At 48.7% G+C, this 144,179-nt stretch overlaps 1 protein-coding gene across 1 annotated transcript; it reads right to left on the bottom strand.

Annotated features, from left to right (window-relative positions):
• Positions 1 to 48,839: 48,839 nt before the first annotated feature.
• On the bottom strand, positions 48,840 to 83,970 carry LOC119977674 (E3 ubiquitin-protein ligase TRIM62-like). The gene is made up of 6 exons (XM_038818855.1): positions 83,407 to 83,970; positions 79,285 to 79,380; positions 67,734 to 67,967; positions 66,051 to 66,073; positions 49,934 to 50,082; positions 48,840 to 49,673 (listed from the first exon to the last, which is right to left on the bottom strand). The coding sequence occupies exons 1-6, from the start codon at positions 83,968 to 83,970 to the stop codon at positions 49,129 to 49,131; spliced, it is 1,611 nt and encodes a 536-aa protein (XP_038674783.1). The 3' UTR covers positions 48,840 to 49,128.
• Positions 83,971 to 144,179: the final 60,209 nt, after the last annotated feature.

The following is a 144,179-nucleotide window of genomic DNA, read 5'->3' as shown; positions in this document are numbered from 1 at the left end:
ATATCGACAAAATCTATCTAGGGTTACAGATGGAGTCTGCAGAATGACCAGAGGGAGATCTACCTGCAGAGCGTGGAGTTCCAACCTGACCGGGTGGATATGAACGGTAACATGGGGAAGGTCGCACTGATCTCAAAATAGAAATACAGCACCTCCAACTTGAGACTCCAAAGTAATGATGTCGTTTAAAATTGAAAATGGAAAAAAGTTCTCCAGGGGCTGGGTGACTGAGGCAGTCTGGAAGGAGCCTACAGTTGGACTAAGGGAGCCTTGTAGCCGGCACCCTCAGACTTAAATTCCCAACGTGGAGATGAAGTCTCACCTGATAAAACTCATGAACATTCTATCGAGAATGTAGATTTGGGATCACTGACATTTGGTGCGTTTTAACGCGAGATCGCAAGAGTGATTGGGGTCACATTTTAGGTGAGCATTTAAAGAGAGGAATGTGAGAAGGGACGATGCAACCAACCATTAATATAACACTACTGGATATTTGCAAGAAAATCATTGAAAGCCTGTGAGGTGCATTGTCCAATTGACATCTTTCTCAGGCCAAAGGGCATTCACTCATTCCAAAGTACAAGTCTGGCATCGTCAGCATACAAAATCAGGTGTTGTGTGAGCACCTTTAGTGAGGGTGAACATAGCCTGTCCATGCTCAAGCCTTTTCAGCTTCATTGTGATTGTGATGTGCAGTTGCTGAGTTGCATCTTAGACATCTAGACCTGCGAGGCAGCGCCCCAGCTACAAGGCTGGAGCAGGAAAGGCGAGTAGCACAGCCGGATCATTAGGGTATGACCATCGCGTTCTGGCTCAGAGGGGGGGTCTACGATAGTTAGACATTTCTCATTTATTAGTTGGATCTTTCTGTACACAGGAAGAAGCAGGATTGCAGAATGGACCTGCGCCAATGCTGCGCTCCTGATGGTAGTGCATTGATTAAGGGGGAGGGGAAGGGCAAAGAACTGCAAGATGGGCCCCAACCTGAGGCCCTTGGCCCAGGAGTGATCCAAAAGATCTGGAGGCTGAGGAGGTTTGATTCTTCACAAGGAGGAGACTGACACGACCAAAGACTTTTTAAAAAATAAATAAATTTAGAGTACCTAATTCATATCTTTGTCCAATTAAGGGGCAATTTAGCGTGGCCAATCCACCTATTCTGTACATCTTTGGGTTGTGGGGGTGAGACCCACACAGACACGGGGAGAATGTGAAAACTCCACATGAACAGTGACCCAGGGCTGGGATTGAACCCGGGTACTCGGCGCCGTGAGGCAGCAGCGCTAACCACTGCACCACCATGCTGCCCAAAGGGTCGACTGAAGATGCCTTTCGTATTTGGAGATGACAAATGGAGATGGCAACACGGTAGCATAGTGGTTAGCACAGTTGCTTCACAGCTCCAGGTTCCCAGCTTCAATTCCTGGCTTGGGTCACTGTCTATGTGGAGTCTGCACGTTCTCCCCGTTTCCTCCGGGTGCTCCGGTTTCCTCCCACAGTCCAAAGATGTGCAGGTTAGGTGGATTGGTCACGCTAAATTGCCCACGGGTGAAGGAGTTCGCCTTCTACTCACAGGTGCATAAAGTGTTCTCCCGGATCGATTTCAATATCTTGAGCAAGGTCTTACTGACAGGGGTGGTGGACACGGGGCACTCGGCGATCACAATCTCAGACCGTGCTCCACACTGGGTTGACCTGCAGGTTAGTAAAGACAGTAACCAGCGCCTGCACTGGAGGTTAGATGTGGAACTTTTGGCTGATGAAGGGGTGTGCGAGCGGCTGAGGAAATGTATTCAGAACTACCTGCAGGTCAACGACACGGGGGAAATTTCAGCAGCGATGGTCTGGGGAAGCACAGAGTGGAGCTGATCCCAAAGTGAGAAGGTTGACAGGGCAGAGACGGACCGACTGGTTAAGGAGATACTACAGAATGATAGGAGATATGCGGAGACCCCAGAGGCAGGGCTCTTAACGGAATGGCAGAGGCTACAGGCAAAGTTTGGCTTGATAACCACAGGAAGGGTGGTGGAGCAGCTGTGAAAGGCGAGGGGGGTGATCTATGAGTATGGAGAGAAGGCCAGCAGAATGCTTGCACAGCAGCTTAGAAAGAGGGAGGCAGCCAGGGAGATAGGGAAAATAAATGACGGAGATGGGAACCTGGTTGGAGATTCAGCAGGGATGAATAAGGCGTTTAGGGATTTCTACAGTAGGCTGTATAGGTCGGAACCCCCTACAGGGCTGAAGGGGATGAGGCACTTCTTGGGAGGGACTAAATTTCCCAAAGGTGGACGGGGAGCTGGTAGAAGGGCTGGCGGCCCCAATAGGGGTTGGAAGAGTTAGTGGAGAGTCTGAAGGCCATGCAGGCGGGTAAAGCCCCGGGGCCGGATGGGTACCCAGTGGAGTTTTATAAAAAGTTCTCTGGGATATTGGGGCCGGTGTTGATGAGGTTGTTCAATGAAGCAAGGGAAAGAGGGGTGCTGCCCCCGACGATGTCACAGGCCACAATTTCACTGATTCTGAAGCGGGACAAGAAACCGGAGCTGTGTGGGTCCTAAAGGCCGATTTCCCTGTTGAATGTGGACGCCAAACTACTGGCCAAAATTTTGTCCTCCAGGATTGAGGATTGTGTTCCGGACATTATTGGGGAGGACCAGACGGGGTTTGTTAAGGGTAGGCGGTTGGTGGCCAATGTAAAAAGATTGTTAAATGTGCTCATGATGCCTCCGGAAGGTAGGAAGATGGAAGTAGTGAGCGCAATGGATGCAGAAAAGACTTTTGATCAGGTGGAATGGGATTATCTGTGGGAGGTACTGGGACAATTCGGATTTGGGCGGAGCTTTATTGACTGGGTCATGTGGTGATGTGCATCACTGTAAATACACAAGGGGTTAATGTAAATACATGTAGACTAGCTAGACACTAGAGGGAGCACCAGAGACATGACACACAGACACTCAACCAATAGGTCAGTTAGATAGGACACGACCAATGGCCATTCACGATACACACAGAGGTGACACTACCACAGGGGGGCATTGCACCAACCCATATATAAAGGACACAGCACACATGATCTTCCTCTTTCCAGGGGAGATACTCAGTGAGTAGAGACACAGGGTTGATTCAACATCACACCCACCACCTGGATTGTAGCAGACTGGTTTGTCAGTCTGAGTAGCTATAGAAGGATTAACAGTAGAGGCGAACCCGAGTAGGAGAATTGTAAATAGTTCAATAAACGTGTTGAATCTATCTCCTCGTTTGAACCTTCCTTTGTCAGAGTGCACATCAAGGAAGCAGCTTATGCTACGCCAAGAGCATAACAAGACATGGTACAAATGGAGTGACCTGTTAAATCCTTATAGTTACAACTCAGCAAATAGTGACAACCAGCAACAACAGCCAGGCAAGATGATGTTCGGGATTCCGGTTCCGCAGCAGCTCAGGTACCAAGGCAATCTCAGTGAAAACTGGCATTGGTTCAGGCAGAGATTTGATACCTACCTGATAGCAGCCGACCTACAAGACGTGGCTGATGCAGAGAAAATAAAGCTTCTACTCACCATCGCGGGTCCAGAAGCAGCTGAAATCTTCCAGACCTTCAAATACTCAAAGGGGCAAAACAAGAGTGATTTCCAGGCAGTCCTGGACAAATTCCAAGAATTCTGCAAGGAGAATACAAAAATAAACGGTAAAAGAAGCACCAAAACTCACCACGAGGTAGGCTTGCAGCAGCAATCTGCAGTTTTGAATTGCAGCCATCTTGGTAAAGGTGCTGCACATGCGCAGTTGAGAAAAAGGCCCCAAGTAAAGGAACAGCGATCTGAGCATGCCCAATCGCTTCCTACAACCTACGTCACACGCTTCATGATGTCAGAGGCCCCAGACCACGCCCACTTAAAGGGGAAATGTCCTAAAACTTGAACAAAAAATTCTTAAAGCCGTAAAACAAGATTCTTTCACCTGGAATGACAGCACAATGCCTGAAATTCAACCAGTAGCTGGAAGTAACCTCCGCAGAACCCTGCAACAAGCAGTTAGCACTGCCCAAAGAGATGATACAGTCCTTGAATACTATGACACCGACCTTTATTTCTTCTCTGGATATCGCGAGCCCAGTGCCAGCTCCGACACAAACAGTGATGACATGGTCCTAGAAGTCTACGACTCAGACGAACCTTTCACCTTGGGAGGCTATGCCAGTACCAAATCCGAACCACAATTCTTCGTGTTGTACATTCAAGACTCCGGTGACGAGTTCTTCGAATTTGAGGATCTTCAGCCCAGCATATATGACATCCCGGCACGTGAGTGCAGGATTATGCTGAGGCCTGACACCGAGAGACAGAGAGCAGTAAAAGCCCACAGAGAGCGGCCTGCTGCCACACAGAGAGTGGTCCACACACCACAAAGGGTCCCAGCCTCCACACAGAAAGCGATGAAAGACTCCACGATAGAAGACACACAAGACTCCACACCGCAGTCCTTGCATGAACAAGAAGTGACTCGAGTGACACAAGCCTCAACAGCAAGCTCGTAGAAAGTCTCCATGATAGAAGCAACGCAAGACTCCAAAGCGCAGTCCTTGCCTGAACATGACCATGAAGGTCTAGCGATCTCCTCTGAGCAACCAGCAGCAGACAATGCAAGTCTTCCATGCTCAAGAGTGAACAGCAGAAAACTATGACAGTCTGCCATGCTCAAGTGCACAGCAAGAAGACTATGACAGTCTACCACGCTCCAGTGAACAACAAAGCGACTATGACAGTCCACCCACATTGTTTGAGCCACCAGAAGAAGACTCTGACAGTCTACCCAGCCCAAGTGAACAACAAAGCGACTATGACAGTGTGGTAGTATGACTGGAACTCAGTGACGGCACGCTCAAGGTGGCAGCAGATGCCACAACGCACACTGACACGAGTAACTGTGTGAAGGACTTGTATTATCCACTGAGTGTGGTCCTTGAGTGCAGCGAACACAACAACAGAACCATCCAACACAACATCACGACATCTGAATACCATATCAAAGACAATGACACAACGCGTACCAACGACAAAGACTACACCAACGGAACTACGACTGATACTACATGGTACGACTCTGCCCATGAGGGACACTGTTACTGCTCAGCTCAGTACAATGACATACCATGGCTGGAAGATGCATCTTCCCAATTCACATGTGCTGCACTACCAACAGGCATTTCAGGACAGATGCCATCCAACATCGCTATCACAAGCATCGGAAGAAAAAAAGACTCCAAATCAGACAACAAAGTGATTTGACCACTTCTTGGTTCCTTATGCACAGGGACACTGATGCTGTTCACAAGGACATGCAACCATCAAAATCACCAACTCACCAACCCAACAAGAAAGACATTAAACTATGAAAATGGGTTTTGGACTCTCACATGTGATTTGGACTTATTGTTTAATCACTGTTAACATAACTTGAACAGAGCATCACTTTTATCTACCTGTTTTTGTTCAATTGAACAGAGCATCACTTATTTACCTGTTTTTGTTCAATTTTCTTTAACACTGTACAGAAAATATGTAACATGAAAAAGGGGGGATGTGGTGATGTGCATCACTGTAAATACACAAGGGCTTAATGCAAATACATGTAGACTAGCTAGACACTAGAGGGAGCACCAGAGACATGACACACAGACACTCAACCAATAGGTCAGTTAGATAGGACACGACCAATGGGCATTCACGATACACACAGAGGTAACACGACCACAGGGGGGCATTACACCAACCCATATATATATAAAGGGCGCAGCACACATGATCTTCCTCTTTCCAGGGGAGATACTCAGTGAGTAGAGACACAGGGTTGATTCAACATCACACCCACCACCTGGATTGTAGCAGACTGGTTTGTCAGTCTGAGTAGCTATAGAAGGATTAACGGTAGAGGCGAACCCGAGTAGGAGAATTGTAAATAGTTCAATAAACGTGTTGAATCTATCTCCTTGGTTGAACCTTCCTTTGTCAGGGTGCACATCAAGGAAGCAGCTTATGCTACGCCAAGAGCATAACAAGACAGGTCAGGTTGCTGGATCAGGCTCCTGTGGCAAGTGTACGGATGAATAGGACAACATCGGACTGCACTGGGGGATGAGAAAGGGATGCCCCCTCTCCCCGTTGTTGTTTGCGCAAACTATAGAACCATTGGCAATTGCTCTGAGAGCCTCAAGGGGCTGGAAGGGGCTGGTCCGGGGTGGGGTGGAGCACAGAGTCTCGCTCTGTGCCGATGACCTGCTTCTGTGTGTATTGGATCCATTAGACAGGATGGAAGAAATCATGAGGATTAATGGGGAATTTGGCTGGTTTTCAGGGTATAAGCTAAATATGGGTAAAAGTGAGATGTTTGCGTTCCAGGCGAGGGGACAGGAGAGGCGACTGGGGGAGTTGCCTTTTAGATTAGTAGGGGGAAGCTTTAGGTACCTAGGCATTCGAGTGGTATGGGAAAGGGGCCGGCTGCATAAATTAAATCTGGCCCGGCTAGTAGACCAAAGGACCATTTTCTGAGATGGGACGCGCTCCCGTTATCATTAGCTGGGAGGGTGCAGACGGTGAAGATGACGGTCCTCCCAAGATTTCTGTTCGTGTTTCAATGTCTCCCAATCTTTATTCTGCGTTCTTTTTTAAAACGGGTCAACAAAGTGATCACTGGCTTTGTTTGGGCGGGCAAGACCCCGCGGGTAAGGATGCTTGAGCAGAGTCGGGGAGAGGGCGGGCTGGCACTGCCAAATTTTAGTAGCTATTACTGGGCGGCGAATATAGCCATGGAAGTGGGTGGTGGGGGGAGGGTCTGCATGGGAACGTATGGAGGCGGCTTCATGCAAGGGCACCAGTTTGGGGGCATTGGTAACTGCGCCTCTGCCATTCCCGCCGGCACAGTACTCCACCAGTCCCGTGGTGGTGACGGCCCAGAGAGTCTGGGGGCAATGGAGGAGACATGTGGGAGCAGAGGGAGCATTGGCCTGGTCCCCAATCTGTAATAATCACCGGTTTGCCCTGGGAAGTATGGATGGGGGGTTCCAGATATGGTGGAGAGCAGGGATTGAGAGGATGGGGGACATGTTTATAGAGGGCAGCTTTCCAAGTATGCGGGCGCTGGAGGAGAAGTTTGGGTTGGCGAGGGGAAACAAATTCAGGTATCTGCAGGTGCGGGACTTCCAACGGAATCAGGTGTCAACCTTCCCGCTCCTACCGCTAAGGGGGTTCAGGAGAGGGTAGTTTCCAGAGGATGGGTAGGAGAAGGGTGTGTCTCGGACATTTACAAGGAACTTATGGAGTCAGAGGAGACGCAGACCGAGGAGCTGAAGCGCAGGTGGGAGGAGAAGCTGGGAGGAGAGATAGAGGATGGTCTATGGGTGGACACGTTGAGTAGATTCAACGTGCCCGTAACATGTGCCAGACTCAGCCTGATACAGTTTATGGTCGTTCACCGGGCTCACATGACAGTGGCCCGGATGAGCAGGTTCTTTGGGGTGGAAGACACATGTGCAAAATGTGCGGGAGGACCAGCGAACCATGTCCACATGTTCTGGGCATGTCCGAAGCTTAGGGGACTTTGGCAGGGGCTTGCAGGTGTCATGTCCACGGTGTTAAAAACAAGGGTGGCGCTGAGTCCAGAGGTGCTGATTTTTGGGGTGTCGGAAGACCCGGGAATCCAGGAGGAGAAAGAGGCCGACATTCTGGCCTTTGCATCCCTGGTAGCCCGGAGACGGATACTATGAGCTTGGAGGGACTCAAAGTCCCCGAAGTCGGAGACCTGGCCACTGGACATGGCTAGCTTTCTCAGTTTGGAGAAAATCAAGTTTGCCTTGAGAGGGTCACTGTTAGGGTTCGCCCGGAGGTGGCAACTGTTCGTTGACATCTTCGCGGAAAATTAATCGTCAGCAGAAGGAGGGGGGGGGGGAGTTAGTTTAGCTTCGAGTAGGGGGATAATAAAGGTGGGACCTGTAAGGGAGGGAGACAGCTTTTGCACTATGTTTATAGTTTCATGTACATTGTTTATTGTGTTGTTGTTATAATACCAAAAAAAATTGCCCTTAGTGTCCAAAAGGGTTGGGTGGTGTTATACTGGGTTACGGGGATCAAGTGATGGTGTGGGCTTGGGTAGGGTGCTCTTTCCAAGGGCCGGTGCATACTCGATAGCCGAATGGTCTCCTTCTGTATTGTAAATTCTATGATTCTATATGAACGAGAGATAATGCTGTGCACATCTATGATTGTCAGGAGATATGGCGGCTCATATCTACCACAGACTGCAGAGGATCTGGGGCTGGTTTAGCACAGTGGGTTAAACAGCTGGCTTGTTGTGCAGAACAAGGCAGAGTTTGGGTTCAATTCCTACACCGGCCTCCCCGAACAGGTGCCGGAATGTGGCGACTAGGGGCTTTTCACAGTAACTTCATTCAAGCCTACTTGTAACAATAAGCGACTATCATTGTTATTATTATTATCTCACGCTGAACGGCCTGTGAGGACATCCTCTACCAGTGCCTCTGAAGTACACTGCCGCACTCAATTCTTTTGTGAGTGGTTCATTCCAGGAATCCACAGGGGACCTATGCAGCTTCTCTCAGTTCTTCGCACATAAAGGTGACAGATGCTCTTTACAGTAAGGCTCATCATTATTTAAAGTTCACACTGGATAACGCACGTCAGGCTGCTAGACTTCTGGGATTTATGGCGACCTCCAGATTCCCTGGAGTGCAGGATGCGATTGGTTGCACATGTTGCTTTGAGAGCTCCATAGCAACAGCCCCTGATCTTCAATAACAGAAGCGCGTCGGCACACTTGTTCACGGTACCCTGGGAGTTCCCATGAATCATCATCATGTGTTACTCCCAGGTGGCTCACATATTCAAAGGGCTTCAGCGCTTACTGGTTTGGCTGCTGGGTGATAAGAAGTAACCCTGAAAAAATGGCTCACGATACCCATGCGCCATCCTTAAAGTGTCTTGGGGGGAAGACACAATACAGCACACTGTGTATGAAGATCCATCGTCGGGCAGACCACTGACTTCCAATACTTGGACAACTCAGGTGGGGCTCTGCACTGTACTCCAGAGAGGTTTGTCCTGCATTATCGTGGCCTGTTGCCCCCTCACAACCTACCGCTTTAAAGGGGAGATCACTTGCAGAGGGAGACATCGAGGAAGCTGAGAAAACCTTGGATTATGAGGACCTGGAAGGACTTGAACCTGAAGAGGCTGATAAGGGTCTCCTTCCACGTGATGATGCCCTCAAAGTGACACAAAGTGGAAGGTGTGCCCATGACACACAGAGGGATGGGTTCCAGGAGGCGTAAGGCCCAAGCAAGGGAAACCGAGTGCATTTTTTCCTGCCTCAGTGCGATTGCTCAGAAAGGACTTTACAAGCACTGACATTGAGAACAACGTAGAACATAGAACATAGAACATAGAACAGTACAGCACAGAACAGGCCCTTCGGCCCTCGATGTTGTGCCGAGCAATGATCACCCTACTTAAACCCACGTATCCACCCTACACCCGTTACCCAACAATCCCCCCATTAACCTTACACTACGGGCAATTTAGCATGGCCAATCCACCTAACCCTAACCCATCTGCATGTGGCCTTCGACCTGTACCCTCATGTTTAACCAGGCCCTAATCTTTGCAAAGGTCAGCAGCCAAAGCTGCATGTAGCCGCTTTGGGAAGTTGCAGGCAGCTCTCCAGCACAAATCCTCTGTCTATTGAACTTGATGCAGTCATGGCCACCAGAATGAGACGCATCTTGCAGCGGTAAAAGATGCGCACGTGGCTGGAGATACCATCAGGGCTGCAGGTTTTGTACTTTGGTACAAACAATAATGGCGTCTTGTGAGGAACAAAAGTTGCTACAGTCACATTGCAGATAGTTTCAGACAGCTGGACACATCTCCTTGACATTACACAAAGGATGAGTAAGTAACAGAAGCCCACTAAACATCACATGAATCTGAGGCTCACAAAGGCAGCCACTCATGGAGTGGGAGCTTGGACCACCCGCACAATAAGATGAACACACAGATATATGAATAATGCATTCAAATGATGAGGCAATTGTCATGAACAGCAAATGTATTTACAAAGGTGTATTATATACACAGTGCGCGAACACCCATGCCCTTATAGCGAGGTCAACGTTTTCTAAACCTACCACTACGTCTAGGTCCATCCCTGACATCCACAGCAGAGGTGGAGGCAGCCTGTTGACAGCTACTCCCTGCCTTCTGTGATGACCTTGACGGGTGTCGTCTGGAGGGCTGACGCCTCGAGGGTCCCAGACTGCGTTGGAAGGTCTGCTTGAGGCAGGTGAAACCTCCTTGGCCTGTGGAGATGGGGCTGATGGGCTCATAGGCAAAGTGGTTGGGATCGGCTGAACACTCCCCAGGGTGTCCAGCTGATGGTTCTCCTCCCTTGGGTGCCTTGGGCCCCTATCTGATCCATTGAGGAAAACAGAAACTGGGAGTGAAGTTGAATTGCCCTGCAGCTACCTGCCTAGCCACTGGTGCATTCCAGCTCTGCCTGGAGCGATGGAATGCAGAATCGAGTTCAAATCTTGCAGAACAGGCCGGACCAAGGCATGCAAGGCAACTGTTACCCTTCCCATGGAGACTTTGAGGTGATCGCATTTCGAAGCCACGATGCCAGGCAGAAAGTGATCAGCCTCCTCCCTCCTTCACCATAGTCTGTTGACTGCCTCTCATAAGTCTGCTGATATTCTGCTACCGATCTTTGCATCTCCAGCAAGTTTGTGACAGCCATCAACAGAAACTCATCATCTGACTCAGACTCAGTGGGTGCCTCATCTTCATTAGTCCTCTGAGTGCTAGAGTCCTCGGTTGTCACTGCCACTGACTACTGTGGAGATATGTCAATGAGATGTTCTCCAGAATGTGACCCCAAGCCTAATTTAGATCTATGACCAACCGGATATGTGTCTCTGTATTGGTGGAGGACGCAGATGAATGCTCTGCACTGGTGGAGGGCACAGATATATTCTCTGCACTGGTGGAGGGCGCAGGAGAATGCACTGCACTGGTGGAGGATGCAGGTGAATGTTCTGCACTGGTGGAGGGCACAGGAGAATGCTCTGCGCTGGAGGAAAGCACCGAAATATTCTCTGCACTGGTGGAGGACGTAAGTGAATGCACTGCACTGGTGGAGGGTGCAGGTGAATACATTGCACTGGTGGAGGGTGCAGGTAAATGCATTGCACTGGTGGAGGGGGCAGGTGAATGTTCTGCGCTGGTGGAGGGGGCAGGAGAATGCTCTGCGCTGGAGGAAATCACAAGTCTGCACTACTGGAGGGTGCAGGTGAATGCAATGCGCTGGTGGAGGGTGCAGATGAATGTTCTGCACTGGTGGAGGGGGCAGGTGAATGCACTGCACTGGTGGAGGGTGCAGATGAATGCACTGCACTGGTGGAGGGTGCAGATGATAATTCTGCACTGGTGGAGGGTGCAGGTGAATGCACTGCACTGGTAGAGGGTACAGGTGAATGTTCTGCGCTGTTGGAGGGCGCAGGGAATGTTCTGCGCTGGTGAAGGGTGCATGCGAATGCTCTGCGCTGGTGGAGGGTGCATGCGAATGCTCTGCGCTGGTGGAGGGTGCAGGTGAATATTCTGCGCGGGTGGAAAGCACAGGTGTATTCTCTGCACTGGTGGAGGGCACAGGTGAATGCACTGCACTGGTGGAGGATGCAGGTGAATGTTCTGCACTGGTGGAGGGCACAGGTGAATGCTCTGCGCTGGGTGCCAGGGTGTCATCAGCTCACGGAGGGCTCATTCATGCGAACAGACCAGAGAAATTAGCAGAGGCTAATCTCACCGTCACCCACAGGAGCAATCTCTGCCAATTTACGTCATCCTCCGCAAATTTGGAGAGCTTCTGGATGTTGTTCAACCCTCCTGCAGTCTGAGATCTCTCCCTCTTGTTGTGGGCAAGAAGACAAATGGATAGGATGTGATGGGGAGTGTGAACACTCCCCAGTAAGGGTTGAATATGCTGTTTGTGCAGGATGATAGCTGAGATGCTGTTGAATAGGTTTTCATTTCCATGCTAATAATCTCCTCACCCCAACTAATACTGTGTGAGATCCCCGAGGTGTGTGCCACTTTGAATGAGTTTAGAGTGAGCTGAAGGTTGACTCACCCTGGCAATATGGGTGAAATCATTCATCCTCATCCTACACTGGATGTGGTTTCTCTGGAAGCTGCCTGCAGACCTATCCTCCTTCGTGTCCGCTTCCCAGGTCGGCGAGGTGATGTGAGGTTGCCGAACCTCTGGGAAAATGGGCCTTCTGCTGCTGGCGGACACCTCGAAGTGAAGCCTCCAGGGAGCTGTGGCTGAACATTGTCACACTCTTCGGGTTTCTCGGGGCAACCTCTGGAACTTCCAACAACACAGCTGGGAGGCAGAGAGTAATGTGTGTATTTGGGTGATGTTTAAATATGGCGTCAGGAACTTCAACCTCATGAGGGGACAGCGAGTGGTCTCATTGCTCACGAGATTCAGTGAGCCGTTTGTCTATGCACAGTTAATGAAGTTTCAAGTGGAATATCTGGTGTGAGAACCAGACCTGCTGACCAATGGTAAACTCAATGGGAAGCGCACTCTCAGTGAGCTTTGGGCGCATGAAATGGGAGGCAGCCTGTGTGAAGTAGTCAGAGTGGGATTGAAACTTGGTCAATTGGAGCAGTGTGGTAATTAAAGAGGTAAGTGGTAAATCTAATTTTCGTGGGGTTTTTTTTCAGTTATAAGTTTAGTGGTCTCGTTTTAAAAATAAAGAATCTTTATTGTCACAAGCTGGCTTACATTAACACTGCAAAGAAGTTACTGTGAAAAGCCCCTAATTGCCACACTCCGGCGCCTGTTCGGTGTCCTCGGTGGGTGTGTCCTGTGTGTCGGTGCGCTCGGTGGGTGTGTCCCGTGTGTCGTTGTCCTGGGTGGGTGTGTCCCGTGTGTCGGTGTCATGGGTGGGTGTGTCCTGTGTGTCGGTGCGCTCGGTGGGTATGTCCTCTGTGTCGGTGTCATGGGTGGGTATGTCCTCTGTGTCGGTGTCATGGGTGGGTGTGTCCCGTGTGTCGGTGTCCTGGGTGGGTGTGTCCCGTGTGTCGGTGTCATGGGTGGGTGTGTCCTGTGTGTCGGTGCGCTCGGTGGGTGTGTCCCGTGTGTCGGTGTCCTGGGTGCGTATGTCCTTTGTGTCGGTGTCATGGGTGGGTGTGTCCTGTGTGTCAGTGTGGTAGTATGACTAGGGGTATTACGGTACCTTAGAAGTGAGCTGCTATTGGTGCAGAGGACACGCTGCCCATTGGTCCGGGTAAGTCATGTGCCTCTCAGCCGATTGGCTGAGAGGTAGGTAGCTCCGCCTACAAGGCAGGATATAAGAACCCGTACTTCCCGGCAGTCGGCCATTCTTCTGTACGTCTGCTGCCGGGCACACATCTTGTGCATTAAAGCCTATCGTTTGGATCTCATCTTCGTCTCGTGTCCAATTGATGGTGCATCAGTCAGTGACTGGGACGGGGGCCTGTTGGTGTGGCTGCCCTCCCAGTTGCTGGATGTGGCCCTACGGCGTTGCCGCACTGGCACTAGATGATGGTCCGGGTCGGTCCCTGTCTTGTGGGTGCCCCGGCACTGGATGTGGGCGTCATACGTCTGTTGGTCCGGGTCAGTCCCTGGCGTATGGTTGCCCTGGCACGTCCTGGGGGCGGTCGGCATCCACAGAGGTGGGTGGGTCGACGTTTGGTCCAGTAATACACAATACAACATGCATGGTTAGACACGCAGACGGTGGGGGGGATGGGGGGAAGGGGAGGGGTGGGGAAGGGGGCAGGCAGTTGGGGGTCTCACTTGGTGCTGCGCCCCCGATTTCTGCATCCGCAATCTCCCGGTCCTCATGAACGGTGAGGGGGCGCAATTCAGGTGGACCCCCTCCGGTCCTGTCACACTCCCGGTTGTTATGGGCACGCTTCTCCTGGAGGGCGGGGGGAGAGTGGTGACAAGGATAAAGGTCAACAGTGTTAGGCGGACATTGCAGACCAGCGGTTGTGTGTATGTTGGCACAGGTTCACAGCCCATCCTGCCAATGTAGTCTGCATGGGTGGGTTCAGCCATGTCGGTTTCAGCTAGGGCTGTTCCGCCCATCCTGGGGGGGTGGGGGGGGCACATGTGTGGGGGGTTGGTGGGGTTGGTGCAATGGGCACAATGGGGGGTACTCACCTTGGCTGCCCTTACTAGGTCATTGACTTTCTTGTGGCACTGGCTGCCTGTCCTGGCTGTTACGGCCACGGCATTGGCGGCCTCTGCCACCTCCCTCCACAGCTGGCGGCTGATGTTTTGTGCAACCCTGCGGCAGTGTCTGGGGTACAGGGCCTCCCTCCTCTGCTCCACTGCGTCCAGGAGTGCCTCGATGTCCTGCTCCTGGAACCTCAGCGCTGCGCGGCAGGCGGCTATGTTCCAGCTTTGCCGTCTCTCTGCCGGTGGCATCTTTTGAGGAGCGATGCAGCACGGGTCTGTGACCCCGTTCCGGGTCACACCATCGCGTTTAGCGTCATGCCGGTTCTAGCCCCTTCCGGGGAGGAGGATTTCACTACTTCCGGTCTTCCCGACGCCGGAATGCTTCGCACCGTTTTTGACGCTGGCGGCGGGTCATTGCGCCGATTTCGGAGAATCCCGCTGCCTCAGATGTTTCAAGTGGGATAGATGGAGGTGTAACTACTGGTTAAGGAGAATATCACAGCTGTACTACGGGAGGACACCTCGGAGGGCACATACAGTGGGTAATATGGGTAGAGCTCAGGAATATGAAGGGTGTAGTCACAATGTTAGGTGTTTACTATAGGCCTCCCAACAGCCAGTGGGAGATAGAAGAATAGATATGTAGGCTGATTTTGGCAAGGTGTAAAAGATACAGTGTTGTTGTGGTGGGTGATTTTAACTTCCTCTATATTGACTGGGACTCACTTGGTGCTGGGGCATGGATGGGGCAGAGTTTTGTAAGGAGCATCCAGAAAGGCTTCTTGAAACAATATGTAGATAGTCCAACTAAGGAAGGTGCCGTGCTGGACCTGGTATTGGGGAATGAGCCCGGCCACGTGGTCGATGTTCCAGTAGGGGAGCAGTTCGGGAACAGTGAGCTTTAAGGTACTGATGGATAAAGATAAGGGTAGTCTTCAGGTGAAGGTGCTAAATTGAGGAAAGGCTAATTACAACAATATTAGGCAGGAACTGAAGAATATAGATTGGGGACAGATGTCTGAGGAAAAATCAACATCTGGCATGTGGGAGGCTTTCAAGTGTAAGTTGAATAGAATTCAGGAGCGGCATGATCCTGTGCCGATGAAGAATAAGTATAGCAAGTTTCAGGAACCTTGGATAACGAGAGATATTGTGAGCCGAGTCGAAAAGAAAAAGGATGGCAGCACGGTGGCACGAGTCGTTAGCACTCACGGCGCCGAGGTCCCAGGTTCGATCCCGGCTCTGGGTCACTGTCCGTGTGGAGTTTACACATTCATCCGTGTTTACGTGGGTTTCGCCCCCACAACCCAAAAGATGCACAGGGTAGGTGGATTGGCCATGCTAAATTGCCCCTTAATTGGAAAAAATTAACTGGATACACTAAATTTAAAAAAAAAGAAAAAGGAAGCATTTGCCAAGGCTAGGAGGCTGGGAGCACATTAAGCAAGTATGGAATACAAGGAAAGTAGAAAGAAACTTAAGCAAGGAGTCAGGAGGGCTAAAATGGGTTAAGGAAAAGTAATTAGCCAGCAAGATTAATCCCAAGGCCTTTTATACATATATAAAGAGCAAGATGGTAACCAGGGAGAGAGTTGGCCCACTCAAGGACAGGGGTGGGAATCTATGCATGGAGCCAGAGGAAATGAGTGAGGTATTAAATGAGTGTTTTGTGTCAATATTCGCCAAAGAGAAGGACTTGGTGGATGATGCATCTGGGGAAGGATGTGTAGATAGTTTGGGTCATGTTGAGATCAAAAAGGAGGATATATTGGGGGTCTTGAAAAACATTAAAGTAGACAAGTCCCCACGGCCTGATGGGATATGCCCCAGAATACTGAGAGAGGCAAGGGAGGAAATTGTTGGGGCCTTGAGAGAAATCTTCATATCCTCACTGGCTACAGTGGGGGTCCAGGAGGATTGGAGAATAGCCAATGTTATTCCTTTGTTTAAGAAGGGTGGCAAGGATAATCCAGGTAATTACAGGCTGGTGAGCCTTACATCAATGGTACGGAAATTATTGGAAAGGATTCTTTGAGATAGGATTTATTTCCACTTGGAAATAAATGGACGTATTAGCGAGAGGCAATATGGCTTTGTGAAGGGGAGGTCGTGTCTCACTAACTTTATCCAGCTTTTCGAGGAAGTGACGAAGGTGATTGATGCAGGTAGGACAGTGGATGTTGTCTATATGGACTTCAGTAAGGCCTTTGACAAAGTCCCTCATGGCAGACTGATACAGAAGGTGAAGTCGCATGGGATCAGACATGAGCTGGCAAGTTGGATACAGAGCTGGCCCAGTCATAGAAGAAAGAGGGTAGCAGTGGAAGGGTGTGTTTCTGAATGGAGGGCTGTGATTAGTGGCGTTCCTCAGGAATCAGTGCTGGGACCTTTGCTGTTTGTAATACATATAAATAATTTGGAAGAAAATGTAACTGGTTTGATGAGTAAGTTTGTGGACGACACAAAGGTTGGTGGAATTGTGGATAGTGATGAGGACCATCAGAGGATACAACAGGATATAAATTGGTTGGAGACTTGGGCGGAGAGATGGCAGATGGAGTTTAATCTAGACAAATGTGAGATAATGCATTTTGGAATACAGTTGGGATATATACACTAAATGGCAGAATCCTTAAGAGTATAGATAGGCAGAGGGATCTGGGTGTACAGGAACACAGGTCACTGAAAATGGCAATACAGGTGAGAAGGTGGTCAAGAAGGTATACGGTCATGCTTGCCTTCATCAGTTGCGGCATTGAGTTTAAGATTTGACAAGTCATGTTTCAACTTTATAGAAACTTAGTTAGGCCGCAATTGGGATATAGTGTTCATTTTTGGTTGCCACACTACCAGAAGGATGTGGAGTTTTTGGAGAGGGTACAGAAAAGATTTAACAGGATGTTGCCTGGTATGTAGGGCATTAGCTATGAGAGAGATTGGAGAAACTTTGTTTGTTCTCACTGGAACAACGGAGGTTGATGAGCAACCTGATAGAATTCTACAAGATTATGAGGGGCATTGACAGAGTGGATAGTCAGAAGCTTTTTCCCAGGGTGAAAGAGTCAATTACTAGGGGGCATAGATTTAAGGTGTGAGGGGTAAGGTTTAAAGCAGATGTACAAGGCAAGTTTTTACACAGAGGATGGTGGGAGCCTGGAACTCGCTGCCGAGGGAGGTAGTGGAAGCAGATACGATAGTGACTTTTAAGGGGCATCTTGACAAATACATGAATAGGATGAAAATTGAGGGATATGGTCCCCAGAAGGGTAGGGGGATTTAGTTCAGAAGGGCAGCATGGTCAGTGCAGGCGTTGTGGGCTGAATGGCCTGTTCTCTTTGTAATCCCCACCATCACCGAACTTCGTCTTCGAAGGGGAAAATTCACCCTTTGTAATATAATGCCTTTTCCAATCTCTACAGTGCAGAAGGAGGCCATTCGGTTCATCGAGTCTTCAACAACATTTTGAAATGGCACCTAACTAGGTCCACTCCCCCGCCATATCCCCATTGTAGAACCCGGACAGGAGAGATAACAGGAACAGAGGATATGGTAGAAATGAACAACAGGTTTATTACGATATAGACAAAATAACAAAACTATAACTCCTCTCCCCTAATTGCCACTCTCGCTGACCTGCACCCAGGACACGGGTTTCATACTGAGTAGTTTCCCCTTGTTAAGGGGAAACCACGCCCCCAATTTCTGGGGGAGTTCACACTCAGCTGTGTAAGGGAGAAGTGTATGGAGCACAGTCCTTGGCCCCCAAAGGGGTCGTAACAACCATAACCCCACCTAACCTGCACATCTTTGGACACTAATGGGCAATTTAGCATGGCCGATCTACCTAACCTGCACATCTTTGGACACTAATAGCCAATTTAGCATGGCCGATTTACCTAACCTGTACACCTTTGGACACTAAGGGCAATTTAGCATGGCCGATCTACCTAACCTGCACATCTTTAGACTGTGGGAAAAAAGCCGGAGCACCCAGAGGAAACCCCGTAGACACAGAAAGAACATACTAACTCCACATAGTCACCCAAGGCCAGAATTGAACCCGGTTCCCTGCCGCCGTGAGGCAGCAGTGCTAACCACTGTGCCGCCTCTATCTTCCTGTGCAATTTCTGGATTATGAAGGATGTCTGTCAGTGCAGTTTTCCTTGTTAAATAGAGAAGGTTTCTTTTGCAGAAGATTGAAAACCATTGTGCTCATGAGGTGTCAGGAAACTGTAACTGCAGGAAGAAGCATTTGAGAGATAACAGTGCACCTGAGGCTAGATATGTGAGATCTTTGCTTTCAGCGGCTTATCTACTTTGATGTTACATTTTGTAGGAATTCCTATTTATAACTGAGAAGAATGTTTTAATAGACAGCTATAATCTCAATGGGAATGAAGAAATGCTTCACTGTCAGTGTAGCAGTGAATGTAGGTGAATGTTTGAATACTGGGAGCCCTGTATCTCCCGGTTGCCACATCACAAGTTCTAAGCTTCTCTCAACATCAAAATAAAAATTGCAAGTTGTGGAAATGTGTCATAAAAGCAGAAGAAATACAAAATGAGGTCTGGCAGCATTTGTAAGATAAAAAGAAAGGGCTGGATTCTCCGCCGTCAGGATGCTCCGTTTTGCCGGCAGCCCGGGGGATTCCCGATGGCGTGGGGCTGCCGCACAATGGGAAACCCCATTGACCAGCCAGCGAAACGGAGCATCCCCCCGGCCTGCTAAACCAGAAATCTGGCGCGGCGGGACGGAGAATCTAGCCTTAAATGCTTTGCAAAATACTGCAGACCCTGGCTATCTGAAATAAAAACAGAAAACGCTGGAAAAACTCATCAGGTCTTGCAACGAGAGAGAGAAAGTGAAATGGAGTTGACGTTTTGACTGCAATATGACTCTTCTTTGAAACTCATGGTGGGGCCTTTCAGCAAAGCGGCTCTGATGAATGTTCCAACCCACGTTAACTTGCTAAGTATGTCAGATTTGAGGAGAGGTGTAGGGATGTCTTGCAATTATACAGGGCCTTGGTGAGGCCACACCTTGAGTATTGTGTGCAGTTTTGGTCTCCTAGTTTGAGGAAGGACATTCTTGCGATTGAGGGCGCCCAGTGAAGGTTCGCCAGACTAGTTCCTGGGATGGCAGTACTGACATATCAAGAAATACTGGATCGATTGGGTTTGTACTCACTGGAGTTTAGAAGAATGAGAGGGGATCTCATAGAAACATATAAAATCCTGATGGGACTGGGCAGGCTAGATGCGGGAAGAATGTTTCTGACGTTGAGGATGTCCAGAACCAGACTGTGATGAGGAAGAACTTCTCTCAGAGAGTTGTGAACTTGTGGAATTCTCTCCCACAGAAAGCTGTTGGGGCCAATTTGTTGGATATATTCAAGAGCTGGACATGGCCCTTGCGGCTAAAGGGATCAAGGGGTATGGAGAGATAGCGGGAGTGGGATACTGAATTTGCATGATCATCCATGATCACATTGAATGGTGGTACAGGCTCGAAGGGCCGAATGGCCTACCCCAGCACCTATTTGCTATGTTTCTATGTTTCTATAATGGCGTAAGGCAGTTGAAATGCAGTGGCTTAATTTCCATTGTCCATCCTGCTGATCTGCTACTTTTAACACCATTGGTTTTAATGGTGGGTGAGATACCAATCAGACCCAGGCAGAAACCTCCTGGGAAAGTGCTGATCAAAGTGTCCAGTTACATCACTAGTACCCAATTCGTTTTTCCAATTAAGGGGCAATTTAGCGTGGCCAATCCACCTACCCTGCACATCTTTGGGTTGTGGGGGTGAAACCCACGCGAACACAGGGAGAATGTGCAAACTCCACACGGTCAGTGACCCAGGGCCGGATCGAACCTGGGATCTCAACGTCGTGAGGCAGCAGTGCTAACCACAGCTCCACCATGCTGCCCGCCAAGGACATTTTAACTGAGAGTTGAATAAAGAAAGAAGCACCATTTCCCACCAGGCTGTAACATGTCAGCTGCTGGTGGGAAGCAGAAATAATCCCTTCATTTCAACTCATAGAGATCCAGGGAAAATTGCTTGGGAAGGGGAATTAGAAAATAAAACACAAAAAATGAAATTTAATTTCATAAAACTGTCCTTAAAGGAGTGCAGAATGGAAATGAAACCCCCTGAGAAAAATGAGCAAATTATCAAGGCAGCATGGACTGAGTCAAAATAGCCTAAAGACCAAAAAGGATCCTTTTAAAGACAAAGAAATTTTATTATTAGGAGGTACGTATTTCAAATATCTACAATGGAGCTGTAATAAAGCGTAATGCCTTCAGTTTTAATAGAATTATTGGTTCTATAATTTTACCGTTCTCCCCATTCCTGTGAGAAATTGCCTGCCCGCCCCCAGCAATTGATCAAGATAGTATTTTGAAATCCCAAGCTCACTGCATGGAGAAAGAGGGGAACGCAAAGCTCAGCAATAAGGCCATTTGGCCCAACTGATCTATGCAGGTATTCATGCTCCACATGAGACTCCTCCCACTCTGCTTCACCTAATTCTCGCAGCTGTGCCCTGGCCAATATTTACCCTCAGCCAGCGCCACCAAAACAGATCACCTGGGCGTTTACTCAGATCTGTAGCCCATGACCGTGCAGTTAGTACAACACATTGGAAGGTTTGTGAAAGTGGCCGTCGAGTAAATCACTGCTTGGCTTTATTGCCCTTACCAAAACATAGGGCCATAATTCCTTCGGATTGACAGTCAGTGTTGGATTGCCACTCTGAACTCATATACCTGCGCCAAATTCCATCCGTGTCTGTCACACCCGATCTTCCTGATTCAGGCCAGACGGGATCCAGGCGGGCAGCGAGCCCCAGGACCAGTGTCACTGTCTAAACGAATCTGAGAAAAGGAGAGCACATCCCCTTATTTATAGCACTAGCTGCCATGAAGCAGGTGAGTTTAAAGGTCCCCATCGAAGAAACAAGCCAGGGAGAAGGTAAGTGGCGATGAGTGGATTGAACTTGGGGGATGTGGGTGTGGGGGGGGGGGGGGGGGGGGGTGTCAGACATGGGGTTTGGAGGGATTGGACATTGGAGGGGGAGGGATGTCGACATGGAGGGGGTGGTAGGGCCAGGTAAGGGAGGGTCAAATATTCAGGGTTGGGGGGGTGTAGACTTTGGGTGTTGAAGGGGATTTGGACATTGAAGGGGCTGGAGAGGCCAGACATGGGCAAGTGGGCAGGGTCGGACGTGGGGGAGTTGGGTGGGCCGGACATCAGGGAGGGTGGGGGTGAAAGATATCGGGCGGGCTGCGAGTGTCACATATCAGGGCGGTGGGGGGTCAGATCTGGGGATGGCAGTAAGGTCAGGTCGGGCGGGGTTCAGGTGAAGTTGGGGGGGGGGGGGGGGGGGGGGTGGGAGGATCCAGCTAGGTCATACCGAAGAGCCAGGTCTGATCAGGGGGATCTAACTGGGTCGGATCAGGGGTGCCCAGCCGGTTCAGGTCGGAGTTGGGGGTCAGGCCAGTGAGAGCGGGCTCGTCGGGTCATGTTGGATTGGTTCGTGTGGAGGGGGAGAGATCTAGCTGGGTCGGTCAGGCATCAGGTCGGGCGTGGGGGCTGGAATCCCACATGGGTGTCAGGAGTGGGGAATATCTTGGGGGTTGCCTTGTGGGGGGGAGTCCTGTGCAGAGATCAATCTGGATGTCTAAACTAGTTAAGCTGAAGTTAGAAGTGGTTTTATTCCTTCTAAGTCTTTTAGAACAACATTGGCAGAACCGTGCAAAGTTAGCAATATAAATTGGTTCCCAGCACAGTGTAATTGTCCAGGGGAAGTTAATGCTTCTGAACAATTGTGATGCAAATACTTACCTGGGATCTACCCAGATGGATTCCCCTTCGCATCTTTGGGGGTATAGCCTCCCATTTCGGATGCTGGAGAGACAGTAAGTTCCGGGCCTCGTGATTAAAATTAGCTTAGATGAAAGCAATTTTTCGAGTGTTTCCCCAATCATAAGCGGATAGAGGACTGACAGCTTGAGCATATGTCACTGAGGAAGAGGCAAATCGATTGAGAGGCTTGGAAAAATATTAATTAGCAGCTTCATTGCCTCATATAGCTGTGGACCATGCTGAGTCTAGCAGCAAGAGAAGGTTTGAGGCTTAGTGCCAAACTGGGCTGCAATATTGGCTAAGAACTATTTGAGCAATTAGATTAATGGATGCACTTTTTGAATTTGGTTTGCATCTAATTCAGTCCTATTGGGAAAAAGAATTTTCCGACTCCAAAGCTTTTGGAACATGGAAAGTGCATTGATGTACATAACCAGCGTTCTCTGTCACTCAGGCGATTTTTAATATTCCTTTAATGAATAAAATATATAACATTTTCCCTGAATTGTATCAGACTGGAAATAACTACTTTCTGTTAGTGCCCTGTTTCACATTAACAAGCATTTTAGATTTATTTAACACGTTATCGAATGCTACAGAAATTATATATTAAAGCACTTGTTCATACTTCACCACTTCACAGGTTGTTTTGAGGGCTATGTAGCTTTGTCATGTGTGAATAAATCAATGTGAGACATGCAAGCCTGAATTCGTAATGGATTTCTGTAATTATCACATCACTGCTGGGAGCATTCATTCATTCGTGAAGTTCAGGGTGCACTATTGTGTAATCTTAGCTGGTGCAGCAGCAGGAGTGGAGGAGGCAGCTGTACATTAAGTAAAATAGAGACAGTCTCTTAACGTTTTCTGTTTGTACAGTGCATGCAGTGACAGTTGATAATTTAGGTACAAAAAAAATGCTAGCAGCGAGTGCTCACAATTGGTTTCAAAGTGAAACCTCGGAGGATGGTGGGACGGATGAAGTAAAGGCTCTTTTGAAATATCTACTGTTTCAAATTAAACATGCCTCTTCGTAGCAATGCCACCATCATGTGAGAAATGCAACTGCTAAATAGAAAAATCAATGCACAAAGAAATGACAAATAACAAAATCAGAATAATCACGGTCTTATTTGAGGTTTTTGAATCGGAGAAAGACAAATCTTGCCAACAATTTGAACAGCAGAGTTAATTAGACCTTACAACTTAAGACTCATAATTGCAAGACGATAAACAAAGTGATGCCTCATTAACCATCCTAACAACAATAGATGCACGATTACTGCAGATGCTGGAAATCTGAAAGTGTTCTCATCATCCACCTGAAACGCAAGGTGGAATTTAATGGTCACAGCAGTGGGCTCGTACACCGCTTGCAGGATGAAATGAAATGAAATGAAAATCGCTTATTGTCACGAGTAGGCTTCAATGAAGTTACTGTGAAAAGCCCCTAGTCACCACATTCCGGCGCCTGTCCGGGGAGGCTGGTACGGGAATCGAACCATGCTGCTGACCCGCTTGGTCTGCTTTAAAAGCCAGCGATTTAGCCTTGTGAGCTAAACCAGCCTGGTTTAGTGGCAGATCTGTGACAACCAGATCTGTGGCAGTCTGACAGAGGCCATCTCTGGGAGCTCCGTTGGCATTAAATCCCGAGCAGCTCTGTGACACAGGACCCTGTGCTCTACGGACTGTTTCCGGACACACACACCGAAACAAACATCAACTGCTGCTGGAAGGCCATCAACTCGGTGAAAGACTCTCTTTGGTCTGCCCGTAACTTGCTGCTCTTCCAGTGCAAAGAATTGTCCTCGACCGCGTGTTGCAGACTGGCACATTCCAAGGTCCAGGACTACTTGCTGAGGGACACACTCAAGCTTGGGGCAGCTGCCGCCAAGGCGCAATGGGGAAAGACCACAGTGTAAGGTCTTCCAACAAATGTACACCGAGGGGTGGGTAACAGTGTAAAACCCCTCGGTCTGGGTCATTAACACTCCAATGTATAAAAGAAACATGACAATGTAAATATTTAAGAAAGAATTGTAACGTAAAGAGGGATATGCGTGTAATGTCATCCCAATTGAATGGAAGAAAGTCAAGGGAATGTGTAACTTTGATGGAAATGTACAGTCAAGACAATCCGAAATGTTCTGTCATGTTTATTATAGAGTTTATGAATAAAGAATATTTTTTGAAAAAAAAATTAAATCCCAGTTAGGCTGCCTGCTGGCTGCCGATGGGATTGCTGGCACCTGGCCCCTGTAGCCACTGCCAGTCCTGCAGGAGGAGGAAGGTGAAGATTATAGCAGGAGCTCCACAGTGCAGCTGAGTGAGGTGAGATCACCAGAGCCAGTCAGAGAGGGCCCTAAGCAAGGAGACGGAAGCAGAGGTCCCCGAAAGGGCAGAGAGGCATTGTCTCTTTGGTGCCTACCCTTTCTGCTCAAAGGTTCCTCTGTTGGTCACAGGATGCTCAAAAAGGTGGGAACTCAACCCAGCACCCCCTAACCACTCCCCAGCAGTCTTCAAGCATGCCCTCCAGGGTTTAGACGGTCTGTCCAAATGCTGTCAGCTCCAGTCATAGCTAGCTAAATACTAGTGGTGGCGGGATGAGACCCTTAAGTGGCCCTTAAGAGCCTCAGTTAACCTTCGGGTGGGAAGGCCTTTCTCGATCTTACCTGACCTAGATTTGATTGATGGGAGTCGGAAAGGTGACAAACCCTCCACCCTGCATTGGCCTGACACATTATGCGGCCACCCCACCTCCCAACACATCCTGGGGGAGCATTAGATTCCGCCCGTTCACTCCAAAAATTAGTCTTTCTAATGATAATGGAACTGGACAAGGATCTGAAACACAAAACATGCACACAAGGTTAAATCTGCCCCAGGAAGTCTTCACATGTTTATTTTTCAATGATAAAGCTGAGTGGGGGCCAGAATTTCCCAAATATATTCCTTTGCCGAGACATGGAGCTGTTAATCAGTCCCCTTTTCCAGAAATTCCAGTAAACATCCCTGCAACCAAGTTTCAGTTGAATTCAAGATTGCTAGTCATCAAATGAAAGAATGGAATGGTAACTATCTTTTTTTTGCAGAGCGAAGAACGTCTGACAACCCAACCATTGGAGATGATGATGTGTGCCCATGGCATCCAGTCACATATTATATTCAACAACTATAGGCCTGAGGTAACTAAGGAAACAATCAAAACAATTGAGATGATTGCACGCAAAGACCGGCCTTATTAAAAGACATACCAATCCCTATGGCCTCTCCAGCCACAAGTGTGGATACAAATAATTTTCATCATGATAAATGTTAGTCTAATTCTATGGACTGCAGCAGTTCAAGAAGGCAGCTCACCACCTTGGGCAATAAATGATGACCTAGCCAGTGACGGCCACATCCCATAAAAAGATTATCGACAGCCAAACATGCGTGGGCCTCAATCTTAATAATACTCCGAAGATTGTGCCTGGCGTACTGTGCTGCCAGAATCTGTGGGGCCAGTGGAAGGACATCTCAATACCAGAGGGCAAGTCGGCACAAACACAACTTTGTGTACATTTTTGGTCCTCGCCCATGACATCGAGGAAGACTGGTGCCCACCCATCTGTTATTTTGATTCATTTCTTTATTTTTGCTTCTCAGATGGCAGGCTGACAACTTTTGTTCTGCTCTCTAACAAAACAGGAGCACAAGCGAAGCACAGGCTGTTGTTGACTCACATCTCCTACCGACAAACATACAAATTAGGAGTAGAAGCAGGCCACTCAGCCCCTCAAGCCTGCTCCTCCATTCAATAAAATCATGGCTGATTTGATTGTAACTTCAACCCCCATATTCTTGCCTACCCCTGATAACCTTTCACCCCAAGACTGAGATCAAGTACTCAACGTTGAGCACTGCAGAGATAACCATAATATGATAGTATACTCATATCTCGATGAGCTTGGCGTATTAGAGGTTATAGATTTTCCTAACCTATTATTCACATCCTTTATTTGACTCTCAATCCCACATCTTACAGCTTGCATAGACTATCAGCTATTCAACCAAGACAGCCACTTCATCCTAACAGGTTGCATAAGCCTCACCAACCCATTTCCCTCTCTCTTGCTGGGCATGGTAACACTTAAGCAATGGAGCTAACAGGAGGGTGATAGATCTCCGAACCCCCGTGGAGGAGAGATGTTGGCCATGAGCTGGGAACATAGCCTGAAGTAAGACTGTAACCACTGAAGGTGATCAAATCCTCCTTCTGGCGTCCCAGTATTGCCTCAACCCACAAACTCCTGATTTACAAGTTGCAGATGGTATAACTGCAGATCTTATGCTCCCTCCACCAACACTGCACCACGACCTTAACCACATGCTATTTTTCTTTGAGATACACAAGGGGTCAACTGACTAAACTGCAGAGGAACGTCAAGGAGAGAGCAATGATGAAGACGCAGCACTATCAATTGATTTCACACATATAGCCAGCAGCTCAGATACTGACACTGCGCATATCACAAAGTTAGTTTAGAGATGAGATCTACACATAATGAGAAACCAGGCAGCAGCAGGCTGTAGCAGTGCAGGAGACAAGGGTAGCACATCTGGCGGCTCTGTAGGCGAAAGATCATACAAGGGTTCTGTTGCAGAGGTCTCAGATGAGAACTTTAATTGGGCAGCCTGTACAAGAACGCTGATGGGTATGCACAACAAAATACTTGGTGCATTGGGAAGCCTGTCAGAAATCCTACAGTCATTGTCAAGGAGCAAGGAGGAGTCCAAAACCAACTTGGCAAAGGACAAAACACCCAGACTGGGTTTCTGAGGCTGGAAGGGGGCGGTAAAGAGAAGGTAAAGAGAGGTAAAGAGAAAATGTGACTTTAGGGGTGGGGGCAGAGAGGACCCACAGCACCCAACACAAGCTGAGACAGCAAAAGCTGGCAAGATAATTGTTTGATGTGGGCCTCCTCCCACCAAAGGTAAAATGAGGCTCTTATGTGGCCAGCATATGCCATTCAAAAGCCTTGGTTAACCTAGGGGTTATCAAGCCGCGCCACACCTCCACTGTGGCCCATACCATCTGAGACAGGTTGGGGCAGGTGGGTACATGGTAGGCAGACTATGTGCTGGAATTTACTTTCCCCCTCCATCTAATCTACCTGGAGAGGACCCTTTGACTCCAGCAAGACAGAATGAAATGTAATTATCCCTCAATGAGTTGAGAGCATCAGTGACTTTCCTTATGGAACAGTGGACTCCAGACCACAAGATATTTCAAATATCTCCAGTTCCAGTGGGGAAGGATCTAGATGTATAAAAGTTTACTGCCACTGTCACATTCACAGCCATCAACAATGACATCCCTGACCTGCTCTGAGGTGCCAATTGTATTTTCTGCAGGTTCAGGTTTCAGTGAGGTTGTCCTTATTAAAAGTGCAGATGTCTCATACTTTGCTCCTCGTTGAGGTTTCAGTAGGTGAATTGCTCCCTGAACACTTGGATTGTGTGGCCTCCAGCTGTGAACCTGCCCAGTCCTTCCTCTTCTAGCAACCTGTCCTTCTCTGTGTAACCTCTATTCATCCTCCAAATCATGCTGTATTCCAAGGTGAATGCCTGCTCGAACATCCAGATCTGGGAGCAACTGATTTGGGCAGAAGCTTGAAAACCAGCAAAAATCTCTTCAGCACCTGCCACGCCACACCCTGCAGGCTTCAGCAACTTGAAACAACAATAGAAGCAACCCTTGTAGAATTATAACAAAAGCAAGGAGTTAAGTAACCTGCATGTCGCTGGTAATCAGTTCAAATGGGACTGGTGTGGGCCCCTCCTGTTTTTGAACATGTTAAATTGTATGAAGTTTAGAGAGAGCATTAGCTGGCCCATTGGGTTCCAAAATGGTAGCATCAGCACCAAGTTAGAGTGGTATGCTGTTTGGTCTGCTTGCTTTGCGTCCGTCCATCTGGCAATCTCAATGCCTACACCAAGGTGGTGTCGAGCATGATTCGCCCACAAGTGCTGTGGGTGCCATTTTAAGTTGTTAAAGGTCCTCATAGCATACAAACAACTGGGATGAATAAGCCCAGTTTCTGGTGCTTTATCATTTATTGTAAAGGTGTTTCATTGACCGTATTAGGTGAGTAAATCCATGTTTTGACCCAGAAACAGTGAAGGAACATTGATGCGGTCCAAGTCAGGATTGGTTCTGATTCTGGGTGGATCTGAGGTGATGGTGTTTGCCTGGTAAAGCTACACCTTGCCTCCTTAAAGGCTGGGGTCTCAGGCCGAGGAGGTGTTCTCAAAGTAGGTTTGGTGAATCGCGATAGTGGAAATTGACAGCAGGCTGCAGGTCAGAGTAATTTTGTGGACAATCCCCTGCTATGATGCACTTTCACAGACTTCATTAAAGGACACAAAAAGGATTATTAATAAGAATTGTTCAGCAGCCACGTGACTGCAGCTAGCTCCTACATGTCTCTTGCCTAAGAGGACTCAACCTCTGATTATCCACTCTGAGTCCCAATTGGTCACACAGGCCATGTGACCCTTACTCTGCTGTGTTGTCCTTAAAGGGACAATCACCACAACTCCATATAAACAAAAGTTAAATAACTTGTTGGGCAGTTTCTTGATTCCTTGAGACCATTGGTTGAGTCACTCAATCCTGCACAGCATCGGCAGGGCACACTTTGTGAATTTGAGTGTCTTAAATTGCGATCAGGAGCCTACGCATGTCATAGGATCCCAATTTGTATATCATACGTGGTCCCTTGTCTGAAGCAGGCTGCACTTCTCTAGATTTACCGATGACGGCAGGAGCTGAATTGGCAGCATATCTGAGGGATAGGTGTGCCAATGTAACTTCCATTCCATTACCGCCCATATACTAGATAGAGGTACTTAAAATGAGCCTCATTAATTGGTCATTTATGTCATTGCTGTCTGTGGGAACTTGTGTTGGTGTGCAAAAGAGGCTGTATTCCAAAAGTACCTCTGCCTGTGAAATGCTTTGGGAGATTGAGCAAATATGGGATCTCTAAATGCAAGTTCCTACTTCACAGCTTTTGCTCTTAATACCAGATTAATTAGTGACTCAGTGCTTGCACAATAAAGTACTACATCTGTTGAGCAACTCCTCGAAAAAACACATCTGCAGTAATTACAAAAAAATAGAATGAACAGTTAACTAACCATTCCACAGTGAGCACAAGACACATGTTAACACGACAGACTGATTCTACCAAACAGCTGTTCTAATATGCAGTCATTATCTTGTGCATGGTTTAGTTGTTGTACGTAGTATTTTTTTTCTTTCACCATTATTTTGCTCCCCCATTCCCACCGTTCCCATTTCTTCCTCGCAGGGTAGCATTCCAGATAACTCTCAATTCTGGTCACTGCCCTTTATTCATGTGCGAGCTTTCAAATTGAATGGCGGAATTGTGCATTCTCCATTGGTATCACAGCCGAGCACAATCCTATCTTCGCCCAGTGTTAATGTTCATTCAATTAGACATCAGGCAGGGGTTGCTAGGTTGCTATCAGGAGTAGGAATCAGAGTAAAAAGAAATCCCGTACTACGAGTCAGGAGCATTCACGTCAGTTGGAGCATCCTCATGCCAAACTGGTGCAGATAAGCCACTTGACATCAGGTTGGAGGCCAAACCCGACACTTTCTTGGTCTATTCACAAGATGAATTCACTGAGCCAGTGGGGGAGTCAGTGACACTGTACATTTATCAGGAGATAATACAGACAGACCCTTTTTGAAAAAAATCCAGCCTAAGAATTGTACATGATTGAATGGTTGTACTCATGGTAAAATGAAAGTAAGAAGAAGTTTCCTCAGGATCATAGAATTAAATAGGCTACAAGGTAAAACCTAACAGTACATGGTGCAACATGATGCAACAGTAACAATCCCTCAATATAATATAATTTTCGAAAATACAGCCTTCAGGGACGATTTAATGGAACTTAAACAGAGTCCCATGTCAGGCGTTTAAATGATCCCACTAGTAAACGGGATTCTGCCATATTTACAATCAGTGAGAAACGCCCTGTCAACGCTACACTTTGTCCCATTTCCTGCACTACGAGCTCCTCTCATTTTCACGGTGGAGGACACTAGTACCATTCCTATAGGAATGGACAATTCAGAGGTAATAGAAAGGGACTGCCTTTGTGGCACTGCAATGGTGCCAGGCTGGCAGTGCCATGGTGCCCAGGTGGAATCTGGAGTGTCAGGTTACCAACCTGCCCAGAGCCCAACCACCCAGGCCCCCAGTTGCCTGGGGGACCCCCCAAGTGCCGGTGCACCTGGTTCATTACCTGCTCACCTGAAAATGCCAATCTGGATCTCCCCCTCAATGGGCGGGATCCAGATAGCAAAGCTTCGCCCGATCTCGTTAGATCTTGCGATGCTTGACGAGGCCAGTAAATCTTGCGAGAGGCGAGCCTTACCGGCCTCGTCACGTCAAGCACGAAGAGGCCGATCGATTGCGTCCTTGATTGTGATTGTTCTTTTCATATGACCCCAGAGCTACTTTGAATAAAGTGTCCTTGTAAGTGGCAAAGTTTATGATAAATTTACTATATCATTCCTGTTTCACCCAGATATAAACTTGCTTTTCTGGACAAACAGCCATTTCAAAGGAAAGCTAGTTTCAAATTCACTGCATAGTATGAATGTGCAGAATTAGGACAACATAAGTATTGGTGCACCAGTGAGATCTGATGCTCTAAACCACTGTTTCCCAAACTGGGTTCTGTGAAACTCTTGGGCTCTGTCAGAGGTTTCAGGGGTTCAATGGGAACAATTGTAGAAACTTTGAAAAAAGCTGTCCTTCCAGCTTGTCCAATTGGAGGTGGTTTTCAACCTGCATTGGCTGCGTAGGTGCTCAAGTCAGCCTATCAGCAGCCAATGTACTGAGAAGCTGAGTTCTGATTCAAGCTGAAAAAGGTGGCATCGTGAGCATTAAAAGTCTGAGGTGGGGCCTGCATGGCCAGCAGCAGCATGAATGCCCAGTGGTGCAGTGAAGGCAGCACCAGGGTGAAGGCCCAGCAGTGGAGCGAAGGCAGCAGCAGGGTGAAGGTTCAGCAGCAGAACGCAGGCAGCCACAGAGCAAAGCCTGCAGCAGAGCGAAGGCCATGGTACAGAGCGAAGGCCATGGTGCAGAGCAAAGGCCATGGTGCAGAGCGAAGGCCATGGTGCAGAGTGAAGTACCTGGTCCAGAGTGAAGGCCATGGTGCAGAGCAAAGGCCATGGTGCAGAACAAAGGCCATGGTGCAGAGCGAAGGCCATGGTGCAGAGAGAAGGCCATGGTGCAGAGTGAAGGCCATGGTGCAGAGCGAAGGCCATGGTGCAGAGCAAAGGCCATGGTGCAGAGCAAAGGCCATGGTGCAGAGCGAAGGCCATGGTGCAGAGCAAAGGCCATGGTGCAGAGCAAAGGCCATGGTGCAGAGCGAAGGCCATGGTGCAGAGCGAAGGCCATGGTGCAGAGCAAAGGCCATCGTGCAGAGTAAAGTACATGGTACAGAGCGAAGGCCATGGTGCAGAGCGAAGGCCCTGGTGCAGAGCGAAGGCCATCGTGCAGAGTAAAGTACACGGTACAGAGCGAAGGCCATGGTGCAGAGAGAAGGCCATGGTGCAGAGTAAAGACCATGGTGCAGAGTGAAGGCCATGGTACAGCGAAGGCCATGGTGCAGAACAACGGCCATGGTGCAGAACAAAGGCCATGGTGCACAGCGAAGGCCATGGTGCAGAGTGAAGTACCTGGTCCAGAGCGAAGGCCATGGTGCAGAGCAACGGCCATGGTGCAGAACAAAGGCCATGGTGCAGAGCGAAGGCCATGGTGCAGAGCGAAGGCCATGGTGCAGAGTGAAGGCCATGGTTCAGAGCGAAGGCCATGTTGCAGAGCAAAGGCTGTGGTGCAGAGCGAAGGCCATGGTGCAGAGCGAAGGCCATGGTGCAGAGCAACGGCCATGGTACAGCGAAGGCCATGGTGCAGAGTGAAGTACATGATACAGAGCGAAGGCCATGATACAGAGCGAAGGTCATGGTGCACAGTGAAGTACATGATACAGAGCGAAGGCCATGGTGCAGAGCAAAGGCCATGGTGCAGAGCGAAGGCCATGGTGCAGAGTGAAGTACCTGGTCCAGAGTGAAGGCCATGGTGCAGAGCAAAGGCCATGGTGCAGAACATAGGCCATGGTGCAGAGCGAAGGCCATGGTGCAGAGCAACGGCCATGGTGCAGAACAAAGGCCATGGTGCAGAGCGAAGGCCATGGTGCAGAGCGAAGGCCATGGTGCAGAGTGAAGGCCATGGTTCAGAGCGAAGGCCATGTTGCAGAGCAAAGGCTGTGGTGCAGAGCGAAGGCCATGGTGCAGAGCGAAGGCCATGGTGCAGAGCAACGGCCATGGTACAGCGAAGGCCATGGTGCAGAGTGAAGTACATGATACAGAGCGAAGGCCATGATACAGAGCGAAGGTCATGGTGCACAGTGAAGTACATGATACAGAGCGAAGGCCATGGTGCAGAGCAAAGGCCATGGTGCAGAGCGAAGGCCATGGTGCAGAGTAAAGACCATGGTGCAGAGTGAAGGCCATGGTACAGCGAAGGCCATGGTGCAGAACAACGGCCATGGTGCAGAACAAAGGCCATGGTGCACAGCGAAGGCCATGGTGCAGAGTGAAGTACCTGGTCCAGAGCGAAGGCCATGGTGCAGAGCAACGGCCATGGTGCAGAACAAAGGCCATGGTGCAGAGCGAAGGCCATGGTGCAGAGCGAAGGCCATGGTGCAGAGTGAAGGCCATGGTTCAGAGCGAAGGCCATGTTGCAGAGCAAAGGCTGTGGTGCAGAGCGAAGGCCATGGTGCAGAGCGAAGGCCATGGTGCAGAGCAACGGCCATGGTACAGCGAAGGTCATGGTGCAGAGTGAAGTACATGATACAGAGCGAAGGCCATGATACAGAGCGAAGGTCATGGTGCACAGTGAAGTACATGATACAGAGCGAAGGCCATGGTGCAGAGCAAAGGCCATGGTGCAGAGCGAAGGCCATGGTGCAGAGTGAAGTACCTGGTCCAGAGTGAAGGCCATGGTGCAGAGCAAAGGCCATGGTGCAGAACATAGGCCATGGTGCAGAGCGAAGGCTATGGTGCAGAGAGAAGGCCACGGTGCAGAGTGAAGGCCATGGTGCAGAGGGAAGGCCATGGTGCAGAGCAAAGGCCATGGTGCAGAGCAAAGGCCATGGTGCAGAGCGAAGGCCATGGTGCAGAGCAAAGGCCATGGTGCAGAGCGAAGGCCATGGTGCAGAGCGAAGGCCATGGTGCAGAGCAAAGGCCATCGTGCAGAGTAAAGTACATGGTACAGAGCGAAGGCCATGGTGCAGAGCGAAGGCCCTGGTGCAGAGCGAAGGCCATCGTGCAGAGCGAAGGCCATGGTGCAGAGCAAAGGCCATCGTGCAGAGTAAAGTACATGGTACAGAGCGAAGGCCATGGTGCAGAGCGAAGGCCCTGGTGCAGAGCGAAGGCCATCGTGCAGAGTAAAGTACACGGTACAGAGCGAAGGCCATGGTGCAGAGAGAAGGCCATGGTGCAGAGTAAAGACCATGGTGCAGAGTGAAGGCCATGGTACAGCGAAGGCCATGGTGCAGAACAACGGCCATGGTGCAGAACAAAGGCCATGGTGCACAGCGAAGGCCATGGTGCAGAGTGAAGTACCTGGTCCAGAGCGAAGGCCATGGTGCAGAGCAACGGCCATGGTGCAGAACAAAGGCCATGGTGCAGAGCGAAGGCCATGGTGCAGAGCGAAGGCCATTGTGCAGAGCGAAGGCCATGGTGCAGAGTGAAGTACATGGTACAGCGAAGGCCATGGTACAGAGCGAAGGCCATGGTACAGCGAAGGCCATGGTGCAGAGCGAAGGCCATGGTGCAGAGCGAAGGCCATGGTGCAGAGCAAAGGCCATGGTGCAGAGCGAATGCCATGGTGCAGAGTGAAGGCCATGGTGCAGAGTGAAGGCCATGGTGCAGAGCAAAGGCCATGGTGCAGAGTGAAGGCCATGGTGCAGAGCCAAGGCCATGGTGCAGAGTGAAGGCCATGGTGCAGAGCCAAGGCCATGGTGCAGAGTGAAGGCCATGGTGCAGAGCCAAGGCCATGGTGCAGAGTGAAGGCCATGGTGCAGAGCGAAGGCCATGGTGCAGAGTGAAGGCCATGGCGCAGAGTGAAGGCCATGGTGCAGAGCGAAGGCCATGATGCAGAGCGAAGGCCATGGCGCAGAGTGAAGGCCGTGGTGCAGAGCCAAGGCCATGGTGCAGAGTGAAGGCCATGGCGCAGAGTGAAGGCCATGGTGCAGAGCGAAGGCCATGGTGCAGAGCGAAGGCCATGTTGCAGAGCAAAGGCTGTGGTGCAGAGCGAAGGCCATGGTGCAGAGCGAAGGCCATGGTACAGAGCGAAGGCCATGGTGCAGAGCGAAGGCCATGGTGCAGAGCGAAGGCCATGGTACAGAGCGAATGCCATGGTGCAGAGTGAAGGCCATGGTGCAGAGCAAAGGCCATGGTACAGAGCAAAGGCCATGGTGCAGAGTGAAGGCCATGGTGCAGAGTGAAGGCCATCGTGCAGAGTAAAGGACATGGTGCAGAGCAAAGGCCATGGTGCAGAGCGAAGGCCATGGTGCAGAGTGAAGGCCATGGTTCAGAGCGAAGGCCATGTTGCAGAGCAAAGGCTGTGGTGCAGAGCGAAGGCCATGGTGCAGAGCGAAGGCCATGGTGCAGAGCAACGGCCATGGTACAGCGAAGGCCATGGTGCAGAGTGAAGTACATGATACAGAGCGAAGGCCATGATACAGAGCGAAGGCCATGGTGCACAGTGAAGTACATGATACAGAGCGAAGGCCATGGTGCAGAGCGAAGTACATGGTACAGCGATGGCCATGGTGCAGAGTGAAGGCCATGGTGCAGAGCGAAGGCCATGGTGCAGAGCGAAGGCCATGGTGCAGAGCGAAGGCCATGGTGCAGAGCGAAGTACATGGTACAGCGATGGCCATGGTGCAGAGTGAAGGCCATGGTGCAGAGCGAAGGCCATGGTGCAGAGCGAAGTACATGGTACAGCGATGGCCATGGTGCAGAGTGAAGGCCATGGTGCAGAGCGAAGGCCATGGTGCAGAGCGAAGTACGTGGTACAGCGATGGCCATGGTGCAGAGTGAAGGCCATGGTGTAGAGCGAAGGCCATGGTGCAGAGTGAAGTACATGGTACAGCGATGGCCATGGTGCAGAGTGAAGGCCATGGTGCAGAGTGAAGGCCATGGTGCAGAGCGAAGGCCATGGTGCAGAGTGAAGTACATGGTACAGCGATGGCCATGGTGCAGAGTGAAGGCCATGGTGCAGAGTGAAGGCCATGGTGCAGAGCGAAGGCCATGGTGCAGAGTGAAGTACATGGTACAGCGATGGCCATGGTGCAGAGTGAAGGCCATGGTGCAGAGTGAAGGCCATGGTGCAGAGCGAAGGCCATGGTGCAGAGTGAAGTACATGGTACAGCGAAGGCCGTGGCGGTTTCATGGCCCAGCAGCTGAGAGAAATCTCTGTTGTGGAGTGTAGGCAGCAGTATGATGAAGGCAGCAGCAGGATAGAGAAGGCAGTAGTTGGGCTAAGCCAGCAGCAGAGTGCGCAGCAGATGGTGGAGGGACCGGGAGAGCAAAGGTGACAGAGCAGCGGAGGCAAACACAGGGAGTGGACCATGGAAAAAAGGCCATGGAGAGAGGACCGAGGGCTGAATCTGTGAGAAAAAGAAACAGCATCACTCCTCCCATTAAAAATGGCAAGAAAGATCATACCTAAGTATTTTGCTGAACAAAATGAAATGAAATGAATGAAAATTGCTTATTGTCACAAGTAGGCTTCAAATGAAGTTACTGTGAAAAGCCCCTAGTCGCCACATTCCGGTGCCTGTTCGGGGAGGCTGGTATGGGAATGGAACCGTGCTGCTGGCTTTCCTTGGTCTGCTTTAAAAACCTGCCATTTAGCCCAGTGTGCTAAACCAGCCCCAGGTTTCAATGGTAATGAATGCACATGGGCGAAATTCTCCGACCCCCAGCAGGGTCGGAGAATCGCCTGGGGCCGCCGAAAATCCCGCCCCCGCCGTGGCTGAGATTCCTCGCCACCCGGGAAGTGGCGGCGGCAGGAATCTCGCCACTCCGATCGGAGAGGCCCCTGCGGTCATTCTCTGGCCCGGATGGGCCGAAGTCCCGCCGCTGGGAGGCCTCTCCCGCCGCCGAGGTTTGAACCACCTCTGGAACAGCGGGATCAGCGGCGCAAGCAGGCCCCGGAGTCCTGGGGGGGCGGGGGGCGATCGAACCCCGGGGCGTACCCCCACGGTGGCCTGACCAGCGATCGGGGGCCCCCGCTCAGACTCCGGGCCAGTGCCCTGGGTGCACTATTTTCCTCCGCGGCCGCCACGGCCTCCGCCATGGCGGAAGCGGAAGAGAACCCCACATCGCGCATGCGCCGGCAGTGACGTCAGCGCCAGTCTTCTGGTGCCAACCGCTCCGGCACGGGGCTAGCCCCCAAAAGTGGGGAGAATTCCCCACCTTTGGGGAGGCCCGACCCCTGAGTGGTTGGCGCCACTCCCCTACGCCGGGACCCTCCGTCACGCCGGGTCGGGGAGAATGCCGCCCTATAGAAAAGCCTCCTATACTCTTGTTTTCTGCATTTGTACCTATTTTTCAAAAAAATGCAAATCTTCAACATAATATTTAGGGTTTCCTTAATGCTTTCAGTAGGTCAAAAGGTTTTCTGCACAATATAACATTTTGCATATTTAATAGGCAGTCTCAGAATCCTGAGCTATCTCACTTAAAACAAGTCAAAGTTGCAGTAAATCTTATTGAGCTTTTTTTAAAGTTCTTCTTCAGCTGTGACATATCTCATTCGGCCTGCTGCTGAGCAGCAGAATTGGCCTTTGCATCCTTGATTATAGAGCAGAAACCTGCCCAGTGTGTTGCTTCTGATCACACTCCAAGGATTTCTGCTGAAATGTATGCCTGCCAATGTCAGAGAATCTGACTTCGCCGTGATGCGCCCAGCAGTGTAATAGCTTGTCATCCTTAATGCCAAGGCTTACATAATGACTACTGGGATGAAGGACCAGAGGGCAACAGGCAGGAGTGAAACTGTATCTGAGCCTGGGGCCAATACTTCAAGGAGAAATAAGGAGGAGAGAAAGAAGATTTCCAGGAACAGTAAATTATCACATTGGGTATCAAGCCATGGAAAAAGGTCATAAAATATGGATATTACTATTCATAATGTTATCACATCAACACTTAGTGGGCTCCTGTAACATTCCTCTGACCGTTATTTTTGGACAGCTATAGAATCACATTTATATAGTCCATCATTTTTATGCCACCTCTTTGCTCTAGAAACCAAAATTAATTTCACAGTCCTATTCTTTATGTTCACTGCCCTGTGCAAATGTTAGCCCATTTAAAAAGAGGACAAGCACTTGCAAATAAATAACTGACAGGGAAATGTCAGCAAAGGCTAGTATGCAGGTACAGCAAGTAATTGGGAAAGTTAATAGAATTTGATCATTTATTGCAAGGGCAATTGTACACAAAAAGGAGGTTATACTTCAGTTATATAGAATATTAGTGAGACAAGGGGGGGCATTCTCCTCTACCCGGCAGGCTGGGCCGTACCGGCGCCGAGGAGTGGCGTGAACCACTCCGGCGTCGGGCCGCCCAGAAGGTGCGGAATCCTCCACGCCTTTAGGGGCTAGGCCAGCGGCGGCGGGGTTGGCGCCGTGCCAGTCGGCGCGGAAGGGCTTGGCGCAGCGCCAACCGGCGCCGAAGGGCCTCCACCGGCCGGCGTGAGTTGGCACATGCGCAGGAGCGCCAGCATTTGCTGGCGTCATCCCAGTGCATGCGCAGGGGGGTTCTTCTCCACGCCAGCCATGGTGGAGGTTGACAGCAGCCAGCGGGGAGGGAAAGAGTGCCCCCACGGCATAGGCCCGCCCGGGGATCGGTGGGTCCCGATCGCGGGCGAGGCCACCGTGGGGGCACCCCCGGGGCCAGATCCGCCCCCCCACCCCCCGAGGACTCTGCAGGCCGCCCGAGAGCCAGGTCTCACCGGCACGGACCTGGTTTGATTTACGCCGGCGGGACTGGCTGAACAAGGGTGGATACGTGGGCTTGAGTAGGGTGATCATTGCTCGGCACAACATCGAGGGCCGAAGGGCCTGTTCTGTGCTGTACTGTTCTATGTTCTATGGCTGCTCGGCCCATCGCGGGGCGGAGAATCGCCGGGAGGCTGCTACCAGTGGCCGCCGACTGGCACGGTGCGATTCCCACCCCTGCCAAAACCCCAGTGCCAGAGAATTCGGCAGCCAGCGTCAGGGCGGGGCGGCAGGAATCACGCCCCCCCGGGCAACCCCCCCCCCCCCCCCCCCGGTGATTCTCCGACCCAGCGGGGGGGATCGGAGAATCCCACCCCACATCTGTAGAACTGTGTACAGTATTGGTCTCCTTCTTTAAGGAAGCATGAAGATGCATTGGAAGCAGTTCAGAGAAGGTTCACCAGACTTGGGCGTGTTGTCTTCTGAGGAAATGCTGGACAGGTTAGACTTGTACCTGCTGGTGGTTAGAAGACTAAGAGGTGACCTGAGGTGCCCTTGAGGTGTCTTGGCAGGGCAGATATGGAGAGGATGGGCGCAATTCTCCGGAAATATTTCTGAGTGTGGTCGCGAGTGGGAATTGCCACGAGCTTCCCGGCACTCGGCCCAGCAAAGCCGGCAACGCAATTCAACATTGATTGGTCCACTTCACAAGGCCCCATGGGCTTCTCGCCACAAATGCAGGCTCGCCAACTAATTTGCTGGGACCACAATCGGCAGCTGCCCACTAACAAAGTCAAGCAGCACTTAAGCTGCACTTGCTCAGCCAACCCCAGCCAGCTCGCGACAATGGCGCTGAGGAGACAATGGCGTTCACGCAGATCTGGAGAGGCTCCTGGACACAGAAGAGGCTAGGAGAAATGTCCTGTTCCCCCGAGAGTCCAGGGGAGTGAGCCATAGAGCAGCCAGTGCTGCCTGAGATGAGTAGGCGGCAGCTGTGAGCTCGGGGAATGTGACCAGGAGGACTGACCTTCAGTGCTGGAAAAAGGTGAACCACCTACACCGATCAGCAAGGGTGAGTAGACACCAACGCCCCCTCAAGAAAGCATCCAACCTCAACTCCCCATGCGACCCCCATCTCTCCCTCAACAACCCTCCCCTTCAACCCCATCCCACCCCAACCGTCCCTTCACACCCCTCTTCCCACCACTGTGAACCATGCCTGTGGCTATTGATGCCTTCTCTGTGTTTCCTCAGGAAAAGTGCTCCCTTAATTACCGGGAGAGGGCTCAAACTGGCGGTGAGATGGCAGACTTAAGAATCCTCACTTCCTTTGAGGAGCGTGCCCTGGAGGTGACTGGGGTGGCTGAGGACAGGGCAGTCACCCGCGCGGAGGTTGGTGGATGCCGCAGTGGTGAGGAACCACTAGGTTCCACCCGGGGGACCTGTCAAACATGAGTTGTGATAGCTTTACTGACTGACCCATCCCTCCCACTGACCACATGTTCATTCTCCCACAGCTCCTCCAGCCGATGGCGCTGGCCCATCACGGGTGGCCCCCTCTCCTGACACCCGCGAGACCACCCACTCCGAGGACGCAACTGTTTCAGTCGCGGCACAGATGTCATCCCTACCCTCCACCAGCGCAGAGGCACAATCTGATGAGCACCACACTGCTGATGATGTACATCAGATGAAGGCATGAACCTTCAGGCAAAACAGCAGTCAGAAGGCTGCTGGATCCTAGGACCCAGCTGGGTCCCAGCCTGATGCTCAGCCTCTGGTACGCAGGTACCTGGAGTTGATCAAAATGATCGGGTGTGGCTGGGACATTCAGAGGGCGAAGTCAGCGTCACTCAAGCAGATCCAAAGCCGCTTGGAGGCATCCCAGTGGCTGTGGGCGCAGGAGATGTAGCCAGCAATGCGTGCACTGAATCCAACACTGCTCGGGTGGTGACCGTAGTGGAAAGCCTGATGCACAGCGCCGGCACCATTAGTGAAGGTGTCCAAGGCGTTGTGCGTTGCCGACGACCATGGCTGAGGGTCTCAACAGAATGTCCGACTCACTGGGGGATGTCACCCAGTACCAGGCTGACCTTGATGAGGTTCTGCGGGACATGTCCCATTCTCAGATGGGAATGGCTGAGGCGCTGTGAATCCTGTCCCAGTCACAGTGCGCACTGCCGAGGCGCTGCAGAACACGGCCCAGTCACGGAGGAGCATCGCCGAGGGCATCGACACAATGGTGCAGACCAGACCATGGGGAACCGCCGGAGCTGGCAAAGCCAGATGATGCAGGGGCAGCCGGGGCTCGAACCGGCTGCCCCTCTGTCCCACGGTGAACCCCAGCGCCCTGCCCAGGAGGAGGAGACACTGAGTGCCAACCCAGACCTGTCCAATGGAGTGATGATGGTGGCCTCCAGCTCCCCTGAGTTCCACCTCTCTGATGAGGCCGCGTCTCACAGCTAGCACACGGGGCAGGGCTGCACGGCTGTGCATGTGCCACCAACAAGTGAGCCATTGCTCTCTGGCCCCAGAGACCCCAGAGGATGCCTGCCAGGGGCATTGAAGGCCACGGGATATAGTAAGAAGCTGGCTGCCTCCACCTCAAATGTGCATCCAGGGGACACACCTCAATGCAATGGTAGAACGCAGAGGGCTAAGCACGTTGAGGATCACTCAGGGTAACAGGGGAGGGGGTAGGGGTAGGGTGGTAGGTAGGGATAGGAAACGGGCGGCACCAACGGGAGAGTGGGGAATTGTAAAACACATTAAACACCCTTGTGCACAACCATTATGACGCCTCTGTCACTTTCTTCCGCAATGTGAGAATCTCGATTTAGCCGACAGGAGCGGGCCGGTTCCATCGCAAACTGTTTGGCACCTGGCGAGGTTCTCATTTTTGGCCTCCCGCTATTCTTTGTCCTCGTTTCACTTGAGCGAGAGCGTAACAAGGCTGGAGAATCATGCCCAATGATTCCTCTTGTGGGAAAATCTAGAACGAGGGGTCACGGTTTAAAAATAAAGGCTTGCCCATTTAAAATGCAGATGAGGCAAAATCTTTTTCACTCAGAATATCTCTTGAACTCTCTTCCTGAAAAGGTTATGGAAGCAGAGTCTTTGAATATTTTTAAGGCAGAGGTGGCGAGACTCTTGGTTCACAGATTTGTGGTAACTATCAGATCAACCATGATCTTATTAAATGGTGGAGCCGCTCATGGGGCTGAATGGTCTACCCTATTCTTTGTTTGTATGTTTGTCCATCACACAAATATGCAAAGCTTTCTTCTGATCATATAACCAACAGTGCTTTCTAAGTTATTACAAACCATGTGGAGACCTTTAACTTTTAAAATGAAATTTGAATATCCAGTCATTAGCGGAAGGATGACACAAGGTTTCACATTTTAAAACTTTTACTTCAACAAGCAAATTACAGCAACATTGATTAAACAGTAGCAAAATAGGCAACCTGTACCTGAAATTACTAAACAGAGCTATTGCTTTTTATTTTTAATACAACTAAAAAACCCACTTCACAATTATACTTTACACTTTTCCTTCAGTTATAATTGAATTCTCCTGAAATCAATTCAAGGTAATTCTTAGCTCCCAAAAATTTACTTCCCTTCTTTTCCTTTCCTAGCTTGGTAACCCTACAACTGTATTTCACAGTAAAGTTGTTTCCTGGTGGTTTTCCCCCTAGCGCAAGCTAAGTGAATCTTCCAGCCTCGTTTCAACTTCTCATGAATTTGATTGGACTCCAGCTGCTCCCTCTCACTTGGATCCTGGAAGACCATCTGTGTCTATGCATTTTCAGTGAAATCTAAGAAACCTTCCACTCTCAAAGCCTACCTCCATGGCCACTCGAATCACATGGGCCTTATATCCAGGTAGAAATGCTGATTAGCTATTCTTGAGACCCCAACAGTTTTTATTCTGGAAGAAAATAGACAGTTTAAGCATAACTGGTTACACTCCAACATTTTCAACACCTTCCTGGGACATTGGAGACTAGCAGTCTGACCACTGTGAACACAGATGCTGCTATTTTGTCTCTAAATGTGAACACCTTTCACTTTCTGTCCAGCAAACAACCCAAGCCTCTCTTTAACCCTTAACAGCCATGTCAGCAAGGCCTATTGTCAGGATCACTTCAGAAGGGGGTCATATGACCTCCATTTTATCCCAAATTAAGTATAAAGTCCTCAAAACAACAATCTTATAAACCTCACATTTGTAACAAACTTTACATTTTTAACCTGAGACTAAATCAGACTTATCTAAGCTTTGCCTCCCAGAACTCTCCAGTAGGAATTTACCAGAAAATGCTGAAAATAAATAAACAGTCCACAGCGCAATATTTGATGCACAGGATTGCTCTTTTGTGTGTTGTAGGTACGTCAGAGATCCAAAATGGTGGCTGCATCACATGTTCACTTGTAGGGCCGTTAGCACCGGACACCATATTGGTTGAGGAGTTTGGCGTTCAGGCAGGGATCATCCATTGGAAGTATGAAACATAGGCAGATCATGATGTCAATCAACACATAATAACAATTTGATGCCAGTCCTGCAATTTTGAACCTCTGTTAATCACAACTGATCACATTAACCAACTGCAAGAAACTCCCACCAGTATCATTTGAAGAGGTCATTGACTACTTTGAATTGGTTGTTGATTATTTCTCCTGGCTGTTGTTACAACTGTAGAAGAGGTGCTCTCTAGAGTTCTTTAAAACTGCGAATATCTACAGGAATGGGTTGGCAAGTACTGAAGGAGCTGTTACTTAAGGCTTCTGCAAACCAGTTGTTCCCAGGTATGGGTACAATAATAGACATTCTTCTTAAACTGCGCCACAATTGGAAGAAAGGGTAGAGGTGGGAGAGAGTTGGACAAGCTGGTAGAAGAAAAAGGAGGAGGAGGGGAAGAAGGACTTGCAGCAAGAAATCATATGCATCCAGCATGTTCAGGGAGCAAATCTCTTTCCTGAACCTTCTCACTGAAATCTACCCCCTGCTGCTGGCACAATTGCAGCCTCAGCACAGGGCTGCATTGCTGGTGGCTGTAAAGGTGACAATGCATTGTCTCACAGTTTGAAATCCTCTGTTGCGTGAATGAGGTCACTGGCAATCACTCTTCAAAGACAGGTGATTATATTTAATTCTCTCTTTCCAGAGAGCAGCAAATGGAGCTAGCATGATGCTTTATGAAGATCGCAGCATTCCCTGTGGTGCAAAGTGCCATTGAGTGCACACATGTTGTATTGTGCGTTCTGAGATGTACCACTACCAAAAATGATGACACTCTGTCAATGCACAGCCAGTGTTCTACCATTCGCTGTGAATCATGCCTGGTTCCTGGAAGCAGTTATGATGCCTTCATTCTGCGGCAGTCCATTGTGTCATTTGAATTTGAACCACTATAATGCATCTAAAAGTTTACTAATCATCCTTCTGCATTTCTTTAGTTCCTATCTTTCCCACCTAATGTTTCTAAACAGTGGTTGCCGCGTAGCTGGTAGAAGGCTGCTGAATTTCAGTGGGGGAATGTTGCGGAAGATCATGGAGGAGAATCATGGGCAGCTATAGGATTAGAAAGCCCAACATTGAGGTAGCACGGTGGCCTAGTGGTTAGTGCAGCTGCCTCACAGCGCCGAGGTCCCAGGTTCGATCCCGACTCTGGGTCACTGTCCGTGTGGAGTTTGCACATTCTCCCCGTGTCTGCATGGGTTTCGCCCCCACAATCCAAAAATGTGCAGGCCAAGTGGATTGGCCACACTAAATTGCACCTTAATTGGAAAAAAAAAATAATTGTGTACTCTAAATTAAAAATAGAAATTGATGTGACCATCAATTCACAGGACACGTGGTTGGAAGTGAACAGTGGTTTTAATAGTCTTACATCTGAGCCTGCCTGCGACGAGATGAACTGGCAGCAAGCTCACAAATGCAGATCTTTACACTTCCAGTTAGTGGGAGGAGCCATGGACAGAACCATGGGCAGAGCCAAGGGTGAAGCCCAGTACAAACTCCTCATCTCCCCCTATGGGCAGAGCCGCGCAACTGCTCGTATACCGAGCTTACAGAGACACAAAACATACAATATAACACAGTGTGAATTACTAGGATTGTGATTCACCACAGAAATGAAAACCCAACATTAGACTTTTATGTAGTCTAGCACATAGGGAGTTTATGTGGGCCTGAATACAGTACTGCCCACACTCAAATGTAAGATAACACATGACTCGCACTTAGTCAGTTTAGTGTTGGACAGAGCCATATGCACAAGCAAGCATTCTATATATGTACATAGTTCTTCAGTTAATAAATACATACAGTTAACCTGCTTCGGTCTCGGAAGATTTCATTAAGATCTACTGAATGGTATCTGATACCCTACAGCACAGTGGCAGCGAATGGAAAAACCCAAAACCTCACAAAAAATGCAGAGAAAAACTAAAATCCTGCAACAGTGAAGAAAAATTCAATGAAGCGTTCCGACCTGAAAAAAGGTTTGGGCAGCAGACATGCAGAGGAAAATTGTCGGAGAAAAACTCCGAAAGTTTGCAAGCTGAAGGCAGAAATGCAAAGTTCTTCAATGCAGAAAAAGACTCTGTGGAATCTCCTGGGAACCCTGTTTCAATTCCCAGAGTGAAGAGTCAGCAGATCTAGCAGGGGGCGGGCATAAACCTTTCCCAAATAAAGCAAATCCGAAGAAACTTTTAAAATTGATCAGCGGTCAGAAATTGCTGTTTAAAATTGCCAGCGGATGAAGCAGATTCCTGAGTTGGCACCTGAGCACACGGTGTGTGAACATCACTCTAAGATGGAAAAAAAGAATCTTGAATTCACGATAATGGTGACAAAACAATCGGCTTTAAAGACGAGCAATGGCCAGGATTTAATCCTTTTGCAATCCTAAAGCATAGTGTTGAAAAGGGGAAGTCTGAAGCTCACCAATCCAAGCAGCCATTGTTTAAACATTTTACAAGACATTGCGAGCACCATTAATGCCAGAGCCAAAAGAAGGAATGTTTGGCTAAACCCTTTGTTTTCAAACAGACAGCAGCACTATCTTGAATTTCAGCAACTTCTTAAAGTTGAACCTACACTTTTTTTTCGCCATGGATCAGAAGTCCACACTTCTAGATAAATTTGGATTCATCCAAGTCCCAGATCAATCACATAATTGGGGATAAAAGCAAATTACTGCAGATTCTGGAATCTGAAATGAAAACAGAAAATGCTGGACAATCTCAGCAGGTTTGACAGAATCTGTGGAGAGAGAAGGGAGCTGATGTTTCAAGTCCGGATGACACTTTGTCAAAGCTTTAACAAAGTGTCATCCAGACTCGAAACGCTAGCTCCCTTCTCTCGCCACAGATGCTGTCAGACCTGCATATAATTCGGGACCTTGGAGATTAAGATTAAGATTCCTTAGATACGTGATTGATTCAGGACTAGATAAAAGGACAGAAGCTGAACAGGTTAACACACTGCTTTATTAGGTAGGCTCAATCGTGGATGACATTATTGCTTGACAAGTAATCAATGAATCTTCTATTAAATTTGATGGAGTACTAGAATCATTTAATGTTTATTTTAACCTGAAAAGTAATAAAATATTCAAAAGGGGTAAATTTAATAAACGAGTCCAACAGCCAGAAGAACCTGTCATCTCATTCATTAATATTCTGTACAGGAATGCCTAAGATTAAAAGCACACAGAGCTTAAATCTGAATTCATCAGGGATAGACTAGTTGTAGAAGTAGTGGATTGCAGCAAGCAAAGGAAGATCTAGCCCTAAAGAAAGCTATCCAAATTGCAAGGCAGCATGAATTCCATACAGCTTGCAGCTCTCCTAAGTGCGTGAAGGGATGATGCAACATATGAATGTTAGGCATGAATCATGATTGATGGGAGATGGTGGTAAGTGAATGAAAGGAAGTTGGCTAATTCAGCAGTGCCCGAGGTTAATGGTATATTTGATGGAATTGAAGATACATTCATTGACCTTGGCCATTCACGTCAGGCTAGTGAACCTTTGAGTGGCACTGCATGCAGGTCCTCAGTTCATTGATTGCTATAGCCACATGCTCCCATTGTCTGCTGAGTGTTTGCCATTAGTGCCCATTGTGGATGAGCACATCTCTCTTCTTCTGTATCTCCTCAAGCCCTCCAGCACAACATCAGAAAATCTTGGAGCCTACTATCTCTCATGCTGTGCCATTCTTCTGTTTTTTTAGGTCCAAATCAGATGCAAAATGACTTTCAATGCCTATTCCAGCCATAATGCACTACTTCTTAAAGGTGTTGGTTAGCTTGAAATAGAGCGAGATAGCCTTAATTGATGCAAGCTTCTGACAATTTTGGGCCCCCTGCTGAGGCATGCGGCCACTCACCAACACAGTTAGCGCAGGCTGCACTGTGTAATCATGTTAATTAGTAGCCAGTGCAAAGTTATAGGCCAGGATTCACCGAGCTTCCATGCCGCAATTGCGCTCAGCGCGTGGGTGGAGAATGGGGCATCAGACCCGCGATCGGGTCCGACGCCTTCGCGCGCACGGTCGACGCGTCGCCAGTCAGGAGCCATTCAAAGAGGCCCCCATGACAATTCTCTGCCAACAACTGCCCAAGTTGCTGCCGGCGTGGTTCACTCATGGTTCAACCCAGCGGGAGCTCGGAGTGCAGGCTGCAGATTCAGTCCGCGGCCGCCCTGGTGGGGGGGGGGGGGGGGGGGGGGTGGATCCGTCACCGGGAGGTGGGGCGGCCTCCAGGATGGCCAGGCTCGCAATCGGGAGCCACCGATCACTGGCCGCATGCGATCTGGCAGAGGCCTATATTGTCAGGGCCGGCCCGCTGTGTGGGACCGCCACCACAGGCAGCCGCCATACGCATATGCGGACCCGCGGCCAGAAGTCCAGGGCCCCGTATCGGCAGCCGGAGCTGCGATGACCACTCCCGGGCCTTGCCAGACCCCTTCAAAATGGAGAATCACTCTGGACTTTCTCCAAGAAAGTCCAGAGTGATTCGCACCCGTTTTCTCTCAGGCATGGGGACATAGCCCCATTATTAGAGAATTCCGCCCAGTGTGTTATCTGCTTCAGAAGCAACAGGGGCTGTCTTGTTCTGCTCCTGGCGTAGCATAAGCAGCTTTCTTGATGTGCACTCTGACAAAGGAAGGTTCAGACATGGAGATAACTGCAACACGTTTATTAAACTATTTACAATTCTTCTACTCAGATTCGCCACTACTGTTAATCCTTCTATAGCTACTCAGACTGACGAACCAATCTGCTGCAATCCACGTGGCGGGTGTGATATTGAATCAACCCTGTGTCTATACTCACTGAGTGTCTCCACTGGAAAGAGGAAGATCATGTGCGCTGTGTCCTTTATATATGGGTTGGCGTAATGCCCTCCTGTGGTAGTGTCACCTCTCTGTGTATCGTGAATGCCCATTGGTCGCGTCCTATCTTACTGACCTATTGGTTGAGTGTTTGTGTGTCATGTCTCTGGTGCTCCCTCTAGTGTCTAGCTAGTCTATGTGTACTTACATTAACCCCTTGTGTATCTACAGTGATGCATATCACCACAGGGGCTAGCTGATCTGTATCGCCAGTTTTCAGGGGCTATCAAATTTAGCCCTTCCCCTGGTATTTTTGAAGGTCAATTTGGAAAACGCAATGCATCTTACCAAAAAAGAGGTAGCTAGAGTTAGTGTAGAGATTAATTTAAACTTAATCTGCCTGTCAGGATATTGAAGGAGTTGGACGCAATTCTGCTTACGCTCCATTCAATTTTACTCCTGATAGTAAATAATACAGGACAGGGTGTAAAATCAGCTCCCAACTGAAGAAGTGCAGATCATGGAACTGGGATCCGAAAAATGGCAGGAAAAAGTGGTGCTATGGGTGTGTTTTAATGACTATGAGGCAAGAAATCCGTATGAAGAAAGGTTCCAATTATATCTTGTAGCAAATTAGACACTGGAAAACATGCAGGTTGTGACTTTTCTCAGTTTGGTTGGGCAAAAAAACATTCATGCTGTTACAAAATTGGGTTCACCCAGCTAAACCAGGAGAAAAGGCCGACAAAAAGTTAATGACAATCTTGAAAGGATATTTCTCTCCCTGTCCACTTTTGATTTCAGAAAGGTTTTGTTTCCACTGCTGTGATCAAGAGGCAGGAGGAAGCATTTTCCAGTTCATAGCAACGTGATGTTCATTAACAAAGCACTGTGAATTTGGTCAAACACTTGATGATTCCCTTCGAGACAAATTGGTCTGTGAACTCAGAAATGAAGTCATCCAGAGAAAACTGCTGACTGTAAGTCCTTTAACCCTGAAATTTGCAGTGGCGATTGCTACTTCTATGGAACTTACAGTGAAAGAGGCTCCATTAATTGCAGTCCAAGTAAAAGTTCATAAGACAGAGGCTACTTAAAAACAAGTCTGCGAAAAGTCCACCATGTCTATAAATATGCCGATAAAATAATGAGGAGCATATATAGTCAACATCATTTCCCAAAGCTAGAGGAGTCTAAAACTAGTGGGCATGGGTTTCAGGTGAGGGGAGAGAAATACAAAAGCGCCCAGAGGGGCAATTGTTTCACACACAGGGTGGTGAGTGTCTGGAACGAGATGCAGTAGTAGAGGCGGATACAATTTTGTCTTTTAAAAAGCATTTGGACAGTTATATGGAAAGATGGGTAAAGAGGGATATGAGCCAACTGTGGGCAATTGGGACTAGCTTAGTGGTAAAAACTGGGCGGCATGAACAAGTTTGGCCGAAGGGCCCGTTTTCATGCTGTAAACTTCTATGACTCTATAACACTGCAGAGACTAGTCAGAGACTAAATTCCTTTCAGTTGCAAAACAGTTAAAGGTGCAAAGTTTCCTCCTTTACTATTACAGGGGTTTACAATAGGGTAAAGGGCTTCAGTAAACTTGTGATAAAAGGGAACTAAAAGTGCCATTTTCTCAGCATCATAAAATGCGAGCACTCCCCCAGTGTAATTCAAGTAAACGCCAACCCGTTCAAGCTTTCCCCTGGCAGGAACTTTGAGGGGCACATTGTTGTGCCACGCAGTGTACTGCTCACAACTGCAATCTAGAGACCATGACACATTATTCCTGCCTAACCAACATTTGCCTTTCCGAGGTATGGATGAATAAGCAACCCCAATCTCCCAATCAGACTTGCTCTTTACCACTACCTCCCAGTAATGATTGCCAAATGTGAACCCTTGAGAACCAAGCACGTACAAAGTGTCATCAAATCGTTTGGGGCTGTATGGAGCCTTTATAATTGCATCTGTGTAGCGGACAATTGTTCGGTCTTCTGAAAGGATGAGGTTTTCGTTTGCAGTCACAGGGTCAAAAGTGATAGTCATCGCATCTGTGTTGTTGAGAAAAGAAAATAAGTCCATTGAGATAAACACGTTGAACACAATATTGCGTTCTAACCGTAATATTTTAATTCTTGTTCATCAATGACTCAATGCTAAGTTAGATAGTGCGATGGAGCAGAGCAGTTCTTTCACTAAATTCTGATGCAAGAAATTCGACTCAACTAGGAGCATGAGCGTAATAAAAATTTCCAAAGCACATTACAAAGGCAATAATAACAGTATTTGCAAAATAAATGCTCAGACTCACATGCCAGTAGGGCTTTCCTGACTGAGGTCTCGTTCCTAGACAAACTGTTGAAGAGTTTGCTGATTGACTTGATCACAGAAGAAAGCTTGGCGTCATCAACCACCGTATCATGGATAACCAGCCTCTCCTTGTTTATCAGGGAGTTGATGCTGAAGGATAAAATAAATCAATATGCTAGTTGTATCATCTGAATATGACAGCGCTGACCACAGAAACAAAAACATGGTAAACCAAAAAAAGATCAATTTACATCTATCTTCGGCTATTTAACCAGGTATTGAGATCTGCTGAGGACCTGTTGGGTAAAGTACAGTGTAATTAAGTGGAGACACACCCGTGACACTGAAAGTGCCAACTGTTTGCTTGGATTGCTTAGGTGGATTGACACTGCTAAATTGCCCATTGGTGTCCAAAAGGTTAGGTGGGGATAGGGTGCCTAGGTAGAGTGCTTTTTCCAATGGTCAGTACAGACTCAATGGGCCGAATGGTCTCCTTCTGCACTGTAATGATTCTGTGATTCAATGATCGCTAACCAGTGAATACTGAGGTTCAGTCTCAATATTTGAACGGTACTGTGGCAGCTTATCAGCCATGTGAATGAGATGCTGGACAGTAAAATAAATGTCGCCACAGTCCCAGAGGATCATAAACTGCTCTCCATTTGAAAACTGACTAGTGGTGATTTAACCTGAGCATCACCACACCTCAGGCGAGGAGCAAGGTTGAGAAGGCGGGGCCTTCATGAATAGCCTCAGCTGGTACGGTAATTGAACCCACGCTGTTGGCATCGCTCTGCATCACAAACCAGCCATCCAGCTAACGAAGCTAACTTTATCCCCATAATTGATCATGGCTTATCCACCTAACCTGCACATCTTTGGACTGTGGACATTCCACCAGGCATCTTTCTCTATCTACGTAGGGGAGGAAATGTTGGATTAGTGAGTTCACAAGGCAGCTATCTTCACACCTTTCATATCAAGAACAAGGGGCGGATTCTCTGATCTTGGGGCTAAGTGCTGATACCATCGTAAACGCCAGAGCGTTTTACAAAGGTGTCATTTGGCCCCTAAGATCAGCGATCCTGTGGCGCACAGGGGGCCAGCATGGCACTGGAAGGCCTCACGCTGCTCCAGCTGCCGATCGGGCGTCAGCACGGGTGCCGTGGGTTCGCGCATGCACACGGGTTTCCTTCTCCGCGCCGGACCCCAACGCAACATGGCGGAAGCTACAGGAGCCCGCGTGGAGGAACATAGGATAAGCTCGGCCACCGATCAGCATACCCCGATCATGGGCCAGGACACCGTTGAGGCCCCCCCCACCGGGGTCGGATACCCCCTCCCCCCCACCAGGCCGCCCTGAGCACCGAGATCCCGCTGGGTAGGATCACACGAGAACGACGCCGGTGGTACTCGGCCTAACTCGGCGGGCAATTAGCCCATCGCGCGGGGACAATCGCCGGGGTGGCCACGTTGAGCGGCCCCCGACCAGTGCTGCACCGACCGAGTCGGCACCAATGGACATATTTAACTAATCTGTGAAATATGTACATCGATCGCTTCATGCAGCTGACTGCACAAGATGATTATATTCCCCATGAATTGGTTGTTCAGAATTGGAGGATAACCATTGGAGTCCTTTCACAAAATCAGGAGTCTGACCTAAAGAGGGTTGCAATGATACACATACAGATTCCAGGCTCTTGGTGAACAGAAGGTTTTGATATTTAAACCAATGTTTGGATGCCTCAGCCTATAAGGTGCTTTCCTGCAGAGCCTAAACAAAATTAATACAACTTATCCCGTATTCCGCACTGTGGACCAGATTTTGCCATGAAAGAGAAGCTCTCCACCATGGTGAAAATCCTGGAAAAATACAAATTTTCAAAGTCCCACCCCCAAGCCCAACATTTCCCATCTTCAATTAAGCAGGACGTTTGTTGGGCCGTGCTTCAAGCAGCATGGTTTCCATAGGCAGCTGGCCATTTAAATCGTCAGCTAACTCTACTGACTTCCAATTTTTGAACCCTAGCTGCATGAATCCAGGAATGTGCAAAGCAGACCAGGTCAGAAAAGGTCTAAACTTGGTGGATTCTTTGGATAGCCAGGCTCTTTGGAGGGGTAAGCCCCCTTTTGGATAGGATTGCAGGATTCTTTTGGAGGAAGTAAGGCACCCTTGAAAAATGTTAGAATTAAACATAACTCTACACTCTTTAATCACAAACTCATTTGGAACTGTCCAGCTGTCCAGGAAGTGTCAAAATTGTAAAAGCTGCCCAGGAAGCAACCAAGGGTGCTAGGTAAGCTGGCATGGAGGGGGAAAAGGCAAAGTATGGTGTGTGGTAGTTAAGGCTTGGCAGTAAGTTGGTATCGGTATATGAGGGGACATGGGGTAGGCAGAACAAAGAACAAAGAAAATTACAGCACAGGAACAGGCACTTCGGACCTCCCAGCCTGCACCGATCCAGATCCTTTATCTAAACCTGTTGCCTATGTTCCAGGAATCTACTTCCCTCTTTCCCCGCCCGTTCATATATCTATCTAGATGCATCTATCGTGCCCGCCTCTACTACCTCCGCTGGCAAAGCGTTCCAGACACCCACCACCCTCTGTGTAAAAAACTTTCCACGCACATCTCCCTTAAAGTTTCCCCTCTCACCTTGAAATCGTGTCTCCTTGTAATTGACACCCCCACTCTTGGAAAAAGCTTGTTGCTATCCACCCTGTCCATACCTCTCATAATTTTGTAGACCTCAATCAGGTCCGCCCCCTTAACCTCCGTCTTTCCAATGAAAACAATCCTAATGTACTCAATCTTTCTTCATAGCTAGCACCCTCCATACTAGGCAACATCCTGGTGAACCTCCTCTGCACCCTCTCTAAAGCATCCACATCCTTCTGGTAATGTGACGACCAGAACTGCACGCAGTATTCCAAATGTGGCCTAACAAAAGTCCTATACAACTGTAACATGACCTGCCGACTCTTGTACTCAATACCCTGTCCGATGAAGGCAAGCATGCTGTATGCCTTCTTGACCACTCTATCGACCTGCGTTGCCACCTTCAGGGTACAATGGACTTGAACTCCCAGATCTCTCTGGACATCAATTTTTCCCAGGACTCTTCCATTGGCCATATAGTCCGCTCTTGAATTGGATCTTCCAAAATGCATCTCCTCGCATTTGCCTGGATTGAACTCCATCTGCCATTTCTCTGCCCAACTCTCCAATCTATCTATATTTTGCTGTATTCTCTGACAGTCCCCCTCGCTATCTGCAACTCCACCAACCTTAGTATCATCTGCAAACTTGCTAATCAGACCACCTATACCTTCGTCCAGATCATTTATGTATATCACAAACAACAGTGGTCCGAGCACAGATCCCTGTGGAACACCACTAGTTACCTTTCTCCATTTTGAGACACTCCCTTCCACCACTACTCTCTGTCTCCTGTTGCCCAGCCAGTTCTTTATCCATCCAGCTAGTACACCCTGAATCCCATACGACCTCTCTTTTTCCATCAACCTGCCATGGGAAACTTTATCAAATGCTTTACTGAAGTCCATGTATGTGACATCTACAGTACTTCCCTCATCAATTAACTTTGTCACTTCCTCAAAGAATTCTAATAGGTTTGTAAGACATGACCTTCACTGCACAAAATCATGCTGCCTAACACTGATAAATCGATTTTCTTCTAAATGTGATTAGATCCTATCCCTCAGTATCTTCTCCAACAGTTTGCCTACCACTGACGTCAAGCCCACAGATCTATAATTCCCTGGATTATCCCTACTACCCTTCTTAAACAAAGGGACAACATTAGCAATTCTCCAGTCCTCCAGGACCTCACCCGTGTTCAAGGATGCTCCAAAGATATCTGTTAAGGCCCCAGCTAATTCATCCCTTGCTCCCCTCAGTAAACTGGGATAGATCCCATCTAGACCTGGGGACTTGTCCACCTTAATGCCTTTTAGAATACCCAAAACTTCCCCCTTCCTTATGCCGACTTGACCTAGAGTATATAAACATCCACCACTAACCTCAACATCTGTCATGTCCCTTTCCTTGGTGAATACCGATGCAAAATACTCATTAAGAATCTCACCCATTTCCTCTGACTCCATGCATAAATTCCCTCTTTTGTCTTTGAGTGGGCCAATCCGTTCTCTAGTTACCCTCTTGCTCCTTATATACAAATAAAAGGCTTTGGGATATTCCTTAACCCTGTTCGCCAAAGATATTTCATGACACCTTTTAGCCTTCTTTATTGCGCGTTTGAGATTTGTCCTATTTTCCCGATATTCCTCCAAAGCTTCATCAGTTTTGAGTCGCCTCGATCTTATGTATGCTTCCTTTTTTATCTAAGCTAGTATCACAATTCCACCCGTCATCCATGGTTCCCTAATCTTGCCATTTCTATGCCTCATTTTCACAGGGACATGTCTGTCCTGCATTCTAATCAACCTTTCCTTGAACGACTCCCACGTTTAAAATGTGGATTTACCATTAAACAGCTGCTCCCAATCCACATTCCCTAGCTCCTGCCAAATTTTGTCATACTTGGCCTTTCCCCAATTTAGGACTCTTCCTTTAGGACCACTCTCGTCTTTGTCCATGAGTATTCTAAAACTGATGGAATTGTGATCGCTATTCCCAAAGTAATCACTGACTGAAACTTCAACCACCTGGCCAGGATCATTCCCCAATTCCAGGTCCAGTATGGCCCCTTCCGGAGTTGGACTATTTACGTACTGCTCTAAAAATCTCTCCTGGATGCTCTTTACAAATTCTATTCCATCTATGCCTCCAACACTACATAAGTTCCATTCAATGTTGGGGAAGTTAAAATCCCCCATCATGACCACCCTATTGCTCCTACATTTTTCTATAATCTGTCTACATATTTGTACCTCTACTTCACGCTCGCTTTTGGGAGGCCTGTAGTAAAGTCCCAACAATGTTACTGCACCCTTCCTATTTCTTAGCTCCACCCATATTGCCTCAGTGCTCGAATCCTCCAAAGTGCCCTCCTTAATCACAGCTGTGATATCATCTCTGACCAGTAATGCAACTCCACCACCCCTTTTACCTCCCTCTCTATCCCTTCTGAAGCATCTATACCCTGGTGGAATTTTGCAAATCCAGGCCAGATGGTGGGGGGGTGGATGTAATGCGACATGAATCCAAGATCCCGGTTGAGGCCGCACTCATGCGTGCGGAACTTGGCTATACGTTTCTGCTCGGCAATTCTGCGTTGTCGCGTGTCCTGAAGGCCGCCTTGGAGAACGCTTACCCGGAGATCAGAGGCTGAATGCCCTTGACTGCTGAAGTGTTCTCCAACTGGAAGGGAACATTCCTGCCTGGTGATTGTCGCGCGATGCCCGTTCATTCGTTGTTGCAGCGCCTGCATGGTCTCGCCAATGTACCACACTTCAGGACATCCTTTCCTGTAGCGTATGAGGTAGACAACATTGGCCGAGTCGCACGAGTATGTACCGCGTACCTGGTGGGTGGTGTTCTCACGTGTAATGGTGGTATCCATGTCGATGATCTGGCACATCTTGCAGAGATTGCCATGGCAGGGTTGTGTGGTGTCGTGGTCGCTGTTCTGAAGGCTGGGTAGTTTGCTGCAAACAATGGTTTGTTTGAGGTTGCGCGGTTGTTTGAAGGCAAGTAGTGGGGGTGTGGGGATGACCTTGGCAAGATGTTCATCTTCATTGATGATGTGTTGAAGGCTGCGAAGAAGATGTAGTAGTTTCTCCGCTCCAGGAAAGTACTGGACAACAAAGGGTACTCTGTCAGTTGTGTCCCGTGTTTGTCTTCTGAGGAGGTCGGTGCGGTTTTTTGCTGTGGCGCGTTGGAACTGTCGATCGAAGAGTCAAGCGCCATATCCCGTTCGTACGAGGGCATCTTTCAGCATCTGTAGATGTCTGTTACGCTCCTCCTCGTCTGAGCAGATCCTGTGTATATGGAGGCTTGTCCATAGGGGATGGCTTGTTTAATGTGTTTAGGGTGAAAGCTGGAGAAGTGGAGCATCGGGAGGTTATCTGTGGGCTTGGGGTAAAGTGAAGTGCTGAGGTGACCGTCCTTGATGGAGATGAGTGTGTCCAAGAATGCAACCGATTTTGGAGAGTAGTCCATGGTGAGTCTAATGGTGGGATGGAACGTATTGATGTCATCGTGTAGTCGTTTCAGTGATTCTTCACCGTGGGTCCAAAGGAAAAAAATGTCATCGATGTATCTGGTGTATAACGTCGGTTGAAGGTCCTGTGCGGTGAGGAAGTCTTGTTCAAACTTGTGCATGAAGATGTTGGCATATTGAGGTGCGAATTTGGTCCCCATGGCTGTTCCATGCATCTGGATGAAGAATTTGTTGTTGAAAGTGAAAACGTTGTGATCTAGAATGAAGCGGATAAGTTGCAGAATTGCGTCTGGAGATTGGCAGTTGTCGATGTTGAGGACTGAGGCTGTTGCAGCAATGCCATCGTCATGGGGGATGCTGGTGTAGAGTGCTGAGACGTCCATTGTAATGAGGAATGTTCCTGGTTCAACTGGTCCATGGGTGCTGAGTTTCTGTAGGAAGTCCGTTGTGTCGCGACAGAAGCTGGGCGTACCTTGTACGATGCGTTTCAAGAATCCCTCGATGTGGCCAGAGAGGTTCTCACACAGGGTCCTACTGCCTGAAACGATAGGACGGCCTGGTGTGTTGGCCTTGTACTTTTGTATAGGCTTTGATCCTATAATGTAAGTAAAACTCTAGGTTCTGATAAAAGTTTACCTGCATTGGTCATTCTGTTTATGTCAGTAAAACCTATCCTCACTGATAATTTAATTCCTGATAAATACACCCCAGCACCCGATTTGCCTCAACTACAAGTTCAGTTTTGTTGTGAAAGTTCCTGTCATGTTACGGTTGTCATGTAAATCTAGTCGTGGTTGATCTAATTCGGCTGTGAAGTGATGTGAGACTTCCGGCAGGGGGTGTTTTCACACCATTCCAGTCTGATACCACAGGCAGCTTGATGTCAAATAAGGTTTAAAAACTACCCAAGGGAGTTTTACGATGAATAATGGATTAGACAATACTAATGCTCCCACCAGCACTGCCGAAATGTTAAAAAATTTACTTCTGGGTTAGAGCTTGGCACATGTGTTTAATCATGCATAGACAGAACTCTCTCTTAGGCAGGGGAATTGGAGTTACAGCCAGACAGGAGACAGACAATGTCTGAAGACAGTAGCTGCTGCTGTTGCAAATATCTGATTCATCTTTCGTGTGTTTTAGAATGTACCTTTTTATTTTAAAACACATAGGCTGGTTTAGCTCAGTTGACTGGACAGCTGGTTTGTGATGCAGAGCTAGGCCAAAAGTGTGGGTTCAATTCCCGTACCGGCTGAGATTATTCATGAAGGCCTCTTGCCCCTCGCCTTAGGTGTGGTGACCCTCAGGTTAAATCACCATCAATCAGCTCTCCCGCTCAAAGGGAAAGCAGCCTATGCTCACCTCTGACTATGGTGACTTTACTATAACTTGTAGCTTTACAAATGAAAGTTTCAACTGAAGAAAATTGAGTAAATGCAATGTAAGTAAAATGGAAGGTTATGAAATTCCAACGGTCTGAATAGAGAAGCTAGAGCTATAAAGTAGTGGGCAGCATATTGCAGCGGGACAGACGGATTGCCCACCCGGAAGGAAAGTGTGGAATCGACATGCTCCACAAGAACCTGCCCCACTAGCAGCAACAGACCCAGCAGCATGAAGAGTGCATTAGTGAGGACTGCTGGGACTGCAAGAAGGCCCATGGACACTGGAGCCTATTAAGCACAGGGTACTAAGCAGGGTGTAAATACATCTGTTGTCACAAGTTGCAGAGGGACAAGTAGTATAGAGGAAGCAGGGGGTAACAGGAGGACTTGGACAGGGTAGGAAAGTGGGCAAAAAAGTGGCAGATGGAATACAATGTGGAAAAGTGTGAGGTTATGCACTTTGGTAGGAATAATGGAGGCATGGACTGTTTTCTAAATGGGGAAAGGCTTAGGAAATCAGAAGCACAAAGGGACGTGGGAGTCATAGTTTGAGATTCTCTTAAGATTAACGTGCAGGTTCAGTCATCAGTTAGGAAGACAAATGCAATGTTAGCATTCATGTCAAGAGGGCTAGATTACAAGAGCAGGGATGCACTTCTGAGGCTGTATAAGGCTCTGGTCAGACCCTTTTGGAGTACTGTGAGCAGTTTTGGGCCCCATATCTAAGGAAGGATGTGCTGGCCTTGGAAAGGGTCCAGAGGAGGTACACAAGAATGATCCCTGGAATGAAGAACTTGTCCTATGAGGAGCGGTTGAGGACTCTGGGCCTGTACTCACTGGAGTTTAGAAGGATGAGGGGGGAGTCTTATTGAAACTTACAGGGTACTGAGAGGCCTGGGTAGAGTGGAAGTGGAGAGGATGTTCCACTAGTAGGTAAAACCAGAACCCAAGGGTACAGCCTCAGACTGAAGGATGATCCTTTAAAACTGAGATGAGAGGAATTTCTTCAGCCTAAGGATGGTGAATCTGTGGAACTCTTTGCTGCAGAAGGCTGTGGAGGCCAAAACACTGAGCATCTTTAAGAGAGATAGATAGGTTGTTGATTAATCAGGGGTTATGGGGAGAAGGCAGGAGAATGGGGATGAGAAACATATCAGCCATGATTGAATGGCAGAGCAGACTTGATGGCCGAATGGCCTAATTCTGCACCTGTGTCTCATGGTCTATGTCCTCCACACTGACCAGATGTTCTCAGCACGTGGTCAATTATCACTCCCAAAACCATATTTACCATCTGCAGTTGGGGATCTTGCCACGTTTTTTCCCTCTACATATTCACTCTTTAAAACCTTTCACTTGTGTTCTATTTCAAGTTGACGTGGGATGGCCAACCAAGTCCTAAAAATCATTATTCATTTCAGCTGAGATAATTGTATGGTTTTCACTGGTATTAGATTTGACCTGATCTACAATTCTGCTGATTTATCTCAAAATAGGGCTCCTTCAATGCCTTCATGTTGACCTATTTTAGGATCATTTAGTCGCTTTTAGTTTCCTTGAAAACTCAGCAGGCTTTGTAAGTTTGTCGACCTTAACAGAATCATGGAATCATCAGTTCATTAATTTTCTACAATTTAAATTTCATATTATTTCTGTGCATTCATTTTATTTTAAAAATCAGTTGGGTCAATCACCCCTCCTGGAAGCCACAGTCATGTCTCTATTAAATGGGAGACATTAAATCCTGATGTGATTTGTCCAGTCCCATCAGCCATTCAAACAGGATCCTTTTCCTTCCTTTTGTGAAATCGGGAACAACCTGATTCTGTCTTTTGATTTTTCCTGATTTTACTGTTTTCATTGATTTAATTATTTTTTGCTAGTCTTGTTTTTACTTAAATTAATCTAAAAAGGTCCATATGGAGAGAGGGTGGGGTTCATGATGTTGATTGAGCTGTTCCTAAGTTGATCATGACCTCAAAGAGTGTGTTAATGTTGCACTCCTGTCACACTGAAATGCATGCCCTATTTTTAGTGAGAGCAGCTGTTCCCAACTGAGGAAAGGTTAGGGTAGTATATGGAAGGAAAATATAGTTTGTGTCTATGTTCTCTCAGCTTTGTGAACAGACCCATGTTGGGAAACGCTGTTTCCAGATTCCTCCTTTACTCTGAATAAAAACAGAGTGCATTCGTATTGATGACATATCATTAGATCTGTTTTGTTTTATATTGTGAAACAGTTAAATTTGGATTTGAAGGTTCCAAAATTCAAATATTGTATGCAAATGCCTTATGGATGAAGGAGGGGATAACAGTCGTCATGGTTGAGTGAATGTTTTTTTAGGGAATAATTGATAGGTATTATACAGCTGATAGTGAAGGTAAGTGTCCCTGGGATCCAGGGAAATTTGGCAAATTGGATCCAGAATTGGCTGAGTGGCAGGAAGCAGGGGGTGATGGTCAAGGGGCCTTTTCTGACTGGAAGCCTGCAACCAGTGGGGTTCTGCAGGAATCAGGGTTGGGCCCTTGCTGTTTGTGGCTTATATAAATGATTTAGACACGAATGTAGGAGGGTTGATCAGTAAGTTTGTGAGTGATTTGAAAATTGGTGGGGTGGTAGATAGTGAGGAGGATAGCCTTGGATTCCAGGAGGATATAGACGGGCTGGCCAGATGGGCTGATCAGTGGCAAAATGGAATTCAATCCAGCTAAGTTTGAGGTGATGGAGGGGAGTACATAATAAACGGCAGGACTCTGGGAAGCACCGAGGATCAAAGAGACCTTCGTGTGCATGTACACTGGTCCTTAAGGTAGCAGGGCAGGTACATACAGTGGTTAAGAAGGCATATGGTATACTTGCCTGTATTAGCTGAGGCATACGTTTAAGAGCAGGGAGGTTATGTTGGTACTATATTAAACATTGGTTCACCCACAGCTAGAGTACTGTTTGCAGTTCTGGTACCAAATCAGATTATTTATTTATTTATTTATTATTTATTTATAGTAGGCGTGTGATAGCACTGGAAAGGGTGCAGAGGAGATTTACCATGATGCTGCCTGGGCTGTAGAGTTTCAGCTATGAAGAGAGATTGGATAGACTGGGGTTGTTTTCCTTGGAGCAGAGGAGGCTGAGGGGTGACATGATTGAGATATGTAAAATTTTGAGGGGCATAGATAGAGTAGACAGGAAGAAATCTTTCCTCTTGGTGGAGGGATCAATGACCAGGGGGCATAGATTTAAGGTAAGTGGCAGGAGGTTTAGAGGGGATGTGAGGAAAACCTTTTACACCCAGAGGGTGATGGGAGTTTGGAACTCACTGCCTGAAAGGGCGGTGGAGGCAGAGACCCTCAAAACATTTAAGAAGTATTCAGATGTGCACTTGCAATCTCAAGGCATAAGAGGCTACAGGCCAAGTGCTGGAAAATGGGATTAGAATACTATTTTTTGTTCTCTTTACTAAAATTCCAATTAAGGGGTAATGCAGCATGGCCAATCCACATATCCTGCACATATTTGGGTTGTGAGGGTGAGACACAAGCAGACACGGGTAGAATGTGGAGATTAGAATAGCTTAGTGGTTGTTTTTGACAGGCGCAGGCGCAATGTGCTGAAGGACCTTTTCTGTGCTGTAGATCTCACTGACTTGACAATTTTTTATTGGTGGGAATCACAGTTTTCCATTTTAAATGACGACATTAAAATTGTCTTAAGTGAACTTCTCAACAAATTTATAATTTTCTGTGTACAAGTGTACATGCATGACAGAGAATACAGTACTTCAAATGGATCTATGGATGTTGTAATACCCAGCACGGGACATACGGTGTGGGGACGATTGTTTTCCCCGCGCTCCTCGAGGGGTACGAGCTCCGCCGCTCGGGGCGGGGGGTGGGGGGGGGGGGGGGGGGGGGGGGGGGGGTAGCTTACTCGTACTTGTGTAAAAGGTCAGCCAGTGTGGAACCAACCATCAGAGAGTACCCGGTGAGGTTTAACCTGGGCTCTTGTATATACTTGTCGTTTAAATAAACATCTTTTACTTTTACTCGCTGTGGTTTACTGAGGATGTTTTCTGGGTGGTAGTCATAGACTGTACTGAATTGACATACGGCACTGCTGTTAATTAAAACTAAGATCAGTAGCAATGACACATGATAATTATCATAGAGTCTGCATGTGCGATACAAATTATTCTATTCAAAATGATTGTTATCGCTTCTGTATGTGGTTCAAATTACTTCACACAATGTGTTATTTTTTCATTTGTGCTGTCAAAAAATTGAAAAATTAAAAGGGAAAGAATCATGAGTCGATAACAGATCCAACCCAGTTTTCCTGCCATTTAAACAAGAGGAGCATGTGCCAATATAGTCATGCAACTTAGCCCTTACTCCTATCCACAACCCACCCAATTTTTCTCCTTGCTCTCTATCAGATAATTCATACCCAGACAGTATAGATAAAAATTTACCCCAATGAAATTTTCCCATCAATATCAATGAGATGAGCATTGTTACTTTGTAGTTTGGGCTAATATTGAAAGAGGAAGGAAAGTTGCCAGACGAGAGGGAGAAAGTTGCCAGACATGTGGAGGATCAATTGGTATAATGTGTTGGTTACCATGACACACTGGATTGGATTGGATTGGATTTGTTTATTGTCACGCGTACCGAGATGCAGTGAAAAGTATTTTTCTGCGAGCAGCTCAACAGATCATTCAGTACATGCAAAGAAAAGGGAATAAAAGAAAATACATAATAGGACAACACAAGATATACAGTGTAACTACATAAGCACTCGCATTGGTTGAAGCATACATGGTGTAGTGTTAATGAGGTCAGTCCATAAGAGGGTCATTTAGGAGTCTGGTGACAGTGGGGAAGAAGCTGTTTTTGAGTCTGTTCGTGCGTGTTCTCAGACTTCTGTATCTCCTGCCCGATGGAAGAAGTTGGAAAAGTGAGTAAGCCGGGTGGGAGGGATCTTTCATTATGCTGCCCGCTTTCCCCAGAGAGCGGGAGGTGTAGATGGAGTCAATGGATGGGAGGCAGGTTTGTGTGATGGACTGGGTGGTGTTCACGACTCTCTGAAGTTTCTTACGGTCCTGGGCCGAGCAGTTGCCATACCAGGCTGTGATGCAGCCCGATAGGATGCTTTCTATGGTGGAGTATTTCCACTGGAGCAGAGATGGTTAAGAGTAGATGGTTTTTACAAGTATGCAGAATCGTTATTGTCACAAGTAGGCTTACATTAACATTGCAATGAAGTTACTATGAAAAGTCCCTAGTCACCACATTCCGACGCCTGTTCGGGTACACAGAGGGAGAATTCAGAATGTCTAACTCACCTAACAAGCAAGTTTTTCAGGACATGTGGGAGGAAACCGGAGCACCTGAGGAAACCCACGCAGACACGGGGAGAACGTGCAGACTCCCACAGACAGTGATCCAAGCCGGGAATCAAACCTGGGACCCTGGCACTGAGAAGAAATAAGTGCTACCCACTGTGCTACTGTGCTGCACACTTGGGTTGTGTGATGTGCTCACTTAACCACGATTGCCAATTCCCTATTAGCAATAGCTTCAGCCGCACAGCCAGAGGCCTCGGCAGTCTGTGGTGGTTATGGGTGGTCAGTGGGGCAGAAGGGAAGAGGTTTGGGTTGCCCTCTTCTCATGGCGGCCCATCGCTCCGGAGGGTGCCGCCCCCCTGCCGAGGGTCCTCACATCCCCTGCCGAGCTCTGAGGCGTCAGGCCCAGCGCTCCCGGGCTCTTTGCCTGTGACCAAAAATGGCTACTCACCGCCTTGGCTGCCCACAGAAGTCCATCCACCAGTTCACTTTTTTCAAAAGGAGCACTAATAGGAGCCAGCATGACCACTTGTTGGGGAGGCCAATGCGTTACGGGAGGCGGTTGGATATGGCGTCGCTCCAGTTAATTGTATGGAAATAGGGCTTAAGTGGTGATAACTGATTTCTCGCCATGCTACGGCGAGATCCTGATTTTGCTTATGGGAGCAGACCGGTTGCGTCGCAAATTGTTTGGCCCTTGGCGTGGTTCTCATTTTCGGCCTCTCCCGCTATTCACTGGCCTTGTTTCGCTCGAGCAAGAATCAGTCCCTGTGAGTGAGGGGGTGATGAGATCTACCATGCGGAATTAGTGAAGTCTTGCGACACTAAAACTCAGTAGAAATTGGAGTTAAACTTCTCGGATGCAAACAAGAATCTTTATTGCCTCTATTTGATTACAATTGAGAGAAATTTTATTCCCAATAAAATCCGGCTAGCAAAAGGACTTAAAGAGAAGTAATTTATAAACAATTTAACTTTCAAAATAATACAGAAATGGTTTCTTGCTCACAGCAAAACAGATTGCATTTACTTCAAGAGTTAGAGTGGAAAAGTGGAAATATGAAAATAGGGATAGCGAATAGTTTAGATCAAAGTATAGGATGATCCCAGAATAAAGATGGCCGTACGGACCATCACGTTTATAGGAAATCTTATCTGTCTTGAGCCATCTATCTACACCTCTATGTCGTCCTAATTGGTTTGGGTTAGAATCAAATGTATTTGATTCGACGGTTAGCTATCAATCCTTAATGTGCAACATATGTTCTGAATGTTTGATGTTTGAATATTTGTGTATGTTATGAAATGCGATTCTGTGCTATTAACAAGACTGGTTTCTACTGGTTTTCTGCTGACTTTGCTTTATCCACATTATGAACAATGGTGCATTCATGTTGCTATGGTGCCCACTTCGTTCTTGATCAGATTACTGGTACAGCTCATTTTTTTTTTCTTTTTTAAAAATAATTTTTATTAAGGTTTTCACAAAATATAAACAACAAAACAATATTAACAGAATAACCATTGTAATAACCCAAGAACAACACCCACCCCCCTACAAAAGCAACTACTAAATCGAAAACAAAAAAAAAGCAAACAACAGAAAGGAAAGAGATAACACCCGCCACATCCCACCAACCCATGTACACACTTCTCCCTCCCCCCAAACCCAACCCCTCCCCTCCCCCCCTCCTCCCCCCTCCCCCCCCCCCCCCCCCCCCCCCCCCCGGGTTGCTGCTGCTGCCGGCCTATTTCCCTACCGTTCCGCCAGGAAGTCCAGGAAAGGCTGCCACCGCCTAAAGAACCCCTGTACTGATCCCCTCAGGGCAAATTTCACCTTCTCCAATTTGATAAACCCCGCCATATCATTGATCCAGGCCTCCACGCTTGGGGGCCTCGCATCCCTCCATTGAAGTAAGATCCTCCGCCGGGCTACTAGGGACGCAAAGGCCAGGACACCGGCCGTACAGCTCATTTCTTAATGTCAAACTGTCTTTGAAAATCTGTTTATTCGAACAATAGCTTTTTCATCTTGCTTAGTAAAAATGTTGTTTTAATCTCCAACTAGTTTATGCATGTGTCAGGCTTTTTGGGTCTCTGTTGAAGCGATGTGTTTTATCATGTCCTGAGGTTATAAGTGCTGAAATCCTCAATTTAAAATGGGTATTAAAACTGGGGCTTAATATTTACACTAAATAGCCTTCTTTTACCTATCAGATCAGGAAATAGTCGATTCCTATCAGGAGGGAGATTAGGATAATCTTTTTTAATGTAGGGAGTTTTTGGTTATGGAATATATTCTCTGTGGTGGATTTCTCTCTGACCTTGTTTGGGGGGGGGGGGGGGGGGGAGACTGAGTAATGGTATATGCTGTGTATGACTGTCAGGTCCGAGTGCAATGGAATCTGTTTCTTCATTTCCGAGCACATCGAAAGGAAGAATGAAAGATATAATAGATTCCTGAAGAGAAATGTTCAGTATAATGAGTAAAATTATAGTTTTGCTAAAAAGAAAGATTTATATTTGTAGAGGGACTTTCACAACCTCAGAATGTGTAGCCAATTTAGTACGTTTGTAGTGTAGTCACTGTTGTAATATATGAAATGTTGAACAAATAGACCCAGAGCAATGGCACGAACACCAATAAACAAGAGATGGCTGAAAGAAGAGAGATTAACACCACAACGAGAAATGCAATAGGGTCCAATCCTTTACAGTCCAGATTGGATGTGTTGTTACGTCCTTTCCATTAAAGAAAGTGGAGGTAAAATGCAGGAGAAATGTAATGGGATGCCTGCTCAATGTCACCTGTTTCACGGCAAGATCTACATACAAGCAGACAAAACCAATGCAGTGCACTGAGGACCTCAATTTTTAGCCACATATGCCTTCATTTTTTTTCCCATTTGCATGTTGCCCCGATAGCCTGTTCACTAGGACATAGCCCCCATTGGCTCTCTGAAAGGGATTACACTTGCGCCACAAACATCTACACAATGACCACTGAGCCACTTGAGATTGGCCTAAGAAGAGGAACTTCAATTTCACTCAGGCAAGTTGGGCAACACCATCTTCCAAACTCTTTCAAATTGCTGGGGGCGGGGGGGGGGGGGGGGGGGGGGGGGGGGGGGAATGTCAAATATACAACCCTATGCCATTATATTTAACAATTAGCTTTTAATTGTGTAGCCCTTATAATTATACTTTGGAAAACCAAATGATTTATTGAATTTCTTACTTACCGATATTCATTGCAGTTTGCTCCCTACAGGAAAACAATAGCAAAAAAAGTTCCAATTACATGGCACAGAAATGGGTCCTTCAACCTACCAGTCTATGCTTCACTTGAGCTGCCTCCCATTCTTCCTCAACTAATTATATCAACATAACACTCTATTCTCTTCTGCCTCATATGCTTATCTAGATCCCTCTTTGATGCATCTGTTCCATTCGCCTCCTCTATTTCCCATGGTAGTGAGTTCCACATCCTCAGCATTTTCTGGATATTTAAGATTCCTCTGAATGCATTTCTTTCTGGTCCCCTATCTTCCACCATTTGTAAACTTGAGATCATCCAAAGCTCTGCTCCTGTGTCTTAATGTTCACTAAGCCCCTTTCACCCATCAACCCTCTGCTCACTGAAGATATTGGCTCCCGGGTAAACAATGCGTTGCTTTTACTTACTTTCTCACCTACTTTAAGAAACTTTGCCTTGTTCCTTGCCAATCATGCCACACTAATTCTAGGCAATGATCATCTCCAACAAGAGAGAATCAAACTATGATCTCCACTTAACAGTCAATGGTATGAACATTGCAAAATTCCCTCACCATCAACATCCTTGGGAGAGGGGGGGGGGGGGGGGAGAGCAGTTAGGAGTTTGATGGAATACTTTCCATTTGCCTGGATGAGTGTGGCACCACAACATACAAAAAGCTTGACACCCTCCAGGACAAAGCAGCCACTCAATTGGCGAGCCACCCACCAATATAAATATTCACTCCCCCCACCACCGACGCACAGTGGTTGCAATGTGTACTATATACAAGATGCACTGCAGCAACTTACCAAGGCTCCTTCAACAACATCTTCCAAATCTGCAACTTCTATCACCAAGTTCCCGCTCAAGCCATACACCATCTTGACTTAGAACGATGTTGCCTAACCTTAAACCTAGCACTTCACTGTCACTGGGTCAAAACCATGGAAATCCCTTGCTAACAGCACTGTGGATATACCTACACCTCATGCACTGCAGCGGTTCAAGAAGGCAGCTCATCACCACCTTGTCAAGGGCACTTAAGGATGCACTCTGCAGGAGATCTCCGTAATCGCCTACAGTCCTACAAACTCCCTAGGTCTCTGCTCTCTACAAATTCTGGCCAATTTAGCATTCCTGTTCTTAACCCTTCCACCATTCATAGCTGTGCCCTAAGCTACCAAGGACCATAGTAGATGTCATGGCACTGTGGGCCTGCCTTCAGCAGAGAGCTCAAGATAAAGATCCTGTGAAGGCCCCCGGAATCTTTGCATTAAGTTAATGGTACGAATAAATGCATTTGATTTTTTGGTGACTGTTTTTGATGGCCTCTATATTGCTCTTCACCACAAATGGAAAACCTCTCTCTCCATGCCTACTGTACCATAAACTTCCATAATTTTAGAGGCTTCTATTAGGTCACCCCTCAGCCTTCTCTTTTCAGGAGAAAAGAGAACCAGGCTGTTGATCCATTCATAATAGATATAACCTTGCAATTTTAGTATCATGCCAGTAAATCCTTTCCGAACTCTCTTCAGTGCCTCTGTATCTTTTTTATAACTTCTCCAACTAATCTATTCAAAGAGAACATCACCCATCTTTTAATGTTAATGCATTCAGAATAATAGTGATTAATTCTCCTGGAAGATGATTGAAAATAAATTACCTTTAGAAATCTGAATGAGTCGCTCTGATTTAAAATGGTATTTATCTGCTCAGTCGTTCTGTTTAAGTCATCAAGCTCTTCCACCCAGTCTTTAGTCTGTGCTTCAATGTACAGTGTAGCAGCCTGTCGTTCAGCTTCAATGAACTGCAAGGTCTGCTGCTCATCATCTTCAATAAGTGCTTTAATCCCCTTATAATGTTGAATAGCTTTTTCTAGATATCCAGAGTATGCTGCCTATAATTAATAGTCCAAAAAGGAAAACACTTTAGATTGCTTTCATGCAAATACCCATATTTAAATATTTGTATCTTCATTTAAGGACACTTTTTGAAATAAACAAAACTAAGTGATAAATAATGGCGGCGATTCTCCGAGCCCCGCGCCGGAGAATCGCCGCAACCGCGCCACAACGCCCCGACAGCGGCGCGCGATTCGCCGAAGTGCAGAGAATCAGCGCCATTTGCACCGGCACGTTTGGCGCGGCGCAGCCATGCTGCTGGAAACGGCGCGGCCGCCAATTCTCCGGCCCGGATGGGCCGAGCGGCCACGCCGATACAACAGAATCCCACAGGTGCCGTTCATCCCTGGTCACTGCCGGCGGGAACACTGTTGGAATGGTCGGGTGGGCGGCCTGTGGGCGGGGGGGGGGGGGGGGGGGGGGGGGGGGCTCCTTCACAGGGGGTCCTCCGATGGGGTCTGGCCCACAATCGGGGCCCACTGATCGGCAGGCCAGCCTCTCCCCCCCGGGCCTACTTTCTGGTGTGCTGGCCCCTGAACACCGACGCCATGTTGAGTCGGGGCCGGCGCGCTAAAGAGGTCCCCTGCGCATGCGCAGGTTGGCGCGACCCAACTGCGTATGCGCGGGTTGGCGTGGCGCCCATTTGGTGCCGCAAAAGGAGGCTGGAGCAGCGTGAACCACTTCAGTGCCAAGCTATGGGGGCCAGAATCGGTCGTACCAGGGCCCGGTTTGCGCCGTCGTGAAATGCGACGGCGTTCACAACGGCGCAAACACTTGGGCTCCATATCAGAGAATCGCCCCCAATTAGTCTAACATTACCATTGTGTCAATCAGGTTAACCATGAAGCGATTGGACTGACATAAAAATAATCTAGCTGACTAATGCCCATTCACATCACTAAGGGTAGAGAGCCACCCTTGTTTAGCCAGTTGGTCCACAGAAGTCCTTCACAAAACCTCTGGGGACTGCTGCCAAAATTGGGAGAGACGTCTCACAGACTAAAACAACAGCCTAACATAGTCGTATTGACAGCATTATCCTTTCACCCATTGACTAGAAATGGTGGCTGGTACAGTAAAGGTACCAGCCACCTAAATACTGTGGCTATAAGAGCTGATATTTTGCAATGACTGACTCACCTCCTGATTCCCCAAAGCCTTCCCAGTGTACACAAGGCAGAAGTGTGATGGAGTACACTCAACTTGCCTGGATGAGTGCAGCTCCAACAACACTCAAGAAGCTCAACACCATCCAGGACACAGCAGCTTGCTCAATTGTCACGCGAACCATCATCTTAAGTATTCATTCCCTCCACCAATGGCCACAGCGGTATATGCCATTGCAGCAATTTGTCGCACCTTCCACCAAAGTGCCGTCCAAACCTGTGGCCTCTGCCACCTAGAAGGTCAAGGACAGCAGGTGCACTTGGAACACCAGCACCTGAAATTTCTTTTGCAAGCCCACACCCACACAGACTCTAGTAGCACAGGAGGCAGCTCACCACTACCTTCCCAACCGTAATTAAGGATGGACAATAAATTCTGGTCTTGTCAGATCCCACGAACAAATAAAGAACCCTCAATACTAATGTTGACAGACTAGTGGAGCAGATGGAGGAATTTAAAAGGTGGCGCTGTCGTTGGCGGGCAGAGTGCAATCCGTCAAAATGACGGTTCTCCCGAGGTTCTTGTTCCTCTTCCAGTGCTTGCCCATCTTTATCCCTAGGGCCTTTTTTAAAAGGGTGACCAGCAGCATCACGGGATTTGTTTATGCGCATGGCACCCCGAGGGTGAAGAGGGTCTTCTTGGAGCGGGGTAGAGATGGGGGGGGGGGGGGGCTGGCGTTGCCCAATCTCTCGGGGTACTACTGGTCGGCCAACCACTTGGTGCGCAAGTGGGTGATGGAGGGGGAGGGGGCAGCATGGAAACGGATGGAGAGAGCGTCCTGTGGGGATACAAGCCTGGGGGCCCTGGTAATGGCGCCGTGGCCACTCCCTCCCACGAGGTATACCACGACTCCGGTGGTGGCGGCTACCCTCAAGATTTGGGGGCAGTGGAGGCACATAGGAGAGAAGTGGGGGGCTCGATGGAGGCTCCGTTAAGGGGGAGCCATAGGTTCATCCCGGGGAACATGGATGGGGGATTTCAGGGATGGTATAGAGCGGGTATTAGACAGCTGAAGGACCTGTTTATCGACGGAAGGTTTGCAAGCCTGGGGGAGTTGAAGGAGAAATTCGGGCTCCCGCCGAGAAACATGTTTAGATATCTGCAGGTAACGGCATTTGCGAGATGGCAGGTGGAGGGATTCCCTGCGCTCCCCGCTAGGGGGGTGAGTGACAGGATGCTCTCGGAGGTCTGGGTCGGGGAGGGGAAGATATCCGATATCTACAAGCTTATGCAGGAGGTGGAAGAGGCGTCAGTAGAGGTGCTGAAAACAAAGTGGGAGGGGGAACTGGGGGAACAGATCGAAGACGCGACATGGGCTGATGCCCTGGAGAGGGTAAATTCTTCCTCCTCGTGTGCGCGGCTTAGCCTCATTCAATTCAAGGTGCTGCATAGGGCCCACATGACTGGGACGAGGATGAGTAGGTTCTCTGGGGGTGAAGATAGGTGTGTCAGGTGCTCGGGGAGTCCAGCGAACCATGCCCATATATTCTGGGCATGCCCGGCATTGGAGGAGTTCTGGAAGGGGGTGGCGAGGACGGTGTCAAGGGTGGTGGGATCCAGGGTCAAGCCAGGATGGGGACACGCGATCTTTGGGGTTGGGGTAGAGCCGGGAGTGCAGGAGGCGAAAGAGGCCGGTGTGCTGGCCTTTGCGTCCCTAGTAGCCCGGCGAAGGATTTTACTACAATGGAAGGATGCAAGGCCCCCAAGCGTGGAGACCTGGATCAATGACATGGCGGGCTTCATTAAGCTTGAGAAGGTCAAATTCGCCCTGAGAGGATCGGTGCAAGGGTTCTTTAAACGGTGACAACCTTTCCTCGACTTTCTGGCTCAACGATAGGGTACTGGGACAGTAGCAGCAGCAAACCGGGGGGTGGGGGGGGGGGGGGGGGTGGGGGGGGGGGGGGGGGGTGGACGTTGATTATGTTTGCTTATTTTATTTAAATTTTATTTATTTAATTTTAATTTATGATTAAGTTCACTTGTTGGGGGGGTGGGGGGAGTGTGATACATGTGATGTTACGGTTTGGGGGGAATTGTGGGTGCTATGGGGCTGTTCGTTGCATATTACTGCTTGTTGCTATACTTGTTATATTTTTATATTTTCTGTTAAAAATTCCAATAAAAATTATTTTAAAAAATAAAAAAAATACTAATGTTGAATTTTAAAAGTCTATTCCCAACACAAAGTGCATGTTTATAAATTCTGAGATGAATTCTATTTTGTTCACTTAATATTTAAAACAGTTGTGACTTTGTAGTTACATCCATCACTCCTCAGTTTGTTATGATTGTCCAGGATTGAACTTTTGGAACTTTTGCTTATTCAATTCAGCCACAAGAGGGTTGCTGGGAAAGTATGTTCTGTTGGTCACATTTCTCACTCCGTAATTACATATTACAGATATGGACATGGCCATTGCCGAAAAAAGAGAGATATCAAAGGATTTTGTTGCACTCACCAGGGCACTGAGGTGAAGCTAGTTGCTCCACGCTGTTTCTCTGCTGTTGCAACATCAGTGGTGATCACAATTAACAAGATGCTGCCATCAAACCAAAAAACATGTTGTGCCTATCACACAGATCACTCATGTGGTATTTGAATTTCCTGGCATGAAACTTGGTATATCGGCCGTATGTCCCAAACACTGGCAGATTGTATCAAACAGCATGTCCCAGCCACTATTCGCAATGAACAAGATATTGAATGTATCCAACCAAACCATGTTTGCAAAACCCAAAGCACAATGTCCATTATTAGATGTGATGCGGACAACATTTGCTGAATAATCCTCAATGTGTTAAGAATTATGCTGACTACAAATTTTAAATTATCAGTTGGGTTTGCAGTGTGTGGCGCATTTGTGCGTACTGGAATTTACATATGTTATTTGCAGACAGAAAGAGCACATGCACACATTGTGCCTATTAAAACTGAAAAATAAGTGACAGCCATTCACTGATTCATCCCCAGGACAATACCTTGACCACTCAGGGTCAAGCTGCCTGCTTTAAATTTCAATACTTGGCAGTTATTTGTCAGCTACCATCAACTGGTGCATTCACCATGGCAATGTCTCCACCAATCAGAGTCCACTTGCCAACTAATCCACACACTCTCCTCATACTACAAAACATGTTGTTTTCTTCTTATACTGTTATTCCTGCAAATTGTCCAAGCGGGTGCAAGACGAAAAGCTTTGCCATGTCTTTTTTTCAGCAATAATCCTTTGTGTGCTAAAATTATGCTGACAAACAATTTAAGATTGTCAGTCAGACTCACAGTGCATGCTTGCAAGTACTGGAAGTTACATATATTAATGCACAGGGCCCTGTTCTTTACAGACAGAAGAACATGCACACACCCAATATTTCAACTAAATAAAATAAGTGATAGCCACTCCTTAGTTAATTCCTCAGGACAACAACTTGATCAATCAGAGCCAGAGTGCCTGGTTTAAATTTTATACAATGTTTGGCAGTTATCTGTCAGTCACCATGAACTGCTGCATTCTCCATGGCAACACCCCTACCAATCAGACCCCACGTGCCAACCAATCAGCATTCTCTTCTCATACAGGATAAAGTTGTTTCCCAGACCTTGGTATTCTTGTGATTTTGCTGATGGGTGCAAGACAAAAGGTTCAGACAAAATGTATTTTTCAGCAATCCTTGTATTTACAACATACATTCAATAAAGTGCCACACCAGTTGTTAATGCACAAGATAAGGGCTTATTGAGCTTTCAGTAATATATTGTCATGTGAGAATCACTTTAAGGAAGATTTTTGTCTTATCATAGAATTATCATAGAATTTACAGTGCAGAAGGAGGCCATTTGGCCCATCGAGTCTGCACTGGCTCTTGGAAAGAGCACCCTATCCCCATTACCCAGTAACCCCACCTAATACTAAGGGCAATTTTGTACACTAAGGACAGTTTATCATGGCCAATCCACCTAACCCGCACATCAGTGATGTCATTGTGTGGGTGGAGCTTGGCTGTGGCTGTGTGAGGTTTTTGCTTTCACTTTCAGATTTAACTGCTGTGGACTCAGGGAGAAGGATGTGTTTTGGCCTGTCTCTCTCTATTTTCATTTTCAATATCAGTTCTAGTAAAAAAAAAACTCATTCATTATAGCTACCTGTTTTGGTAACTTAAAAGATATAGTTTGCTTTCCGGAAGGATTGAAACCTGCTGGTGAGACGGGGTCAGAATGTCTGGGAAAGCCAGCCTTATTCAAGTGAGAATGCAGAGTGCTGGGCCACACCTTTGAAAAGGGGTTTTTGATTTATGGGATTTTGTTTTTGAATTGGAACAGTTAAGTGGTAATTCATTAAGTGTTATACATAAATTACTGTAGCTGGGGGTTGTCTTTATGTTTGTAATTAGTTGGATCCCGGTCCTGGGTCACTGTCCGTGTGGAGTTTGCACATTCTCCCCGTGTCTGCGTGGGTTTCACCCCCACAACCCAAAGATGTGCAGGGTAGGTGGATTGGCCACACTACCACATTGGCCCCTTAATTGGAAAAAATAATTGGACTCTAAATTTTTTTTTTAAATGTTTGTAATTAGTAAAAATTCTTGCTGTGTGTTTATATAAATGTTAACTGAGTTCTTAGAATAAAGCTTGTTTTGATTAAAGTGTCTAGGAAGACTGTTGAATCATACCTGAAGTGAAGGCTCTTGTGCTCGTCCTAGCCAAATTCAACATAAAGGTTGTAGGTCAGGTGGACTTCATAATGTACTTTGGAGTTTCTAAGCCCCGGCACATAACAATATTCACGTGGATAGAGGATTAGTTCATGGATAGGAAACAGAGAGATAGAATGTGTGATTTTTCGAATCCATTAGCTATGGCCGCAAACACTATTGTGGTGGCCACATCTCACAAGAGGGCCATAACGGGAGATGCGCCAGTGAAATCTTGGTTTGAGATCTACCCCGCCCCCTGCCAGTGACGTGAACAGGTTCGTGCCCAGAAAGGACATGGATCTGATATCCATTAATTTAAATTCATTTAAATATCGTTAAATGGCTTTATGCTGTAGCAGCCGCCTCCGTGGAAGATCCCCAACCCCATCCCTGGCAATGTGATATCTTGCCGGCACAAATAACTCCTGTTTAATAACTGATGCCGGGGATGTGGAGGTGCCTGGAGGACCCAAGGTTGAGGGCTGAGGTTAGACATTACCCGTGGCAGCCTGGCAGTGCCCCAGGCACTTCCTCTTGGAGGGAAATATCAGGGGGCAGTGCCAGGGAACACTGAGATGGGAAATAAAGTGGGCACAGCCAGGGGGCACTGGCAGGGGTAACCCATTGAGGGTGGGGGTCTCCCCTTATGTGTGGTGGGGGGCAGGTGAACGGAGAGCCATGTGCATTGACGAATGCACCGGGTGGGGGGGAGAGGGGGGTGAGTGCCCCCAAATACTTCCATGCTGGGGGTGCAAATTGCCCTGAAGCTCGTGGGTGGGGTACTGCATGGCAGTGAGGAACTCCAAGGGAGATTATCTTTCTCACAGATCTAGGCACCCTTTGATGATGGTGCCCCAATCTCTGTGGAGTTGAGCTTGCTGGCTTTACCAGACCTCAACCCACTATTGTGATGCCGCGTACCGCGCCCCTTGATATTTTGTGTGTCATAATTGGTCAGAAAACCTGACTGTGTTTCTGGAGAGAAACACGTCGGTATTCAGTACGAATCTGACTCTTGCCATTTTTGGGGGAAGTTCCGCTCAGGGTAAATAGAGCATGTTCAAGGTAACAGGCTATGACTACTGGAGTGTCACAAGGTAATGGGGCCTCGGCTATTTATAGTCTAAGGAGATAAGATTAATATATCTAGGTTTACTGATGATTAAGTGAAGTGGGAATGTAAGCTGTGAGGAGAGCACAAAGAGGCTTCAAAAATATATAGGCACATTGGGCGGAATTTAGCACTCTGTACACATAATGCCATCTGGGGCTGGACAGTCGAGATTTCATAGAAATTTTGGGGTCGTGGATTCTGCCGTCACAATGGCGGGTGGGGGCTGTAGAGCCGGCATCACCAGCTCCACAGTGATCAGAAAAAGGCGGCCGATCTGAATTAAAAATAAATTCCCCCAACCCCCACATATATGGGGGACCACCCCCACAAGCACCGGGGCAACCCCATCCACTGGGGCAAGCACCCCCAAAGGAAAGCACCAGGCCAGTCCCCCCCCCCCCCCCCCCCCCCTCCCCACCCCCCAACCCCACCATACACAAGCACTGTGGTGGGCAATCCTTTCCCTACACAAGAACATAGAACATAGAACATTACAGCGCAGTACAGGCCCTTCGGCCCTCGATGTTGCGCCGACCTGTGAAACCACTCTAAAGCCCATCTACACTATTCCCTTATCATCGATATGTTTATCCAATCACCATTTGAATGCCCTTAGTGTTGGCGAGTCCACTACTGTTGCAAGCAGGGCATTCCACGCCCTTACTACTCTCTGAGTAAAGAACCTACATCTGTCCTATATCTATCTCCCCTCAATTTAAAGCTATGTCCCCTCATGCTAGACATCACCATCCGAGGAAAAAGGCTCTCACTGTCCACCCTATCTAATCCTCTGATCATCTTGTATGCCTCAATTAAGTCACCTCTTAACCTTCTTCTCTCTAACGAAAACAGCCTCAAGTCCCTCAGACTTCCCTCATAAGATCTTACCTCCATACCAGGCAACATCCTGGTAAATCTCCTCTACACCCTTTCCAATGCTTCCACATCCTTCCTATAATGCGGCGACCAGAATTGCACGCAATACTCCAAATGAGGCCGCACCAGAGTTTTGTACAACTGCAACATGACCTCATGGCTCCGAAACTCAATCCCTCTACCAATAAAAGCTAACACACCGTTAACCTTCTTAACAACCCTCTCAACCTGGGTGGCAATTTTCAGGGATCTATATACATGGACACCGAGATATCTCTGCTCATCCACACTACCAAGAACCTTACCATTAAGGTTCACAACAGAAGTAAGGCTCACTGGTCAATAGTTACCGGGGTTGTCTCTACTCCCCTTCTTGAACAAGGGGACAACATTTGCTGTCCTCCAGTATTCTGGCACTATTCCTGTAGACAATGATGACATAAAGATCAAAGCCAAAGGCTCAGCAATTTCCTCCCTAGCTTCCCAGAGAATCCTAGGATAAATCCCATCCGGCCCTGGGGACTTTTCTATTTTCACACTTTCCAGAATTGCTAACACCTCCTCCTTATGAACCTCAAGCCCTTCTAATCTAGTAGCCTGTATCTCAGTATTCACCTCGACAACATTGTCTTTTTCCGGTGTGAATACTGACGAAAAATATTCATTTAGCACCTCTCCTATCTCCTAAGACTCCATGCACAACTTCCCACTACTGTCCTTGACTGGCTCTACTCTTACCCTCATCGTTCTTTTATTCCTGACATATCTATAGAAAGCTTTAGGGTTATCCTTGATCCTACCTGCCAAAGATTTCTCATGTCCCCTCCTGGCTCTTCTTAGCTCTCTCTTTAGGTCCTTCCGAGCTAACTTGTAACTATCGAGCGCCCTAACTGAACCTTTATGTCTCATCTTTACATAAACCCTTCTTCCTCTTGACAAGTGTTTCAACTACTTTAGTAAACCACAGTTCCCTCGCTCGACCACTTCCTCCCTGCCTGACAGGTACATACTTATCAAGGACACGCAGTAACTGTTACTTGAACAAGCTTCACTTTTCAATTGTGCCCATCCCCTGCAGTTTTCCTCTCCAGCCGATGCATCCTAAGTCTTGCCTCATCGCATCATAATTGCCTTTCCCCCAGATATAACTCTTGCCCTGCGGTATATACCTATCCCTTTCCATCACTAAAGTAAATGTAATCGAATTGTGGTCACTATCACCAAAGTGCTCACCTACCTCCAAATCTAACACCTGTCCTGGTTCATTGCCCAGCACCAAATCCAATATGGCCTCGCCTCTTGTTTGCTTATCTACATACTGTGTCAGGAAACCCTCCTGCACACATTGGACAAAAATGGTCTCATCTAAAGTACTCAAACTATAGCGTTTCCAGTCAATATTTGGAAAGTTAAAGTCCCCCATAACAACTACCCTGTTACTTTCGCTCCTATCCAGAATCATCTTTGCAACCCTTTCCTCTACATCTCTGGAACCCCCCCCCCCCCCCCCCCCAAACACATAAGATCCCCTTAATGGGGCTCTGAAAATGGCCTGCCCCTGCCACAGCCCCAGGCAGTGCCACCCTGGCACAACAAAGTTGCCATTGATAGGTTGGTCCTGCCAGAGGACTGTGCCAGGGCATTGCCCAAGCATGTCCCTTTCCTTCCAGGAGCTACCCTTACCTTAGCACCCCCAGCGGATTCCCTTCAACTGCTTCTGGTTTTTCTATTTCTGTTGTAGAAAATATAGGCAACAGGGGGTGTGGAAAATCAGAAAATGAGGTCGCGTCGGCAAGATTCCCATTTTCCAATTCTTGCATGATTTCCGGCCTCGTCCCTGTATGTACTCATAGTGAACACGGGCACAAAACCATCCCCATTAAGTGAGTAGATGACAGAGTGGCAGATGGAGTATCGTGTGGGAAACAAAATGTTATTCAATTTGACGGTAAGAACAGAAACGTAGAGTATTTCTTAAAAAGCATGGAAATATTTCAAGTTGATGTTAAGAAAGGCTTACGTGTACTTGCACAAGGAACACCAAAAGTTAGCAAATTGGTGTAGCAAACAATTAGGAAAGCAAGTAGCATGTTAGCTTTATTACAATTGGAATACAAGCATAAGGAAGTCTTACTGCAACTGGATGGGACTTTGGTGAGATTACACCTGGAATGCTGTGTGCAATTTGTGTCTTCATATTTAAGGGTGGATATACTTGCTCTGCAGGCAGTACAGTGAAGATTCAATGGATTGGTATCTGGGCTGAGAGGGTTGGCCCGTGATTGGATATTTTGTAAATTGGGTCTATCTTCTCTGGAGTTTAGGAGAGTGAGAGGTGATCTCATTGAAACATTTAAGGTTAAGAAGAGGCTTGATAGGATAGATACTGAGACTTTGGTTCATTATTTCCTGGTTCCTCAGCGTCGCAATTAGGGAGTGCCCCAATGACGTGCTGGGGAATCCCTCTCGGATGTTCCCACAGAAGAGTTTACCTCCCTAGGACAATGGATTTGGGCTGGGAAGCATCTAACAACGTGATTTAAATTGCTAACTATGGATACTACTGCCAGTTCTATCTTCATAGTTACTCTCAAAGAGTTAGAAGGAAAAAAGCACTTGTAACTCCAGGGTAATTATTTTGAACACCCAAACCGAGCCCCGCATAGGAGGACTGCACAATCACGACCCCCCACAGGACATCCCAACACCCCCCAAAAAAGCACCTGGCCTGGCCCAGCCTGACCCAATACCGGGCATCCCCTTCCACCAAACTCCCCCAACTTACCCCCACCTCTCGGACTGAATCCCCCCCCCCCCCCCCCCCCCCCCCGGTCCGTCCGTCCCACTCCCTTCCCCCACTGTGGGTTGGTCTCCCCAACCACTCCCCCATTATAGGTCTACCTGCCCCCCCACCACCCAGGTTTGACCCGCCGACCTAATAACCACCCCTACTTACCTTTCAAACTTAGCAGTTTCATGATAACGGGAGAGGGGGCAATCATTTAGGTCTGAACTGAGGAGAAAGTTCTTCACACAAAGTGTTGTGAATCTTTGGAATTCTTTACACCAAGAGGTTGTGGATATATCATCACTAAATATATTTATAGCTGGGTAGACAGACCTTTGGTCCCTCAGGGCATCAAGGGATATAAGGAACAGGAGGGAAAGTGGAATTGACACCATGATCATATTGAATGGCGAAGCAGGCTCGACGGGCTGTATGGTCTTCTCCTGCTCCGATCTCTTGTCTTCTTATCTTCATTCAAAAGACAATAATAACAACTTAAGTTTCATCTTGGCCCAAATTAACCCCTAGCTTGTGTCATTTGTATGGTACACAACTTTACCTACGTCTTCTCTAGTGCATACATTTCTATAATATCATCTCAATTTTACATCTTTGCTTCTTAGACAAAAAGATTATTTCCTTTAAAAATATAATTAGCTTTTAAGATAGCACTTACTAACACATGGGAATTTAACTCTCGAAGCCTTTTGACAGCTTCTTCCGTTTTTGTCCGCTTCACAGTAAGCTCCTTCATTTTTTCTGTGAAAGACAGCTGATAAGAAAGAAAAGGGAATTAATTACTGCACTCACCAGTAACCTGCTATTTATACAAGTCCTGAGACGTATTATATTATGTCTCATCATAAGGCAAATTGCTTCATGATAACGCCTTTATGAAGTGCACAGTCATAGAAGAGATTTTCAAAAGAGCATTCAGTCATTAGTTCAAGCCTGGTAAATGTTCTTTTAGCTGCTATAGCAACCATATCCTGTAGTAAGTTATCTAAGTCCTCATTATGCTCAGGAGAGCTGTGATGTTAGTCAGCTATGCTACATGGAGGAAGGTTTACGATGCTTGTTTTGCATTTTCTGTCAAAGTCTTGATCATGCTGTAGTGTCTTCAAAAATAAAAGTGGAGGAGGGAAAGCAGCTCACGGAGAGGAATAATCATTTAATGTCAAGGCCTTAAGAACTCTCTTGTGTACACAATAAAGAAAATCAGACAGCAACTTTCTAGGCCATCTCGCTTGCTGCTAAGTAACTGGTTCTAAAACTGGTGTCAGCAGGTAGAAATAATGCTTGCCTGAAGGAACATAAAGGAATAGGAGAAATAAAATCAAAGCTTCTGAACAATCTGGTGTCGTAAAGTAAATGGCAAAATCATTTTAGTAGATTTTAAACTCTCATGTCTCAGCATCTGAAACAATTATACGCAGCTGTAGGTCAAAATGTCCAAAGCTGGAGTTATGCAGGCAGGACAGTGAGGAAGATGCCAATAGATTTTCTGTGGTAAAATTTTAGTTAAGTGTTTACCTAAAGTAGAATAAGAAGTAGGCTGTTAATCTCCAATGTTATTGAGTTCATACAAGTAACCAAATTGTTTTGCAAAGCACTGAGGAAGCAAACAGAGATTTATATCCATATTTTTTCAGACCCATTCTTATTATATTTGAATTTTACAATTTGATCAAGGCTGCAGTAATGGCATGGCATTCGAATAAGTCCAAAGCTGATTAGACCGACCGTTAATAATTGGCGGTTTCAATATTGTATTGAAACAATCAAAATCACCAAAGTGAGAAAAATCAGTCAAAAGATCTGTTTGCCATTAAAGTTCAGTTTTCCACCTGATGAAATGAATCAAAAATTGTATTATTTAGTTATTTATTTTTACAAAACTGTAAATAGATGCCTTGTCCATGGTCTCCTGCCCTGTACACCTCAATCCCACCCACCAGCTTGGCATCATTGTCAGTGGGCTCATCGGGAATCAGATCTGGTGCAGTTTTCTTTAATCCTTTTCGTGGGATGAGCGTGCCAGTGGCAAAGCCCAGTATTTGTTGTCCACCCCAGGTTGCCCTGGTAAAGATGGTAGTGAGCGTCCTTATTAAACTGCTGCAGTCCATCTGGTGTAGGTACACCCATTGTGGTGTTAGTAAAGAAGTCCCAGGATTTTGACCTATCAAAAGTCAGGGGCAGCAGGGTAGCATGGTGGTTAGCATAAATGCTTCACAGCTCCAGGGTCCCAGGTTCGATTCCCAGCTGGGTCACTGTCTGTGTGGAGTCTGCACGTCCTCCCCCTGTGTGCGTGGGTTTCCTCCGGGTGCTCCGGTTTCCTCCCACAGTCCAAAGATGTGCGGGTTAGGTGGATTGGCCATGCTAAATTGCCCGTAGTGTCCTAATAAAAGTAAGGTTAAGGGGGGGGTTGTTGGGTTACGGGTATAGGGTGGATACGTGGGTTTGAGTAGGGTGATCATGGCTCGGCACAACATTGAGGGCCGAAGGGCCTGTTCTGTGCTGTACTGTTCTATGTTCTATGTAAAAGTGAAGGATCGGCAATAATTCCAAGTCAGGATAGTGGTAGGGAATCAGGTTGGTAGGGAATCTGCAGACGGTGGTGTTCTCATGTGTCTGTTGCCTTTGTCTCCCAAGGTGGCAGAGGTCACAGATTTAAAAGTGCTGTCAAAAAATGCTTGATAAAAATTTACAGTGCAGAAGGAGGCCATCCGGGCAATCGAGTCTGCACCGGCCCTGGGAAAGATCACCCTCCTTAAACTCACGCCTCCACTCCATCCCCGTAACCCATTCACCCCACCTAACCTTTTGGACACTAAGGGGCAACTTAGCATAGCAAATCCACCCAACCTGCACATCTTTGGACTGTGGGAGGACTGTGGGACCAGAGCACCCTGAGGAAACCCACGCAGACACTGGGAGAAAGTGCAAACTTCACACAGACAGTCAATCGAGGCTGGAATTGAACCCGGCCCCTGGAGCTGTGCTTGAATAGAGTAAAAGGGAAGTCGCCATAGTCCCAAATGACCATAGGTTGCTTTCCCCTTTGAGGGACAGAATTGACTGGTGGTGATTTAACCTAAGGGTCACCACACCTATGATGAGGAGCATGGTTGAGGAGGTGGAGTCTTCATGTATAACCTCAGCCAGTACGGGAATTGAACCCACAGTGCTGGTTTTGCTCTGCATCACAAGCCAGCTGTCTAGCCAAGTGAGTTAAATCAGTCCCACACTGCTGCCACTGACGAGGTAGTGAATATTTAACGTGACAGATGGATGTTGATTGGATGAGGCCTGAATGTTGAATAGCCTGGGACTTATGCCGGAGAACTCGACCAAGCTTGACACCTGGGCCCACTCACTACTTTCTCCAAGTTATGGCATTTCTAGAAATTAAAATCAGAAGAGATGTATTATGGGAAACTGAATTGGATTGGCCACGCTATATTGCCCCTTAATTGGAACATGAAATGAATTGGGTACTTTAAATTTAAAAAAAAGAAAACTTTTCAAACTTCTGAGGATTTGCTGGAGGGTGTCTGCCTGGACCTCGGGGAGTTGCGGGGAGCGACCCGGTGGCAAGTGCATGGACTCGGCAGGGCAGTCTCTACCGGCACCAAAGAGTGGCGTGAACCACTCCGGCGTCGGGCCGCCCGGAAGGTGCGGAATACTCCACACTTCCGGGGGCTAGGCCAGGCGCTGGACGGGTCGACGCCGCGCCAACCGGTGCCGAAGGGCCGTCGCCAGTCAGCGCGAGTTGGCGCATGCGCAGAACTGCTGGCGTGTTCCCTGCTCATGCGCAGGGGGTTCCGTCTCTGCGTCGGCCATGGCGGACCCTTACACAGGCAGGCGCGGAGGGAAAGAGTGCCCCCACAGGAGAGACCCGATCGCGGGCCAGGCCATCGTGGGTCCCCCCCCCCCACCCCCGGGGCTGCATCCCCCGCCAGTATGGATCTTGTCTATTTAACGCCGGCGGGACTGGCCGAAAACACGCGGCCGCTCAGCCCATCAGGGCCCTGATAATTGCCAAGGGGTCCGCTGCCAACGGCCCCTGACCAGTGCTGCGCGATACCCGGCCCCGCCCAAAAACCGGCGCCAGAGAATTCCAGCCGGGGGTTGCAGATCCCGCCCGGGGTGTCCCTTTCAGGAGCAAGGTTCCCTGCCTGATAGCCCCATTGATAAAATACACTCTTTAAACCCACCCCCTAGCTGCACTGCAGAGCTCCTCCCAAACAAAGGACACATGCGCCATTGCCGCTGGAACTATCACTGGCACACAACCGCTCTCAGGGCAAAAGCCTCACCAGTACCTGTGCCTGATGGTGGCATTCCTGGCACTGAAAGGGTATGGAGGAGGACACCCGCTTCTGGTGGCTCAAGCGGGGACCTGTTTGGAATCTTGCAATCTTCTGCACTGTCATGGATGCCCTATGCACAGGGGCATCAGACTACATCACTTTCAACCTGGACCAGGCCCAGCAAGGTGCTTGGGCAGCAGGATTTTCCGCCATCGCTGGCACGGCCCCAGGTCCAGGGGGCGATCAATGGTGTCATCCTCCGAACACCGGTTCAGTCGGAAGGGCTTCCACTCCATGAATCTGCAGCTGGTGCTGGTTTCAAACCTGCCTCTTTGGGAGTGGTTAAAATCCTGCCCTATGTCACGCCACCTTGTACAAAAACAACTGACAAAACATTTGACGTGTAGCTTGAACTATCTAAAGTCAGTCAGTGCCACTGTTTAAATTTGTCATTGCAGTATCAAGTGAGCTCAATTCGCCCTTACCTGGATTTCACTTTTTGCTTCTTCTATCGTCAAGATCGAGTGGTTCTTGTGCTTCCCTATAATACTGCAAAGACTGCAAATGCTTGAATGATCTTGTTTGCAATAGAGCTTGAGGGTTTCCTTGTGCTCTTCACACTTCCGCAAAGTCCTTGCTTCTGTGGGATCAACCAAAACGTGGTCTTTCAGTAGTGGTTTCTCACTATGTGGGCGAAGGTGGGTTACACAAAAGAAAGTCTCGCACTGGACACAGCTCATTACAGCAGGGACATCTTCCTCAAAGCAGTAGTCGCAGACAGTTTTCCTTTCCTGACATGTTGACAGTTTCTCAACCCTTTCAGCAAGCTTGGCATTCTTAAGCAACCGTGGCTTTTCAGCAAATTCAACATGACATTCTGGACATATATAATGCTCCTCTGGTGACTTGTGCTTCAGGTGATCTTGAATGCACCTCAGGCAGAAGCTGTGGTTACAGGTGAGAGTTATCGGGTATGAGAATGTCTGCAAGCAGATAGAACAAGTAATTTCATCCTTGTAGCTATCCACAGGTTTAATGTAACCAGCCATTGTGACCATGTAACAAAACGGAGGGTGATCAACTATTTATATACTCATGGGATCGTCCACTGTTCTTCATCTATATTATTCTACTTGAGTGTGCAAGAACAAAAGGCAATTTTTCAACTGATTTTCCATAATAATTTCAACAATCACCTCCTTCATTTCAATAACCATTTATTGAGCAAAAACATCAAAATTATGATTTAGTTATTTTCTTTAAAGGGAATGGTATAGTCTACAGATGTCTTTCTCCATTTAGGTACTGTCAGCAGTTGGAATATTCAACTTTATAAATACTTAATATTTATTTTAATTAAATTTATATGATATGAAACAAGATCCCTGCTCATTTGTTATGCAATTTGTAAAACATAAAGGGTTGAGGTTAACTTTAATAATGAGGTGAAAGGATGTAGGCATTGGTAAACTGCATAAAGATAAATGAATATTTAAAATCATCCAACTTGTAAAATGGACTTTTATTTAGTTCTGGAATCTTTTGTTTTCTAAGTTGCAATGTGTTTTGATGCACAAAGCATGTCAGCGGGATGATGGGGGGAGTCGACTTGGTCAAAACCAGTCGTGCAAACAGGTGAGTAAGTACAAACTCCTGCTTAACTCAGCAAACAGCAGTGAATAAGATAGTTGCAGCAAGGAGATTAAATGGCATTCAAACTAACCTGAATGGCGTGGCTAAGGAGAGTGAAAATTCCTTCTGTTAACTTTCCAGTGACATCGCTTGTTGTCCCTGTTTACAGCCAATTAATTACTTTTTGGCCACCGTTGTTTTGCTGGGTGCAAATTTGCGGCAGCCATGTTTCCATGTTTGCTGCTGATACAAAGCAAGGTAAAAATGTAAGCTGGTAAAAACAGGTCTGATATAGTCGGGATTACAGAGACATGGTGCAGAGTAACCAGGGATGGGAATTGAACATCCAAGGGTATTCAGTATTTAGGAGGGACAGGCAAAAAGGAAAAGGCAGAGGAGTTGCATTGTTGGTTAAAGAGGAAATTAACGCAATAGTGATTTGGATCTGGATTTGTTTATTGTCACGTGTACCAAGGTACAGTGAAAAGTATTGTTCTGCGTCTAGTGCAGACAGATCATACGTGAAAAAAAAACGTAGGGCAAACATCAGTACACAATATGAATTTATAGACACAGGCATCGGGTGAGCATTCAGAGTGTCTTATTACTCAGTAGGGAAGATGTGTGAAGAGACCAGATCAGTCCATAAGAGGGTCATTCAGGAGTTTGGTAACAGCGGAGAAGAAGCAGTTTTTGAATCTATTATTGTGTGTTCTCAGATTTTTGTATCCCCTGCCCGATGGAAGAAGTTTGAAAAGTGAATAAGCCAAGTGGGAGGGGTCTTTGATTATGCTGCCCGCTTTCCAAGGCAGCTGGAGGTCTAGACAGAGTCAATGGATGGGAGGCGTTCCAAAAGTTCCAAACCTCTCCCACCCTTTGAGTGAAGAAATGCTTCCTAACATCTCTCCTGAATGGTTAAGCCAGAATTTTTAGCCAATGCCCCCTACGTTTAGAATCACCAACCAATGGAAATAGTTTATCTTTATCTACCATGTCTTTCCCTGCTATCGTCTTGAATACTCTGATCAGGTCACACTTTAACCTTCTAAAGCGAAAAGAGGGCCAATTTGAGTAATCTCTCTCATAACTTAACCCCTGTAGCCCAGCCCAGAGCAATTTTGTAATCCTATGTTGCACTCCCTCCAAGGCCAAAATATCCTTCCTTCCTCTTTAAAAAAAAATAATTTTTATTCAAATTTTCACATTTTCACAAAAAAGAAAACAGTAACAGAAAATTCAAAGAACAAAAAGAACAAACCCCTCCCCCCCATATATATGCAAAAGAGAAACAATAAATAAACACCATCGTTAGCGAAGATTCAACCCAAAACAAAAACAAAGAGACCACCCCCCTCCTCCCCACCCCCCCCCCCCCCCCCCCCCCCCCCAGGTTGCTGCTGCTGCTGACCTTTTGATTTTACTGTTCTGCCAGGAGATCTAAGAATGGTTGCCATCTCCTGAAAAACCCCTGCACTGACCCCCTTAGGGCAAATTTCACCTTCTCCAATTTAATAAACCCCGCCATATCGTTGACCCAAGCCTCCACGCTTGGGGGCCTCACATCCTTCCACTGGAGAAGAATCCTCCGCCGGGCTACTAGGGACGCAAAGGCCAGAACACCGGCCTCTTTCACCTCCTGCACTCCCGGCTCCACTGCAACCCCAAATATTGCGAGTCCCCAGCCTGGATTAATATCCTTCCTTGCTGAGGTGTGGTGCCCAGAACTGCTCACAGTACTACGAGTGGGATCTGACCAGGGTTTTGTACAGATGCAGCATTACCCCTGTGTCTTTATACTCCAATCCTCTAGACTTTCTATGCCATCATCCAAGTCATTAATGAATAATATGAATTATTGAGGCCCCAGCAAAGATCCCACCACTAGTCACCTCCTACTAATTAGAGTAGTTACCCATTACCCACACTCCGTTGCCTGCCGCTCAACCAATGTGGGAGTTTATCAGAAATGCCTTCTGGAAGTTCATATCAATAACATCCATAGATATTCCCACCTTAGTCACCTCTTTAAAAAGTTAAATACGATTGGTCATCTATGCTGGCTCTTCCTGATCGGCTAAAATTTTTCGAGGTGTTCAGTTAACCCATCCCTGATTATAAACTCCACCAATTCCCCACCACAGATATTAGGTTAACCAGACTGTAATTTCCCTGGGTTAAAATGTGGAGTGACATGTGCAATTTTCCAATCCGGAGGGACTACTCCTGAATCTAGGAAACTCTGAAAGATTATAGTTGGAGCATCTACCCTTGGAACATAATCGATTTCAATGTAAAGCGATGCGGGATTTGCCGGGTCTGTGATTCACACTCGGGAGCTGACAAGCTGTAGCCACACACACACTCATCCCAGCCAACAAGATGGCACTGGTTGAGCTGGAGCATGCACATACAGCTGATGGGTCAGCTGGGGCCAGCGGGCTCCTAAGGGATGGCCTGGGGGGAGACCTATACGACCTGTGGCCCTAAGTTAACAGTGGGCTGTTAGCGGTGTGTGCAGTTGCATGACTGACTTGACGGCTGCAGTAACGGTGTTCCTTGCCCGTCCACCCCAACCCATAGCCCACTTCCTATCTATCCCCAGCTACTCCCCCCGGCCCTGGCAGAAGCCCCCTGGCCAGCGGCAGAAATGTCAGCAAACTATGGCGATGTTGGGCACTTTCCGTACTCCCTCTCGCTCCCTCAGTCGCCACAATGCCAGTTTCATGCTTTTTAAAAGCACAAGTGAACCGCGCCGTCAGGAACTCGGCCCATCGCGGAGAATTCCGGGTCGGACCCGTTTACTGTACATGCGTAAACAGACGCAACTGATGGAGAATTGCGATTTGCCATCAAATCGGCGCCTGCTGCGATTTTAGCGCCAGAACCTATTCTCCGCCCAATCTCATTTCACGATTTTGCCATCAGCTAACGGAAAATCCCACCCACTACCTTTCTGACAGTTACTTGTCTTTCTCTCCCAATCTATGTGTAATTAAAATCCCCCATTAATATAGCCTTTGCTATACACTTGCCTAATTTCTGCATTTATACAATCTGGCACCTCAGAGCTGCTAGCAGGGGTTTAATGCGCAACACCCATTATAGTTTTTTATCCTTTTCCGTTCCTCAGATCCACCCATATGGATGCTTTTCCCTCATTATCTCCTCACTCACCATTGAGGTGATAGTATTTCTAATCAGTAAGGCTGCTACACCCCCTTTTCCATATTCTCTGACTCTCCTGTGATCTTTATAACCAAACATATTCAGTTCCCAGTCCCGACCATCCTGCAGCCATGTCTTGGTAATAGCAGCTACATCGTAAACCTCAATTCGAATTTGCAGCTGCAGCTCGCCCAGTTTATTCCTTACACTCCGTGTATTTGTATATAGAACTCTAAATTGGGCTATTTCCCTGAACCTGTCCCTCAACATTGATGTTTTATTTGCTTGTTTATTATTTTTCTCTTTTGGTTAATTCTTCGGAGCCTCGACAGTGGCATCAATGTGTTCCACGCTGCACATACATGATGCACTATCAATTACGACGAGACGAGAGTAGAGTGTAATCAAGGCTATATTAAGCAGAGATGTGTAGCCTCCCGCAGCTGCTGCCGAAATGGCTGCAGCTCGGTGAGCACACACAGTTATACTCCGCCTACTGGGTGGAGCCAGCAGGCAGGGATCTGCCCCCGTACCGGTAGTACAGGAACCATACCGTATTACAACTCATATGTGATATATATACAACAGTGGTGACTACCACATTCACCCCCTGTTAAAAAAAAAGTCCAGCGGGAGTGGGGGAAGACTATTTACATGTATAGGTTAAGATTTTAGGGAAAATTCACAAATTAAGACGATCGGGTGCCTTCATCCTCCGTTGTGAGTCCCGCAGTCCCAGTGGCGATGCAGGCGTCGGTTCGGTCGCCATAGACTCCGGGAGTGTGTCGACCTCATCTTCATCCCCGGGTGGGACCAAGGGGAGGACGGATCATCCTGGAGCGGGGGCTGTGGTGAGGTGCACTGAGGGGAGGAAGGGTGGCCCCGGGGCGGGGGGGGGGGCGGGGCGGACCCAGCTGGTGCCAGGTCCCTGAGGGAGACTGTGTCTTGGCGGCTGTGGGTTTGTGCGTAGTAGCTGTACCCTTTCGACCAACGGGTCCGCCTTGTGGAGCCACATGTGCTTGCGGAGGAGAACGAGTCCTGGAGCTGCCAGCCACGTTGGGAGCGAAACCGCAGAGGTGGACTTCCTGGGGAAGGCAAGGAGACGTTCATGGGGGGTTTCGTTAGTCGCAGTGCAAAGTAGCGACCAAATGAAGTGAAGGGCATCGGGGAGGACCTCCTGCCAGCAGGAGACCAGGAGATTTCTGGACTGTAGGGTCAGCTGGACGGCCTTCCAGACCTTCCCATTCTCCCGATCCACCTGCCCGTTTCCCTGGGGGTTGTAGCTGGTCGTCCTGCTCGAAGCGATGCCCTTGCTGAGCAGGTACTGGCACAGCTCATCGCTCATAAATGAGGATCCCCGGTCGCTGTGGAAACCGAACAGAGCGAAGATGATGTTGAGGGCTTTGATGACGGTGGCAGACGTCATATCGAGGCATGGGACGACGATGGGGAATCTGGAGTATATTTCGACCACGTTAAGGAATATGTGTTTCGGTCGGTGGAGGGGAGGGGCCCTTTGAAATCCACGCTGAGGCATTCAAAGGGGCAGGAGGCCTTCACTAGGTGCGCTCGGTCTGGCCGGTAGAAGTGCGGTTTGCACAGACCTGGCAGTCTCTGGTGACAGCCTGACCTCCTCAATGGAGTAGGGCAGATTGCGGGCCTTTATGAAGTGAAAGAACCGGATGACCCCTGGGTGACAGAGATCGCCGTGTAGGGTCTGGAGTCGGTCCACTTGTGCACTGGCACATGTACCTCAGGATAGGGCATCGGGGGGCTTATTGAGCTTACCGGGGCGATACAAAATCTCGTAATTGTAGGTGGAGAGCTCGATCCTCCATCTCAAGATTTTATCATTTTTGATCTTACCCCGCTGTGTGTTAAACATGAAGGCAACTGACCATTGGTCAGTGAGGAGAGTGAATCTCCTGCTGGCCAGGTAATGCCTCCAATGCACAGCTACTACGGTAGCTTGGGCCTCCTTCTCGACGGAGCAGTGCCGAATTTCGGAGGCATGGAGGGAACGTGAAAAGAATGCCACGGGCCTGCCTGCCTGGTTGATGGTGGCGGCCAGAGCGATGTCTGATGCATCGCTCTCGACTTGGAAGGGAAGCGCCTCGTCGATCGCGTGCACCGCGCCCTTGGCAATGTCGGCCTTGATACGGTTGAAGGCCTGGTGAGCCTCGGCCGTTAGTGGGAAAATGGTGGAGTGAATGAGTGGGCGGGCCTTGTCCGCATAGTTAGGAACCCACTGGGCGTAGTACGAGAAGAAGCCCAGGCACCGTTTGAGGGCCTTGGGGCAGTGGGGAGCTGGTGGTAGGCAGATTTCAGGTCCACTGTCGAGAAGACCCGGTACTGTGCAATCTGATTGACCATATCAGATATGTGTGGGAGGGGGTACGCGTCGAGCTGTGTGTACCGATTGATGGTCTGACTCTAGTCAACAACCATCCTGTTTTTCTCCCCAGTTTTCACAACTACCACTTGGGCAGTGTAGGGGCTGTTGCTGGCCTCGATAATACCTTCCCGCAGCAGCCGCTGGACCTCAGGTGATGAAGGTCCTGTCCTGGGCACTGTACCGTCTGCTCCTGGTGGCGACGGGTTTGCAATCCGGGGTGAGGTTTGCAAAGAAAGAAGGCGGGTCAACCTTAAGGGTCGTGAGACCGCAGACAGTAAGGGGTGGTAGGGGCCGCCGAATTTGAGGGTCAAACTTTGGAGGTTGCACTGGAAGTCCAGGCCGAGTAGCAAGGCAGCGCAGAGGTTGGGGAGGATGTAGAGCCGGAAGCCACTGAACTCTATGCCCTGGACAGTGAGGGTGGCGATGCAGTACCCTCGGATCGCCACAGAGTGGGATCCGGAGTCCAGGGAGATTTTCTGGTTAACGGGGTGTACCATGAGGGAGCAGCGCCTTACCGTATCGGGGTGGATGAAGCTTTCCGTGCTCCCGGAGTCAAGAAGGCATGATGTCTTGTGCCCATCGATCTTTACTGTCGTCGACGCGGTTGCGAGGTTGTGCGAACAGGACTGGTCGATCATGATGGAGGGGAGACGCGTCTGGTGTTGGAAGGCCGCTGGCTGGTCGGCGGTGGTTGCAGGCGATGAGCGGCCCGATGAGGTGCCCGACGAGCAGGGGTCCTGAGGCGGGGAAGATGGTGGTGCCCATGAGGTGCACGTGGCGGGCAGCATTAAAGATGGCGGCGCCCCCGGGCCGCACGAGGCCTGATGGGGGGAAGATGGTGACGCCCATGGGGCGCACGTGTCCTGAGGCAAGCAAGATGGCGGCGCCCACGGGCCGCACGTGGTCTGAGGCGAGGAAGTTGACGGCGCCCACGGGCCGCACGTGGGTTGCAGGGGCAAATATGGCGGTGCCCACGGGTCGCACGTGGGGGTGCAGAGACAATGGGCCTCGTTACAGCGATTGGTCTGCTGAGTGTAGTTCTCCTTCAGTAGCGCCATGGCCTCAGCGTAGGTAGGATGAGGGTAAAGATATCGGAGCTCAGCCGCGTATACAGGATCTGGTGCTTCTGTGCCTCTGAGCGTGGTTCTGTCGCAGATCCGATGTAGGCTTCAAAGCAAGCTAGCCAATGTGCAAAGGCCGACTTGGCGTTGTCTGCTTGAGGGTGCAGCTGCAGGCGATCCGGCTTGATGAGTAGATCCATCGTTGTAAAATCTCTGCTTAATGAATTGATGCACTATGAATTACGACGAGACAAGAGTAGAGTGTAATCGAGGCTTTATTAAGCAGAGGTGTGTAGCCTCCTGCAGCTGCTGCAGAAATGACTGCAGCTCGGTGAGCACACATATTTATACTCCGCCTATCGGGCGGAGCCAGCAGGCAGGGATTTACCACCGTACCTGTAGTACAGGAGACTTACCGTATTACACCTCATATGTGATATATATATACAACAGTGGTGACTACCACAGTACAAAAGTGCCATTGGCACATCATTAGCAGGCCCGACCCGGTATTCAGGGATTCTTCTCCTCCACTGGGGCGAATTCCCGATGGTGAGGTTTACTTATGCACAGGCGCCATGGCTGATGAGGAAGAGAGTAGAGGTAGGACACAGAGGTGCATGACAGTGGGCTGCTGATCCTGGCACTGGCCGGGTTGGCTAGGGGGAGGGGGGGGGGGGATGATGGGGGGGGGGGGGGGGGGAAAGATCATGGATTGGGCGTGACCCACCCATGGGACCGGGGTGTCCAGGCACTTGGATTACAAGGCCGCCATTGTGCTGCGTACCCCACTGACCATCCACCTTGGCCATTGGTTCTACAGAGTTGCACCAGCGATATGCATGCCCCACCCTCCACCCCAACACTCCCACACTCCACCATCCGACATTCCACCCCCAACCGGTTGGCAACCACCTGCGGTGCATCACGTGGTTGCTGGACGGGAGCCGCAAACCATATCTTGCCTGCCAACGGCTACCCCTGGCAGCAGGGACAAGCGCCCTGACCCGGGGTGTAGAGGGACGTGCAGGGGCAGAGTCTGCAGTGCGAACCGGGGGCACCATGTAGCCCAGTTGGGCACGGGGGTACCTACAATGCCAACTTGTCTGACTTTCACTCCCTGCAGATAATGGATATCGGAATTCAATCAGTAATGGTGACTTTCCTGCGAGTCACCACAGCCTGGGGAATGCCCTGCAGTTGAACGAACTGGATGTGCTCAAGGAAGAGGCAGCTGGTGGAGCATGCCCTGGAGGAACAGGAAGCAGCCACTGAGGATGGAGAGCCGGCTGTCTAACAGGCCAAGGAGGAGGTTCCAAGGAGGCGCCACATGAGGATATGTGCATACGAGCAGCGGCTGTCATTTGAGGACCTGGCGGACCGGGCATGCCATTGAAGACACCGGCTGAGCAGAGGGACAGTGCAACATATCTGCTAGATCATGACAAACCAGGCACCACGGGGTATGGGGGAAGGCACTCACTCCCGATGACCATAAAGGTGAGAGTTGCCCTGAACGTTTACGCCATGGGGTCCGTCCAAGGGCCGGGTGGGGGCCTGTCTGGGATCTCACAGAGCTCGATGCACAGGTACATGTGCCCCATCACAGAGGCTCTGTATGCCCAGTCGGCACAATACATCCATTTGTTTTTTAAGAGTACCCAATTCTTTTTTCCCCAATTAAAAGTCAATTTAACTTGACCAACCCACCTACCCCACACATCTTTTGGTTGTGGGAGTGAGACCCACACAGATATGTGAAGAATGTGTAAAATCCAAATGGACAATGACCCAGGGCAGGGATCGAACTTGAGTCCTCAGTGCCGTGAGGCATCAGTGCTAACCACTGCGCTGCTGTGCCGCCGCACAATACATCAATTTCAATGTGGACCGGGCCCACAAGGATGCATGGGCAGTGGGGTTCGCAGCCATCACCGAGATGCCGCTGGTCCAGGGGGTGATTGACGGGGTGCGCGTTACCCTAAGAGCATCTGCAGATGACAGGCCGATCTTCACAAAGCAAAAGGGGATTTACTTGGTGAACGTGCAGCTGGTGTGTGACAATCAGATGTGCATCATGCATGTCCCTCTGGCGGAACATGGTGGAACCAGATGATCACCAGATTTTTATACTCATAGCTCTGACACTCCGCCCCTCTGGGTCTGCAGTCTAGAGACTAGGAGCGAATCCCCAAGGTAGGGTTATATACTCACAACTCCGATACTCCGTCCCTCTGGGTCTGCTCCCTGGAGACTAGGCTGCGAATCCCCAAGGTAGGGTTATATACTCACAACTCCGATACTCCGTCCCTCTGGGTCTGCTCCCTGGAGACTAGGCTGCGAATCCCCAAGGTAGGGTTATATACTCACAGCTCCGATACTCCGTCCCTCTGGGTCTGCTCCCTGGAGACTAGGAGCGAATCCCCAAGGTAGGGTTATATACTCACAGCTCCGATACTCCGTCCCTCTGGGTCTGCTCCCTGGAGACTAGGAGCGAATCCCCAAGGTAGGGTTATATACTCACAACTCCGATACTCCGAACCTCAGGGTCTGCTCCCTGGAGACTAGGAGCAAATCCCTAAGATAGGGTTATATACTCACAGCTCCGATACTCCGAACCTCAGGGTCCGCTCCCAGGAGAGTAGGCCACGAATCCCCTAGGTAGGGTAATATACTCACAGCTCCGATACTCCGTCCCTCTGGGTCCGCCCCCGGGAAACTGACATATGGAAAGCGATAGACGTGTGTGGAAAAGCAGCTAAAGCAGATGTATGGCAGAGCATACCACGAGATAAATGCTGTTGAGAGGCAGTCCAAGCCAAAAGAGCTGAGCAATCGCAGGCAAAAGGCAGGGTGCAATTACTGCAGAAGACAACATGCAGAAGAAAAGAAGGACTGCTCAGCATCGAGAAAGCAGTGAGCCCCCATGAGATTCTCGCTACCACTGGCTAACATTTTGCACACAAGTGCTTGGCCCAAATGAGATTTCATAGAATTTACAGTGCAGAAGGAGGCCATTCGGCCCATCGAGTCTGCACTGGCTCTTGGAAAGAGCACCCTACCCAAGGTCAACACCTCCACCCTATCCCCATAACCCAGTAACCCCACCCAACACTAAGGGCAATTTTGGAAACTAAGGGCAATTTATCATGGCCAATCCACCTAACCTGCACATCTTTGGACTGTGGGAGGAAACCGGAGCACCCGGAGGAAACCCATGCACACACGGGGAGGATGTGCAGACTCCGCACATTCAGTGAGCCAAGCCAGAATCGAACCTGGGACCCTGGAGCTGTGAAGCATTTGTGCTATCCACAATGCTACCGTGCTATCGTGATGATTCGGATTCACTTCAAGAAGATCTATTCAGGTGTTTGGTTAGCAGAGACTTTTTTTAGGTATTTGGATATGATGAAAAACTAAGATTGAATTACATAGGAGACCTGCTTTGATTAAGAACAAAGAACAAAGAACAATACAACACAGGAACAGGCCCTTCGGCGATCCAAACCTGCATCGACCATGGTACCTGCCAAAACTAAACCGTATGCACTTATGGAGTCCGTATACTTCCATTCCCACCCTATTCATATATTTGTATAGATGCCCCTTAAATGCCGCTATCATACCTGCTCCAACCACCTCCCCAGGCAGCACATTCCATATATTTACCACCCTCTGTGTAAAAAAGCTTGCCTCGCACATCTGTTCTAAACTTTTCCCCACCGATGCTCCCTAGTACTTGACTCTCCTGCCGTAGGAAAGAGCATCTGACTATCCACTCTATCCATTCCACTCATAATCTTGTAGACTTCTATCAGGTCACCTCTCAACCTCCATCGTTCCAGTGAGAACAGACCGGGTTTATCAAACCTCCCCTCCTAACTAAAGCCCTCCATTCCAGGCGACATCTTAGTAAACTGCTTCTGTACCCTCGCCAAAGCGTCCACATCCTTCTGTAGTGTGGCGACCAGAATTGTGCACAATATCCCAAATGAGGCCCAACTAAGCTGCTGTACAGCTGCAACATGACTTGCCAAGATTTATATTCAATGCCCCGACTGATGAAGGTCAACATGCCGTATGCCTTCTTGGCCACCTTATCCACATGTGTTGCCACTTTCAGTGATCGGTTGACATGCATGCCCAGATCTCTCTACCTGTCAGTACTCACAAGAAATCGGACCTCAAAGGTCGTGATCTCAGAATTACCACTGGTGCCACGTTCTAGTCAGAGTGGAAATGACAGGATTGAATTAATACGTGACTGAAGAGATGGTGTCAGGGGGAGGTTTCCTGATTCCTGGGGCTTTGGGACCAGGTCTGGGGGAGGTGGGACCTGTACAAACTGGATGGATTACACCTGGGCAGGACTGGGACTGATGTCCTGGGGAGACTGTGTGCTAGAGCGGTTGGGGAGGGTTGAACTAATATGCCAGGGGGTTGGGAACCTATGTAAGGAGTCAGAAAAAGAGGGAGCAAGGACAAAAAGAAAAGATAGAAAAGGGAATAATAAAAATGATCGTCGGAGAAACCAAGGGCAAAATTCAAACAGGGCAAAAGAGAAAAGTATTGGGAGCAAGACAAACAATGTGAAAAAGACAAACTTAAAGGCTCTGTGCCTTAATGCACTGCATTTGCAATAAAGTTGATGAACTAATCGCGCAGATAGATATAAATGGGTACGATATAATTGGGATTACGGAGACAAGGCAGCAGGGTGACCAGGGATGGGAACTGAATGCCCCAGGGTATTCAGTATTAGGAAGGAAAGGCATAAAAGAAAAGGTGGTGGCGTGGCACTGCTGGCTAAAGAGGAAATTAGCACAATAGTGAGAAAGGATATTAGCTCTGACAATGTGGAGTCTGTATGGGCAGAGATGATCAATACCAAGGAGCAAAAAACATTGGTGGGTTTTGTTGCACGTTTTACTGTGGTTGTAAAACGCGTTTATTGGAGTGTATTAACACGCCTCCGAGTTCGACGTGTGCTTAACACTACTAGGCTCTGTTCTATGTAATTATTTAGCTCTGGAGTCGCCAGTTGCCGTATAGGCAACGTCACAAGTATTCCAAGGTCAAGTTCAAAGTAATAAAGACGATACACCGATTAGTAAAGTACAAACGATCAATATTTATTATACAGTTATAATAAATACTCATGCACACACTAAGAGACTAAGCTATAACTAAACTTAAGTGAACAGAATACTTATCTAACAGGAACAGGCAAGGTCAGAGAACGAGGCCTTCGTCCTGGTTTTGTCTGCAGCCTTCAGCAAGCGTTCTGGTACTTGGGAGTCTAGTGGGCTTGGATCGCGTAGCGAGCGTTGAACTTACGGTTTCGGCGGCTGGTGCTCAACGGCTGGAGTCAGGATGCAAGATGTCAGTCAGAGCCGGAGCACGGGTTTAACAGACCGGGGCTCTGTGGGGGATTTGCTTTTATACCCCTCTCTAATGTCCTTGCCCCCTTCTAGGCGGGCTCTACCTTTCGGTACCGATTGGAACGTTTCCAAACGGCTACCTTCGAAATCCTCCAATGCGGGGCTTTCCTCGATGTTGGGGGGTGGTTTCGATATTTGTTACTCTGGTGCCATCCTGTCTACTCCACCAATTAAGTGCTACATTGAGATGGAAATGTTGCCATTGTTTGTGCCTGGATCTGGGCCGCCTCATCAGGATGTTAAGCGCTTTGCCATTAACACCTTTGCTTGGAGATCTGCACCTGGCCAGAAAACTGGTTTGCTGCTTGCAAAATGCTAATTAGTTGAGAGCAGGCTGTCTGTTCTCACTAAACAGGCTTTCCCTGCTGTCCTCCATTTTAGCTTGGCTCAGTGTCCATTTTGCGTGGCCAGCATGGCTACAGTTTAGTATATAGATCCCCAGACTGCAGTGGTGATGTTGGGAATGGCATTAAATACAAAATTAGAGATGCATGCAATCAGAGAATATCGGTGATCACGGGTGATTTTAATCTGCACATAGAGTGGGCAAATCAAATTAGCCACAATGCCGTAGAGGAGGAATTCCTGGAGTGTATACGGGATAGTTTTCTTGACCAATATGTGGAGGAACCAACTAGAAAGCAGGTCATCTTAGACTGGGTACTGTGTAATGAGAAGGGAATCATTGCCAATCTGGCTGTATGAGAGCCCTTGGTATGAGCGATCATGACATGATAGAATTTTTGATCAAAATGGAGAGTGAAGTAGTTGATTCAGAGATTAAGATTGAATCTTAATAAAGGAAACTATGAAGATATGAGGCGTGAATTGGCCATTCAAGGAATGCATGGGGGAACTGCAGCAACTGTTCATTCCTGTCTGGCACAAAAGCAAAATGGGTAAGAGGGCCATAGCTAACAAAGGAAATAGAAATAGAATCCGATCCAAGTAAGAAGCATACAGATTGGCCAAGAAAGATAATAGGTCTGAGGATTGGGAGCTGTTTAGAATTCAGCAAAGGACGAAGGGATTGATTAAGAAGGGGAAAGTACAGTACGAAAGTAAGCTTGCAGGGGACATAAAGACTGACTCTTAAGAGTTTCTATCGATATGTGAAGAGAAAGAGATTGGTAAAAACAAATGTAGGCCCCCTACAGACAGAAACAGAGGAACGCATAATAAAGGACAAAGAAATGGCTCGGCAATTAAATACACACTTTGGTTCTGTCTTCACAAAAGAGGACACAAATCAGATAACAGGAATGTTGGAGAGTGAAAGGTTTAGTGAGAGGGAAAAACTGAGGGAGATCAATATTAAGAGAGAAATGGTGCTGGGAAAATTGATGGGATTGAAGAAGGATAAATCTCCAGGCCCTGATATCCCAGAGTGCTTAAGGAGGTGTCTCTGGAAATAGTGGCTGCATTGATGGTCATCTTCTGGGATTCTATAGACTCTGGAACAGTCCCTGCAAATTGGAGGGTAGCTAATGTCACTCTAATATTCAAAAAGGGAGGTAGAGAGAAAACAGGGAATAAGAGACCAGTAAAGCTGGAGGCTGCTCACAGTCAAAAGGAGTGAAATTAACTTTCATGAGATAAGCCACAGCAGGGTTCTGTCCTGGAAGTGTTTGGTAGGACAGACAGGCTGTGGGTGTGGTTGCCCCTGTTATAGGTCTCCACAATATTTATGATGGCTCGAAGGCCTCTCAGATTCAAAGCCCCTCACCTTCCCGGTCCAGGAGCGACCCCCAACCTAGATCATTTCAGGCCCCCTGACCAAGCCCAACCCCCGTGATGGGTTCCGCTCCAGGCAGCAGCTCTGGTGCCTTTGAGCTGCATACCGGAAAATGGAATTGGCCACTCACCTCCGCACTTTCCCTCAGCAGACATTGCACCAGCTTCACGTTTTTGAAAAGGAGTACTAAACGACGCCCGGGTGATTTCTCACTTCGGAAGCAGAAAATTCCCAGGAGGCCACTGCATTTGACTTCAATCTGACTAATGAGATTGAAGTGAATGCAAATGAGAGTTAATGATATGCTCACTATTTGTGGGCAAGATCCGGAACTCGCCATCGGGAATGGGCCGATAAATATGTTGCAAACTGGTCTGCACTTGGCGCAAATCATGATTTTGGCCTTTTCTGCTATTTACCCAGCATGCCCAGATCTTGGAACAGGTCCAACATGGTGGTTAAATCACGGACAAAATTAACATTTTGAGTCCGTATGACTCTGCTTCTTTCGTCTTTTATTTCAAAATTCTGAAATTATTCAAGATGCTGTGATAGCGAGAAACGGCAAAATGCACACAATGGAAGGAATGACCACTGTTTTCATTGTAATCTTTGCCAATACGTTAATACAATAGTCAACTGACTTTGATTTATAACATAAAATGTCAAATGGTTTTCACATTAGAGTACAACAATTTCAAAGCAATACAGTGTGTTGAAATGTGAGAATAACAAGTCAAAGCACATCATTAGCTATAAATATTCAGTGCCTATGTATATGACACAATTAGCAAACACTAGTTATTAAATGCCTGCTTAAATTCTTCTGAAAGTGTCAGAGACAATATATAGATATCAACTTAAAGCTAGTAGTTATTAAAAATATTGAGTTTGACCACAAGTTTTTTTTTAAATTGGATGCCATTCAGCATTAAATTAAACAAATTGCAACAAAGGTTCATAATATAGAAATATAAAATAGCTCAATCAATTCAAGTGCTTCCCAATCATTTGGATAATGATTATGGAATTAATATTAAGCCCTGCAGGTATCTTGGTAATTATATCCTACTAGAGGATTTGGTTTGTCTTCAAACCTGCAGGCAGGGAGCAGGTGCACATTCATTAATTTTATTACTTTTCTGACTGGAATTTTCGTTTTAAAACAATGGGCGTATGAACTAACAACAGAGCTTATGATGCCAAACCTCCTGTTGTGTTATGCTGCTTCTGATAACACAGGCAGCTATTTGATGCAGTCTTAACTAAAGGATGCTCCAGACTTTGAAATGAGTTCAACGTGTTTATTGAACTATTAACACAGTTGTCAAATGAGTTTGACTCTCTGTTAATCTAACTGTAGTAACTCAGTCTACCTGTACTAGCTTGCTTTAAGCCAAGTGCTGGGGTGCAAAATGGCTGCTTTTGTCAATGTGGAGGCGCTGCATCCGGGAGATGGCCTGAACACTCGCCACCTCGTGGGAGGCTTGTTTTTCACTTTCTGCCGTTTTTTACTGTGAATAGCGATTTTTAGAGTGCTCATGCACAGTACACGTTTCTATTGCGACTGGCAGGGTCATGTGCTTGATTTTCAACAATTGCTCTCGCAGAGGATCAGAGTAGAGTCCAAAAACAATTTGATCTCTGATCATGGAGTCAGTGATATCACCGAAGTTGCAGGATTGCGCTAGCAGTCTTACGTTAATTAGGTAGGAGTTGAAGGATTCGTCTTTACCTTGCTGCTGGAAGATGTAGCACTCAAAGATTTTGTTGGTGTCCACCTCGCAGTGCCTGTCGAATTTGTCCAGGATCGTTTGGTACTTTGTTTTGTCCTGCCCTTCGGAAAAGTGAAAGGAGTTGAAGATCTCTATCGCATGGTCACCTGCAGTGGTGAGTAGAAGAGCTATCTTCCGAGCATCGGTCGCGCCATTGAGGTTGGATGCTTCCACGTATAGTTGAAATTTCTGCTTGAATGATCGCCAGTTGGCACTCAGATTGCTGATGGTCCTGAGCTGATGAGGAGCCTGAATCTTGTCCATTGTGCCTGTATTCAGTAGCTGGTTGTTACGGATCTTGCTGAGTTGAACTAAATAGATTGAACAGTCACTCCTAGTATCATGTTGTGTTCTGCTGCTTCGGATAACACAGGCTGCTACTTGATGCAGTCTTAACTAAAGGATGCTCCAGACTCTGAAAAGAGTTCAACTTGTTTATTGAACTATTAACACAGTTCTCAAATGAGTTTGACTCTCTGCTAATCTAACTGTAGTAACTCAGTCTAACTGTACCAGCTTGCTCTAAGCCACGTGCTGGGATGTGATGCTGCTGATCAACCCTGTCTAACTCTCTAGATGTCTGTCTGTGGAAAGAGGCAGGGTGTGAGTGCCTCATCCCTTTAATAGTGTTTATGTCATGCCCCCTTGTGGTGATGCCACATCTGAGTGTCCTGACTGCCCATTGGTTGTGTCCTATTCTGAGTGTTCATTGGTTGCATGTTTGCATATCATGTCACCTCCAATTTCGATATTCAAATATTTCTGCCTGTGTAATGCACACTTTGTAAAAATGCTTTAATGTTGCAATCAATGAGTCTCTTTTGACAGGTTCAAGAAACTGGGGTGGGATTCTCTGTTGGCTGACGCTGAAATGGGGAAACATGATTGGACGGAGTATCGGTTCCGACGCCAGTATCACAGCAGCGTCAATGCGGTCCAGAACGCACATACAGTAAACACTGTTTGCATATCATTAGCGGACCTGACCCGGTATTCTCCAGGGCCTCCGCAATTATCCGCCTTCGATTGGCCGAGTTCCCGACGGTGTGGTTCTCTTGTACTTTTAAAAATCGTGAAACCGACATTGTGGCTGCTGAAGGAGAGAGAGGGGATACGGAAAGTGTCCAAAATCGCCATAGTTTGCTGACAGTTGTGTGCTGGCCGGGACTTCTGCCAGTGCCGGGGGGAGTAGCGGGGTGTGGGCAGGAGGTGGGCTATGGGGTCAGGGTGGACGGGCACGGAACACCATTGCCACAGCTGGAAAGGCGGCAATGTTGCTGTACACGCTGCTGACAGCCCACTGTGAACCTAGTGCCACGGGTCGTATAGGTGTCCTCCCAAGCAATCCCCCTAGGTGCCCTCTGGCCCCAGCCGACCCATCAGCTGTCTGGGAGTGTCCCAGCGCATCCACTCGGCTGGGGGTGAGTGTGTGTGGGGATTGTATTGTGTATATGCTTGTGAGCCATCTAAGTATCATACACAGACCTGATGAATACCACGCCATTTGTCATTGAATTTGGTCATGTTCCACGTGACACTGCTGAATCCATCCAGGTTCAATGCCAGTTTTGCTGTTGTGAAAGTCCACGAATCCTGCCCGGCATGAACACTTAGTCTCAGGGATGGAGAAACCAGCCCCTGGTTTCGAATATTAAAACATTTGATTCATGACATTCATGAAATAAAATGTGATAACCGCCTGAATCATATTTTAGGATTTTTTCACTCACTTTTCCACAGAAAGGATTTAGAAAAATGTTGCGCTCCATGCTGGATTTTTAAAAACAATAGGCATGAAATTCTGCTGAGGTTTCTGCAAGAACCACCTCCCAGACCAATTGGGCTGAATTACCTTTCTCTGTGCTGTAATTTCTATATAATTCTTGTGAACTATGCAGCACTCTGTTAAAGGACAACTTCTTCCAGTGTCGGTGTTACCAAATGTTCTTAATATCCTGCTCCAAACTATCCCTGAAGTTGTTTGTTTCAAGGACTCTTTCCTTATTTGGGATCACACACATTGTGTGAATCAGTATTCATCATCATGAGGCTCGAAATCTCAACTGCACTCTGCACTTTGTAGCACAAGACTTGAGCAAAATCCTCTGCACTTAGTCGCTGCCAGAATTATAGGACCACTTGATTGGTCAGGAACCCAATTTCCTGGTTGTGGGCTATGTGGAAGCTCCATGGCATTAACCTGCAGGTTCCTAACCAATCTGGTAGAGTGAATGGGATGACAGACTGGTCAGCAACAACTTTAATGAAAAGGAGGCCTGGTAAGGGTGTTCACTGGCTCTCTCACTCTTATCTTGAGATACTGTTGTGCAATCTCAGAGGCTGCAATGAGTTGATCTCTCCAAATACGGTGAGCAGGGGAGGAGAGGACAAACTCTCTGATCAAGCAGGCATGAAAGTGACGAAGAAGGTCAGCAGCAGATGTGCAGTCCCGCCAGCCTGGAGACAGTGCATTCAGAATACAGGACCTCAGGAGGGTATGACAGGTGAGCCGCACATCATTTTCAGGTGCCAGGCCCCACAAACTGATTTTCCCAGTATTCTCCTGCACGCTACTCCTCAGATTAACACACCTTGCAGCTGCATTCATCCCTCGCCCTCCAAGACATAACGGGTGGGATTCTCCGACCCCGTTGGTGAGTCCCCTTGTGGGACCCCGGGTTGGAGAATCCCCAAGGGCGGCATGAATCCCACCCCGCCGCTTGGACACCGGCGGCCGTAGTCTCCGGCGCCGGGGTTTTCGGATGGGGGAGGGGTTTACGCCACACCGGTCGGGGGCCGTTGGCAGCAGATCCCCCCCCCCCCGGTAATTCTCCGGGCCCTGATGGGCCGAGCGGCCAGCGGTTACTGGCCAGTCCCGCCGGCGTGAAATGGACATGGTCCCACACGGTGGTACCTTGCTGGTAGGCTGTCTAGTGGAGTCCTTGAAGTGGGGGGGGGGAGGCGCAGGGGGATCCGGCCCGGGGGGGGGAGGCCCCCACGGTGGCCTCGCCCATGATCGGGGCCCACCAATCTGCGGGTGGGCCTGTACCGTTGTGGCACTCCTTCCTTCCCCGCCGGCCTCTGTCAGGGGCCTCTGTCAGGCTCCGCCATGGGCGGTGCGGAGAAGAACCCCCCTGCGCACGGGCCATCCCGCCAATTGCGGGAGAATCCGCCCAAGATCTCCATCTGAGTAGCCAACACTCACAACTGCCTCTTGCACCCATGCCTCAAAGTCATCCTTCACAAATTATGCCCTTCCCTCCTCTCCATATAAGCCATCACAAACACTCACTCAGAGGCAGAGACCCAGCCTGGGGTGGTGGAGGATGACCCGCCAGTGACAGACTACTGGTGATGCATTCCCACCTGCACCATGGGAAAGAAAGCCTTGTTCTAGGAGGCTGAAGATGTCAGTAGCGATATGCCATGAAAGCCTGGGCTTCCTTAGGCACTGATGCTCACACATGTCGAGAGAGCCAATCCTCTGTCTCTACATTCTGTGGGATTTTCCATGCAATCCACCATGTGTTTTGAGGTGACGGAGGCCGCCCATCATTGGCTGGCAGCAGGATCTTCTGGTCCTGCTGTTGTCAACTAGGTTTCCTGTTGAATGCACCCCTCGCTGCCGGGAAACCCAGAGTAGGAAGTGCCATCAGCAGCACTGGAAATCCCACCGCCATAAATGGTCAGAAAGTTCCGGCCTCTGTGGTCTCTGTTGATCTCTTTCTTCTGAAGGTGAAGAAAAATGGGATGATGGAAATTAAAAATTGGTTGATTTTTTTCAGAAACTTTTTTCAGAAACAGTCTACGGGCAATATTAGGCATATTAGGGCAGCACGGTAGCACAAGTGGATAGCACTGTGGCTTCACAGCGCCAGGGTCCCAGGTTCGATTCCCCGCTGGGTCACTGTCTGTGTGGAGTCTGCACGTTCTCCCCGTGTCTGCATGGGTTTCCTTCGGGTGCTCCGGTTTCCTCCCACAGTCCAAAGACATGCAGGTTAGGTGGATTGGCTATGATAAATAGCCCTTAGTAACCAAAAAAAGGTTAGGAGAGGTTATTGGGTTATGGGGATAGGGTGCAAGTGAGAGCTTAAGTGTTAAGTGGGTCGGTGCAGACTTGATGGGCTGAATGGCCTCGTTCTGCACTGTATGTTCTATGTTCAATGTTCTATTATGTTTGCAAGTTATTCCCTGAATCTAGTAAAGGGAAGCAAGCATGGGATGAATATTGCCTCTGCTTCCACTGAACTATAGTCATTTCAAGCTTCCATGACAAAATGTTTAATTGAGGCTAACAATTGTGCAACATTCAATGATGTTGTGTCAACATTTTGCAGCAATTTGCTGACAGCATTAATTCTTTATATTCAGGGAATGCAGAGGCACTAATATTAGCAAAAAATACAGGTTCCTCTGATGATGAGAAGTAGACGCGATGCAGGAAGCTATTTTTCAATAAAACAAGAGACAATGAAATCACTTTAAAAGGAAACAAAAAGATCATCATTGAGACTGTCAGTGTTATTTGTAACACAATAATGATGCAATTGCAGTGTAGAAGTGAATCTCTGAAGAAAACTGTTGATTTATTTTACATGCTTTTCACCAGATGTTTGGATGTGAATGCTAAAACCATTGCAAGTAAAACAAATAAGTGAATTCTACCAGGAGGATATCGACACAAACCTTTTTGAAGATGAAGCAAAACAGTTCATTCATTTCATCGATAATGTGATTCATAATCATCAGTTGATTTGTATATGATGATTTGCAGACCAACAATATTGTTCAGCAATATTGACAATTGAAAGTGCATCTTTACAAGATTTTACCTATGATAATGATTTTGTGAAGAAAATGTATAAGTAAAGAAGCTATCTAAATTGCCATGCCAACAAGGGATGAAGCAAAAAAAAAATGTTTAAAATCTGTCTGTCCATATTCTCTTGTTTAAATTCTGTATTTCAAAATGAACCATTGCTGTTCTGATATACGAAATGAAATGAAATGAAATAAAAATCTTATTGTCACAAGTAGGCTTCAATGAAGTTACTGTGAAAAGCCCCTAGTCATCACATTCCAGCTCCTGTTCAAGGAGGTTGGTACTGGAATTGAACCGTGCTGCTGGCCTGCCTTGGTCTGCTTTAAAAGCCAGCGATTTAGCCCTGTGCTAATAATGGCTGCAGCTAGTCATGATCCCTGATATTGGACTTGGACTCACTGGACACTCCACCTACATGAATTTACAACACTAACTTATTTGATTTTGTGAGAGCAACTAAAGAAGCTAACTTTTGGAACTGAATGAGACTTTGAAATATAATGAATGGTAATATTTGCTCCTCATTGGACTGTCTCATTCTATCCTGCAATGGCCTGTACTGCAGTGATATCATCGGCTAATTATTCCATCTCGTTGCTCATCAGCAAGTTTCATGTTTGCTCGCCTCAAGGCACGCATCGCAATACTGACCATCTTTACCATCATTCCCGCAGAGGTGAGCTTGGATTTCAATTCAGCATTATTCACACATAATTATAATCTTTATTGTCACAAGTAGGCTTACATTAACACTGCAATAACGTTACTGTGCAAAGCCCCTAGTCGCCACATCCTGGCACCTGTTCGGGTACACAGAGGGAGAATTCAGAATGTCCAAATTACCAAATAGCACGTATTTCGGGACTTGTGGGAGGAAACCGGCGCACCCGGAGGAAACCCACGCAGACATAGGGAGAAGATACAGACTCCGCACGGACAGTGACCCAAGCCGGGAATCGAACCTGAGACCCTGGCACTATGAGGCAACAGTGCTAACCACTCTTCTACCGTGCCACCCCACATGTGCCATTTACAAGTTAAAAACCACTAAAGCAGTTAAGCAGTGATCAATTTGTGTATTTTTGTGACTTGTGCCTTTGCGTTCTGAGGGGTGAGGACGGGTGGGGTCTGGAGAGACGCGGTGTCATTGTGGGGGAGGGGAGTGACATCATGAGAGGAGGGACTTGATGTCATGGTGGGGGCCCAGAAATGAAGGTGAGCAGAGGGCCCCACAAAGTGCAAGTCTGCCACTGCCTGATCGGAACATTTCTTCTGGAGGTTTGAATCTCCACTGTGAAAGTTGGACTGTGGTGTTCACATAGATTGAGTGTCGAGTAAAACTCCTCCCATATCATCCTGCAGGTTCTTTCACACGCTATTACCACCTTCATCAATCATGAGGGGTTCCATTCTACCAATGTGCAAAGGCTGTGTGATGACTTGCAGCACATCAAATGAATCTGTGCTGGCGTTCCTAGCAGCTGCCATGATAATTACATATTGTCTTAATCATCCATCCCGCATGATTTTTCATGCACAGTAAGTTAAAGATTGGCTGTTTGGAGCCAGAAACTATCCCTGCACATCTGGCTTGTGGTTCCTTGAGAGAACAACAGCAACAGCTCAGCATCAGTGCTCCACTACAGTCAGATTCAAATAGTCGTTTGGCAGTACAGAAAGTTCAATATTGCACTCTCAGAACAATGACAAAAATACCACTGGCAGAGGAAACAACAACTTTATACTGCATGAGAAGAGAGTGCAGACTGGCAAGTGGACTTTGATTCATTGCGGCATTGCCATGGAGAATGCACCAGTTGCTTCACAGCTCCAGAGTCCCAGGTTCGATTCCCCGCTGGGTCACTGTCTGTGTGGTGTTTACACATTCTCCCCGTGTCTGCGTGGGTTTCCTCCGGGTGCTCTGGTTTCCTCCCACAGTCCAAAGATGTGCAGGTTAGGTGGATTGGCTACGCTAAATTGCCCTTAGAGTCCAAAAGGTTAGGTGGGGTTACTGGGTTACGGGGATAGGTTAGAAGTGTGGGCCTAAATGGGGTGCTCTTTCCAAGAGCCAGACTCGATGGGCCGAATGGCCTCCTTCTTCTCTGTAAATTCTATGATTCTATACCTACCATCACAGATTCCAAAGTCAGATCGGCCTTCTTGAAAGTGAACGGGTCCTGGTCATGCACTCAGATCCTGTGCGGATCAGCTGATGGATGTGTTCACGGACATCTTCAACCTTTCCCTGCTCTGTTCTGAAGTTCCGATCTGCTTCAAGAAGACCACCATCCGGTGCCAAAGAAGAATCAGGCAACCTGCTTCAATGACTACCATCCGGTGGCCTTGACATTGATCATTATGAAATGCTTTGAGAGTTTGGTCATGAGACACATCCACTCAATACTCCCAAAATGACTTGATCCACTGCAATTTGCATACCGCCACAACCAGTCCACAGCAGACGCTATTTCCCTGGCCCTACATCTCTGGAGCATCTCGACAACAAAGACTCCTACATCAGATTCCTATTCATTAACTACAGCTCTGCCAGAAACACCATAATCCCAGCCAAGCCCATATCAAAGCTCCAAAACCTAGGACTTGGCAAAACTAAAGAGCTGGACATTGACTTCAGGAAGAAAAGTACTGTACACACCTCTGCCTCCATCAATAGTACTGAGGTGGAGATGGTTGACAGCTTCAAATTCCGAGCTGTGCACATCATCAACAAATTGTCAAGGTCCACCCACGTCAACGCTACGATCACTAAAGCACAACAGCGCCTATACTTCTTCAGGAAACTAAAGGAATTCGGCATGTCCACATTGACTCTTATCAGTTTTTACAGATGCACCATAGAAAGCATTCTATCTGGCTGCATCACAGCCTGGTATGGCAACTGCTCAGCCCAAGAAACTACAGAGAGTTGTGAACACTGTCCAGTCCAGCATGTGAACCTGCCTCCCATCCACTGACTCTGTCTATGCCTCCCGCTGCCTGGGGAAAGCGGGAAGCATTATCAAGGACCCCTTCCACCTGGCTTATTCAGTCTTCCAACTTCTTCCATCAGGCAGGAGATACAGAAATCTGAGAACACGCACTAACAGATTCAAAAATAGCTTCTTCCCCGCTGTTACCAGACTCCTAAACGACCCTCTATGGACAGAACTGATCTCTTCACACATCTTCTCTACTGAGTAGTACTGCACTCCGTATGCTCACCCGTTCCCTGTGCCATGTATTTACATTGTGTATTTGTGTATGTCCTATGTTTTTTCATGTATGGAACGATCAGTCTGGACTGTACGCAGAACAATACTTTTCACAGTACCTTGGTACACGTGACAATAAAACAAACCCAATCCTATCCAATGGTGAGGAAATGGTTCAGGCCCTATTTACAAGGTTTCCAGCAAGGCCAATCCCATAGCTTGTGGAACTGTAAGAATTCCAATGCGTACATTGAGCTTGTGATAAAGTTTCTCTTGGCAAATTTCTCAACTAGTACTTCAAGGAAAGGGAGTTCATTTGACTGATCCATCTCAATGGTGCATCTGAGAGCAGGATGGAGCTCATTAAGACATGTGAGAGAATTATTACGTGCTGTTGCGGATTGAAATATAGCAAACGTATCATTCCTATATCTAAAATATGCAAGGGGTAAGAAGGTCAGGTGCCATTCCATCGAAGACATTTTTCTGATGGAACCCAACAAAGATGTTTGTGAGAGCTGGTCCGAGAGGGGATCCCATGGCAACATCATTTATTTCGACACAGATTGTGTCATTAAAGCTGAACTCAACAGTGCGTGTTGTCAAGTTCATAAGCTCAATGAATACCGATTCACGTAATGGTGGCAGATTTAGATCACCATGATATAGTGCTGAAGTATAAATACCTGTGACTTCCTTAAGTGTAACATTGGTGAATAGGCTTGCGATGTCAAATGAGCACAGGAACATGGCTTTCCTGTCAATTTACAAGTCCTCTATTGCCTTGCTTGCTGAACTTGCTTAAGAGCGTTGATCTGCTGCATGGTGAATATGACAATGTTTGTCCTCACAGCTCTCTGTGTCTGTGTATGTACGAGCTGCCCAAGACACACAAAAGTGATGTCCCTTTACACCCTGTGTTACCTATGATCAGTTCTGCACAGCATGAATTGACTAAATGGTTGGACGAATTGTTACCAACCAGTTTTCAGCAGATTTTCCAGATACACAGTGAAGGATTCCTTCACACTGTGAAGACCATACAGTTTATTAGGGAATGCACCGAACACATTGAGAGATTTCACTGGGAATGCACAGAGACGAGGTTGAGGCATCGGAAAGCTCACAAACCTCCAAAAAACTCATCTGCCGGACCTTTCAAGCGCACCCTGCTCTGCATGTGATTTGTCAGCCAGCTCAGAACCCATTGAACTGGAGTGGAAGCAAGTCACCCTCAATCCAAAGGATAAAAACAAATTATGTTGCAAAACCTGAGCAGGTCTAAAAGCATCTGTGGAGCAAGAAACAGAATTCCCCATGTGACTCCTGAAGAAGAGCGACATGAGGAAAAAAAATAATGCGGCAATTAGATGTGGAATGCACTGCCAGAAAGTATAGTGAAAGAAAATTCAATAGTAACTTTCAAAAGCGAATTGGAAAAACACTTGAAGGGGAAAAATTAGCATGATTCTGGAAAAAGAATAGGAAGTAGAACTAAAGAGAAAATGCTGGAAAATCTCAGCAGGTCTAGCAGCATCTGTAGGGAGAGAAAAGAGCTAACGTTTTGAGTCCGATGACTTTTTGTCAAAACTCTGTGTAGGAAGTGGAACTAAATTGATAGCTCTTTTACAGATCCAGCACAGACACAATGGGCCAAATGGCCTCTTTCAGCTCTGATTCTATCCATTGCTCCAGAAAAATTAATAGCCCTCTGTGACCTCTGGGAGCTCAGGTCTAAGGGGATCTGTTGCAAATGTGACAACCTGTCATTTGCTGGAGCAGTCTGTCTCGCCTTGTGCTGTCAGGCACCAAGGATCAATCCTTACACCAATAAGTGATAAGGGGACATAAAAGCCTTGTCACTATGAGAAATGGACAAAAAAATTAAAGCATCAAACAATTTATTTTAGGGGCGGCGTCAAGAATGATGCCGGTTCAAGAGGTCATGTGTTCGAGCCGCCAATACTACAGACTACGCTTTGGGAATGGGAGGGGGGGGGCTGCAGTGCTTGAAATGGAAGATTTGTTCCTGAAAGGGCAGTTTGCGAGCTTGGAGGAGATGACGGAGAAGTTTGGAATTCCACAGTGGGGAGAACTTCAATTATATACAGGTGTGGAATTTTAAAGGAAGGTGTTTGCGACATTTCCGGTGACACCGCCCTCCTTGTTGTTGGAGGGGGTGTTGACGGTGATGGGTTGGAAGGCGGGGGGGGGGGGGTCACCTCAGCAATTTAATGTAGGATTCTGAAGGAGGATACGGCATCGTTGGAGGGGATTGAGGCCAAGTGGGAGGAGGAATTGCAGGTGGCATTGGAGATGGGATTGTGGTGTGAGGTGTTGCGGAGGGTGAATGCCTCAACTTTGTGTCCGAAACTGGGGTTAATACGGTTAAAGGGGCTGGTTTAGCTCGCTTGGCTAAATCGCTGGCTTTTAAAGCAGACCAAGCAGGCCAGCAGCACGGTTCGATTCCCGTACCAGCCTCCCCGAACAGGCGCCGGAATGTGGCGACTAGGGGCTTTTCATAGTAACTTCATTGAAGCCGACTCGTGACAATAAGCGATTTTCATTTCATTAAAGATGGTGCACAGGGCGCACATGACGAGGTTAAGTATGAGTCGGTTGTTTGAGAGGGTAGAGGATGTCATAATATACACCAGTATATCATGGTGCAGAAACACACTGATGGACACACACAGGAACCAATCAACAGAACGGGTCCAAATGATTAAATCTTTTCAGGCTCTGGATCAGAACGATGGCGGCCATTTCGTGCACTTTTCGCGGAGTCCCACGCTTACACGCAGCGAGTGTGCTGACGTCACGGACCGCTTTGCGCAGGTGCGTGCTACGCTGGATCGCCCCGTGCATGCGGGGTGGCGCGGCGAACGCGCCAACGCTCCGGCATGCAGCAACTGCTGCTCCGCCCACTTAAAGCGGCAATGTCCCGCAAAGTCCCGACGCTGCCTGCAGTGTGGCAAACGAGGCCACTACGCTGCAATGTGCAGATCTTCCATGCCTGCTGTTTTTAGGAGGTCCACCCAGCCCCACAGAGACGTCAGGGCTATCCAGCCTGCCATCAATGAACCTACACTAGACCTTGATTCCGACTGTGCCTGCAATGACCCACAGGTCCCGTTCCAAATTGGCGTTGTTACTACGAACAGGATGTCCCCCAAGCGTGGCACTGAACCCGTCCACATCCACACGTCAGCCAGGATGATGAGTGGTGTGCCACCCTTACGGTCAACCAGAGTTCATCGCCCACCTCAGAGACTGAACTTATGAACTCTGCACACCTGTGGACTCTCTGAAATGTTTTATTTCCCTATATCCTTTATTGTTGCATTCGTTATCCAATGATTTGTAAATAGATTCGTTGGTTGTTCCAGTTCATGGTAGTCATCTGCACCAGGCACCTTCCTCTGTAAATAGTCTTGTTCCCTGGATATAGCTTTGTACATATGTCTTCGCACCTCACACGTAGCTAGGTACATTCTCCACACACCCACACTATTTATTATCACATGCCTATATCAACATTTTTTTTTATAAAAGGGGGGATGTCATAATATACACCAGTATATCATGGTGCAGACACACACTGATGGACACACACAGGGACCAATCAACATGTACAAACACCGCAGCCAATCACCAGTTAGAATACACACACTATAAAGGCAGAGGGCACCATGGTTCCCGCTCATTCTTGGTGCTGCCTCTGAGTGTAACAGGAACTCATCCAGCCCAGCACAGACTTACAACACGTGCTAAGAGAATCAACTGGTTCGGACAAGGCTTAGGTCTCTAGTTTAAGTTAGCATCATTTAGACCCACAGTCATCGTGTGTTAGTTAGTTAGAAGTAGTTAATAAAATTGAGTTGAACCTTCATCGGTGTTGGAAGTGTCTGTTCATCTCTCAAGTCTACACTAGCCAACACTTCAGAGGACACTTGCGAGCGGTGCGGGTGGGGTCCGGCCAACAATGTACGTAGGTTCTGGTCCTGCCCAAAGTTGGAGAAATTTTGGGGCTCGTTTTTCAGCACCATCTCGCCGATCTTGGACTTGGAGCCCAGTTCACGGGGGGCCATATTTGGGGTGCCGGACCTGCCAGAAATGCAGATGGGTCAGGGACTGATGTTTTAGCCTTCACCTCGCTGAATGCTCGCAGGCAGGTCCTGTTGCGGTGGTGGTCAGCTTCTCCGCCCTGTGCCTCAGTGTGGCTGGGGGACCTGATGGACTTCCTGTGTCTTGAGAACATGAAATTCACCTTGAGGGGGGTGGTTCAGGGGTTCTCTAAGAGATGAGGTCTACTTGACGAGGTAAGGGCTGTAAATGTCATATACATGGACTTCAGTAAGATGTTTGACAAAGTTTCCCATGGCAGGTTGTTGGAAAAAGTGAAGTCGTGTGGGGTTCAGGGTGTACTAGCTAGATGGATAAAGAACTGGCTGGGCAACAGGAGACAGAGAGTAGTGGTGGAAGGGAGTGTCTCAAAATGGAGAAGGGTGACTAGTGGTGTTCCACAGCGATCCGTGCTCAGACCACTGTTGTTTGTGATATACATAAATGACCTGGAGGAAAGTATAGGTGGTCTGATTAGCAAGTTTGCAGATGATACTAAGATTGGTGGAGTTGCAGATAGCGAGGAGGACTTTCAGAGAATACAGCAAAATATAGATAGATTGGAGAGTTGGGCAGAGAAATGGCAGATGGAGTTCAATCCAGGCAAATGCGAGGTGATGCATTTTGGAAGATCAGATTCAAGAGCGGACTATATGGTCAATGGAAGAGTACTGGGTAAAATTGATGTACAGAGAGATCTGGGAGTTTAGGTCCATTGTACCCTGAAGGTGGCAACGCAGGTTGATAGAGTGGTCAGGAAGGCATACAGCATGCTTGCCTTCATCGGACGGGGTATGGAACGCTTTGCCAGTGGAGGTGGTAGAGGCGGGCACGATACCATCATTTAAAATGCATCAAGACAGATATATGAACAGGCGGGGAACAGAGGGAAGTAGACCTTGGAAAATAGGAGACAGGTTTAGATAAAGGATCTGGATCCGCGCAGGCTGGGAAGGCCGAAGGGCCTGTTCCTGTGCTGTAATTTTCTTTGTTCTTTGTTCTTCTTTGTGTGTGCGTGGGTTTCCTCCGGGTGCTCCGGTTTCCTCCCACAGTCCAAAGATGTGCAGGTTGGGTGGATTGGCCATGATAAATTGCCCTTAGATTATCATAGAATTTTGGACACTGTGATTAAACTAGGACAAAGGTTCGGCACAACATCATGGGCCGAAGGGCCTGTTCTGTGCTGTATTTCTCTATGTTCTATGTTCACTTTAAAGGTTTGGCTACCGTCAACTGATCGGGGGAGAGGGGTGTTCAGGAGAGAGCTCGGGATAGGTTATCCTCCGAGTTACATGGGAGTTTGTGGGTAGAGGGGTGTTGTTTTGTTACTCTTTTCGTTGGGGGCTGTTTTGTTTTAGGTATAAACTGTTAAAAACCGAATAAAAATATTTTAAAAACAATTTATTTTAACTTTTCAACTAAAAAAATAAAATGTAACTCAGTTCCAAAACGTAACAATGGCACATATCTGTTAAGGAACACCTACCTTAGGTGAGATAGTCAGCTGACTAGATGTGTAGCTGGTAAGGTGTGGCATCCTTAATACTGAAAACACCTATTGTGGCGCCACCTATAGGTGCAGGAGTTAAACGTTTTTTTTGTCCCAGGACTAAGCCTTAAAGTCTGCAATGAATCATGTGGCACACATATCAAATTTAAAGCATTCCAGCTATTCTGTGGTGGAAAATGTTAAAGGAAAGAAAGACATGCATTTAAATTGCGCTTTTCACAACCACTAGGTACCTCAAAGCACTTTACAAACAATAAAGTACTTTCTGAAGTGTAATTACTGTTGCAGTATAAATAAAACACAGCAGGCAAGTTGCACACAGCAAACACCACAAACAGTAATGTGATAGTCCCAGTTTTTGTGAAATTGATTGAGGGATAAATATTGGCCAGGACACCAGGGATAACTCCCCTCCTTGTCTTCAAAATATTGCCATAGGATGTTTTACCCAAGCAAATAGATGGGGCCTCACCCAAAAGGTAACATGTTCAACAATTACTCCCTCAGCTCTGCATTGGAGTACTAGCCTTTAATTTTTTGCTTAAGTCCTGGTTTGGGACTCAGAAAAGACTGCCGCCAACTGAGCTGGCACGGAGTTACAAGGCTGAAAGGCATTTCTGAAATTAAATGCAGAACACTATATTCTGGGGTACATCAATGTTGTTAAATACCGACATCTTACTCTCTGTGGTGCTGCGGCTCTTCTAAGCAGACTCAGGTGATCAAAGGGACGTACAAGTGGCTTAAATTGGCATGTAGACATTTTACTCATATGGAAAATGGCAGCTTCATGGCTGTCTGCTGCTGCCTGTGTGCAGTTTTGAGAAGGGAAACAACTCCTTTATTCATTGTCCCTGAAGATGCAAATTTTAGCAGAGGCCTATATGTCCCTACTTTAGCTGAGAGAATGTTTACAAATCTTTATTTTTATGATTTACATTCCAAAAAGCAACACTCTATATGGTTAACAAAAACAGAAAAAGCTGCAACTGCACAGCAGGTGGGTCATCACCTGTTAAAACATGAGGCGGGATTCTCTCAGCCCAGGGCCGGGCCGGAGAATTCCCGTGACTGGGATTCTCTCAGCCCCGACGCCGGCACGCGATTCTCCGCAGAGTGGAGAATCGGCGCCGTTAGTGCCGGCGTGTTTGGCGCGGCGCCGGTCACGGGCCGCTCTAAGCGACCGGTTCGCCGATCTCGGCCCGGGATGGGCCAAGCGGCCGCAGTTAAAACGCTGAGACCCACTGGTGCCGTCCACACCTGCTCACAGCCGGCGGGAACTCTGCGTGCAAAGGTCTGGTGGCGGCCTGTGGGGGGGGGGGGGGGGGGGGGGGCCTCCGACACTGCGGTGAGGGGGGCCACCGATGCGGCCTAGCCCGCGATCGGGGCCCACCGATCGGCGGGCCAGCCTCTCTGTCCCCTGGCCTCTTTTCCTACGTGCCAGCCCCTATACTCCTGGGCCATGTTGCATCAGGGCCGGCGCGTTGAAGGAGGCCACCGCGCATGCACGCATTGGCGACGGCGCCACTGCGCATGCGTGGATCCCACGGCGCACAGTTCACGCCGGGATCGGCAGCTGAAGCGGCGTGACCGCTCCAGCGGCATGCTGGCCCCCTGTAGGGGCCAGAATTACTCCTGGCAGCGGCCCATTCACGCCGTCATAAAACACCACGTGGACACTCTGCCGTGGGGTGGGAGAATCCCGCCCATGGTTCTAACCAGAGTCACAAATAACAGACTGTCTCTCATTCAGGGTAGAATCTTACAGTAACGGTGAGGGTGTTGGCGGCAGGACAGGAAGTGATCAACACTTCCACTTGGAAAAGTTGCTGCCCTGCAGTTACCTCATGGAATCGAGGTTCCAAGCTTGTATTTAAAGGGCACCATGGGAAGCATTCATCCACTGCAAACCAGCAATATTAATCTATCAATCTGTCTATGTGAGTGGATGATGAGACTGCAGCCAAACCTCCCGCCCCCGAACCTCTACCCTGCCCCACCCTGTGAACATGTCTCAGAGAAGACAAAATATGGTCCCACAGTTCAGCAATGCATCACTGCAAGTTCTCCTCCAGACCATCTTGGAAAGGCGAGTGACCCTGTTTCTCAGGGATGGCAGTAGGAGGACCAGGAGTGGAGGTCATAGCGGCTGTGGGCATGGGGGGGGTTCCATTACGTTGGTCCATCTCAACTGCCCTTCAACTGAGTGGTAAGGTTGGCAGATTTCGTTTTTTAAAGGGCATCCGTGAACCAAATGTTTTTTTACGACAATCGACAATGATTTCATGGTCATCATTAGACTTTTAATTCCAGGTTATTTTTATTGGGTTCAAATTCCACCATCTGTCATGGTGGGATTTCAAACCAAGTCTCCAGAGTTCTACTCTGGATCTATGGATTACTAGTTGAGTTTCAATATCACGACACTACCACCTCCCCTAGCACCAGTGAGGCCCACTCCAAAACCAGGGTGCCGTGCAGAAGGAGGATGAACAATCTGCTGCGTTCCCAGGGTATGTGGCTCCATGTGGTCCCTGCAAAATGAAACTCAAAGGGGCACCAAGTAGTGTTGGGGTGCATGTGCAGGGAGAGGGATGTCAGAGACCATCTAGGGTTGCAGGCCTCAGCAGCAGATGGGACAACTGGAATGAATGTGTGGAAGCCACTTCATGCTGTGATTGTTGTATCAGTTGCCAAATAGTGTGGATCTCAAACACTTACTTGAGAGGGCTTAGGAGCTATCATGGGCATGCATAAAATGATTATGCACCCATTGAGATGACATCCAGTCTATCTGTCTGACTACAGGAGAAAAATGCCTACTGGGAGCACAGTATGACTAGAGGACGTCAGTCAGACATAAGAATCTTCACCCTGTTTGAGGAAGAGGCTGCAGAACTTGCCAGGGAGCACTGGGAACAAGCACGTGGATGACAAGAGTATCGCAGCAATCGAGTGGGAATACCTCCAGTCTGGTGTTCAAAAATGGATTGGTGTAAGTCCCGAAACATTGTTGAGAAAATGATTGTGCATAACCATAAGCTAAATAATTTTTGTTCTCCAAAGCAGATACTCCCAGACAGTTAAAGATCCAATAGAGCAGACAGCCTTCCCCAGCTCCAGCTGTCTCCAGCTTCTTGACCTGGACCTTGAGCACCCCTCTGAGGTTGCCTCAGAATCCTCAGAGGATGCACCATCACACCATTCCCCAGCACTCTGAACCAGCAGAGAGACAATTGCCTTGGTGGGTATTCATTCTCGAGTATGTCCGGGGTCACAATCTGGTGAGCACATCACAAACATGGGCCCAAAATGGAGGATCTGAAAACCGAGATCGCTAACGCTCAGAGGACTGTTGGAGACTAGGCCTATGCTGAGCCTCATGCGATGATGACCGTCTGAAGTCAACCACAAAAAACCTGGTGGAAATGCACAGACGGGCAGGGGAACATCAGGCAGAGATGTCAGAGGCCACGCGCAGACTTAAGCAAAAGCTGGGGTCATCTGGGGGCTTCTACTTTGTGAGTATTGTCACGGTTTCAACATGCAAGTGCTTGGCTTCCTCCATGGAAAGGGTGCTAAGCACCAAAGAGGGTCTGGTTCAAGTAGAATTCTCAGTAGATGCAGGAAATGCGCTCAGACCTACACTACATCACACCAAGCATGGATGCACTGCAGCAATGGCCAGGTGAGAAGGGGTGAGGCACCTCAACCTCCCTCCAGGTGCCTCTTTTCTTCAGGATTTCTAGATGGTGCAATTGTGCACCAACAAGGAGCAGCAGCATCAGCAAAGCACATCGGGGGCTTCATCCCAGGACACTTCATGGGGACCCTGCCTCCCCACCTCCCATCTGCCAGTCACCCCATCATGTCCAGCAGGTCAGGCTGAGGAGGGTGCACCTTCACCTGTTCAGGAGACCCTCAGCAGGCTGAAGCCCTCTAAGCCTTGGACCAACAAAGAATAGCCGCCATGGTCACCAGACAATGCGGCATAGTCAGCAGGATGCATCCATCTCAGCTATGGATGTAGGGGCTGCGCCCAGACATAGTAATAGAAAAATAAATATTCTTTCTTCCTTCTTATCAGAGAAGACATCTGGCTCCTCCATCTCACTCTTTACAAGATCATCCCCACTTTCTGAGGGAGGCGCACCTGTGCAAGGTGCAGCAGACCACAATGTTCCTGAACCCTCTTTCTGGTGAGTACTGAAGTGCTCTACCTGAATAGACCAGGCAGCGGAGCCTCATTATTGGCAGTCCTATCATCTGTTCTATTGTTGCCCTTGCCAAGGCATGGGCAGCATTGTCCCTCTCCTCAGCAGCACTGTGCAAGTTCCACACTGAGGTCTAAATCAGCCAGGTCTTCTGTGCATCTCCTGTCACCAAAGAGTCAGCCCCTGCAGCCACTGAGGGGGAACAAATACTTGTTGTACCTGTGAGTTGTTCAGAATGTAAGCATTGAGAGACCTCCCTAGGTAGTGCACACACACCTGAAGGATTTGTTTTTTGTGATCACAGACGAGCTGCACAAGCATAAAGTGAAACCTATTTTTGTTAACGAATGCAGCGGGCTGATACCAGGGTGCTCTCAGTGCCACATGTATGCATTCAATTGCCCCTTGCACTTGTGGGAATACTGCATTGCAACAAACCCCACAGCTCTGGCTGTCTGGGTCTGCAATGAATCTGACAAAATCATTTGCTCTTCTGAAGAGAGCATCTGTCACATCCTGGATTAATTTGTGCTTGGCAGACTGAGATATTCTGTGCTTGTCCCAGTAGAGCCTTGGAAAGAGCCACCAGAGAAGAAGCTCAATGCCCTTGTTACTTCTAACACAAACAGAATTGCCTTGCCTCCCAGCCCTCACGCTCGCAGGTCTTCATGGAGCAGCTGGCACTGGCTAAAGTGTGTTACCACATCCCGGGACATTCCAAACCATATCTGACATTATCTTGAAACACCTCCAGGTGGCTCCACTACCTTTGGTAGATACAATTACATGCCAACGGTCACCCTCGCACAGGCCCCTAGTTTCCAGCACCCTGCACTATTTGACCCTGTGCTGCCTCTCCCTGTTGTTCTGGTAGATGCTCTGGATCGCCCTGGGTCACCATTCAACGCTTCCTTCACAGCTGCAACATTGCTATCAGAAGTGCTGGGTTGACTTGCCCTAACATCATGTCGGCCTGAAGTTATCCTTGAACAAACTTCAGGGAATGATCTGATCAGCATATTCTTTGAGGGTGTTCCTCCCTATCCTGAGAATTTCTGCCCAATGGGAAAATCTATATTTAGCATTGGGCAAACCCTGACCTCCAACCATCACATTGTGATCAATCCAATCCAGGAGGATCAATGTTGAGATCTTTACTTCTTGATGTAGCCAATTGTATCATTAACACTGGAGTTGGAAGCCATGACCATGCAGCCTCCTGTCACTGTTGAGCTTCCCTCCATCATCCTCGAACCACAGTCCGACATCCCTGCCTTGTCCTCAGGTAAGAGGTTATTTATCAGCCATGAACAGTTATCGGGGACCCGTGAGATTCCCATTCAGAATTGTACTTTGCCCCCCCCCCCCCCCCCCCCCCTCAACTCTCAACCTGCCATCCATCATCCTGTGAACTCCCTCCAATGTCCTTGAGCTTCCTTGATTTCAGCACCTTGGGAATACCATGCCTATTATGTCCACTTCTCTTTCCATAGCTATTCTCGACTTCGGACTTCCAACATCAAGGTTCTGTACATGGTCCCGTATCCTCCCTATGTTTTCCATCCTAAATGCTTGTGGTGCTGCCAAACCTCTCGCTCCCTTTCTTATTGCCCCGGTCAGCAGAAGCTGCCTTTCAAAGCAGACTATCCTCCAGCTCACAACCTTGCTGGAAGGAGACCCATTGGTCAGGCATCAATGATACTGTGTTCGGAGAGTGTCCATGCAGAGGAGAACACATATGTTGTGTTCTGTGATATAACCGTTGTAATGATGTACACAGAACACCTGGTTGTTTAACTAGAAAGATGATTTATTAACAAACATGTGGAAAGATAGCCAACAAACTATGATACAGACAATAGCTACTGAAGGAATTTAATGAATTCTCCTGGAGCTACTCTATATGCAGCTATCCACTCGAACGTCTTACTATCAACTGGCGTGTGTCTTGAGTCACGTGATAGATCTCTATCGCCACTGGCTGGTTGGAGGTTGCATTTCTAACTAAATACAGAACTGTGCACAGGCATATCACCACAACATATCATAGAATAATAGAATTTACAGTGCAGAAGGAAGTCATTCAGCCCATCAAGTCTGTACCGGCCCATGGAAGAGAACCCTACTTAACCCCACGCCACCACCCAGTAACCCCACCTAACGTTTGGGCACTAAGGGGCAATTAATCATGGCCAATCCACCTAACTTGCACATCTTTGGACTGTGGGAGGAAACCGGAGCACCCGGAGGAAACCCATGCACACACGGGGAGAAAGTACAATCCCCACACAGACAGTCACCTGAGGCCAGAATTGAACCCAGGTCCCTGGAGCTGTGAGGCAGCAGTGCTAGCCACTGTGCCGACCGTGCCGCCCGTATATTTGCATGGTTCTCATCCAGTTGACTCATGATTATTAGGGGTGGCACGATAACACAGTGATTAGCACTGTTGCTTCACAGCGCTAGGGTCCCAGGTTCGATTCCCGGCTTGGGTCACTGTCTGTGCGGAGTCTGCACGTCCTCCCCGTGTCTGCGTGGGTTTCCTCCAGGTGCTCCGGCTTCCTCCCACAAGTCCCGATAAACGTGTTTGTGAGGTGAATTGGGCATTCTGAATTTTCCCTTAAGTGTACCCGAACACGGCGGAGTGTGGCGACTAGGGGATTTTCACAATAACTTCATTGCAGTGTTAATGTAAGCCTACTTGTGACAATAATAAAGATTATTATTATTATTAGAGTGAACTTTTAGTCTCCCAACTGTGCTCACCTTTAACTTCACTCATCTAAATACACCCATCTCTCATTTTGAGGTATCGCACTTTCACAGCAACTGTGTTGAGGCACCCACCCTCTGTCCCCCACCAACTTCCCCCATCACCCTTGACCCTTGACTCACCCAACATAACCATTCTCATCCTCTCTGCTACCCTTGAACCTTCGCCGTTACCCTTGACCCTATAACCATCATCTTCCACATGCCTTCTATCCCCTCTGAGACTACATCAATTTCTGTCCCCATGCCGGTCCATACCATCTGTTTTTTCCATTTCTGTAGTTCCCCCCCCCCCAATGAGACCATCCATTACCCAACCATTACCCTGGATTTGCCACCATATTGTATCCCACTCGCCTCTCTCACTGTGACTGTTCCTTCCGCTGCCCAGTACCCTCAGTTCAATCCCCAGGGCCCAACCTCACAGCGCCAACCTCACCCTCGAGGCCATCTCCCTCCCATCTCTCTGCCCCGAAACCCCCTCCCAACCCATCACAGGACCCTCATATCCAAGACTCAAGGCCTTTCCCTCTTACCCCCGTACCTGCATCCTCAGACCCATCTTTCACCCTCCATAAGCTTCAGCTCATGCAAAGCCTTGCTGCTCACATTCTATCTCTCAACAAATTCCACTCGCCCATCACCCCTGTACCTAATTATATCCAATCCCCAATGTCTCAAATTTAAAATGATCAAATTTTGTTCAAATCCCTTCAGGGCATTAATTCTTCCTATTTCTGTAATCGCCACTAGTCTTAAAACCCCCCTGAAAACTCTGAAATTCATCAAATCTTTGCTCTTGTGTGTCCACCACTCTCTTTGCCCAAACATTGACATCTGTAGTTTAGGTCACCTGAGGTAAGGCCTGTCATTTATTTCTTATCCGCTCCAATTCCACACATACTTTGAAACCATCCATAAGACCAATCAGGGGCGGGATTCTCCGCGAACCGGCGTGGCGGACCACTCGGGCGCTGAGGAGTGGCGTGAACCACTCTGGCGTCGGGCCACCCCGAAGGTGCGGAATCCTCAGCACCTACAGGGGCTAGGCCGGCCCCGGAGTGATTTGCGCCGCGCCGGCGGGGGGTTCATCTCCGCGCCAACCATTGCGGAACATTAGACCAGTCGGCACGGAGGAATAGAGTGCCCCCACGGCACAGGTCCACCCATGGATCGGTGGGCCCCGATCGTGGGTCAGGCCACCTTGGGGCACCCCCCCCCCCCCCCCCCCCCCCCCCACCGGGGCCAGATCCCCCCGTGCCCCCTGAGGACCGCGGAAGCCGCCCTCAGAGCCAGGTCCCGCCAGTAAGTACCTGTTGTAACATACTCCAGCGGGACCGGCCTAAAACGGGCGGCCACTCAGCCCATCGCGGGCCGGAGAATCGCCACGGGGGGGCCGCTGCCAACGGCCCCCGACTGCCGCGATTCCCGCCCCCGCCAATTCCCCGGGGTCGGAGAATCCCACCCCTGTTTTAGGCTAAATGTCAATTGTTTTCTGCTTTTGCCTCTGTGAAACACCTTAGGATGTCTTCTGCATTAACGGTGTTATATAAATGCATGTTGCCATTGTTGTCAATTAGCTTTGAGCCAGCTAGTCCAAATAAAGGAGCATAGAGGGAATGAATAACAAAAATTTAATTTCTCTGACATCCCAGGAGGTTAACACATCATCAGAGAAGACGCTGAGACAACCAATTGCACTTTGACAACTCAGAAGGAAACAGTTGCATAAGTTAGATTGGATTGGATTTGTTTATTGTCACGTGTATCGAGGTACAGTGAAAAGTATTTTTCTGCAAGCAGCTCAACAGATCATTCAGTACATGGGAAGAAAAGGGAATTGAACAGAATTCAAGAAAATACATGAGAATACATAATAGGGCAACACAATATATACAATGTACTACATAAGCATTGGCATTGGATGAAGCAGACAAGGGTGTAGTGTTAATGAGGACAGTCCATAAAAGGGTCATTTAGGAGTCTGGTGACAGTGGGGAAGAAGCTGTTTTTGAGTCTGTTCGTCCGTGTTCTCAGACTTCTGAATCTCCTGCCCGATGGAAGAAGTTGGAAAAGTGAGTAAGCCGGGTGGGAGGGATCCTTGATTATGCTGCCTGCTTTCCCCCGGCAGCGGGAGGTGTAGATGGAATCAATGGATGGGAGGCAGGTTCGTGTGATGGACTGGGCGGTATTCACGACTCTCTGAAGTTCCTTGCGGTCCTGGGCCGAGCAGTTGCCATACCAGGCTGTGATGCAGCCCGAGAGGATGCTCTCTATAGTGCATCTGTAAAAGTTGGTAAGGGTTAATGTGGACATGCCAAATTTCCTTAGTTTCCTGAGGAAGTAAAGGCGCTGTTGTGCTTTCTTGGTGATAGCGTCAACGTGGGTGGACCAGGATAGATTTTTGGTGATTCTGCAAGTTTCTGCAATTACCGCTAAAGCTGTCAACATCAGTACAACCTGGGCTCATTACATTTTTCAAATGTCCAACAGGCTTGCTATTTAATTACATTAACTTGTCAGCTTTGTTATATGGATTATAATCATAAAATCATCTCACCAATTTATACTAGTTTCAAACATTCAGCTTAATATCAATTCATAATCATCCAGCCAGTTAATGATGAATTACTGCAACTAACTGAATTGCCATTGTAACCCCCATTATTAACTGTCATTTAATCATATTTACTTGGTAATTGTGCATATTTTAATATGCAATGCTTAAATGCTGCTAATTTTCTATGGTGATAATGAAGGAATATTAGTTCATAAATTTAGAGTCTGACTTCTTATTTGAAAATTTGGCAAGAAGGGGTTAATTCACTGATTCAGTAGCTTATGCATATTCTAATCCTGAGGGATGTTAGTATAGTTGTTATTATATCCAAATTGTTGATGTAAAACAGGTCTGATGAGTCACCTAACCTGAGGCATCTAACCTTTCCCTGATCAAGGGCAGTGACGTTCCCAATGTTTCTTTGATGAGGTGGTACATTGAAGGAGTTATTTTTGTCTGATACTCTTTGGTCATGATTCCTTTCAAGATTTACTAGGGGCCAATCGTTTGACAGTATCCTTTATTAGAACTGACAATGAGAAATGCACAGTTACTGCAGTACAGGTGAAAGAAGTTGAGGGACAGGGAAGGAGTAAGGGTGTGAGAATAATCAGATATTAACTAAAGAGAGGGAGCTATAGATTGAATTACCTGCTGTTATAACCCTCACAGAGGTCACAGGACATGGACCATCCGGTTCCCCATGACCTCCATGGAATATGCACCTTCCCAGTAACTGGGCAAGACTTCCCCTTTAACGAGGAAAGCCCTCAGAGCACGAAAACACAGACATGGGTGCAGGTCATGGAGGGAGACCCTTCGTGGAGTGAAAAGTTATTGTGTATAGAAAATAAGCCAGTATTGTTGCATCCAGTCTACTATTCCATGTGGATTCACTCTGCATGGATTCTACACCAGCAAACTGCTCAATATAAAACAGACAAAATAAGGGGTAATCAGTGAAGTAATGGAGGCACATCGTGGAATGATCTGCTCAAGGGCAGGTCATCTGCTGATTTCTCCAGGTCTCATAGTCTTGCACTTTGCTCCACAGTTGCTCATAGAAGCTTTCCATTTTCAATGTTGTCGAACATCAGCTTCCTCCCTCTTGTCCATATCTATCTGACAAAGGACATTGAAAGGACAAAAAAATGTACAAAAAAAAGACTGTTGGACGTGGTGGAGTCCAGATGGGATACCTTGTTCCCCCGAGGGGCTTGGTAGGTCAGCCACAGGGGAGCCAGTGCCGCCTGGGAGTGAGTGGCAGCAGCCATCAGTGCTGAGAGTGTCACAAGGAGGTCCGCCACCCAGTGCTGCAAGAAGGTAAACAACTTCCACCAGTCCACATGAGAGAATTGACAGAGGCCCCCCCCCCCCCCCCCCCCCCCCCCCCCAGGCACACCCCACCACTACCAGCAATGGTACCCACGCCTGTCCTCCACTATGCCCCCGGCCACCCACCCTGATGCATGAAGCATGGGCTCCCAATGCCCTCTCTCTGTCCCCGCAGGGGAAGTTGGCCCATATCAGACAGGAGAGGGCCCAGACAGGCAATCGGGTGCCGGACATTAGAGTCCTAACCCCCAATAAGGAGTGGGCCCTAGTGGTTGTGGGGGAGGCCAAGGACACAGTGGTCATTAACCTCTAGATTGGCCTGATCCACTGAGGTGAGTATCCATCGGCTCACACCCAGATGATCTGTCACACGTGTGTTGTTCATGCCAGAATAATGATCCTTTCCTCTCACTGGCCACATGTCTATTATCCCACAGGATCTCCCTCTGATGGTGCTGGCCCACCCGGGGTGGCTCCCCTCTGCCGTTCAAGAGAACATCTCGGAGGAGAGCCCTAAGGATGCCACCATCGAGGCGTTACAGCTATCAACCCCACCCTCCATCAGTGCAGAGACACACACCTCGGTGGGTGAAAGTACTGGACAGGCATTTGGGGCAGAATCTGGTGAGCACCACACAGTTGCTGATGTGCATCAAGTCGAGGCAGAAACATCCAGGGGAGACAGAAGTTGGAGGTCTGCTGGATCCCATGACACAACTGGGTCCCAGTCAGATGCCGAGCCTCTGGACCAGGTTGTCCCGGAGCTGATGCAGACGCTAGGGTACTGTCATGAGATTCAGGAGGGGATGTCAGTGACACTCCAGAGGATCCAGTGGGTCCATTGCTGATTAGTCCCAAAGGCTAACTACAAAGACGACCACAGAGCACAATGTCAGCACATTGAGTGGTGGTGTCCAAGGCGTCCCTCAGTCAGTGAGGGCCATGGTTGAGGACCTCGACTGCATGTCCCGCTGGGGGATGTTTCCCAACGCACGTGGACCTGCTTAGCAGGTCCCAGTCTCAGGTAGGCATTGCCAAGGTGCTCCAGAACATATCCCAATTGCTGAGGAACGTGTCCCAGATGCAGGTGGACGTTGGCAAGGCACTGCAGAGCGTGGCCCAGTCACAGGCAGGCATCACTGAGGTGTTGACACTGTGGTGCAGGCAATGGAGAGCCAGCAGACCTCTGACTTTTGGCTCACTTGGATGCCCCACCTCCGCCTGATGAGCATCAGCATCTGTGTGGGGCTCACTAGATTGTGCCTCAGAAGCCTGTCCACTATTTTTGCCCACCGAGGTGAGTGTCACTGTGCTGGAGGATGGTGGGGTGACAGCTATGGTGCCTCCATGGTTGTCTCCTCGGAGCGCTCCCCCGAGGTGCTCTCTTGAGTGGCAGGAGTCAACCCTGGAGGGCCCAGCCCCATCAGACGGAGATCCTGCGAGAATGGAAAGGGAGAGATAATGGGTGGGATTCTCCCCTACCCGGCGTGACGGGGGGTCTCGGCGTAAGGGAGTGGCGCCAACCACTCCGGGGTCGGGCCTCCCCAAAGGTGGGGAATTCTCCGCACCTTTGGGGGCTAGCCCCGTGCCGGAGCAGTTGGCACCAGAAGACTGGCTCAAAAAACCGGCGCCCCCGGCAGTGGGGCTGGCCGAAAGGCTTTCGCCGGTCGGCGCATGCGCGATGTGGGTTTCTCTTCTGCTTCCGCCATGGCGGAGGCCGTGGCGGCTCCGGAAGAGAAAGAGTGCCCCCAGGCCGCTCGCGCCGCCGATCCCACCGCCACCAGAGGTGGTTCAAACCTCGGCGGCGGGAGAGGCCTCCCAGCGGCGGGACTTCGGCCCATCGCGGGCCGGAGAATCGCCGCAGGGGCCTCGCCGATCGGAGTGGCGTGATTCGCGGGCCGGAGAATCTCTGCCACGGCGGGGGCTGGATTTTCGGCGGCCCCAGGCGATTCTCCGACCCTGCTGGGGGTCGGAGAATTTCGCCCAATATCTTGGAGGGGGCATCAAATAAACTTTGTGGGTAGAGCTTAGGAATAAAAAAGGGACAACCACATTGCGAGATGTTTATTATAGACCTCCAGATAGTCAGCGGGAAATTGAGGAGAAAATATGTGTGCGACTTGCAGAGGCGTGTAAAAATAATAAAAGAGTAATTATATTAGGTGATTTGAACTGTTGCAACATTAATGCGGATAGTCATCATGTTAAAGGCTGGAGTGGAGTTCTTAAAATGTATGCAGGAGAACGTTTTAGCTCAATATATAGAGGGTCCAACAAGGGATGGTGCAGTGCTGGACCTAATTCTGGGGGATGAAGCCGGACAGGTGGGTGATGTGTTGGTGGGGGAGCATTTTGGTGATAGCGACCACAACATGGTACAATTTAAGTTTGTTATGGACAAAAAAATAGACAAGTTGCAAAAAAAGGTTTTGAATTGGGGTGAGCAGATTTTAGTAAAATAAGGCAGGATCTGGCCAAGGTAGATGGGAAATAGTTACTTGTGGGGAAATCTACAGAAGAGCAGTGGGGGGGGGGGGGGGTGTTCAAAAGGAAATGTAGAGGGTACAGGCCCAACATGGGTGGTTCACAGTGAGTTTCGCTGTCTTGGGTTAGAGCAAGAAATAGCTGGCATGGCCAAATGGGCAGAAAAGTGACAGATGGAATTTAACACTGAAAAGTGTGAGGTGATACACTTTGCAGGGAGAGGCGGGTAATGTGACAAGGAAGTATTCAATGAATGGCCTGACACAAAGTTGCAAGGAACAAAGTGACCTTGGTGTGTTTGTCCAGATATCTCTGAATCTCTGAAGGCAGAAGAGCAAATTAATAGGGTGGTGAAAAAGGCATATGGGACTTGCTTTTATCAATCAAGGCATAGATTACAAGGAGGTCATGTTGGAGTTTTATAGAACTTTGGTGAGGCTACAGCTGGAGTATTGTGTGCAGTTCTGGTCGCCACATTATAGGACGGATATGATTGCACTTTGGGAGTGCAGAGGATTCACCAGGATGTTGCTTGGGATGAAACATTTAAGTTATGAAGAGAGGTTGGATAGGTCTGGGTTGTCTTCCCTGGAGCAGAGAAGGCTGTGGGGCGGCCTGATCAAGGTGCACAAGATTATAGGGGGCATGGACAGGACGGACAGGGAGCAGCTGTTCCCCTTAGGTGAAGGGTCAGTTACAAGGGGACACAAGTTCCAGGTGAGGGGCAGGAGGTTTAGGGGGGATTTGATGAAAATCTTTTTTACTCAGAGGGTGGTGATGGTCTGGAATGCACTGCCTGGGAGGGTGGTTGAGGCAGGTTGCCTCACATCCTTTAAAAAGTGCCTGGATGAGCACGTGGTACCATAAAATTCAACGCTATGGGCCAAGTGCTGGCAAATGGGATTAGGCAGACAGGTCAGGTGTCTTTCATGCGTCAGTGCAGGCTCGATGAGCCGAAGGGCTTCTTCTGCACTGTATTATTCTGTGATTCTATGATTTTGTCTGATATGTACAACTCACTTGAGGCAGGCCATCTGGGTGAAAGGGCAGTGGATCCTCACCGCTGCGGCACAGGCCAACCTCGCTGCCGGTGACTGCTCGATGCTTAGTCAAGCCTGCAATCTCCAGGGCCCATTCCTGATACTGATGAGGTCTGATGTCTGGAACTCCGCTGCCCATCTGGGTCCTTTCACGCCTTTATGGGCTAACATCTCCTGTGGGGACAGAAAGGGGGCAGTGTGAGCCGCACATTTAATGCATAAGGGGGCTTCTATGGCAGGTGGAATGTGCAGGCACCGAACCTGGGCATGGAGGGACATGGAGGGATTATGCTGGTGGGTGCCAGAATATGCTCGGGCACAAGCATAGTAATCGGATGTGGGGAGTGTGCGAGGTGCCAGACGCTGACTTGTTGGTGGAGGGGGGAGGGGGGGCTGGTGGAGGCCAGGAGGGGTGACAGGTGGGACTGATGCCAGGGACTGGGGTTAATTTACCCTTGCGGCCCGGTGGAGGCCGTTGGTCTTTTTCCTGCATTGTACGGGAGTCCTCCTAATCACGTTACCCAAACTATACGGCTACTGTCCCTGCCTCCCAGGCGCATTGGCAGCCCTGCTGCTGATCTTCCGACCCGCTCGGGAGAACATGGTGTCCCCTCTCGTCTCCACGGCACCAGCAGCCTGTCCAGACTGGTATCCGTAAAGCGTGGAGCAGGTCTGCATGGTGCCATGCCCGTGTGTTCCCTGGGAGTGAGTTCGGATGGAGTATTAATGAGCAGCTTGTTAGCGCGGAGCTGCCGGGCGTGAGTCTGGTGAATCAGCTGGCGGGACAGCTATTTCTAGCCTGAAGTTCAAGGGGGATCATTTCCGTCACTCCCAAACAGGCGCCGGAATGTGGCAACTCGGGGATTTTCACAGTAACTTTATTGTAGTGTTAATGTCAGCCACTTTGTAACAATAATAAAGATTATAAGACTATTATTATAAAAGTGCCATTAAATATGGGACGCGATCTTGCTGGCTCGGCGATTAGGAAACACCCAGGAAGTCGGGCTTGATATAGGGGAAGTAGATTTAGGACTGAGTTTAGGAGGAACTTCTTCACCCAAACGGTTGTGAATCTATGGAATTCCTTGCCCAGTGAAGCAGTTGAGGCTCCTTCATTACATGTTTTTAAGGTAAAGATAGATAGTTTTTTGAAGAATAAAGGGATTAAGGGTTATGGTGTTCGGGCCGGAAAGTGGAGCTGAGTCCACAAAAGATCAGCCATGATCTCATTGAATGGCGGAGCAGGCTCGAGGGGCCAGATGGCCTACTCCTGCTCCTAGTTCTTATGTTCTTATGTTCTTATATGGCACTTAGAACTCTTTCCATTAAATGGTGCGGATAGAATTCTTACAGCATTTTTACAGCCATTCAGCAAATAGTGTCTGAACCGTCTGTCCAAATGAGCAATTCACCCAGTGACATTCTCCTGCCTCTCTCCATACATAACCCTGCAAATTCTTCCATTTCTATGAACGACCATTCCCTTTTGAATGCTTCAATTCTACCTGTCTCCACCAGACTCTCAGCCAGTGCATTCCAGACCTTGGCCACTCACAGATTGACAAAACATTTGCTCACATCAGTTTTGCTTCTTTTGTTAATTACTTTAACTTTGTTCCCTTTTTTTTGATCCTTTCACGAGTGGGATCCCTTTCTCCCCTATTACTCTTTCCAGACCCTAATCCAAATTCCTCTAGTAGATTTCCTGGGCCTTCTCCTCCAATGAAAACAGTCCTAATTTATCCAGCCTGTTTTTATAACTGAAGTTCCTTATTGATGCACTATCAATTACGGCGAGACAAGAGTAGAGACTAATCGAGGCTTTATTAAGCAGAGATGTGGAGCCTCCTGCAGCTGCTGCCGAAATGGCTGCAGCTTGGTGAGCACACACATTTGTACTCCGCCTACTGGGCGGAGCCAGCAGGCAGGGCTCTATCCCCGTACCTGTAGTACAGGGGCCTTACCGTAATACCCTCATATACAGTATACACAATATAACACAACAGTGGTGACTACCACATTCACCCCATGTTAGAAAAGAGTCCAGCGGGGGTGGTGGAAACTATTTGCATACAGGTTGTTTTTTTTTAAAATACAGGTTTTTTAAATGTTGAGAAAGAGGTTACAAATTTAGACGGTCAGGCGCCTTGGTCCGTCATTGCAAGCGACAAAGTTGTTGATTCAGGCGTCGGTTCGGTCGTCGGGGACTCCGGGAGCGTGTCGACCTCATCTTCATCCACCGGTGGGACCAAGGGGAGGGCGCATCGTCCTGGAGCGGGGGCTGAGGTGGGGTGCGCCTGTGGGAGGGAGGGTGGCACCGGGGCGGGGGGGGGGGGGGACCCAGCTGGTGCCAGGTCCCGGAGGGAGACTGTGTCTTGACGGTCTTCGGGATACGCTACGTTGGCGTACTGCGGGTTCGTGTGGAGTAGCTGTACCCTCTCAACAAACGCCTTGTGGAGCCGCACATGCTTGCGGAGGATAACGGGTCCAGGAGCTGCCAGCCATGTTGGGAGCGAAACCCCGGAGGTGGACTTCCTAGGGAAGGCAAAGAGACATTCATGGGGAGTTTTGTTAGTTGCAGTACACAGGAGCGACCGAATGGAGTGAAGGGCGTCGGGGAGGACCTCCTGCCAGTGGGAGGCCGGGAGATTTAGGACTGTAGGGCCAGCTGGATGGCCTTCCAGACAGTCCCATTCTCCCGCTCCACCTGTCCGTTTCCCCGGGGGTTGTAGCTGGTCATCCTGCTCGAGGCGATGCCCCTGTTGAGCAGGTACTGGCACAGCTCATCGCTCATAAATGAGGATCCCGGTCGCTGTGGACGTAGGAGGGGAAACCGAACGGAGCAAAGACGGTGTTGAGGGCTTTGATGACGGTGGCAGACGTCGTGTCGGGGCATGAGATGGCAAAGGGGAATCTCGAGTACTCGTGGACCACATTGAGGAAGTACGTGTTGCGGTCAGTGGAGGGGAGCGGCCCTTTGAAGTCCACGCTGAGGCGTTCAAAGGGACGGCAGGCCTTCACCAGGCGTTAGAAGTGCGGTTTACACTGGGCGCAGACCTGGCAGATTCTGGTGATAGCCCTGACTTCCTCGATGGAGTAGGGCAGATTGCGGGCTTTTATGAAGTGATAAAAGCGGGTGACCCCTGGGTGACAGAGATCGTCGTGCAGGGGCGGAGTCGGTCCACTTGTGCGCTGGTACATGTACCTCGGGATAGGGCATCGGGGGGCTCGTTGAGCTTACCGGGGCAATACAAAATTTCGTAATTGTAGGTGGAGAGTTCGATCCTCCACCTGAAGATTTTATCATTTTTCATACAACTGTGTGTTGTTAAACATGAAGGCAACCGACCGTTGGTCAGTGAGGAGAGTGAATCTTCTGCCGGCCAGGTAATGCCTCCAATGCTGCACAGCTTCTACGTTGGCTTGGGCCTCCTTTTTGACAGAAGAATGCCGAATTTCAGAGGCATGGAGGGTGCGGGAAAAGAATGCCACGGGCCTGCCTGCCTGGTTGAGGGTGGGGGCCAGAGCGACGCTTGATGCATCGCTCTCGACTTGGAAGGGTAGCTTCTCGTCGACCATGTGCATAGTGTCCTTGGCGATTTCGGCCTTGATACGGTTGAAGGCCTGGTGAGTCTTGGCCGTTAGGGGAAAACGGTGAAGTGGATGAAAGGGAGGGCCTTGTCCGCATAGTTAGGGACCCACTGGGCGTAGTACAAGAAGTACCCCAGGCATCGTTTGAGGTCCTTGGGGCAGTGGGGGACGGGGAGTTCCATGAGGGGGCGCATGCAATCGGGGTCGGGCTCTAGAACTCCGTTCTGGACCACATAGCCGAGGATGGCTAATCGGTCCGTGCTGAACACACACTTCTCCTTGTTGTAGGTTTGGTTGAGGTGTTTGGCGGTGTGGAGGAATTTGGAAAGGTTAGCGTCGTGGTCCTGCTGGTCGTGGCCGCAGATGGTGACATTATCCAGGTACGGGAAAGTTGCCCGCAGTCCGTACCGGTCAACCATTCGGTCCATCTCCCATTGGAAGACCAAGACCCCGTTAGTGATGCCGAAGGGAGCCCTAAGGAAATGGTAAAGGCGGCTGTCCGCTTCAAATGCGGTGTACTGGCGGTCCGCCTTGCGAATGGGGAGCTGGTGGTAGGCAGATTTCAGGTTCACTGTTGAGAAGACCCGGTACTGTGCAATCTGATTGACCATATCAGATATGCGGGGGATGGGTACGCGTCAAACTGCGTGTACCGATTGATGGTCTGGCTGTAGTCAACGACCATCCTGTTTTTCTCCCCAGTTTTCACCACTGCCATTTGGGCTCTCCCTGGGCTGTTGCTGGCCTTGATAATACCTTCGTCCAGCAGCCGCTGGACCTCAGACCTGATGAATGTCCTGTCCTGGACACTGTACCATCTGCTCCTGATGGCGACGGGTTTGCAATCCGGGGTGAGGTTCGCAAACAGGGAAGGTGGGTCGACCTTAAGGGTCGTGAGGCCGCATAGAGTAAGGGGTGGTAGGGGCCCGCCAAATTTCAGCGTTAGGCTCTGGAAGTTACACTGGAAGTCCAGGCCGATTAGCAAGGCAGCGCAGAGGTTGGGGAGGACGTAGAGCCGGAAGTCACTGAACTTTATGCCCTGGATGGTGAGGGTAGCGGTGCAGTACCCCCGGATCGCCACGGAGTGGGATCCGGAGGCCAGGGAGATTCTCTGGTTGGTGGGGCGGACCGTGAGGGAGTAGCGCCTTACCGTATCAGGGTGGATGAAGCTCTCAGTGCTCCCGGAGTGCAGAAGGCAGGAAACATTGTGCCCGTTGACCTTCACTGTCGTCGACGTGGTCGTGAGGTTTTGCGGTCGTGTCTGGTCAATTGTGACGGAGGCCAGACATGGCTGGTCGGCGGCAGTTGCAGGCGATGAGCGGCCTGATGAGGTGTCCGACGAGCAGGGATCCTGAGGCGGGGAAGATGGCAGCGCCCACGGGCCGCACATGGTCTGAGGTGAGTAAGATGGCGGCGCCCGCGGGTCGCGCACGGGGGTGCCGGGGCAACAGCGGTGACCAAGCAGGCCTGGCACTCAGCAGCAAAATGTCCTTTATTACCACAGGCCTTGCACAGCGCGCTCAGTGCCGGGCAATGTTGTCGAGGATGTTTTGACTGTCCGCAGAAGTAGCACTTGGGTTTCCCGGGGTTGTGTGGCTGCCGCACGGTGCAGGCCTGGGGTTGGCTGGGGGAGGACATTGGTCGGGTGCACGGTAGGGTGTTTGCTGGAGGGGTCTACGATGTCCAGAAGGGGTGGGCTGCACGGTTGAGAGCATACGTCTGTATATTGCGTGAGGAGACTGTGAGCGAGAGCACTAATTTCTTGGTCGCCGCGAGGTCGAGGGTAGCCCCTTCTAAGAGTCGTTGGCGGATGTAGGCCGACTCTATGCCCGTAACGAACGCGTCCCTAAGTAGCAGGTCCGAATGTTCAGCGGCCGAAATGGCCTGGCAATCGCAGTCTCTCACTCGGAGTTGCAGGGCACGCCAGTTGCAGATCCTATGTATGCCTCGAAGCAAGCTAGCCAATGTGCGAAGGCCGACTTGGCGTTGTCTGCTTGAGGGTGCAGCTGCAGGCGATCAGAATTGATGCGGAGATCCATCGTTTTAAAATCTCTGCGTAATAAATTGATGCACTGCCAATTACGACAAGACAAGAGTGGAGAGTAATCGAGGCTTTATTACGCAGAGATGTGGAGCCTCCCGCAGCTGCTGCCGAAATGGCTGCAGCTCGGAAAGCCCACACATTTATACTCCACCTACTGGGCGGAGCCAGCAGGCAGGGATCTACCCCCGTACCTGTAGTACAGGAGCCTTACCGTAATACCCTTGTTTGCAGTATACAATACAACACAACAGTGGTGACTACCACACTTATCGCCGGAACCATTCTTGTGAATCTTTCCTGCACTCCCTCGAATGTGTATTCATTCTTCCTAAAGTGTGGCACCTAGAACTGAAAGCAATAATCCAACTGAGGCCGAACAAGAGGCAAATCCAAATTGAACAAGTCTTCTTGAGGGCAGAGGATTAAGAATAATTGTCAGGATCAGTAGTGATGATTTGGGCTGTACAGTTTGGAACACCTTGATGGTAATTCAGGAAAAAAAACAAAGAAACAGGTAAAGTTTATTTTGAGTCAAGCAAACAGCACTTTGCTGTGTCATTGTCGCCCATTAGTCTGACAGTATGTTTAAACATGATTATACTTCTGCAAATACATTCAAACAGATATTTTTTCACTCCGTTAACCAATTGTTGACTGGGTGGCAATGACTTTCAAACAGGGTCAAACATCTTGCATTATATTAATCAGAATAACACTGCTAATCAAGTCAGTGCCAGTAACACCATCAATGTGGCCTGTGCATTTACAACAAGGCCTACCTTTGTGTGTTCGAAGTGCCTGCCAAGTTTTATATACTTTTGTCACCATTTAGCTAATAAGTTTATTTTTTACCGTCCCCGGGTCACTGCCTGTGTGGAGTTTGCACAGTCTCCCCGTGTCTGCGTGGGTCTCACCCCCACAACCCAAAGATGTGCAGGGTAGGTGGATTGGCCATGCTATATTGCCCCTTAATTGGGGGCCAGTGAAGAGGTTGAAGGTCTTTACATATTTAAAGAGCTTAAAGGCCGACGTGGTGATGCTGCAGGAGACCTATCTGAGGCTGAGGGATGAGATGAGGCTTAGGCCAGGTTGGGTGAGTTAGGTTTTCTATTCAGATTTCGATAGCAGTGCTCGGGGGTAGCGGTATTGATGGGCTTGAGGGTGAGCTTTCAGATGGAGATGGTGGCGGCGGACTGGGGGACAAGTACGTGTTAGTGATGAGATCGTTAGCGGGGAGGTTGGTGGCGCTGGTGAGTGTATATGGTCCCACTTGGGACGATGCAGGGTTTGTGAAGAGGGTGCTGGGTGCCATTCCGGATTTAGATACCCACGAGTTAATAATGGCGGAGGGATTGCAATATGGCGCAGGAACCGAAGGTGGACAGGTTTCCCATCAACCAATCCAAGAACCAAAAACCTTACTGTTCCCCCATGTGGTGATATGAGTGGGAGCACTGCCATTGGTGCAGAGCATTGGTTTCCCATTGGCTCTGGCTGGTCATGTGCCTCTCGTCTGATTGGCTGGGACTAGTCATGTGACTGCTCACCAATTGGTCGAGAGGCAAGTAGACCCCGCCTCCGAGGCGGGGTATAAGTACCCAGGTTTCCCGGCAGTCGGCCTTTCTCTGTAGCCGACCACCGGGCTAACAACTAGCTGATTAAAGCCACAGTTTGGATCTTCATCATATCTCGCGTCCAATTGATGATACATCATTTAATCAGCTAGAATTTTGGAATGGAGCTACGCATCAAGCCTGACTGCCTCCTCACCAGCCCGCATGCCTCAAATGCGGCTGCAATCTTTAAACATTGGCAGGCATGCTTCAACAGTTACCTCACAACTGCAGCCAGCAAACCCTCCAAGGAGCAGAAACTCCACATCCTCCACTCGTGCGTGGGCACGGCGGTATATTCAATGATTGAGGACGAAAGCGATTATGATGCGGCCATGGATATCCTGAAAGGACACTTTCTCCGGCCGGTCAACGAAGTATACGCACGGCATCCCCTGACGACTAGACAGCAGTTCCCTGGTGAGTCACTTGACAAATTCTACCAGGCCCTCACGGCTCTAGGGAGAATGTGCGCCTGTCCCCAAGTTTCGGCGACTGAGCACATGGAACTTTTAATTAGAGACGCTATTGTTGCCGGCATGCAATCCTCCTCTATCCGCCAATGATTGCTGGAGAAGAACGCCCTCAGCCTAGCTGAGGCACGGACCCTTGCAACCTCCCTGGAGGTCGCTGACCTGAACGCCCGCGCATACGCCCCTGGCCGCGCAGCAACCCCCTGGGCATCGTGGCATGCGCCACCCCCGTCCTCCACTGACCCCGACCCCCCCCCCCCAGGCCTGTGCTGCGGGACGCTCTGACGAGCTATTGGGGCCCCGCTGCTATTTTTGTGGCCTCTCCAAGCACCCCAGCCCGCGCTGCCTGGCCCGTTCCGCTCAGTGTAAGAGCTGCTGGAAGAAGGGCCAATACGCGGTGGTCTGCCAGACCAAGTCGGTCGCTGCTGTTCCGCGCAGCGACCGCGAATCCCCCCCCCCCCCCGGGCCCCCCAGGGCCCCGCGCTGCGCACCGACCTCTCCAGCCTGCCTCCCGGCCCCCGCAACAGGCCCACGGTCCTCCCGACCCCCGCTCCCAGCTGCCCCGACCGACCCGCAGACGCCACTAACACTGCCCCCAGCTACCACGAGGTCCCCACGGGCGCCGCCATCTTGGGCCCCGGACGCCACGTGCAGGTCATGGGCGCTGCCATCTTGGGGCCCCGGCTCCACGTGCGGGTCCTGGGTGCCGCCACCTTGGGACCCCGATTCCACGTGCGGGTCCTGGGCACCGCCATCTTAGGCCAACACGGAAGGCCCTGCCAGCGATTACTCTGCCACCGAGGATGACCTGGCCACAACTCTCGCCACAACTTGCTTCCATCACTCTCGACCAGTCGCGACCACGCTCGCTCGCCAAGGCTACGACAATGATCCAGCTCAACGGACACAAGACGAAATGCCTACTGGACTCCGGGAGCACGGAAAGTTTCGTCCACCCCGACACGGTAAGACGTTGCGCGCTCCCCATCCAGCCAGTTAAGCATAAAATTGAATTGGCCTCGGGTTCGCACTCCGTCCAAATCACCGGGTGCTGCATAGGTCCAGGGGAGGTCCACGGTCCAGGGGAGGGTTTTCAAAAACTTCAAACTCCTCATTCTCCCCGTCTATGCGCTCCAGCACTCTTGGACCTGGATTTCCAGTGCAACCTGCAGAGCTTAACCTTCCAATTTGGCGGTCCTATTCCCCCCCTTACTGTCTGCAGCCTTGCGTCCCTCAAAGTGGACCCACCTTCCTTGTTTGCTAATCTTTCCCCAGATTGTAAACCTGTCGCCACTCGGCGCAGACGATACAGTGCCCAGGACCGGACCTTCATCGGGTCCGAGGTCCAGAGGCTCCTTAAGGAAGGAGTTATCGAGGCCAGCAACAGTCCCTGGCGAGCCCAAGTGCTGGTAGTTCGGACTAGGGAGAAAAACCGGATGGTCATTGATTATAGTCAGACCATCAACAGGTTTATGCAGCTGGACGCGTATCCTCTCCCCCGTATTTCCGACCTGGTTAACCAAGATCGCGAAATACAAAGTCTTTTCCACGGTGGACCTTAAGTCCGCCTACCACCAGCTCCCCATCCGCGCGAGTGACCGCAAGTACACCGCGTTTAAGGCAGATGGGCGCCTCTACCACTTCCTCAGGGTTCCATTCGGTGTCACAAATGGGGTCTTGGTCTTCCAACTGGAGATGGACCGAATGACCGACAAGCATGGGTTACGGGCTACCTTCCTGTACCTCGATAACGTCACCATCTGCGGCCACGATCAGCAGGACCATGACATTAACCTTCAAAAATTCCTCCGAACCGCGAAACTCCTTAATTTAACTTACAATAAGGATACGTGTGTGTTTAGCACCGACCGTCTAGCCATCCTTGGCTCCGTAGTGCATAACGGAGTGATAGGCCCCGATCCCGAACGCATGCGCCTCCTGATGGAACTTCCCCTCCCCAACTCCCTCAAATCCCTCAAACGCTGCCTGGGCTTCTTCTCCTATTGCGCCCAGTGGGTCCCCCATTACGCCGACAAAGCCCGCCCCCTCATCCAGTCCACCTCTTTTCCCCTGTCGATGGAGGCCCGCCAGGCCTTTAGCTGCATCAAAGTGGATATCGCAAAGGCCACGATGCGCGCTATCGACGAGTCCCTCCCATTCCAGGTCGAGAGCGACGCGTCTGACGTAGCTCTGGCGGCCACCCTGAACCAAGCGGGCAGACCCGTGGCCTTCTTCTCACGAACCCTCCACGCTTCCGAAATCCGCCACTCCTCGGTGGAAAAGGAGGCACAGGCCATTGTCGAAGCTGTGCGACATTGGAGGCACTATCTGGCCGGCAGGAGGTTTACCCTCCTCACAGACCAACGGTCAGTAGCTTTCATGTTCGATAATGCACAGAGGGGCAAGATCAAGAACGACAAGATCTTGCGGTGGCAGATCGAGTTGTCCACGTACAACTACGATATCTTGTAACCTCCTGGGAAGCTCAACGAGCCTTCCGATGCCGTATCCCGCAGTACCTGCGCCAGTGCGCAGATTGACCGCCTCCGCTCCCTCCATACGGACCTCTGCCATCCAGGGGTCACTCGTATTTACCATTTTATTAAGACCTGCAACCTGCCCTACTCCGTTGAGGAAGTCTGCACCGAGTGCAAACCGCACTTCTACCACCCCGAACGAGCGCATCTGATCAAGGCATCCCACCCCTTTGAACATCTCAGTATAGACTTCAAGGGTCCCCTCCCCTCCAACAACCGTAACACATATTTCCTGAGTGTTATCGACGAGAACTCCCGCTTCCCTTTCGCCATTCCCTGTCCCGACATGACCACAACAACCGTCATAAAGGCCCTCCTATCCACCTTCTCCCTGTTCGGTTACCCCGCGTACATCCACAGCGACCGGGGGTCCTCCTTTATGAGCGACGAACTGCGTCAATTCCTGTTCAGCAGGGGCATTGCCTCTAGCAGGACGACCAGTTATAACCCCCGGGGTAACGGTCAGGTCGAGCGGGAGAATGGCACCATTTGGAAGACCATCCTGCTGGCCCTACGGTCCAGAGATCTCCCTATTCCCCGTTGGCAAGAGGTCATCCCCGACGCCCTTCACTCAATCCGGTCTCTCCTCTGTACTACCACTAATCAAACACCTCATGAACGCCTTCTTGTTTTCCCTAGGAAGTCATCCTCAGGATCCCCTCTCCCGACCTGGCTGGCCACTCCCGGGCCCATCTTGCTCCGGAAGCATGTGCGGGTGCACAAGTCCAACCCGTTGGTTGAGTGAGTCCAGTTACTCCACGCCAACCCGCAGTATGCATACGTGGAGTATCCCGACGGTCGGCAGGATACGGTCTCGCTTCGGGACCTGGCACCCGCCGGCGTGTGGCCCTCTCCTCTTCCATCAACACCTCCGCCCCCAACCCCAATTCTCCCCAGCGCCCCCACGACCCAGCGCATATACCCCTCCTTCCCCGATTTCAGTGTCTCCACCTCCGGCCCGGGGTACGGAGACACATCTACGACAGACGCTCCCGGAGGCATGGATGACCATCGGCCCAATGTCACTGGCTCCACTGCGACGGTCCACCAGAAGATCATGGGCACCCGACAGGCTGATCGTGACCATCTGATGCAACCATGGGACTTTATTGGACTCTATTGTAATTTTTTGCAGTATGTAGTATTGTTTATTTTGCCACGAGCCAGTGGGCAGCCCATGTCTTCGATTATCTTCACTTCTATCACCAGTCCTCGGACCCCCCCCCCCCCCTCTTCCCCTCACACACACACCCCCCCACCTTCTTCCTCCACAAGGGGTGAATGTGGTGATATGAGTGGGAGCACTGCCATTGGTGCAGAGCATTGGTTTCCCATTGGCTCTGGCTGGTCATGTGCCTCTCGTCTGATTGGCTGGGACTAGTTATGTGACTGCTCACCAATTGGTCGAGAGGCAAGTAGACCCCGCTTTTACATTCGCCTCCGCCATCTCCACCGTCTCAAAGTAAACATTTCTCAAGTTGTAGGTCACCCTCAGCTTCGCCGGGTTGACCACACCAAGCCTCATACCATTGCTGTAGAGTGCAGCCTTCACCAGACCAAAGGCCATCTGTCTTCTTGGCAGCTCCACAGTTTAGTCCTGATATATTCGAATACCAGCTCCTTCCACTTCAACTCACGCCTTTGCTTCGCCTAACTCAGGACCTTCACCTTAACATGGAAGTTATGGAAGCACATTATGACCTTTGACTTGAGCCTGAGCGACCGATGAGCCCTATCCAGATCAAACTCGGAGGATTCTTCCCCCTCCCTCAACAACCCCACCAACGCCTTCACAAAGTACTCCGTTGGCCTCAGGCCCTCCGCCCCCTCAAGCAAGCGCACAATTCTTAAATTCTGCCGCCTCGACATATTCTCCAAGTCCTCCGTCTTGGTTCTGAGTCCATTGTTGGCCTCCACCACCCTCCACAGCTCCTCTCTCAGCGAGTTGCAACAGAGCTTTCTCCACCCCCTTCAACTTCTCTCCTTGCTCCCATACCTCAGCCGACGCCTTCAATGCTGCCGCCTTCACTGGGGCCATCGCTTCCTCCACCGACTTCTTCATTGCAGCCATCATCTCCTTTCAGTTCACGTCCATGTGCTTGGCGAACTGCGTCTCAAGTTCTCCGGCCATCACCTCGGTCAGAGTCTCCACTGTGAAGGGCACGGCCCCACCCAGCGATCCAGCCTCCGCCATCTTTCCTGCCGCAGGGCTGACCTGTTCACTTGACGACGAACTTTCGCTCGCCCTTCTTTCCAGCGACTTTTTTCTGGGCCTTAAGCATTCCCCACCTTCCTTATGCCTCCTGCACCAGTTTATTCAAAAGCTGCCGCTGGAACCGGGCATTAAACCACAAATACCAGAGCCTCGAGCAGGAGCTACCGAACGTGCAACTTCCACCTACAAGCCGCCACCGGAAATCTGCCAAGTTTTATATTTATTCATTCAGGATGTTGGCATCGCTCCCAAGAGCAGCATTTATTTCACACTTCTCATGGTTTTTGAAAAGTTTTAGCTGACCACGTCACAGGGCAGTTAAGCCACTTTGGTGTGAGACTGAATTCACATAGAGGCAAGATATTATTGAAACCAGTTGGCTTTTTGCGACAGTCTGATCACTTCATGTCACTTTTGTTTAGATCACTTTTTATTTCCAGGCTTTTTTCAGGAGACAGGCCATTTTAATATGGAAATTGGGTTCCTAATATAAATAGGATCCAAATTTTCATTTTAAGTAGGAAATGTTTGGAGTCGGCACAACACAGGCTTTGACCAAATAAAAACAGAAAGTGCTGGAAAAACTCAGCAGGTCTAATAGCATCTGTGGAGCAAGAAACACCATTCATGTTTTGAGTCCAATATGAATCTTCTTCAGAACTGGAGACAGGTAGAAATGAGATGGGATTTATGCTGATGAGGAAGGGGGAGGGGCCCAGAAGAAAAACGCAGTAAAGCGGGGAAATAAGAATACTGGTCCGAATTGTTTGTTCCCTCTGGGGTGAGGAGTCAGGTGGGACAAAAGATAAAGTCAGGAGTAGGTTGGGGTGGGGGGGGGGGGGGGGGGGGGGGGGAGAGGAGATTAACTATCAAAGATGCCATGGAACAAAACGTTTTAATAGTAGTATTCGTAAAGAAATGAAGTATTTGTCCAGAGTAGGTGTTAATAGCTGAATCCGTCTGAAAGCAAAAGATACAAACTGGAACTTAGGGAGAAATGGAGGGCAGAGTTCATGGTCTGAAGTTGTTGAACTCGATGTTAAGTCCAGAAGGCTATAATGTACCTAATTGGAAGATGAGGTGCTATTCTTCCAGCTTGTGCTGGGCTTCACTCGAACATTGCAGCAGGCTGAGGATGGAAATATGAGCCTGAGAAAAAGGTGGTGAATTGAATTGGCAAGCAACCAGAAGGTCAGGGCCATGTTTGTGAACTGTTTGAAGGTGATCCACAAATCAGTCACCCAGTCTGCGTTTGGTCTCCCCATTGTAGAGAAGACTGCATTGTGAGTAGCGAATACAGTAACAAAATTGAAAGAAGTACCTAGTAAGTCAGTGCTTCATCTGGAAGGTGTATTTGGGGATTTGGACAGTGAGGAGAGAGGAGGCAAAAGGGCAGTTGTTCCCCCTCCTGTGATTGCAGGGGGAGGTGCCGTTAAAAGAGGATGAGGTGTTGGGGGTGATAGAGGAGTGGACCCAGGATGTCACAGAGGGAATGGTCCCTTCAGAATGTTTTTCTTAAAAATGTATTTTATTACAAACATGTATCAAAACAGGTTACAGCGAACAAACACCCCAGGAAGCATGCTTCCTACAATCAACTACACAGCCTGGGCAGATTTTTCCCCTTTTTCACCCCCCCCCCCCCCCCCCCCCCCCACTTCCCCGCGATGAGCAGCCCCTCAAACACGGTCGCAAACATTCCCCACCTTTCATCAAACCCCCCTGAAGAGCCCCTTAACTAATACTTTATGTTTTCTAATCGCAAGAAGTCGTACAGATCACCCAACCAAGCCACTACCACCGGTGGCGATGCCGATCGCCACTCCAACAAAATTCGCCGCCATGCAATCAGAGAAGCCAAGGCCAAGGCCTTCCTCCTCTCCATGAGCTCCGGCTTCTCTGAGACCCCAAATATCGGCACCAAAGGGTCCGGGTCCACCCCCCCCCCCCCCCCTCCACTATACTGGCTCAGACTGCGACACTCCCTCCCAGAATCTTCCCAATTTTTCGCAAGCCCAAAACATGTGCTCGTGATTCGCTGGCTCCCGCCCACACCTCTCACACTCATCTGCTACCCCCTGAAAGAACCCACTCATTCTTGCCCGAGTCATATGCATCCTGTGCACCACCTTAAACTGTATCAGGCTCATCCTTGAACATGAGGAGATCCTGTTTACCCGACGCAGTGTCTCACTCCATGCCCTCCAAACTCCTCTTCCCATTTCTCCATGATCTTCACCACCCACTCGATTTCCTACTCCCCCAGCCATTTGTATATATTCCCAATTCTTCCTTCCCTTTCCACATCCGGGCACAGCAATCACTCCAGCAGGGTGTATCCCGGCAACCTCGGGAGCCCCCTCCAGGCCTTTCGCACAAAGTCCGTAACCTGCAGATACCTGAACTCACTCCCTCTCGACAGCTCTCCAGACTGGTGAACCCTTCCGCCAAATACAGATCCCTCACCTTGGCCAGCCCCACTTCCCGGCTTGGGTCACTGTCTGTGCGGAGTCTGCACGTTTTCCTCGTGGCTGTGTAGGTTTCCTCCGGGTGCTCTGGTTTCCTCTCACAGTCCAAAGATGTGCCGGTTAGGTGGATTAGCCATGCTAAATTGCCCCTTTCGTGTGCAAAAGGTTAGGTGGGGTTGCTGGTTTCCGGGGATAGGGTGGAGGTGTGGGCTTAAGTAGGGTGCTCTTTCCAAGGGTCAGTACAGACTCGATGGGCCGAATGGTCTCCTTCTGCATTGTAAATTCTATGATTCTATGATTCACCCAATCCCCGCTCACCAGAAATTATCTGCCTGGAGTAGCTCCGGGTTTTCCTTTGACAAATCTAGTAGCTTGCATCAGAATATGTGTTTGATGCACTGCACATGATGTGGCACATGTAAATGGGTTTGAAGTCTCAAAATCACTTCTTCAATGGACAGCCAAGCAGCACGTTCCATTTGACAGCCACCCAAGTTTAAAATAATCCCTTAGGCAAGTAACATAACAGAAAGGGGAAAGACTGCATTGCGCCACAGAAGATACAACAGATTGCTGAAGGGGTTCATCACAGAATCAAATTAAGTGAGTAAGAGTCAGGTGGATGGCAGGAAGATCTGTTGATTTCAGGTGTATCTTTTGGCCATAAGAGGGACATAAGTCATCCATGGTTCACAACAGGAAGTAATGAATCAAGGTAAACACGGGGTTTCCAGCCTGGTCAGATAAGAAAGAAGCCGTTTCCCAATTCGGACTGATTGTGAAGGTGATTGTAATATTTACTTGCACACCTAGAATTTTTCCTCAAAGACTGAATTTTTCAGCCTTCCCATTGGGATCTGCTAGTGTGGGGTGGGGCCCAGTTGGGCCGGGGTGGCGGGGGGGGGGGGGGTGGGTGTCAGGTTGAGGTGGTGGGTGGTGAATCCAATATGGGCAGTGGGGTGAGGGGGGTGCCACTGGAGAGTCGAGGCTGTGAGTGAATGGGGGGGGGGGGGGGGGTGGGTGTACAAATGTA

This window comes from Scyliorhinus canicula, chromosome 14 (assembly GCF_902713615.1).
Source record: "Scyliorhinus canicula chromosome 14, sScyCan1.1, whole genome shotgun sequence".
Lineage (NCBI taxonomy): Eukaryota > Metazoa > Chordata > Chondrichthyes > Carcharhiniformes > Scyliorhinidae > Scyliorhinus > Scyliorhinus canicula.
The sequence above is the reverse complement of the archived record's forward strand: the minus strand, read 5'-3'. Positions and strand labels throughout refer to the sequence as shown.

Coding starts and splice junctions, on each gene's coding strand:
- LOC119977674 (XM_038818855.1), bottom strand. CDS start 83,970: ATGGCTGGTTACATTAAACCTGTGGATAGCTACAAGGATGAAATTACT. Junction 67,968..79,284: donor AGTTAAATTCCCATGTGTTA/GTAAGTGCTATC, acceptor TATTAATTATAG/GCAGCATACTCTGGATATCT. Junction 66,074..67,733: donor ACTCATTCAGATTTCTAAAG/GTAATTTATTTT, acceptor GTTTTCCTGTAG/GGAGCAAACTGCAATGAATA.